This window comes from Mytilus trossulus, chromosome 3 (assembly GCF_036588685.1).
Source record: "Mytilus trossulus isolate FHL-02 chromosome 3, PNRI_Mtr1.1.1.hap1, whole genome shotgun sequence".
Lineage (NCBI taxonomy): Eukaryota > Metazoa > Mollusca > Bivalvia > Mytilida > Mytilidae > Mytilus > Mytilus trossulus.
Window position 1 is genome coordinate 57,488,055 of NC_086375.1, and position 144,179 is coordinate 57,632,233.

At 31.6% G+C, this 144,179-nt stretch overlaps 4 protein-coding genes and 1 long non-coding RNA gene across 7 annotated transcripts; 4 read left to right on the forward strand and 1 right to left on the reverse strand.

The window, feature by feature from the left end:
- The first annotated feature begins 1,269 nt into the window (after positions 1-1,269).
- LOC134711957 (pecanex-like protein 1) lies at positions 1,270-43,018 on the forward strand. 2 transcript variants are annotated; one of them, XM_063572999.1, is made up of 38 exons: positions 1,270-1,568; positions 4,414-4,592; positions 5,420-5,583; positions 6,988-7,095; positions 7,401-8,342; positions 8,610-8,933; positions 9,353-9,496; positions 9,787-9,837; positions 11,526-11,700; positions 13,156-13,322; positions 13,753-13,846; positions 14,280-14,591; positions 16,647-16,800; positions 17,208-17,240; positions 17,806-17,977; positions 18,506-18,616; positions 18,916-19,007; positions 19,228-19,355; positions 22,637-22,736; positions 23,202-23,294; positions 24,609-24,759; positions 25,147-25,282; positions 26,903-27,080; positions 28,294-28,402; positions 28,824-28,953; positions 30,770-30,828; positions 31,173-31,388; positions 32,386-32,445; positions 32,652-32,845; positions 33,256-33,486; positions 34,471-34,577; positions 34,932-35,079; positions 35,487-35,638; positions 36,005-36,083; positions 36,262-36,536; positions 37,408-37,523; positions 38,031-38,218; positions 38,933-43,018. In XM_063572999.1, exons 1-38 carry the CDS (start codon positions 1,416-1,418, stop codon positions 39,212-39,214), a joined length of 6,507 nt encoding a protein of 2,168 aa, XP_063429069.1. In that variant the 5' UTR covers positions 1,270-1,415; the 3' UTR covers positions 39,215-43,018. The 2 variants fall into 2 exon arrangements, with proteins under 2 accessions (XP_063429069.1, XP_063429071.1); XM_063573001.1 differs by having other exon boundaries at positions 11,526-11,577.
- Positions 43,019-48,915: 5,897 nt separating this feature from the next.
- On the reverse strand, positions 48,916-74,666 carry LOC134711958 (uncharacterized). The gene is made up of 21 exons (XM_063573002.1): positions 74,425-74,666; positions 70,401-73,762; positions 69,500-69,748; positions 66,316-66,465; positions 65,734-65,838; positions 64,893-65,016; positions 64,047-64,160; positions 62,095-62,139; positions 60,878-60,963; positions 60,113-60,160; positions 57,866-57,930; positions 57,143-57,197; positions 56,269-56,400; positions 55,548-55,626; positions 54,837-54,982; positions 54,004-54,100; positions 52,617-52,762; positions 50,910-50,995; positions 50,233-50,311; positions 49,476-49,597; positions 48,916-49,184 (listed from the first exon to the last, which is right to left on the reverse strand). The coding sequence occupies exons 1-21, from the start codon at positions 74,582-74,584 to the stop codon at positions 49,019-49,021; spliced, it is 5,616 nt and encodes a 1,871-aa protein (XP_063429072.1). The 5' UTR covers positions 74,585-74,666; the 3' UTR covers positions 48,916-49,018.
- Positions 74,667-91,947: 17,281 nt separating this feature from the next.
- LOC134709580 (uncharacterized) lies at positions 91,948-102,570 on the forward strand. The gene is made up of 10 exons (XM_063569744.1): positions 91,948-92,065; positions 92,524-92,645; positions 93,035-93,203; positions 93,527-93,632; positions 93,945-94,181; positions 94,647-94,747; positions 94,995-95,097; positions 95,872-96,010; positions 101,772-101,876; positions 102,186-102,570. The coding sequence occupies exons 1-10, from the start codon at positions 92,010-92,012 to the stop codon at positions 102,302-102,304; spliced, it is 1,257 nt and encodes a 418-aa protein (XP_063425814.1). The 5' UTR covers positions 91,948-92,009; the 3' UTR covers positions 102,305-102,570.
- Positions 102,571-119,437: 16,867 nt separating this feature from the next.
- LOC134709581 (collagen alpha-1(XI) chain-like) lies at positions 119,438-121,339 on the forward strand. The gene is made up of 3 exons (XM_063569745.1): positions 119,438-119,485; positions 119,786-120,289; positions 121,236-121,339. The coding sequence occupies exon 2, from the start codon at positions 119,788-119,790 to the stop codon at positions 120,064-120,066; it is 279 nt and encodes a 92-aa protein (XP_063425815.1). The 5' UTR covers positions 119,438-119,485; positions 119,786-119,787; the 3' UTR covers positions 120,067-120,289; positions 121,236-121,339.
- A 1,205-nt stretch (positions 121,340-122,544) lies between these two features.
- Positions 122,545-128,558, forward strand: LOC134709582 (uncharacterized). Of its 2 annotated transcripts, XR_010105988.1 has the most exons (3): positions 122,551-122,637; positions 124,953-125,063; positions 128,464-128,558. It is a non-coding gene; the product is annotated as an uncharacterized LOC134709582 (long non-coding RNA). The 2 variants fall into 2 exon arrangements; XR_010105987.1 differs by lacking the exon at positions 124,953-125,063 and having other exon boundaries at positions 122,545-122,637.
- The last annotated feature ends 15,621 nt before the right edge of the window (positions 128,559-144,179 follow it).

Genomic DNA, 144,179 nt, shown 5'->3' on the forward strand with positions numbered 1-144,179 from the left:
AAAAAAAAAAAAAATTATAGGTGCTAAGATATAAAGAATAACTGCAAACATTAAAGAATTTGGTAAATATATGTTGATTACGAAAAAGAACAATGTCCGGGATACAGTTATCAAGTAATTACAGAATTATTTTTTTTCAAAGATAACAGAATAATCATTATGAACGAAAAAGTTAAAGAATACACAAATGAAGAATCACCCATCCATCCCCTCAATCAAATCCGTCTCATTTCATGAATTTCAAAAGATTAACATAGATTGTTGATTGAGAACAAAATAACTGAAGGGATGACATCACGGCTTCCCAATTGTGAACTGTCCACTTCGATGTAGCAGCATTCTTTCGCAAGGCCCAACATATCGTGATCAGGCTATAAAATCCATCAATTGGAAGCACACCTTCAAAAGTATTCTCCATTCCAAACTAAATAAACTTCAAATTGAAAGAGTTGGTCCTTGTTTTTTTTTAAAGAATGGCTGGCCAACGTAGATGCTAGTACACACATCTTGTCTAAGGGAGGGTTTTTCAACAAACAATCGCAATTCCCATGGACACAAACTGTGTCCTGTGTCTCTTCACAGTCTTTGAGACATGTTCCTTTAGTTATAAGAGTTTGACCTCATACAGTCGGCAGAGCCCAGATAAAGATTCAATTTTGTTACTTTTTATCATTAGATAATTAAGTCTCCATTAAAGTAAACCAAAATACATACACCCTTATCTATTATGCCAAATAGTCGATAGAAATTATTATCAGAAATTGATTTGAAAAAAAACACCATAATAAACTGATGAATGTATTAGAATGATACTGGACCAATAATAATTATTGTATTAGATAATCATTTGCACTAGAGATACGTTTGTATCTCTAAATAGTCTGATAATTGGATTAGCTCAGTGATGGAATAAGTGTTAAAGTGATTGAAAAAAGAGATTGTCGTATAATAAACCAATCAACTTGATGGTTAATTTAAACTGAAAACAGGCTGTCATCTTTTACAGTCTAAGTACATTTCCTCAAAACTGGAGGGACACAATTAGTTCCCATTGGATAACCATCATTTAATGTGATACGAGTACACTACCACTTATGCAATTCTGTTTAATAATTTTTAGAAAAAAACCACTATGTAAATAAATCATAAATTTGGGTCAAAAGATCCTAAATTGGTCCCACATTTTTAGGTGCATAGAAGAATAATAAAATTAGATGGACAAAGGGAAACAACTCCAATTTAAAAAATCGATAGTCACGTCCACGAGAATTGAACGGTATCAACAGAAAATGGCTTCCAATGTGAAAGCGAAAATTGTTACTCACAGTTTTAATGAGTTTTAGTCCCAATTCTTGAAACAATGACTTGAAAGATGAATGTACAAGCTTGACTTGCCCCAAATTTAAAGACATATTATGGGGTCTCATGTGATAGACATCCTGCGGCAAGGAATCTGGGCATCAGTCACTGGAGGCTGGTTCTACGACCCTCATCAAAGCATCTTTTCCAATACATTTCATTTGTATCTATGGATGTCATTACTTGTATTCCCACTAATTCTTCATCTTGTAAGTTTAAAGATTAGAAACAAAAGCTAATACACATCTAAAAAGTAATAACAAAGAGATAGCAAGTACTTCCTGCTATATAAAACACAGTATGTTGATTGTTTTCCTGTAGGCCTAACTGAAAATGAGGTAGAACTTTCATAGTCTGAGTTACCTGCGATGATTATACAATACATGGACATAAATACCTGTTACTTGAAAATTTTCTTATGAATCCATTTTTTTCTAATTTATTATTGATAATTTTTTCACAGGTTTCAATCAACTTTTAATCACAATTAAACGTTCGCACCCAAGGTCTATTCGCACTATACAAAATCAATTCAATTCAATGTTTTATTAAAGTCTCATCTCTCAACAAGTACAATCAATCTTTATACAATAGTAACATTGTAAAATAACACTAAATAAAATGAGAGCCATTCTATACAGAATTATAAGAGACTATTAAAATGCATAGATAATAATAATACATAATATGAAATAAAATACTATGTACAATATATAAAATTCCTACGTCTTTTTAAAATTAAATGACAGGTTTTGGCACACACACGAATCATATTTACATCTGAGAATAAAAACACTAACTTTTGATTATCATCTAAAGTATTAAAATTATCATTAAAAGTTTCAGCAACATGATATAAATGGTTTCTAAAATCGTCATAAAGAGGACATCTTAATAAAACATGCGCTTCATCTTCAATAAAAACGTCACATATATGGCACACTCTATTTTCTAAAACAATATTTTCATATCTCCCTGTTTCAATTCTAAGGGGAGCAACACCACATCTAAATTTGGCGAAAGCACTTCTGTGACTGAAGGGTAAAGCTATTTTGCAGTATTCCTCTGGTTCAAAATTTTCCTTAAACAGTCTGTAAGTTCGTAGCTTATTGCCACCTCTACCCGATATAGATTTATCAGAATGCAAAACAGCATGCCAATTATCGACATGTTTTCTATGTAATTTTGACATAAAAATTTTTATAACATAGTTAGTGTCCATATTTTCAGGACACGATAAATGACTTAAATTTAGTTCACAGAAGGTTTTCTTTACTACAAAATTCCAGTTTTTAACACACTTATGCTTAATACTCATACTATCAGCCCACTTGTGAACTTTCGCATTTAAACGGTTTGAGCTCATGTTATTTAATCTACACCACAAACGAATAATACTTTTCCACTGCTTATCAAAAATAGGTGTTATACCTAAGTCTCCAGTAACTGCAGCATTTGGTGCATATTTTCCTACACCGAGAAAAAATCTACAAGCCCTATTATGAATGGAGTTAATACAAGAATATGATTTTACACCCCATATACCTGCTCCATATTCTATTATAGGACAAACTAAACTTTCGTATAATTTTACAAATACATCGAAACAAACACCACCTAAAAGTTTACACTTGGCTATTACCAACCCTAAAGCCCTATTTGCTGAAGATGCAACGCCTAATTTTAGTTCAAATTCCAGTTGAATAATTGAAAAATAATGATTGTTGCTTTGAATTGTTTAGGTCTAAATACTGAATGTATTTAGCTCGGTATGAGTAAAACATTTTGAATGAAAAACTCAAAAGATAATTGTTTTTAACAGCTTGGTCCCTTTGACCTGAAACAATGAAGCAATAAAATATAGCATTACACTTTTAGTTCCACAGTGTGTAATTGTCCTAATACGAGAATTTATCGGGTCAATAAAATTCATATCGAGTGAGGCGAAGCCAAACCTGATATGAATTTTATTGACCCGATAAATTCCGTATTAGGACAATTGAACACTGTGTAACGAATTTATCCTGATTTTGTTATATCACATATTATTATATTTAAATTCAATATAATGACAACATCAACCAAATATATATTTTAGATATTTAATATAAAACTGTGAAAAATTAAAATATTAGGACTATGAAGCAACTCATTTAAAAAAAATATTATAAGGTCAATGGTAGAAGGGAGATAATCCCAATCGATGTAATAAATAAGGGAGATAATGCCTATTGGCGTAATAAAAAAATATACTGAAATTTATTAGGACAATATCAGCCAATCAAATTGCGAGAAATTACTCTAAATCAGGATAATATTATAACCAAACCATGATAAAATTTACTCAACACACTAAAATAACGAAGTCAGATTCTCACTTGTTTTGAAACAAGTCAATGAAACAAAGTTATAGCAATACACTAACCAAAACACGATTAAGAGTTTTTCAACACAAAATAAAACGTTGACAGAATCCCACTTAATTAATAAAAGGATTGTTATTTATTCTTAACAATACACTATCCAAAACATGATTAAGATTTATTCAACACTTTATAATGAGACAATGACAACAAATATACTTATAGGATATTTCCATTCTCAATTTTATTATAGGAATACACTTGCCAAAACTGGATTACAAAGTTATTTAACACAAAACCAATAAAAAATTGGGCACAAGCATGTAGGGTGCAAAAGTGAAAGAGGGCGAAAACATGAGTGGGTGCGAACGTAATGGGTGCGAACGGACCTGGATTCCAACTAAACATGCTGAAAACATACATGTACATGTCCTGTGATTCACCTTAAAAGGGTTTTATTTTTAGTCATTACTAGATATCACAGACATAAGTGAGCACTCCTTTTCTTGTGAACATCTATACTGGTTTTGATTGTATTAAAGTTTGCATAGTTTATTTCTTAAATCTACATTGTACTACATTAAATGTATATAATTTGTACATTTATTTCAGTGTTGTTATTCCTATTTCTTTCATAATTTTGAAAAGAACCATTTGTATAAGGTATTAAATTTGTATGTTTTCTGTTTAGACATTGGAACCATCTCTGGTAGTATGGACAATATATTGCTGTGTAATAGGAGCTATATTCACCATCATCAAGATATTCAACTTTAGAATACATCATATGTTCGATACTAGTGAAGTTATAGAAGACAAATCAGACAAAAATGAAGATGAAAACAAAGAAAACAAACCAGCAGTTGTTGGGTTTGTTATATTTATATATAATCATAAATGTCACAGTCATTTAAAAGTTGTTAATGAATTTCTTCAAACTTAAAGGTTTAAAATATGAATAAGAAGATGTGTTATGAGTGCCAATTAGACATTTCCCTGTCAAAGTCTCATTGTATTAAAAGTTAAAAATTATAGGTAAAATTAAAAAATCACTATCAGGTCCGAGAACACAATTAATTCGTAGTGCATTTCTTTTAGAACATAAATGAAAATTAAAAAAATCCCACCTGCGCTTTCTCAATGAAACTTTTACAGTGTGTTGTACTACTTTTGGGACAAATTATATTAAAATTATAGAAAACTTCATCGCCTCTAACTCAAAATATGGACAATTTTGTGTTTAGGGTGTCTTGAAATCTTTTAACAGCTTCCGAAGTGCTAATATTTAACCTTTTTCAGCTGGACCAAATCACTACTTTCCTGTAAAATTCTGGACCCAAATTTTTTTTACAGTGTCATTTCACCCCCTTACTTACAATTTGAGGCATTAAACATGGAGAAATAAATTTGGAAGGGGTATAAAAATTATTGGCAAGTAACCCACTGTTAACACTAGGGACTATATTCGTGAACAACGAAAATCAAGGGACGACAATTGTGGTCTCGGACCATCAGTCTATCACTACATATTTTTGCCTTTTCTTTATGAAATTGAGATATGGAGACCTAGCAGAGCTCTGGTTGGCATATTTTGACCTGATTATGTCCTTTTCATAAGAAATTTTAGTATTCTATACAGTTTTCACTCCTGCTTAAGATTTATTCTTTCTCTTTGAATTTTTTTTGCATATTTATAGATCTAGCAGTAATTCGGTACCAGTACAGATGTCCATAGAAGGGGAGGCAATAGAAATGGCAACAATACGACGAATTGATGATATAAATATTACTCCATCTGATCCTAGTAATTCAAGTGAAGAGAAAAATAGTCAGGTGGAAGTTAATCTAATCAATAAACAAGGTAAACAGTTTATACAAAAATATTCTACTCAGCGGTCGTATTTAAGCCCTTTTGTTTACTGTCCAGCGGGACCAGTGGACTGAAATATCTAAATGTCCGGCCCCAAATCTACTGGACCTTCAAAAATGACATTCATTTGGTATACACTTATATAAATGATAGATATTCACTTTTTTTTTTTTCGTAAATCCTTCCAAAAATTTCAACATATTGGGAAGGTCGCTCACTGAGGTATTAGTTAATTTGATCAATTATAATATTTATTACCCCCTAGTACTGTGTAATTGATTTTGAAGGTAAATGTGTGCGATGCAATCAGTGATTTTTATCGACATATTTCTACTGGTCCGCCAGACAACTAGCTGACAAAATCTGTTGGTCCGACACACATTCTACTTGTCTCAGACCACCAAACCAGCGCTAGTTTCAATCCCTGTCTACTGGTTAAAGTTAACATCTAACTCAATAAACATAGCATTTAATGATCACATTCTACTGTTACTATTTTATGTGATAAACATCTTTAAAACAAAGTAAACTGTCTGACACAAATTTGATTTTAATTTCATACTTTTATTTTTAGTTATTACAAATCTTGACATTTTTGTATGGACAACCTAAGGTAGCAATACACAGTTAGGAGTTTAGTTTCGCATTATGGCCCCTGTGGATTTTTCAAATAGGAAAGTTATTGTGTAATAAAATTCATTTTAAGACAGATTAGTGCTAATTTAGCCTTCAAAGATGGTTTATAAGAGCATCAAGATTATTTTTTACATGTTTTATGGGCTGTTTTCTGTTTGACAATCCGTATTTTCATAGCTAGACCGGCCATGGGTCCAGAAATTAATGTACTGTTTACAAACACTCTTTTTCTACACGAAGTTTTTGACGCAATTTTACAAAAAAATGAGATGAAAGACATATGATTTTCATTGGATTTGCTGAATGATATATGTACATGTACACAGTTTCAGAAAAGGTGATACTTCAAAGGATTGAATTTTAGCCAAATTTTGGGGAAATATGTGACATCTTTCCCCCCTTTATGCAATATTTTATAACAAATAAATGCAGATTGTTGCCATGGATACACCAAAATGAAATTATATTTTACCATTTTATAGACTGGGTATAAAATCTATGGAAGATTCTGATTACATACATATGCCCATATTTGACAAAAACAGTAAGCTTGATATTGCAAGAAAGCAATGAAAAGGGGATGGTAAAATTCATAAGGGCAAATTTTTGTATTTTTTCCTAACTGTTTATTGCTACCTAATAAAGATTCTAATTGCTTCCCTGGAAGTCTGAATTTAAAGAAGTTGTATTCATCTCTCTGTTGATATAATGATGATGATGATGAGTATGATATACACAATAGTTGTTTGTCTTTTAAAGGTAAAGGCAGCCAGGCTCCATTGGCTGAACATGAAACCGACAGTATAGATCAACAACAAGAGGAATCATTAAAACAAAATCATGACTTTGGAACAATCAGTTCAAAAGGTAACAATTCATGTTTATAAAAACAAAACAATAAAGGATAGTGTTATTGTTCCTTAGGAAAAACTTGTTTTCATTAAAAAAAACCAACATTGTTATTTTAAAGGCTTTGGTAGAAACTACATGTAAAATGACATATTTTTTATAGGCCTTTTACAAATACATGTATTGAAGTTCTTTTGTGTTTTGAAAACCAATAGGCTTTAAGCGATCATAAGACAGTTAGATCACTATATAGCTGTGAGAAAAACTCGTTTTTGATTTATCAGAAAAGTTTTGGAATACTTTTATTTTGTATTCTATTACAGAGGACAGTTCTGACAAAGATTTAGCAGGAGGCAGTCAGATAACTACAACAGCTCATGTAGAAATAAATCATCACATTTCTGACGGCGAATTAGAGGATGGAGAAATCAAAGCTGTCAATCACAAACATGAGGATTCAGATTCAGATATGTCTCCTCATGGTAAACACAGAATTAAAAAGAGACGTAAAGCTGTCAGACGAGCTCAGAGTGATGTGGAAAGAGGTGAATACTATCGTGAAAGACCAAGACAAAACAGATCTAACATGTCACTTCCTCAAGGAACAAAATTATCGGAAGTAAAAATTGATATTAATGATGAAATTGCTAGTGGTAATATGTTTAGACCTAAAAGTGAGTGTATCATAAGACAAAGAAAACATAGTAGACCAAATTGTGAGATGATGATTGTAGAATTAGAGTCAAGTCCAAAACATGCCAGGAGAGATGATATCTCAGAAAAAATGGATGCTGATGATGAAACTGACAAACCAAAATATAGAAGAAGTATGTCACAAGATGGTGCATTCATGCCTTTTAAACCAAAAGCTTTTTCAGCAGGCTGTGGTTTAGACTTAAAATCACATTCAATTAAAAAAGACACAAAAGACAGTAGTAAAACTAAGGACTGTGAAGAGGAACAAGGAAGTAAAATATCTAAAGACAAACAATTAACATCTAAAAATAAACCGTCAAGTTCAAATGATGTACCAAAGAAAGAGAAAACATATAAAAAGAAATCAAGACCTAATAGTGCAGGTGATATCCATAAAATTCATGCAGATAAACTTGAGTCAGGAAAAATTAGTAAACCTAAAGATCTACCTTTAAGTCATAAACATTCACAGAAGGTGAAGGACACTGATGGTGCTTCTCAGAAAAGTAGTACTGTTGGACTTGATTGGTTGTTTAGTACTGACAGTGATTCTGTTTCATCTGGTGAAGGTAAGGTTAAAGGTCATAATTCATTTGGAAAACAGCTGGTATTTAGATGCTACATGAATAAAATTATAAATAGACTCAATACAATTATATGGCTAACTATAACATTTCTAGATACTAGATAATTCTATTTGCTTAATTTAAAGTAATAAGTATTGAAAATGAAACAACTATGATAAGCCAAAAAGAGCTAATATCTTTATTTTATAGAAGGCATAGACATTGGCTGCCATTTATAAAAGATATATCATGTTTAAATTAAAATTTCAGTGGAAATAGGTTCACGCAGAGATCACTTTATGTCTGATACCTCAAGTACAATGACTAATGAAGGAGACAGTATAATTGATACTAGTCCACAATTTCCTGTGAAGTATGAAGTCCTGAAAGAGACAGACACACCTACTCCAAGTACACCTAGTGCTGATGAACTTGAAATGGTGAGACAACAAGGTGCCATGCATAAGCGGCCTGACACACCTACTCCAAGTTCACCTAGTGCTGATGAACTTGAAATGATGAGACAGCAAGGTGCCATACCAAAGAGGCCATCAGCTAGGCCACTTCCTCCCATACCAAAACCTACACCTGCAGGTAAGGGGGAAGTAAATAGTGAGATATTCCTTTTTACCTGTTGTAAATGTTTTAAGTGCCTTCTGTCGTAAAAGCAAACAAAATAATTTTATTAAAAAAATTCCTGAAAATATTCCAAATAAAACTTTATTTTCAGCTTTTGATGTAAATTTCACATGATTTACAGTAAAACCTGTCCTAAGATAGCAAATAACAACAGATAAAAACATTAATGAAAAGGGAACTTCAAATGTGTCCGTTCAGTTTGTTTATAATCTACTGATTGAATAACTTTCAGTTTTTTAACTGTTTTAGAATAGTAGTACTTTTTGGGGGGACAAATGTGGTAGGTATATTGTGTAAGATGTATAATGTGTTGTTCTACACTGATTTTACTGGTAAAAGGTTCTACAAGTGCATATATCCCTTTATTATTATAGATGAGAGCGCTGCAGGCAGTCCATCTTCTGGAGAGTTACCAGATCCTGAAGACTTCAGACGCAAGATTATGGAGATACTGAGTGATACATCAGATAATCCAGAACAAATGAAGAAACTTTTCAAAGTTGTTATTGAAGCCAAAGGTGGATTTGATTTTCCTTTATATGATTAAGAAAAAAAATAATAATTGCAACTTCTTGAATTCATAGGTCATACATGTAACTTAGGTAAAAGATGAAAATAATTACTTAAACATGATTACAACTAATTCAAAATCCACTACTTAGAATAAGTTATAAGACACAGGTTGATTGTTTCCACCAAAACCATCGGAGGATGAAATTTAGGTATTTGAATGACTTTCAATCAAATGATTATTAAAAATGTAAAATGTTATATAATTATATTCTAATTACTTCAATATTTATTACAGGGAGATCAGGCAGTAGAGATGGTAACAGTCCTCGACGAGACAGAACTGCTAGTAAGAATGGCAAAGTTACTTATTATGTACTGATAGGTATTACACACCTAATCATATCCATGTCAAACTTATTGCTAATTACAAATCATCCTGCAGCAGATATTTTAGGAATTATCATGGCAAAAACTCTACGATTGAATTTATTTCTTCTTACTATATATACATTCAGATATATGTATATTTGAAAAAAGAATTATTCAAATGATTGAGCCTCAATAAGGATATAAGGGAAGGGAGTTTATTTTATATCACATCTTTATCTAGTGTCTTTACATTCTATATTTATAGATTATCGTTGATTATCTAAACGAGATTGATTTTCTCGCTTGAGCTGGAACAGCGAAAGTGAGAAAAGCAATCGAGTTGAGATGACCAACGATAATCTGTTTATCGCTATTTTACCTATGACGACGTTGTCTATTTCAATGTCAATTTCGCTAGCAACGCCATGTGGCCTCCTTAGTTTCTAGCGATAATTTTTCCATCTCAAGAGAGAAGCATGATATGAAAATTATCACAAAGAAGGATCAAAGTAAAAATGCACAAAATAGCGATACATTAAAATATTGTATGCATGAAGGATGAAAACAATTGAACAATATTTGTGGATCTCAGAAGTTGTTGGGCTAGGTTTAATAAACACATATTTTATTTCCCTTTGAAAATAAAAAAAGAAATAAGGATAGGTATGAAATTTTGAAATTGATGGATTTTACTGGAGATCTGATGATTGTTTCTTTAAGGTGCAGATATCTTTACATTTTCCCTTCACTTGCTTTGGATTTATTATACATATCATTAATTTAGTGACTGACAAATGCTTTCTTAAATGGACCAAATAGACCCATTCCATTTCTACACATGTATTGATGTTAATAGGAGTCCAGAAATCTGCATTCTTGGAAACAGCATCTTGATATGTAAAAATATAGTAATCAAATGTATCATTTGATATTAAAAAACATGTTTTGTTGTAAACATTGAATTACCTGGAAATAGTTATAAATTAAGGAAACAGTGCTTTTATGGATGTTCCTCGTCATGACATTCACTGAATTGGTCTTATGCAGTGGACTATTACACAACTTACAGCCAAAATAAAGAGAACAAAGGGTTTAAAGCGTGTCATAAATAATGAATGAATTCATCACCTAGTGACAGATTTGCTATTTATTGAACCCAATGAAAAGAATTTAAACTTATTTTTCAAACTGCAAGTTCTTTTGTTGAAACCTATTTGAATGAGATCTCTTTCATTGTACATAAAATTTGTCTAAACATGTATTGTGGATTCATTTTTTTTTCGTGGATAACTACTATTGTGGAATAAAAAATAATTATATATACTGTGGATTCACTTTTATTCGTTTGATACCAATTTTCGTGGATTTCATGGGAACAGGTGAACCACGATAATAAATGTTCAACGAATTACCAATTTATTATAGGCTTGTATACAGACTTCGTCAATACCACGAAATTAAATATCAAAGAAGATTTCAGTTTTCCATAATCCACGAAAATTGGTACCCACGAAAATTGATAAATCCACAGTATATAGTAAATTAGTACTTTGTTAGACATTTAAATTCTAGATTTGCCTTTACCAATAATATCCATAAAAGTTGGTATCCTATAGATGATAAAGATTCCATAGTATATATATTTATGTTGTAATGTAATTTTAGGTAAAAGTAAATCTGACTGTGCAGAAGATCCTACAGGAGAAAGTACACCAAGGTTAGGAGAACATGATAGAGGGTCATCAGATTCTAAATCAGGGTCACCTACAGAAAGTTCTGCTCTTTTACCCTCTGTTAGTATAGCTTCGGCAGCTTCATCTCAGATAAAAAGGCATGGCAGGTAACTATAACATCTGACAAATTCCTGCCTTCTGTTGTAAAATGGTCTTCATCATCTTTTTCTCAGATTCCAAGACATGGTAGGTAATTATAACATCTGATATAGGACTTATGCCCTATCAAATCCAATGTTTTGAAATGAAATACAACTATTTTTATCATGCTATGGTTTTAAAGTGTATACATTTACACCCCAAATAGGCTAAAAAATTAAAGTTTTCTTGATTTCAACCACATTTAGGCCTAGAAATCATGGAGGAAAGGTTTTGAAACATTAAATTTTCAAGTCAGAAAGATATTTTGTTAAAATAAAACGGTGCTAAATGACCTGTTTTCGTCTTGACATGCACTGCATGTTTCTGATGCTGAAACTCAATGGAAATTTACCTGTTTTCATTGAATTTCGTTGAAATCAAAATTGGTCTATTTTTGAAAAGAATGTTTACATTTAAAATAAAAATCATGAAAAAGACATATTCCCAAATAGTTACTGTTTAACCTTTCATTCACTGTGATAATGGCAAATAAATCCTGATTTGAATTTAAGTCAGAAAAAAGGGCCATAGTGGGACCTTATTGATAAAATTTCTTCTGTATTAATGCAATGGTTTTATCTCAGAAAAACATCAAACCATACAACCATACACTCTGGTAAATTTTTGCCTTATGTAAGAACAGTTGTAGCAGCTAAGATTCAGATTTTTAAGGAAGTGGCAGGTAACTTTACCATCTGACAATTATTTGCCTTTTGTTAGGATAGCCTCAGCATTATCTCAGATCAGAGGGAAAGGCAGGTAACTATAATATCAGACAAATTTTTGCCTTCTGTCAGGATAGTTTCAGCAGCTTCATCTCAGATTAAAAATAAATGGCAGGTAACTATAGCATCTTAAGAACTTTTTGTCCTCTGTGAGTTAAGCTACAAAAGCTTCATTTTAGATAAAAAGGCAAGACAGGTAACTACCATCTGACTTAATCTTTTGCCTGTTATCCTGTGCAGCATTCTCTCAGATTAAAAGGCATGGCAGGCAACCATACACTCTGACAAACTTTTACCTTATAGCTTCTGCAGCTTTGTCTAAGTTTAAAAGACAATACAGGTAACAATACCATGTATTATAATTTGCCTTCTTTAAATAATCATTTCCTGCTTTATAAACCTTTACCTGCAATAAAATGCATGCCATCACTTTGCTTAGTTTTCAATTATGATGGTTTTAACAAATCTTTTAATCTTATTTATTTGATATTAAATATTTATATTTCGGTAAGTTGGACATACATATTAATATCATCATTGTCAATATAACCTTAAGTTGTTGACAGCAATTTGAAAATAATTGTTATATTTTTGAATGAAATATACTTTCTTAGTTTCAATGAATGGTTGAACAAAAATTATTAATAAAGATGTTCATTTCCTTGATTTAATAGTGATACATATTTTTAACTTCAGTAAAAAAAGGGAGCGAGGAGTAGGAAAATCAAGAAGACGTGTAAGGCGAAGTGGTTCACCACCAGGTAGTGTCAGAGACAGCATTAAACAATCAGGGAAGTTCCATACTGCTTCAAATCATGATGATACAACTGAAGGAGCTCTTCATTGGTTCCAAGATGAAAATGGTAAACAAATTTTTATGCCCCACCTACGATAGTTTCACATAGTTACCCAATTTCACGGTCCACTGAACATAAAAAATGAAAGTGCGAGTTTAAGGTTAAAGTTTTTGGTCAAGGTAGTTTTTGATGAAGTTGAAGTCCAATCAACTTGAAACTTAGTACAAATGTTCCCTATGATATGATCTTTCTAATTTTAATGCCTAATTATATTTTTTACCCATTTTCACGCTCCATTGAACATGGAAAATGATAATGCGAGTGGGGCATGCGTGTACTTTGGACACATTCTTGTTAATTGATAGTCGTACAAACATTTAATTTACAGTCTATGGATTAAATGATACATCAGTTAAGACCCACTGTTTCTTAAAAGTCATTCAAAAACATTTTGATTAGAAAGTCAGATTTAAGAAATGACATCTGTATATTACAGGTAAATGGTTTTCCTATAGCTTTGGAGAAAATAGTTCAGGATTAGCTTTTACCGCCAATGAAACTCCTGTTGATAATAGTTTCTGGTCAGACAGGTGAGAATAATTTAGTACATCTGTTTATCATCACTTGTTGATGCCTTTAAAATAGTTGTATTTACACTTGTATGATAATTTGTCTGACATTTGGAGCCAGATGTAGCGTCCAAGACAATATAACTGAATACCCAAAAGTATAAATACTTCAAGGGTAGAGACCTTTAGATAGGAAAGAAGGGATATATTGTCTAATACCTTTTAAACTTCAAGTTAAGGTTTTCTATTATCATGATATTGGATGAGTTCTATCATTTGAAAAAAAAATGGGAGGGAGACTGTGAAGCAACACTTAATTGTTAGTGTCAAAAGGATAAAACTTGATTTATTGTCTTATATCCTTCAATCCACTGTTTTATGTCATTAACTAAGAAATCAGAGTTTCTATACCCTTCCTATGATATTTATGTGTTAATCATTTTATATATTACAGTTGGAGTAATACTTCTAGTGGATCTGGCTCAACTGTGATGATTGATTCAAAGACAGAAGATAAAAAAGATGAACCAGTGTTACATGAACTTGATCTTCCAGGAACAGTCACTCGTCAAACTATCGAGGAACTTTTAATGACAAGAAGAAGAATGGCCGGTGCAGCATGTGATAGTTCTGCTGATTCGGATTCGTCAGGAAAAGCAAGCATAAAAGAGCCAAAAAGAAACCATTTCTACAAATTCCAATTTCTTCCAAAGAAATATTTAAAGATCAGATTTGACCGATTAGCTTTATTGGCATTGTTAGACAGGTTAGTAAAGATCAGATTTGATCGATTAGCTTTATTAGCATTGTTAGACAGGTTAGTAAAGATCAGATTTGTTCGATTAGCTTTATTAGCATTGTTAGACAGGTTAGTAAAGATCAGATTTGATCGATTAGCTTTATTAGCATTGTTAGACAGGTTAGTAATGATCAGATTTGATTGATTAGCTTTATTAGCATTGTTAGACAGGTTAGTAAAGATCAGATTTGATGGATTAGCTTTATTAGCATTGTCAGACAGGTTAGTAAAGATCAGATTTGATCGTTTAGCTTTATTAGCATTGTTAGACAGGTTAGTAAAGATCAGATTTGATCGATTAGCTTTATTAGCATTGTTAGACAGGTTAGCAAAGATCAGATTTGATCGATTAGCTTTATTAGCATTGTTAGACAGGTTAGTAAAGATCAGATTTGATCGATAAGCTTTATTAGCATTGTTAGACAGGTTAGTAAAGATCAGATTTGATCGATTAGCTTTATTAGCATTGTTAGACAGGTTAGTAAAGATCAGATTTGATCGATTAGCTTTATTAGCATTGTTAGACAGGTTAGTAAAGATTAGATTTGTTCGATTAGCTTTATTAGCATTGTTAGACAGGTTAGTAAAGATTAGTTTTGATTGATTAGCTTTATTAGCATTGTTAGACAGGTAAGTAAAGATCAGATTTGACCGATTAGCTTTATTAGCATTGTTAGACAGGTTAGTAAAGATCAGATTTGATCGTTTAGCTTTGTTAGCATTGTTAGACAGGTTAGTAAAGATTAGATTTGTTCGATTAGCTTTATTAGCATTGTTAGACAGGTTAGTAAAGATTAGTTTTGATTGATTAGCTTTATTAGCATTGTTAGACAGGTAAGTAAAGATCAGATTTGACCGATTAGCTTTGTTAGCATTGTTAGACAGGTTAGTAAAGATCAGATTTGATCGTTTAGCTTTGTTAGCATTGTTAGACAGGTTAGTAAAGATTAGATTTGATTGACTAGCTTTATTAGCATTGTTAGACAGGTTAGTAAAGATTAAATTTGATCGATTAGCTTTATTAGCATTGTTAGATAGGTTAGTAAAGATTAGATTTGATCGTTTAGCTTTATTAGCATTGTTAGACAGGTTAGTAAAGATCAGATTTGATGGATTAGCTTTATTAGCATTGTCAGACAGGTTAGTAAAGATCAGATTTGATCGTTTAGCTTTATTAGCATTGTTAGACAGGTTAGTAAAGATCAGATTTGATCGATTAGCTTTATTAGCATTGTTAGACAGGTTAGTAAAGATCAGATTTGATGGATTAGCTTTATTAGCATTGTTAGACAGGTTAGTAAAGATCAGATTTGATCGATTAGCTTTATTAGCATTGTCAGACAGGTTAGTAAAGATCAGATTTGATCGTTTAGCTTTATTAGCATTGTTAGACAGGTTAGTAAAGATTAGATTTAATCGATTAGCTTTATTAGAATTGTTAGACAGGTTAGTAAAGATTAGATTTGTTCGATTAGCTTTATTAGAATTGTTAGACAGGTTAGTAATGATCAGATTTGAATGATTAGCTTTATTAGCATTGTTAGACAGGTTAGTAAAGATTAATTTCCTTCAGTTTTGTAACTGGTCACCCTTACTATGGCAGAAAATAATTAACCTATAATGCCAACTAAAATATTTCTGTTTCCTGACATAAAAAATGGGTTGGTGAAAATATATACATTTTATTGTTTTAAATGAATGATACATATTTTTTTTAGGTAAATAGATAATTTATTAAGCTATTCAGAATACATTGATATGAGTTCATGTTTTTCCAATATTCAAATGAGACAGAAATCCCAAAATAAGATGTATATAAATCCCAAAATAAGATGTATATAAATCCCAAAATAAGATGTACAACAGAGTTTGTGGCCTTTGTGTGTGGTCTTACAAACTATTTTAACTTCAGTCTAAAACAGAATTTTTCATGCTCACATATAATTAAAACAAGTAAAATCATTAGTGAAATGTATTTCCTGAAGTTAAAAGTTTATATGAGGATTTTGTTTTTGATTTCAGAAATTTAACAACAATAGAGAATAGTATAGCTGTGATAATAGCAGTGGCTGTTGGTGCTGTTGGGGCACTGGTGCTGTCTGCAAACTTTTATTATGATTTCTGGGTCTTCATGTTTTGTTTTGTTATTGCTGGTTGTCAGTATTCTGTTATGAAGGTAAGTGTTCTTTAAAAGAAGTTTTAGCTGTTCACTGAACCACAACATGTAAAACTTGCATAAGAAAAATTCAAATTCTAAAAATTGGGTAAAAACTTAATTATATCAATGAATTATAATACATTTGTACTAAACAGTTTCAAAAATCACCTTGAGTTTTATTTTTTTGGCACAAAGTAATAAAAAATCAAGAGTATACCACCAAAATAAAAAAAGAATTGTAAACATATTTAGTTAAATTCCAATGGGCAAAATTAGAAATAATGAAGAGCAATTAATTTGAAGTTACAGTATGAAAACAGAAAATATTTTTAATCAAGAATTTGATTGTTTTTAACAGCAGGTTAGCAGACATAGATTGATCATTGTACATTAATATTATTTACTTGTATTATATACATTTACAGAGTGTACAACCAGATGCTGCTTCTCCTACACATGTAAGTTGTGTTATTATTTAACAGAATCATTATTCTGAGGTTTCGTAAAAATGTTAATAATAAGAGAAAGTTTCAAGTGATGATGTCAGATGTATGTTTCTAGAAAATATTTATTTTATATTATCACAAAATTTGTGAATTTATGGTGTGAGTTTGTTTTTCATCATTATTAGTCTCTGTTTGAAGACCCACTTTAATCTTAAGTTGTTTTCTTTTTCTCAAATTTTGGATTAGATGTTTCTATCTCTGACTTCTTGCTGATGTTCTGAAGAATTGCATTCTATGGACTTTTCACAGGTTCACTTTTTCAGATATTTGAGGAACTCAATAGCTGTCAACCCACCAATTTTTAATCTTCACCATGTCATAATAAGAATGCTGAAAGCATGCTCATTTCAGAGTAAACTATAACAGTGCTATCAGAAATTCTCTAATGATTTTACATATTTTCAAATTCCTTTTCTTAGGCTGATATCTTATAATATATTGCTATTAGTGCTTTTATGTACAATGTTAATATTTTTGCTTATGTATTCATATACACTGTAATATGTTTTTTTTCTAGGGGTATAACAGATTAGTTGTATTCAGCCGTCCATTTTATTTCTGTGTATGTTGTGGCCTTATGTTGCTGCTGGACTATGCACTTAGCTTTGCCTCACCTAACCCTGTAGATGTTTATGGTATGCCATTTGGAATGGTATCATCTCTGAGGTTTACCAGAGATCTACTTAAAGGTAAAGTTGAATCACACACTTACAAATGTGTCTTTTCATTGCTGTTTAAGTACTAGAAAGAAGATTTTATCCTCATCAATAATTCAAACAATGTATTCACAAACTTCAAAATCAGGTCTCCTATACCAGAGCCAATTGATCAATTACTTTTAAATTTTAATCTCAATGATATTGCGCTGAATTAAAACTGTTGTCATCAGATAACAAATAAAAGAATGTAAAATGCAGAAGAAAAAAGAATTTGGATGAAAATGGACTTATCATAACAAGATATTTTCATGTGATGAAAAAAATATAAAAGAAGATACAAAAACACATCACTTATTTTTTATCAGCTGGCATACAATGATGGAGATGCACATATGACCAATAAAGGTTCAACTTATTTATTAGAACTCGTGCAAAATGGTTCCTTCAAGTCCAATGTTTTAACCTGTATTGTAAAAAAAACACCTGTGTTAAAAGACCACAAGCCCCAATATGAAGAATAATATAGCTAACTGTATAGTATTTTATTTTTTATTTCAGTATTAGTTTTGTTTTTCCCTGTGATTTTTACAGTAGGACTTCTGCCTCAAGTCAATACATTTCTTATGTATCTATTTGAGCAGCTTGATATGCATCTGTTTGGAGGTAATGGTAAGTAATCCTTAGTTTTTACTACGGTAGAATATATCTGATATCATCAAAAGAACAAATATTCATTTAATATATTTGAACAGATCAAGAATGCAAAGCAATTTTTTTTCAGAAAAAAATGAGTCAGTCTAAATTGATCTTTTTAAATTCAAATATTTTCATGAAATACATAATATCAGTTAAGTCATCAGATAAGCAACAAGAAAAAGTCCATAGTATATAAATGAATGTGAAAGTAAAATATTGATTAAAGTCCTGCATTATTTATTTTATTTGATACATGTACATGTATTTTTCAGCCACAGTCAGCCTAGGATCATCAATATATGTGTTTTGTAGAAGTATAATTGCAACAGCTTTTCTCTATCCTTTCTGTTATTTAGCTGCACAGGTACATTTTACATGGATATTATTATATAAGACTGTATCAAACAATTTAGAATTTTATAATCTTCTCTTCAATTTTTTTATCTTTGATAATTCTATATACATGTATATTCACATGTTGACAATACTTATTGAAAAAGTCTTTTTAGTACTGTAAACTAATTCGTCTAGATAGTGGTACATTTGAAATTTGAGTCTTATTGTATTTTACTTCCTTGTTTTAGGTGGGAACATGTCATGGTCAATGTGAAGCAGAATGTGCCCAGAATGCAGTATTTTCTATTTTATGTGCAATGATTGTTGCTGTCTCGTACCATCTCAGTAGAGGTGCCAGTGATCCAAGTGTCTTGTGGTAAGTCCTTAGTCAGTTAATTCACTCATACCATCTCAGAATAGTTTCCAGTGATTCAAGAGTCTTGTTGTAAGTCTTCAGTCATTTATTTCTCCCTACCATCCAGAGATGGGTCCGATTACTTTCAATGTAATTGATTAAATTATTATTACTTTGTCAATTGTACGATTAAATTAAATTAACAATTACATCATTTCTGAAAGTATCTGATTAAATTAATGATTACATTGGCAAAGTAATCATGATTACATCTGATTACAATGAATAAATAAAATAACATTTTTGATGTCGATGAATAAATGTTTAATATAGCTAGTATATAGGAAGATGTGGTGTGAGTGCCAATGAGACAACTCTTCATCCAAATTACAATTATAAAAAGTATAGCATTTTTGAAAAAGTTTTTTTTTAAATTATTATAAAATGGTAACTTCAATTTTCATCAATTTTTCAAAAACCACAAAAGTTCAATATATATATACATGTACATGCACATTGTGTCATTGGTTTTGACCTATCACAATTTATCGCCATTGATCTCTGAATAGTTATGACTTAAATAATGAATAAAGTTTTATGAATTATTTGCTGTAACTTGTCTTCTGATCTCTTCAAGACTTTATATGTATTACAAGGTGCAATTTATGGAAGTTAAAATATGAATGAAATAAAGTTACCAGTTAAAAACTATGCGAAATTTTTAATAGAACTGTTACATCATATAGTAAACAAATTATAAGTACTAAAATCATTGCATTTTACATGTCAAGTCCAAATCCATACCAAAATTTGTTTATTTTGAACAATATGTTTTTCCAACTTTTAATTAGTTTGTGCTAATTAGATAAATTTTATCCTATATCATATGTATTGCCCAACAGCTATGCTCAATTGGTAATTGCAATAAAAACAAACCTTAATTGGTCTCCTACCTGTCAATTCCGGCGTTTTTCATTTGCGCTGATCTACACTTCATTTGCTCCGATTTTTTCTTTCATTTGCGCCGATATTTTCTTTCATTTGCGCCGATTTTTTTTACAGGTAAATTACAGGTGAATAGATTTAAGAAGATGTGATATGAGTGCCAATGAGAGAACTCTCCATCCAAGTCATGTTATTTTTCATTTAACATTATAGACCTCTTCCATTAGCCACTTGTACAAATTTATGAATTGTCAATCATAACATGTATATAACTGTTGTCCCCTGCTTACAGTGGGGAGGTGGAAGAAGGCCTACAAGATACATCTCCAGACATTTTCCCTGAACGTAACGGTAGTTCTTTAGCCTCTGTCTTTTGGACATCTGCCACATATTTATGCTCGATCTGTGTTTTGACAATAAAATCCGTGGTGACTCTGGCTTTACACAGTTTTATAGTACATTAGTAAGATATGTTGTTATATTTCAGGACACTTATCTTCCGATATGTATGGCCCTTGATGATTAAAGAATTGTCTCCTCGGCTAGTTTCAGTGTGCAATATGTCTATCATGTTACAATGAAGTTGCAGAAAAATATGAATCAAAATTATCTTAAACATAAATGAAAAACATTAAGAACCAAATTTTACCACTGGTATAGTACATGTACAAGTATTAATTTACCTGTAAATCTAATTAGGAGCAAATAAAAAATCGGCACAAATGAAAAAATGAAATCGGCGCAAATGAAAGAATGAAAATTTTCAAAATCGGCGCAAATGTCATACGCCTGTCAATTCAAAGTTGACAAAAATCACAATTTTAACAAAAGAATATAATTCAGGGTTTATAATGAAAAGTATTACTTGAATGTAACAGTTATTATCAAATGTATATGTGTACATCTGTAAATTGTGAATATATGTACAATATCCTTTTTCAAAGGCCAGAGACATATATTTGTAGTATATGTCTCTGCTTTGGCTAATGATGAATTTTCAATACTGTAACATTTTATTTTTTTGCTGAAGTATGCAAATCAATTATCATGCTTTAAGTAAACAAAAATAATTTAACATGTAAAATATTTATTAAATATGAAAAATGAAAAAAATCATTTATTGACATAAACACAGTTTTAGATTTTCAACCGGATTTTTGTGACAAAAATGTCGGTTATTGATTTGGGGATGCTCAGCGGGTGGGCGGGCGGCAATCAAATGTTGTCCGTGCATTAACTCATGAACCGTTCAACCAAAGCTTTTAAAATTTTAATATGTTGTTACTGACAACTAAATGAAGGTCAAGTTCAATAATGGCGATTTTGACTTTTACCGTTCAGGAGTTATGGTTCTTGAAAGATTGAAAAATGGTGTTTCCAGTCGTGTCCGTGCATTTACGCATGAACTGTTCTACCAAAGCTTCCCAAATTTTAACATGTTGTTACTGGTGACAAAATGGAGGTCAAGATTAATAATGACGATTTTGACTTTTACCGTTCAGGAGTTATGGTTTGTGAAAGATTGAAAAATGGTGTTTCCAGTCGTGTCCGTGCATTTTCTCATGAACCATTCAACCAAAGCTTTTTAAATTTTAATATGTTGTTACTGATGACAAAATAGAGGTCAAGTTCAATAATGATGATTTTGACTTTTACCGTTCAGGAGTTATGGTTCTTGAAAGATCGTAAAATGGTGTTTCCATTCACGTTGTTGCATTTACTCACGAACCATTCAATCTAAGCTTTTCAAATTTTAATATGTTGATACTGATGACAAAATAGAAGTCAAATTTGATATTGACGATTTTCACTTTCACCAATCAGCAGTAATGGTTCTTGTGATATTGCCAGGACACAAATAAATGCTAATAAATCCAGTTTGCTGTCGTTGTGACAGCCTCTTGTTTTCATTGTAATCAGAATGTAATCAAAATGTAATCAGGATTACAGGCTATTTTGAAAAGTAATTGATTAAATTAAATTACATGTAATCAGATTTGAAGCTGATTAATGATTACACTTATTACTTTGAAAATTGTAATCAATTACAACTGATTAACGATTACAATTACAATTACCCCAACTCTGCTACCATCTTAGACGAGGTTCCAGACTCAAAAGAGTCTTGTGGTTAGTCTTGAATTCACCTCATTTATTAAAGCTTAATAAACACAGTAATAGTTTTTTTAATATTCAAAATTAAATGTTTTACAGTTAGCAAAATAACATCTGATTTAAGTGATATGAGACACATGAGACCTGAGGAATCTGTTTTTCTGTTGAAGTATGAATATCATTTAGTAGTTAAGCTGTGCAATAAAGATTATATATGTACTAGTATTTATTTTGATCAACAGGATGCTTGTAAAAGATTTGATATGTAGTAGTCAGAAAGAGGATGAAGTTGACGAGAAAGATCTTGAAGATCCTTTACCAGAGAAACTAAAACAGTGTGTTGTGAGTATAATGTACAGAACTTTCAGCAGTAGAGAGATAGTTAGTCCAGTATAAATGATTTATTACAAAATATTGTAGTTCTATAATATTATAAACTGGTTCTTTTAATTTGCTCTAATGCTGGCAGAGTTGAAGGCCTATACTCTATGACATGGCCAATATAGAAATTGCTTTTTAGAAATAAGGAGATGCCGTTTGATTGCCAGTGAAAAAACTATCCACAATAGTTCAAATGAAGTGTATGTTTGCAGTTATGAGCAACTGTACAGCCTTCAACAATGGGAAAAACCCATGATGTACAGTTGGATATAAAAAGCCCTGACAAGAATAAAAGGAAACATTTCAATAGAGAAACTAATAGCCTAATTTATAACAAAACATTTTACGAAAAACAAATATGACATTCATTCATCTTTGAAATGCATCCTCAATACTTTAAAAATACAATTGTATATTTTTTTTCAGAGTGAGAGGCTACAGTCAGATTTGTTAATTAGTTTGATCATTCTAGTCATAGTATTTGCTGTTCATTTGAGTACAGCCTTTAGCAGTCTTCAGGTGAGTGAACAATATGTAGCTTATCAGTTCTACTTGTTTAATTATAACATTTTATTATACCCCCGCTTTAAAAAAAGGGGGTATACTGTTTTACCTCTGTCTGTCCTTCCGTCAGTCCGTCAGTCAGTCCGTCTGTCCCATGATTATTTTCGTCGCATTTTTCTCAGAAACTACAATACAAGGATTTCTGAAATTTGGTTTATGGGTTTATCTAAGTCAGCTATACTGTGTGATGCGTTTTCAGATTGATCACTTGACAACTTCCTGTTTACCGAACACTTGTTTGATTTTACACAGAAAGCCAAGTTGAAATTCGTCACATTTTTCTCAGGAACTACAATACAAGGATTTCTGAAATTTGGTTTCAGGATTTATATAAGTCAGCTATACCGTGTGATGCGTTTTCAGATTCATCACTTGACAACTTCCTGAACACTTGTATGATTTTACACATGAAAGCCAAGTTGAAAATTTTTGTGACATTTTTCTCAGGAACTACAATACAAGGATTTCTGAAATTTGGTTTCAGGATTTATATAAGTCAGCTATACTGTGTGATGCGTTTTCAGATTCATCACTCAACAACTTCCTGTTTACCGAACACTTGCATATTTTTACACTATTAATATTATCCACTTGCGGCGGGGGTATCATCAGTGAGCAGTAGCTCGCAGTTTCACTTGTTTCTTATTGTTTTGTTACACTCCATCTATATTTTAAAGTATATTCAGATATTATGGGATTGTTAGTAAGGTTGTAAATAATAATTTTCATACAATTTGAAAAACTTCAGTTTAGACACTTTCTACAATATAATTTAAAATAATTAATGAATGGCTATTATCTATTTTGATTTTATTGAACCATAAAACTAATTTTTGACTCTTCACATTGAATAATCCGCGAAGCGGATTATGTAAAATGTGAAGAGTCAAAAATTAGTTTTATGGTTCAATAAAATCAAAATAAATTATTGCCATTCATTATAAATAAATTTTCATCAATAATAAAGCTCAAAGAACTTTTTATATTATTTATATTAACAATAACAACGTACACACATGTTGGCGTATGAATACACAACATCAGAGTGGGCGTGTCGCCATAAAAATTGACAACATTGAAAATAAAACTAATAATTTTAACCAATCAGAAGACAGTAAATACACCAAATTTATTTATTCAATGATAAAGTCATGAATCACACAACATACAAGCACAAAGGACAAACTCGTAATTCAGTTGTAATATATTATTTGTTTTGTATTTCAGCCTGTTGTCAGTGATATTATTTATATTTGTTTTGTATTTCAGCCTGTTGTCAGTGATATTATTTACTACATGGCTGGTGGCCTTGGCTTTCTTATCCATTACATTATTCCACAACTACGTAAAGAAATGCCATGGCTATGTTGTTCTCATCCAGTACTGAATAGTAGGGAGAGAAATTTCTTTGAAGTAACTGGTATGTATTTCTCTTATATACATCCTCATTTGGTTATAATTTTACTGAAATTGAAATTGTAAATTTGAATAAGGTTTGACAATTTCACTCTCCTCTCAAAGTTTTCCTTTTACAAATAAGAAAAATTGTAGGCATTTTTTTTTACTATTTCCCTTCTTTGTTTCATAAAAACAAGCTATTAAAAAGACTATTATAAATTGATAGTATATAAATAAAGAAACTAATTTGAGAAGTAGTTACTACCAATTTTCAAGACTTAAGTTTTACCCTGCCTGCGATTTAATACACTTCCCCTGTCAATTGTATAGAGGTGAAAGATGTGATATGAAGTAAGTCATATGATTGTTGTTAAATTGCATCACATATATATATTTTGTTTTGTTTCAGCATTACCAATGATTATGTGGTTTGAGAAGATGTATGTTTGGATGAGATTTTTTGAGAGAAATGTGATGTACCCAGTTGTCTTTCTTTGTGCCTTGACAAGTTCAACACCAACCATTATGTGTAAATTTGGAAAATAGTAAGTTGAGAATATTTTACTTATGTGCTGTGCTTTACCTATCAAATTTATAGGTTATTACCATTTAGACTTTAGAAGGATGTAAATTATGCTTAAGGTGGTACCTAACACTACAGGGAGATAACTCTGTAAAGTCAGCTAAACATTTTAATTATGTTGTGTTGTAAAGGGAATAACAAGCTTCTCAAAGATAGAAATTGGTGTGTGTCAAACTGCTATATAACCAGTGTAATTTTTCTGACAAAACTGTTGGTTCTAAATTTTTGAAATTTTTATATTTTTGTTAAAGGGTCAAAGTAAATACTTTTTCAAAAATTTATCAAAATTAAACGAGCCAAATTAATTTTAGTGAAAGTGTTGGGTACCACCTTAAGAATTGTTTATTTTACTTACAATTTACACATATTATATGAAATATCATAGTTACAGTACCGCAATATTGTGAAGTGGTAGATCTTTAAGTTAAATAAACAAAGCATATGACTTGTATAAATTTCTAACCTGAAGTAAGGGGACATGTATGTCACACTAAGATCATGTTACAAAGCTGACTGTAGCTTAGAAGTTGAGATTGTGTTTTATTCTTAACAAACCGATTGATTCATTTATTTTATGTATAAAAGGAAGAGCAGGATGATAAATACAACACTGTACATTTTGTACATAAGCTAGAGCTGCCATGTAAACTATTTTAAGCCCAAAAAGAATATAATGCTTACATAACATTCTGAAAAAAAGGAAAGGTATTCTGTAGTTATTACCAAGAATCAATATGTCATTCTTATTTTTATACGACCGCAAACAAATTTTTGCCTCATAAAATGGTATCACGTCTTCGTCGGCGGCGTCCAAAGATGCATTAAGTTTCCGAGCAATAACTTTAGATTTATTGAATGGATCTCTATAAATTTTTACAAGAAGGTTTAATACCAATAAAGGAAGGTTGGGATTGATTTTGGGGGTTATGGTTTCCATACCATGAAGGGATGGTTAGTAATGACTTTGGGGGGTTATTGCTCAAAATGTTTTGGAATTAGAGGCAAAAAAGGGGGGAAACAAGGTTTTTCTCATCAATGGACATTTAAGACAATTTAAAAAGCAGTGTAAGGGAGGTAATGAAAAAACAGAAAACAAACAATGTTTGGTATGTTTGGGTTTACCTCCCTTGCACTACTTGTAAATAATGTATAAAAAATGTCAGGTTTTTACTTATTACAAAAAAAGGGGGGTGGTAGTAGTTTTCAATTTTTTTCCTGAGTTTCTAAAATTCAAAATTTTTAAAAAGAAGAAATCTTTAATTGCTCAATATTGTATAATAGATTTGTAAGATCTTGACATTTGTTTTGTGTCAGAAACTCATATTATGTCAAGAATTTGATCACAATCCAAATTCAGAGCTGTATCAAGCTTGAATGTTGTGTCCATACTTGCCCCAACTGTTCAGGGTTCGACCTCTGCGGTCGTATACAGCTGCGCCATGCGGAGCACCTGGTTTTATTTTCAACTTATGAATGAATAAGGAAGTGTTTCTGTCCTTCCATCATTCTGCAGGGGTGTTTATGATGTTGAAAAAAGTTCCAATTTACTACAATACTGATCATATTTCTATTTATTTTTCAGTGTTGGACCATTTTTAATAATAATGTGTTCTCTAAAGTTGTTGAGATTTGCCTTCTCCCAGACATCAAAGCAGTATCTAATCATGACATTTACTGTGTTCTTCTTCAAGTATGATTACAGAGATGCCTCAGAGACATTCCTCATAGATTATTTTTTTATATCTATTGTATTTGTTAAAGTAAGTATATACACAAAAAAAGAAGATAGCTGTTTTTGTTTGTTTGTCTGATAAGTCCTTGCCTTTCATGTTTTGTTGATGAAATGAACGGGCTAATTAAACAATACTGAAAAGCATACACATTCTTATAAACTAGCCACTCCCGTATTTAAAAGAAGAGTGAATGGTGAAAAACTTGTTGATTAAACTGCTATTACATTCCTTGCGCTCGACTGTGAGAAAAGTATTTCTGTTGAATATAGGAGATTTGTGGGTGAGACAGCAACCCATAACAAAAAATCATGGGAGGGCAACATGCAGTCTTCAACAATATTACAGGTGTCTATTACAAAATATCAGGCTCTCAATCTTTCCAAGCCTTAAGGGCATACGATACAGTTTTGATCCTGTATTTACAAGTTCATGAAAATTTGCATTTAGGCTATTTTTTACCTGATTAAATCAAATATGTAATAAAAATTATACCTTCATGTGCTACTTTTTGAGTAAAATGAGGTCGAAATTTTGTTTATTTGCTAAAAAAAAAGATTTGTGACCGTAATTTCTTTTTCGAAAGAAAGACATAACTTTTTTGTTATAAAAGATAAACGCAAATTGTTTTATGTTAAATAATCGGCAATTTCTGTATTTTACAAGTATCCTAAAAATGTATGTATTTTTTTATTCAGAAATAACTCATATATATCAATTGTTCATGAACTGAGGAAAAAACGTAATTTTTTACTGCATGCTTATCAAAATTAAAAAAATCCTCTATTTACGGTTTTATAAAATTTTGGTCACATAATCTCCCTGCAAACTGAAACAATATGCCGTTTTGAAAAATAAGGGTCCATGAACTCGTTTTCAAATTAAATCAGTTTGAATGATAAGAATCAGTCGAAAAATGCATCTTTTCCCGATATGTCACAGTTTGACGTCGCGAAAATAACATATTACGTTAGCAACGTCATTACCTTCCCTGTAACTGTATCGTATGCCCTTAAAGTACAACTGGTGAATTCATTTAACAGAAGAAATTTGCCACCTGTTTTCATTTTTAAGTATAATACATCATTAATATGTTTGCTATTAAAAACATTAAGCTTTTTAAAAATGTTAATATTAGCTAATTTATAATTGTAAGTTATATGTTCTATTAATAAATGAATTACAGTTAATGTAAACTACTGTGTAACATGCAACCATTTTGCTTTATTTCTTTTCTTTTCAGTTCTGTGATTTATTATTAAAGATGAAGTTCATTCTGACGTATATAGCTCCATGGCAGATCACATGGGGATCTGCTTTCCATGCGTTTGCTCAACCATTCAGTGTTCCACGTATCCTTTACTATTTTATCATAAGCATTTGTTAGTTTAGTAACTGCTGTTAAAAGCTGACATGTACAATTTTGTTTCTTCTGTTTAATTGTTTTTAGAAACTGAATATTGGAACAATATATATTGTCGTAAGCTTGCCAAATATATGGTTTTAGAATAACATCAAACACATAAAATTGATTTTCATCTTTTTAGTTATTTACAATAATGTTTCAACTTATAGGTTTAAAAACAAAATATTATGTCATCATGTTAACTCTATTATTTTTCTATAAGTGTTAATTTTTTACATGGAAAACTATGTTGTTATACATTGGAAAATTTGAAACAGTGTCTGAAATAATTTATTGAAAAAAAACTTGTCCAATATTAAGAAAGAAGGAAGTAATAATGATTTACTGATTTCCTTAACCAATATCAGATTCAGCCATGTTATTTTTACAAGCAGGTGTATCTGCTTTCTTTTCTACACCATTGAATCCATTCCTTGGTAGTGCTATATTTATTACATCATATGCTCGTCCAGTGAAATTCTGGGAGAAAGATTACAAGTAAGTCTATTACAAATGCAAAAATAATCCTATATTGTTGCATGAGAAAATAGTATTTAAGAAACAAAATTATTTTTTCAAAAAAAAGTGATACTGTTAACCTACTTATTTTCGCGGATACTTTATTTCGCGTTTCACCCTGTCTTGAACACTTCGCGGCTATTAAATTTCACGATTTTCTGATTTACTTGTTGAAGTCTAATAAGGAAAGAATCAAGTTGTACATATTCGTGACTATTTATATTCGTGTTATTTTTCTACTCATGAAAGTCGCGAAAATAAATCACTCGCGAAAATAAGTAACTCTTTTAGAAATGTCCTTAGAATCTAGGTAGTTATCAACACTTGTTAACTTTGGTAACTGTCATTTGATTTTCAGTGTGTTGTTTTCCATATACCACCACTGTGATCTGTCCAAATTGAAAATATGTTTAATTAAAAAAATTTGGATGAATTAGATTATATAAAAAAATAAAAAATAGAGAGTGTTCTTTAAGGGAGGTCCTTCTTTTCATTGATGGTGTGATGTTTTGATTGGTGATTGGCGTCTTAAATGATCATTACTAAACGTAAAGTGTCAGGCGCGTAGCTCCCTATACGCCAACACGCAGTTGCGTGCACATCGGTTCGGCATGCAAAAAAAATTATTGCAAAATTTAAAAATTTATAAATCAAATTTTAAAGGAAACGTATGTTGTCACTATTTTGATTAATGAAATGTCATTAAATAACGGCATTTGGTTTAAAATAGAAGTTTTATTGGAGATCATGCATGACAAAATCGGACACTGTAACTTGTATCTTTTACAAGATATGAATTTGTTATACTCAGTCTAATACATTTAGTTTCGGAGCACATTTTACAGAGTACGGTTTATCTGTTTGGAATGAGATGTACCAATCGGCATTAGCTTTAAACCCTTCGATATCGTTGAAATTATGCCACGGTAATGTGTTCGAGGGACTACCAGAGCCACTCATCCTGCAAACACGCCAAAACAGTAGTGGAAAGTCTCATTTTAATTTGCGTTTATAGACCATTAAACTGGACCCCTGTTGTGTTCACTTATCTACACTGCCTTCGGTGCGAAGCTTTAGATAGAACGGCGTACCAGTTTAATAGACCATATGATAATGGAACTGGAGAGTGGAGTCGCGTCTGGTATTATCAGAAAGTCGCTTCTTTGTGCCGTATCTGCTTCCTCGTGTTGTAGGAAATATAACAAACGAACAAATCTCAACATTGTCTGAGACATACGAAACTGACCTGGTATGTAATTTTGACGAATTCAATTGGGAGGTCGCTCGATGGCAAACACGTACACTGGTTTATAACATCTCGCGAGTGCTATCGTGGTGATCTATCAGTGTACTACATCTGTTGAAATCTAATGTACGATCAACAATGAACAATGACAGGTTATCATCGCTAGCATTACTGGATATTCAACGAGATTTCAATGTGAATATTGACAAATAAATAGAGAAGCTCGTTTCTGCCTACACCCGAAGAGCAGATTTTGGACAATTTTGAGTAAATTCTGTATGAGAAAAATGTGTAGTTTATGTTTTCAATTAACCATGAATCGATTTACTTTATTCAGAAGCTTTTATGAATAGTTTTACATCCATAAATTGTTTATAAGTCCTATCTACATGTAGCTCCTCTTTCAATTGTCCTATGACCGAAAACCGAAAAAAAACCTTTTTCCTGCATAAAAGGGTCCCAAAAATTTTTGTGCTTGCACATCGTTTCTTTCTCGCTACGCCCCTGAGTGTTATAAACAAATGCAAACTTTTGTTTATTGTTTTACAGTACAAAGAGAGTGGACCATTCAAATACAAGACTGTCATCACAACTGGAAAGAAATCCAGGTAAATTTAATGCAATTGCATTAGTTTAAATATTGAAAAAAAATACATTGTTTTGTTTTCATTGAATGTGTAGCAAGGTCAACATGTCTTCTCGAGAATTTTTTTTACTGGAGATAATATCCATACATGAAGATAATCTTAGTATGGACAAACTTGCACCATCTGTTTTTTTTTTTTTAAAGCATTGATGAGGAGAATTGGAAGTATTATATTTTCTGTTTGGTTTAGACATTTCATTAATCAAAATATAAACTTGGCCATAAATGTATGTTCTTTATTTGATATTATACATTAGTATCTATGTTATGATATACATGTTACTGAAAAGTTATTTCTGTTTTCAGGTGCAGATGACAATAATTTAAATTCCATATTTTATGAACATTTAACAAGATCACTACAGCACAGTTTGTGTGGTGATTTAATGATGGGACGGTGGGGTAATACAGAGCAGGGAGACTGTTTTATAATGGCATCAGACTACCTCAATGCACTGGTACATGTTATTGAAATGGGAAATGGACTTGTAACATTCCAACTCAGAGGATTAGAATTTAGAGGTAATCATACTGTTACAATGTCTGCTATATATATTTACCTTTTTAATTAGGGCTGATGTGTGCATGAGAAAAAATTATGTAAGTGATGTTACAGTGAAAGCTAATTTTTTTTTTAGGAGTGAACAGCAGAAGATGAATACAGGCATTCCATCAAGAAAAATGAGCTATAAAAGTCTGATTAGTAGCACAAAACTCTCTTCATGTTGATTTGTCATTTACAATAACTAAATAAAATTGAGAAAGGAAATGGTGAATGTGTCAAAGCGACAACAACCCGACCATAGAGCAGACAACAGCCGAAGGCCACCAATGGGTTTTCAATGTAGCGAGAATTCCAATGGAAAGAATTCTTATTTTTGGGGCCAGCTGAAGGACACCTCCATGTGTGGGAATTTCTTGTTACATTGAAGACCTGTTGGTGACCTTCTGCTGTTGTTTTTTCTATAGTCGGTTATTGTCTCTTGGATACATTCCCCATTTCCATTCTCAATTTTATTATGAATACAGATTAAAAAAGTTTGGAGAGATATAAAAAAAAAATCTGCCTGTATGTCCCTCCATCCCTCTCTTAATATACTGAAATATCATTCTGACCTTGATATTGACTTTTTACCTTTATGACAGTAAAACGTTGTCTGATATTTATATGTTGCATTACTTTTGTACTGTAGAAATGAGATTGATACTTGAAGAAAAATCATGGGATCTGGATGTGTCAAATACCAAAATCAGGTCACTCTGACATTTACCTTTATCATGCTGAAATCCCAAAAATCTCAAAATTTCATTGTCAAAATTGAATTTCTCAGCATCAACTAAAATGCAGCCTTGCTATGAGGACAATAAGTTTCAACATTGATTGATTTAAAAGATTGTTGCACCACAATATAACAAATGTTATTTACATGAATATTAAAGATGACTGAGAAATGATGTTTAGGAAATTAGATATGACAAAATAAGGTTTTTTGTATCATTTTTTTATTTTTATTTCCAGGAACATACTGTCAACAACGAGAAGTAGAAGCAATTACAGAAGGAGTTGAAGATAATGAAGGTTTGTCATTTCTTTAGGCTTGTTCTATTATAACTGCTTGTTGATAAAACTTTTTTTTCTCTTTCCTCTCTCATAAAACAGTAAATGGAGATTAAATGATTTTGTTATTCATTGTTAAAAAAGTTTTTTTTTAGTGTCTTTTTGTGGATTGATTGACATAGTTACTATTAAATCAAAAATTTTCAAGATTAAAATATTTTTTTTAGGATTTTGTTGTTGTGAACCTGGCCATCTACCTCATTTTCTCTCACTGAATGCAGCTTTTAATCAGCGAGGATTAGCATGGGAAGTTGTTGTGACTAAATATGTGTTAGATGGATACAGTATATCCGACAACAATGCAGCGTCCATGGTCCAGAGTTATGAAACTAGAAAAATTCTCATTTCTTTTTACATTAAGGTTAGTTTTGAGTACTTGTATCACAGATTGCATATCAATTAAAAATGAGTAAATGTCAATTTCACTTTTTTACCATTGTTATTTCTCGACATCTTTTATTTCTAGTGAAGATTGAAATAAAATGGGAAACAAAGAAGGTTGACAACCATGCTGGAAAATTTACCAAAGGAATAAGGAAAGTTTTTCTATGGAAAGCATTTCAAACTAATTCTTAATTCATCAATTTGAATTTTTCGAAAAATGTTTGAATGATTGTCAACTCAGAAATAAATTCAAATGATGTAAGTTTATGTATTCAGAAGAATTGTCTATACACATAATGAGTGATACCATCTGTAAATGACTTTGAATAGTCCAAATTATAATATATATCATAATGCTCTTAATTAACAATAAACAATATTTTCTAGAGTATTATATACTACACTGTGCGATCACCACGACTTCAGGACTGGTTAGAAGGGGAGACAATTCTTGAAGCTCTTCAGGCTACAACAGAAGATAACTATGTTGATGTTGATCCTATTTTCTCCTATTATATTGATGAAGATTATGATTCCAAGCTAAAAGGTGTATCAAGAAACAAATTTTGTTCTGTTTACCTTAAATGGATCAAAAATTGTTATGAAAGACGAGATAAGGTAAGACACATTTATTTTGTTGTATTGAATGAATTGCGAAAATCGTATTTGTTAGTTTGCATATCAAAGTACTTAGTTACACAATTGGTATCAGTACATTTGTTTTGTTTTATTTTGAGTATCGAATCTTTAAAAACTTTTTAGATGCCTACCTTTAAGACATATGAGACACTTTAATCCTTTTCTCAATAAAAAATAAATGCTATCATGAAATGTCAAAAATGACAATTTAAATGATAATTGATACTTAGAAATTTGAATACTCATTAAAATTTAGTTATATAGTTTCAAAAGAGATTTAGAATTTACAAATCAACCTTTGTTTAAACACTAGAGGCATTGTCTTTGCTATATACTGTAATAAAGTCAAACTTGTAATAAGAATTAAAATCATGAAAGGAATTGTTCAAAACATCAATACAGATACAAAGTTCTTCTTTATATGGGAGTAAGAGATGCAGTCAATTAAAAATACTTATTTTTAAGTCTGTATAAATCAATTTATTATATACTTAGAAGTAAATACAGATAAATTGTATGTGTAATACAATCATTGGCAAGCGTGCTGTATCAGACACCTGTGATGATATCGATATCAGCACAGTTGCAAAAGCTTTATCACACCTTTAATCTGTATGACGTCACGTCATTGATTGCAGTCACTGTTCTGTATGACGTAATGTCAAACCTATAATATGTATGACATCATTTCAAAACTCCTTATCTGTATGACATCATGTCACATAAAAAACATCTACTTGAGGTATATGTATATTATAAAGTGTATATGATATGGCTTTTTCAATGTCACACACTGTATCAACCCTCAACCAATATAATCTCTCGAGCAGAGCTCTTGGGATTATATTGGTGTCTCGGGTTGATACGGATGCGATATTGAAAAAGCCATATGATATTCTCTATATATCACTAGTGTATCTACTTAAGTAGTGTACAGTAAATAACTTATTATTTACTTTACAGGAACAAATAATAGTCAAAACATCACCTGTTGTGTCCCTGTGTTACTGTCTGAGTCTTCTTGGAAGAAGAGCCCTAGGAACAGCAGCACATAATACCATTTCTACAAGGTAAAGTAAATGGCTTCAAAAATAGTACATGCTCACATGAGAGAGTTGTACATTTGAAGCCCCCTTTCAGCCTAAAAATGGAAGTATTATTAAATTAGAAGATTATTATGTATGATAATTAATAAGTTTGTGCAAAGTTTTAATCTTAATACCAGTGAAAAAAATTGAATATATTTCATGCTGATATCTGATGCATATATCTGCATTCAGATTTTCCTGAAATTACAATAAAAAAATTTCACTTTTTTGTCAATTTTTCAAAATTGCAATGATGAAGGATGAAATTATTTCTGAATTTACACTATAAAATGCTTTTCATGGTAACATTTTGACCAATCAGTTTTTTTTTTTCAGTGCTGATTTATTCCTATTTGGCCTGCATGCCTTGTTTAAAGGAGACTTTAGAATCACTTCACCACATGATGAATGGGTGTTTGCTGATATGGAACTTCTGAGGAGAGTTGTTGCCCCTGCAATTAGAATGGCTCTTAAACTTCACCAGGTAAGAAATACTGTAAAACATATACGAATTAAAGAAACTAAAAGGTCAAGATGTTACACCACTGTTTTAGGTTAGAGGTATGGTTGATAGATCACAAATATATTCACCCAACAACACTCTTTTTATACCTGTCCAAAACAATGCACCTGTAATCCAGTGGTTGTCTAATGCGTCTGCCATTTTAGTTTTTACTTCACTATTGTAATATAAATCAGGCTGTTTTATTTTTGATTGTTTCACATTTTGTAATTAAACTATTTCAGACATTAAGTGTGAAATTACTGCATATCTTTGATTTTGACAATACTGCAAAATAATTCAATAGTTATCATGTAAACTAATTTTGATTGTATTTATATATCCATCACAATAATTTCCAAAGTGAAAAGTCCATTTGTGTATTTCAGGATTGTTTCATGTACACAGATGAATATGAGGATGAATCCTTCCTATATACTGCCATAAGTAACTACGAGAGTAATCTAGTCATATCACATGAAGCCGATCCTCAGTGGAGAAATGCTGTCTTATCTAATACACCATCACTCTTAGCTCTCAGGTAAGTTCAGAAGTCTAAGTCTCTGACATATAGTTCTAAGTTTTTCACTCCAAAACTCAAATTGCAGGCTAGGGTTGTGGATTAAAGAATACTGCTAGCAAGAAATGAGAAAAAAACTGATTTCATGATGTATTTACGGTCTATCATGTTTTTTCTTGCAAAATACCGACCCTGTTATTTCTTTCCAAAATTCTTTAATCCTCTTAGTATCCTTTATAAGTGGCTCAGAACTTTTCCGACCAATATGTTGTTGTAGAATAAAATTTTGTTGCAGATTATGGTATTTTTAATTTTTCATAAAAATACAGATTGGTAGAGCTCCTATAATGCTTTATAGTTGATATGTATTATACTTTCTATTTTCAGACATGTATTTGATGAAGGTACTGATGAGTACAAAGTTATCATGCTCAACAAAAAGTTTCTTACCTTTAGAGTTGTCAAGGTAGGTATAACAACCATTTATAAAAATGAATATATAATAACTCTTTCTTATCTTGTTTAATTTATCATTCTTCAGTGAAAGCTTCGTAGGAAGCTTATACATAGAAACAATTTACATTAAAAGTTGCAATATTTTCCGCTATAAACCCTTTTTTACCTTTTCTTTATCACATATACAGGTAAACAGAGAATGTGTGAGGGGATTGTGGGCAGGACAACAGCAAGAATTAATCTTTTTACGGAACAGGAATCCAGAAAGAGGCAGTATACAAAATGCCAAGCAAGCATTGCGGAACATGATCAACTCATCTTGTGATCAGCCTATAGGTTACCCTATTTATGTATCGCCATTAACAACATCATATTCTTCTACACATAATCAGCTAGCCAGTATCATTGGTGGAGAATTTATACTGGCAAATGTTAAAAGCTTCTTCCAAAATGTATGGAAAAGGTAAGGTTTAGAGTAATAGTGAATATGAAAATGGAAATAGGAATTAATTTGCCCGCCTCCTGGGTACATAACCCCTACATGGTTTTAAGAATGCTAATTATGATAATAATGTTGTCAAAAAGCCACGGGTAAACCTAGAAGGCTTGATATCATAAATTTATTTCAATTTTGTATACCCCATTTCAAATAAGCAAAAGATGTTTCAATCTCAGAATTTTTTGTTTTCCAACATGATGGATCAAAGAAAGGATTGGAAATGACTTCTATCAAGGTTGATGCCACAAAGCATATGTGATATCCATGAATACCAGTTGTCTTTGTCTTGAAACAAGATAGATCAAAAGACAAGGAATATTCTATGAAACATAAGATTGATTGATTGTTGGTGTTTCAAAGTCACTTTTAAGTTGCATTTTGGGGCTATTTTGTTGGGGTCAGTTTTTAGTAGATGAGAAGCCAATTTTTATTGGTGGATGAATGATAAGATTAAATTATACAAACTTCACAGAAGTACAAGGTTTAACGATTTCTGCACTACTAGTTGAATTCATCTTGTTACCCATTTCATGTAAATACTGTTTTTTTTATGCTTTGAAGGATATTAATTAAAAACAACTAGTGAATGTAAAAAAAAGAGGAGATACAGAAAGTGAAGGAACATCTTATGTATTTTTGAAATGTTAATGATATGATGCTTATAATTTTAATGCCAAATTAGAGGGTTTTTTTACCAATTTACGGTTTACTGAACATAGAAAATTATAGTGCAAGTGGGACATCAAGGTACTATGGACAGATTCTTGTTTATAATATATTAGCATTTTGCATAGGAAGTATAGGACAAACATTGTTATGATATTGATAATTTAAGGTTGAGACGACGATGTGGTGCTTCCTGTGCAGGAAGTAGTTCTGGTTTCCAGGAAGAAATGGCATACTCAATAGGTTGTTCTCATGTTGGAGCAGCTTCTGCTTTAGGCACTGCAGGTAAAATAATATATAATGGATAACAAATATTTCTTATTTGATGCTATATACATGTACTGATGTTGAAATTGCCTTATTTTCTTCAATTGAATAGTTATTACTGAAGTACTTGAAAGCTATGATATTTTTTAATTTTGGGTTAAATTTCAAGAGTTTGTTATCACGTATCCCATTTGAAATATTGCTTGTACTATTTCAAATTAAAATTATTTCTTGTATTAAAATGTGTAATGAATATGTGATGGAGATAACAGTATTTTATTTTAAATTTGACCTACAAGGTTTATATGAACCATTTTCTATTAACCTAGCTCCCCAATATCGTAATCTTAAAGAAGTTAACCAGTGGTTTAACATTGTGTAAATGAACAAGATCTGTCTGTGGGAAAAAATTATCAGTTATGTAAAAATATACTTGGAATAATATAGAATTTAACCAGTGAATAAAGGTAGTAGGTTTTATCATTGATCAAATACTAATCAACAGAAATATGTTTCTCTCATCAGGAAGTATCAAAGAAGCCACAGTTATTGGTACCCCAACAAATCAACAAGACATAGCTCTACAAACATTAGGGAATAGAGGGAGTTTGATATCTACAACAAGTTCCCTTGGTAAACCTAGTGCATTGGCAGCATTTGCTGGAGTGTTGACAGAAATAAACTCAAAAGAAACATTTAATCAAAAAGTTAGAGTAAGTAAACAAATAATATGACTTTAATGTATCTTATTTTCACAAATTTGAAAATAGCATGTTAACATAATTAGAACATATCTCGAGAGAGAAGCATCATATCTTCTTGAAAAAGGGTATATACAGTAATTGTGTATTTTTGTCCATTTGCCTGTCTGAACTTAATATCTGTAACATCTAAACCAAGGCTGAATTTAGATGAAACCCCTCCTAAATCAAGACTGGATTTCGATACAAAGCCTCTTAAACCAAGACTGGATTTCACTAAACCTTCCACAGATCATTTAATATTAGATGGTGTTGTGTACCTATTTTATATGATTAGGATTTTACAATGGCAAATATGGTCTATGTTATAGCTTCTAAAAGGCCAAATTTTTTACCTACAATTACACCATCACCAATGAATGACCTTACTACAATGAAACTTTCTTAAAAAAAATTATTTTAGTAAGTGTACACCATTGTTACATTAAAATCCCTGCATCTTGGGTATAGTTCTTCCATATCATTCATATTTTAGTGACTTGAGATCTTAGATTTAGTAAACTGACCCCTTTATACATTCATTTGAATTTTTATAATGTGGAGCCCATCAAATGGTTCTGTTTAGATATACAAAGTAGAATAAATAGTCTTTTTTTCAAAAATTTATCATAAGAAATAGTAAAGACATTAGTATTATATTTTAATGTGTACTTTGCCGTTTTTCAGATAATGGATCCATCTTTAGTGTTCATGAACATTAATCTTGGTAGACGTATTGATGTCCAATGGCCGTGTGAAGAATGGCGACTGAATGGAGGCAGTAATGCATGGCAGGGCTGGCTTCCTGCTAAGGGCATGGTGGGAATAGTCGTACATAAATGGATTCCTTGTCATCGAGAAACTGTCAAAAGGTCTCATGTGGACAAAGTCATACTTTTAGTGCAAATAGGTGACAAACATGTTCCAATTGCAGATTCTGGGGTAATGGATCTTGGTGCTGAAGTTTGATGATTCCAGTGTCTTCATAGTTATTATCAGTCTTAAAAAGAGTTTCCATGATAAGAGTCAGAGTGTAATGAGAATATATCCATCGTGAAGGAATGAACTTGTGTCCGTGGTAACAACTGATTTAGTAGGGACTAAAATATTACCATTTATATCAAGGGTATATTATCGGACTAGTGTTCAATGAATACTACCAAGTAATACCTTCATCAAGATTTAGGTAACTTACTTCAGGAATGGTATTAGATATGGACTTGACACATAACACTGTCAACTATGTTTTGAATCGATACCATGTAAGAACCCTTAATGACAACAGCTTAATTACTACACATTGTAACAAGAGTTTAGAGGCAATTGGAAAGAAAAAAAATAGAAAAGATATTCAAGAAGTATTTTTCTACAGTTCTATCTTTACACAGGTGCTGTAAGTTTTACAGACCATTTAGAGGTATAGTGTTTTATCATCTGTTAACAATGGTGGGTCATGTGTGTTATGTGTAGATTTGTAGAAAGTAATGTCAGAGAGTTCACATGGCCTTCAGAATTCTTTTTCATATTATGTTGCAGGTGTTTTATAAATCAAAATTAAGAATTTGAGATTTGAATTACCATCATCATAAATGGTCAGATATTGTAATCAACATGGTAGTGGGTTTGAATATTAATGAATAGCCAAATTTATGAATAATTTATATAATAAACCATGAAAACTTTGTAAAACTTATAATTGTTCAAGTGAATTTTCCTTTTAATTGTAAATTATTTTTTTCTCCGTTAGCTTTCATGATATTTTTGATAGTTTTGTATCTCTATGAAACAAAAGTCAATTAATCAGCCTTCATGTTAATTTTACATTGTGTTAATATTACAACGGTCAGTGAAGCACAATATTCTTACTATAAAAAAATGATAAACCACCCAGGGAGGGCTGTCAGATATTGCATCTATGGTGCCTTTCTTCAAAGAACCATGCTACAATTTTTTCTTTCATTGCAATGATTGCATAACCCATTTTTGCAGTGCCTTTTCTTGGTACCATGTTCTTTAACATTAGATAGTCTTTAGGATTCATCTAGCTTCAATTTTTGTGAAGATATAACAAATTGTACATGTAAGACATGTATAATTGCAAGCATAACCAAATCTACATACAAACCCAAGTTTGTGTGACCATGTATTATTGTTATTTTTGTCTATGTTGGCACTATTTTCAGGGTTTATTATCATGTTTATGCTGCTTATGAAGCAGAGTTTTTTTGTAAATATATAAATAAATTTGATAACTTGTACATGATTGGTGATTTCAAAATCAAAAATATGTGATTTTGTGTAAATGTATGTATTGTAATTTTTAAACTAGCAATTCTATTCTGTGTTTTAACCATTCTGTATATTTTGTGTATTTTAGAAATCGTGCCATGTTTGTATATTTGGTCCTTCAGTATATAATTCCAGTAACACAGAGTTGTTATGATTATTGATGTGATATCTGCTTTATATTTAATCTATGGTTTGCTTCATGTCTTTATGCAATTTCATTTTCATTTCAGACAAAAAGAGATGCATAAATTTCTATTGTATTTCTCCGCCATTTTATTTATAGTAATCTATTGTTTAATTGACTTTCCAAGAAGGTAGTGATTATTCTTTCAAGTTTTGATACCAACTACTTAATTTAAAATGTGAAAATGAAATAGCTCATATTCGATCAACAGTTACATATCATGTGACATAGGTATCTGGTCAGTGCATTCATTCGAAATTTTAACCTTTGAATGATTTGCTGCACCTCTGAGGACTGAATATGATCTGTATCAGATCACTAAGTTAATAAGTGCTAGAAATCATAATCAGATTTTCAAGAAAATTTTGTTTTTTCTGTGTGTTTTAGGCCATTTATGCAAAAATTGACAATCATTCAGTTTAACGGATAATTTATAAAGAATATTCTACATATAACTGGACTTTTATGGGTTCAAACCATATCAATTAAAAATGCAATTTCTTTTCTTTATTTCAAGTTTTTTATTAAGCAGTGTTATTTGACATCACTTTATATATATATAACTCGTCTAAACATCAACCCAACAATGTTAGATCTGTAAATTTGCTTTCGCAAATTTTTGGTTCTTCCCCATATATATAGAGAGAGAGATGTGTATCTATGTTCAGCCAACATCTTTGAACGAGACGTTACACATTTGTTAATGAATTCTCATATTATCTCATATATAACCAAAATATTTTTTTTCAGTTTTATTTAACATTCCTTAAAAAGAAATCATTTTCTCATTAATGTAGGTGTTAGTTATTTCACACAGAACTCCACAACTTTTATTTGCAGCATGTAAATCATACTGCTCAAATCATATACTGGTAGCTTAATACATACTTCATGTTTTATTTAATTTGCATATTTTTAAAGATTATTTAAGATTTTTTTAAATGTACAAATGTAAATTGACGTACATATCAGATTGTACAAAACATTACCTTTTATTGTTTGTATGAAATCAGAGATTCTATATTTATTATAACATGGTTCATCATATATCATAAAGGAAGTATGTGTAGATATTTTATGGATTATTTTGGTAAAACATCATAATTATTGTACACCTGTCTACTATGCATGTCTTTTGCATAAATATTATTTTAAATTGGTGCTTTTCATGAAAATTAAATGAGCAAAATTAATTTTAGTTAAAGTGTTGGGTACCACCTTAACTGTTTTATTGAAAAAATCAGATTTATTTTTGGTATCTGTAGTCTAGCAAAATCAGGAATTTTAATTTCAGTGAATTTCATTGTTTGTATTCAGTGATTTACATTTACTGTTTAGAGGCAGTACAATTTTGTTTAAAAAAAAACAGAAGAAAAATGAAAGCTTTACAATTCCAATTTTAAAGAGACAGAATAAACTTCCATATTTATTTAAATGAAAATAACACCTTGTGCCATCAATTAACCTACTAACTAATCTAATGGAGTTTTAGTATATATTAAAAGCTAGTCGTGCTGCAAGAACTCTTCTTGTCTCAACTTTTAAACTTTTAATGATATAGGAGTAATTTTGATTTGATTCTTTTTCTAACTTTGTTTTAAATGTTGTTTAAAATATATTTAAATTATTAGTTACAGTTTGTTTTGTTTTTTATTTTTTTATGTCTGCAAAATGTGCAATTAGTATTATGTGTATTTGTGTTTGTACATGTGTATTTTTATTGATATATGTGTATTTGTGCAGGTATGTTCGTGTTTTATGTTTTGCTTAAATAATGGCATACTTCAGACATTTTTCACGTAGCAATGGAGGCACCAGTTATTTTTGAAACTAGAATTAATTGGAAGTAAAAACTATTGAAAAAATTGTTTTATGGTGTTAAAAAATATTTTGTCAGTTATTTTTATGTAATAGATAACTGTTTACAAAGTTAAACCACAAGTTTATTTCTTTTTTATCATATAGTGCTCTGGAAACATGTCTTTGCAGTAACAATTGGAAGAGTTATTTTTTATTGTGCTGATAGTCGAACACTTTTTGAATCATTTGCAAGTTTTAAGTGTGTATGTTTTCTATAGACTAGATTCCTTAGTGTTTGAACAAAAAATAAAAATGTGTAGAATTTTTACCAAAGTCATTCCATTCATTGTGTAATTTACATAATACATGTATAAGAATGATTATATTCTCATGGTATACTGTTAGAATGTGGAATAAATGTGTATGTAATGAAAATGAAAAGTGTCAACTTAAAGATCAAATAAAACATTGAAAAAACAATAAATTATTATGAAAAAGTTTATAGTTATTGTTTACACCTCCATTTACAACAAATTTTTGACAATTTAAAATTGTCTTCAGATTGTCTTTTCAGTCTTATAAATTCTGAAAAAAAAAATCATCTATACTCCTTAAAAATGAGGTCCAACTTATAAGCCGACATGACATAAAAGGAAGAATCGAAAAATTCATCTGAATATATAACTAATTTAGGACAACAGTGTTAATTGAAAATGACATCATTCCATAGCCAGGCCGTTTGGTTTACACATAATTAAATCAAGTTCCAGGTTAAATCAGATACCTATACCATTAGTATATGTCACATCTAGTTCCTGGTTGTAGTAAGAAAATCTTAAGGTAGAATGTGGCAAAGTTTAGTCAAGATTTGTGAAAGTTAAAACAAGAGCCCAGAGGCTGTCAAAATTTGCATTTCATTTGTTAATGTTAAAATTTTCACTGTTAAAGCATTGAAGGACCAAAATCCTGAACAACATACATTGAAACGACCACAAATGTCTTTCTGTGATCAATCAAGGACATCAACTCATAAACAGCACCAATGAAAATTAAATATTGTCAATATTGAAATTGAAATACATTTTTGTCAAGCCAGGGACTTTTGTCTTAGAAAGCTTGACATAGGGATAATGACCGGCAGCTGACTTCTTGGAAGCTTTATATTTTAGATGTTGGAACACCTGGATGCTTCATACTTTGTATATAGATGCCATATGTTACGAAGTTTCCAATTGTCACATGAACATTATCCTCGACCTCATTTTCATGGTTCAGTGATGACTTGAAAAAAAGTTTGTAATGTTGATTTCTCTCTGTTTATGAGTTATAAATAATAATATTTGGTATGTGCGTACCTTGCAAGGTTGTCACATGTGCACATTAAATAGTTTTCGCTTGACCTCATTTCATGGATCAATGGACAAAGTTAGGTTTGAACGTTCAAGTCCATATTTCAGATATTATAAGCAATTGGTGTAGTATATTTGACACAAGGTGTACATGTCCAACTGGTAGGTGTCATCTAACCTTGACCTCATTTTCATGGTTCAGTGATCTACTTAATTTGGTGAATGGAATAATTGTGAAGTGAACATGTCCAACTTGCAGGTGTCATCTGACCTAGACTTTATTTTTATGGTTCTGTGGTCGAAGTTTATTGTTAGAGTTTTGGTCTTTATATAATTCTAAATGCAATAGGTCAACTATGTTTGATGTATGAAAATATTTTTTGCTGTGCATGTCATTCTTGCACGTTTTATTTGACCTTGACCTCGTTTTCAGTTTATTGCTCAGTGTTAATATTTTGTGTCTTGGTTGGTGTTTTTTTTTTTTTAACTATAAGCAACAGCTCATCTACATTTGATGAATGGAAGGGTTGTAAGCTGCACATGTCAGCCTGCCATGGTTCATTGCCTGGTTTTCTTGGTCATGTCTGTTTCTTAGAAATTATAAGCAATTGGTCAATGTATTTACCAGTAGTGTATTGAATGATTTTATCATAAAGGTGTACATGTTTTTCTCCTTTGGTTAATATGTCCATGGTCCCATTTTCTTGGATCATTTTAAGTTTATGTGATAGTTGTAAAGCTTTACTACAACTATAAACATAATATCAATGGTTTATAAAGAAAGCGACATCTCAACATGTGCATTCTTGTTTCATCAGTTATTTAAATTAAATAAAGCATTGGTTGTATGGTTCATCATTTACTGCCAGTAATCTTTATTGAATGGAACCAACTGAAACTGCCCTTAAATTAACTGCAATGTAGTTGAAAATGTGGCGTCAACATTTTAATACGACCGCAAAATTTGAAAAAAATTTCGTCGTATATTGCTATCACGTTGGCGTCGTCGTCCGAATACTTTTAGTTTTCGCACTCTAACTTTAGTAAAAGTGAATAGAAATCTATGAAATTTTAACACAAGGTTTATGACCACAAAAGGAAGGTGGGGATTGATTTTGGGAGTCTTGGTCCCAACATTTTAGGAATTAGGGGCCAAAAAGGGCCCAAATAAGCATTTTCTTGGTTTTCGCACTATAACTTTAGTTCCAAGTTAATAGAAATCTATGAAATTTTGACACAAGGTTTATGACCACAAAAGAAAGGTTGGGGTTGATTTTGGGAGTTTTGGATCCAACAGTTTAGGAATTGGGGGCCAAAAAAGGGCCCAAATAAGCATTATTCTTGGTTTTCGCACCATAACTTTAATTTAAGTGAATAGAAATCAATGAAATTTAAACACAATGTTTATAACCACAAAAAGAATTTTGGTATTGATTTTGGGAGTTAAGGTCCCAACAGTTCAGGAATTAGGGGCCAAAAAGGGACCCAAATAAGCATTTTTCTTTGTTTTCGCACCATAACTTTAGTATAAGCAAATAGAAATCTATGAGATTTAAACACAAGGTTTATGACCATAAAAGGAAGGTAGGTATTGATTTTGGAAGTTTTGGTCCAAACAGTTTAGGAATAAAGGGCCCAAAGGGTTCAAAATTAAACTTTGTTTGATTTCATCAAAAATTGAATAATTGGGGTTATTTGATATGCTGAATCTAACTGTGTATGTAGATTCTTAATTTTTGGTCCCGTTTTAAAATTGGTCTACATTAAAGTCCAAAATTAAACTAAGTTTGATTTTAACAAAAATTGAATTCTTGGGCCTCTTTGATATGCTGAATCTAAACATGTACTTAGATTTTTGATTATGGACCAAGTTTTCAAGTTGGTCCAAATCAGGATCCAAAATTATTATATTAAGTATTGTGCAATAGCAAGAAATTTTCAATTGCACAGTATTCAGCAATAGCAAGAAATCTTCAATTGCACAGTATTGTGCAATAGCAAGAAATCTTCAATTGCATAGTATTGTGCAATAGCAAATATTTTCAATTGCACAGTATTGCACAATAGCAAGAAATATCTAATTACACAATATTGTGCAATAGCAAGAAATTCCAATTGGAGTTATCTTTCTTTGTCCAGAATAGTAGTTGAATCAACTTAAATCATTGTTTTATACAATATACAATGTATATTCACTTTAACTACCAACTGATAGATTAAAACAATCTTTACCATTCAGTGATAACAAGCACTTTTTTTACATTTTAATATTTTGTGATGTATTTAAATGAGTAGTTATTGTTGCAAACTTCATTAGAAATTTGAATTGAGATCAGTTTTGAAATAAGGGAAAGGGGGATGTGAAAAAAAAATTGGGGGGTCAATTTTTTTCATTTCAGATTTCATAAATAAAAAGAAAATTTCTTCAAACATTTTTTTGAGAGGATTAATATTCAACAGCATAGTGAATTGCTCAAAGGCAAAATTTTTTTAAAAGTTCATTAGACCACATTCATTCTGTGTCAGAAACCTATGCTGTGTCAAGATTTTTATCACAATCCAAATTTAGAGCTGAATCCAGCTTGAATGTTGTGTCCATACTTGCCCCAACCATTCAGGGTTCAACCTCTGCAGTCGTATAAAGCGGCGCCCTGCGGAGCATCTGGTTACATTGTGACTTGGATGGAAAGCTGTCACATTGGCACTAATACCACATCTTCATATTTATATAAACATGAAATGGTTTCTAACTTGAAATCTGTACATCAATATACTCTAGTTTTAAGGTTTATTATTATTTAACAAAGTGTAGATCTGTATGGTTCAGGTTTCTATAACAAAGTGTAGATCTGTATGGTAAAGGTTTCTATAACATAGTGTAGATCTGTATGGTATAGGTTTCTATTCCTTTCAATGCAGGAAATATTGAAACTATTTGCACATACTATATCATTCATGCTTCTTTTCTATAAGAAATGTGTGCTGTTGTTTATGAAATAAATTATGACAAAGAGTTTACTTTTTTAATTTTCATTTCCTTGAAAATAACAACAAAAAAACAAAAACAAATTAAATATTAAATTTAACAATAATGCACCTGGCATATGTAACAAATAATGTTTTAATCATTCAAAAAAACCCAAAATCAAACTTAAAATACAAAATTATTCTAAAAATTATTACATTTATATAACTACATGACTACAAATTTTAAAAACAAATTAAACCCTAAATAATGAATTTAAAAATAGCTAAAGACTTCTGTCCTGGTTGTTGAATTGGTTTGAATGAAATTCTCTATTCTTAATACATGACTTGTCTATAAGACACATACACTCTCTAAAAATAGCATAGTGCAAAAGCCACCACATAGTGTTCATAGTTACATATTGAAGTAGTGCAATTTTAAGTGTAATAAAACGAACTGATGAAATTACAATGTGGATCTTTTAAATATAGATTCTATAATGAAACAAAAGTTGTTCAAAAATCAAAAGTTAAATCAACATTATTGAAATCAAATGTAGATGAATTTCAACATAAAATTTCATATCACAACCAACACATGCAAGTAAAAATTTATGTGTACAGGCAGCAAATGGTAGATATCCTTGCCCTTACAGCAAAATGCATTGAGTGTGTAGGTAAAGATAACATGTTTGTTTAGCTTGCTTTGCTATCTTAACCCCAAAGTCTTTATTAGATTAAGTATACTACTGGGATCCTCCATATGGAGTAATCAAGTCCAACAGATTGGTTATCTGTCTGACAAGTCTACTTTTGAAAGAGGGTGGTATACCTAACTTAATAATAACTTCATACAAGCAAGCTAACCAAACAAATTGTCTTTACCTACAAACTCAAGGCATTTAGCTGTAATATTTAGGTTAATAAAAATAATCTTTTTGGAAATGTAAAAGCCTGAACTTGCATCACATACAAACTTTCTTTTTGTTATTTTGTTTTCCCTCTAAGTAGCTAGTCTGCCTAAAAGTTCGGTATTTTATATTTAACTAATCAAGGTAAAGTCATGACAACACATATCAAACTTAGAGCTAGATGTTGCCTCGTGTCTTCATATGCAAATTAAGAATGGAATAGCAAATCTGACCAAAATAGACCAGATCAATATTTCAAAGACAAGTTTCAGATGAAGTTTGGGATACTTACTTTTACATCTAGTTCAAAGACAACCTTTGAGGTCTGAAAAGAAAAGAACGAAAGTTCAATCATTCAGGCCTAGATTTTTCTTAACTAGGTCTGTCATTTTTAAAAGGGTACAAATAGACATTAAACCTAAAATAACTGCTTTAGTCCAGCTAAACACTTAAACTGAAAAATGAAATTAAACTTATATCTCTATGATAATCAGTCTTCTGCAAATATTCTTAAACACACTAGCAGCTAGAAACTTTAAAATAAAAAAAAAACATAAAAAAAACATACCCTTTGTTAGAAACTTGTAAAAATATCAAAACAAATATATATAACATACAACCTAAGCTAAAAACTTGTAAGAATGTCAAAACTTGTTGGAATTTCAAATCAAAGTTATATAACACCATCTTAGCTGACAAGTTGTAAGAATATCAAAACAATAATATATCAACAACATAACAAATTAATGAGTCATTATCCAATCTTATGATAAAAACTTAATATTTATAATAAATCAATGACAAAACCAAAATCTTTAAAAAGTTCAACAATACAGGTCAGTTGACTAATCATACAGCTTTTAAAAATTTCATGCTTTACATTACTTTTCAATAAAAGAAGGGATGCATCATGGGTGCATATTTATATCCACAAATTAATTTTGACAACTTTAGAAAAACAGAGATATAAAATTAGCAAGACACAACAAAATTCCAAAATAGAAAAATATTTCAAGATGCATTATACATTGTCTAATCATTTCCTAAAGACTTAAATAATGAACATCAGAAATATCATTTGACAACAAGTTAAGTCACATAACTCTAGAACAACTGTCAGATCTGACAATTATCAAATTGTAAATGGAATTAATACACGTGGTAAAAAAACAAAAAAACTTTGTGTAAACTGTCACTTGTTTTCATGAATATATATATCAGGAAAATAAAAAGCAAGTCTTCAATTTTATGCTAGTGATTGACCAATTAAAGTTTAATCTTTAGGACTTTCTTCCACGTTCCTGACAGCAAAGAAATCTGTAAGAGTATTAAGAATTTTCTTCACAACTGGTATACTCCATGCTCTTCCGATCATCTGTCGACGTTTAGTAACTGTGATGTTCCCTACATCTGTATAATGATCTGGAAATCCAAAAACTCTGAAAAATTTTATTTTTACAATTAGTGTTTTTGCACTAAGAAAGTTATTTGTCAAAACACTTATATACTTTTCTGACAAAATCTCAAAAATCTTGTATCCTTCACCTTTAAACCTTTTAATTTAATTTAGATTTTAAAAACGCTAATATTACAGATTTTTATTGCAATAGTTGAATAACGGACAGAAATGCAAGATTTTTGCCAAAACTGCTCTATTTTTACTTTAAGGTATTTACAAATGCCAAGGTGACCAATATGGTACATCATACATTGCCACTAGTTTATCATACCTTTCTAATTCAGAAATCCAGATAATATCATCTTTGCCATTCATCGTTACAGGGAAGAAAGCATCATTTTTTCCTTGCTTCAAAGAATTCTGTCTTGTTGTAACAGTCCTTATTATCTTTACCTAAAATTAAATATTCATGGTAAACAAGTTATTCTTTAATATTTTCAATCCAATAAACACTATAACAGTTTCATATTGGTATTCTATCAGCATATCAGGATTAAGAATTCCTGAAAATGATCTGTTTTACAAAAGTGACATTTCTTGCCATCTATACTGTGTCCTTTCTGTACATTTCTTTCCATGCAAAGTTCACAGTTTGAACAGAAAATAAACTCAGGTGGAGTAACTCTGATTATCCTTATTTAAAGCATTTTCACTTACCGGGTATATCTAGTATGATTTAGAAAAAAAAAAATCAAAAACGATATGTTGGCTGTTTGTCACCATGCTGGAAATGAGATATTTATATGACAAAATATTTTTTGCCAAGGTAGTGTGTACACAGTAACTGAAAAAGAAGACTGTGTCTATGGCCACAAAATGCCCCTGGACAAGCTGTGAAATTTTCCAAGTTAAAAAGGGACATATATTTAGAACAGTAACTGATAATCAACCAAAATTAAACGAGGCAAACCAAAGTAGGAGTGTGGAAATGAAAATTGAATGGTCATCATTTAATTTTGTTTTGAACATTACAAACATGAATGCTGATACTCATACCCCCTTCCCCCCTCATCATGATTTAAACTTACTGTAGCTTTTCTGTTACATTTATTAGACAGAATATCATCTAGGTCTGCTGTGAGTTTAATATCAGATAAATCTGGTGTGCTGTAATTAGAGGTATATAAATGTCTATAAAATATACATCAATGAGGCACAAACCCAACAACAAAATATAAGTAAGAAGATAACTAGAGATATGAACAAAGAGAGATGTACAGTATATGTCAATGATCAAGAAAATTTAACAACACAAAGCACCAAAAGCTTCATAAGGTGAATTAAGTCTTTCACAATATTAAAAACATCTGTCTTCTCAGAAATTCTATACATTTTTCAAAAAAGGCAAAATGCAACAGTTCTTTGTGATGGAGGTGTGGAAACGTATGTTTTTAGCCTCTTTTTAATTTGACGTAGGAATTTACAGTATGCCATTTGTGAAAATAATTACAATCACAATACTTGGTAATGTTTTCTAGTAAATAATTAAAGAACCTTTTTGAGCACGTTATAACACCCCACTTTCCCATATTGTCATTTGGCAAACAAAATGTCACCAGATTCATTAATAGGATGTTTAGAACGTTTTGTTCAATGCGCTTTATTTTGTGTATATAAAAAATAGTGATAAACTTGGGAAGTCAGTACCATGGAATTTGATTGCATTTCATACAATCTTTCACAAAAACCTATTTTTATTTCTTACCTATACATTCCAGGAATATTGCCCCAAAAATATCTTGGCCTGGCTTGTGCTGAAAAATACTTAGCATCCCATAATGCTGGCTGGCACTGAAGAATACAAACAAACTATGTCAAACATTTCCTTTAAAATTTGCAAAAATACAAATAAATGCAAAATTTTTTCTCACATTCTAGCTTAAAATGTTTTGTAATCTGCTTGCCATTTAAGAAATTCCCTAAATTTTACACAGATTTCAAACTTTTGATAATTGCTGACTTTGACCTTTTGATCCATTATGCACATTATGGCAATGTCAAACAAATTTGGTAAAAATTTGGAATATGCTGATATCGTTCAAAGATAAATAAATATCATAAAAACAAAATTTTACGCAAATGTCATCTTTCACTAGTTTCCATGACCTTTATACTATTGACTTATCAACCAATCAGATTTTTGTCCTCATTCTTTCAAGTATTGATTCAAACCAAGTTAATTTAAAACAAAATGGAAAGGTTCAAAAGATTTATTCCCAAAACTGGAAGTTAAACACCAAAATAATTTTAACTGCGTAAGTGCAACTTCATCAAATCCTCTTGAGTAGACAAATCTTTTTTTTACTGCATCATTTTATGTGTGTGTGTGGTTTATTCCGTGAATGCCAACATCATTTGATCTACCTACAATTTACCTGTAAAATTATGTCGGCATTCGAGGACTAGGTGCAAGAAATTGTCACAACAAAAGTGCATCCTATCAAAACAACCATTCTAATTAAACAGAAATGTATATTCCAGGTAGCTAAATCACATTCATGTTTGTGAAGTTGTTGAAAAAATATTTTTTTTGGTGTAACTACTGTAACCAATATATATTCTTCTCTAAAAATAAAAAAAATTGTTGCATCACTAAGTCTTTGGACTTGGATGCTTTTTCAACATTTCTATAGTGTTGTGTGCTGTAATATCGTCTTATTTTACTTGATGGAATTTCTCGAAACTTTGTGTATTCTCATACTTTTTTCATAGCATAAAGAGAAGAAAAATTTGAATAATATATTATTTGTTTGCAGACAGAGAACACAGAAAACAAAACATATAGCATAAGTCAACATATAAGCAGATTGACAAAAAACACTATAAATCTTCATATGTCTCGGAATATTGTTGAATATTTTATACAAGCAATGTTCATTTAACAGTCTATTACAAGTGTAAAATTTAATTAATTGTTCAATTAAAAAGTTAATATAATAGAATATTTACTAATAAATTATTCAATATGATATGGATTTAGATAAATCTCTAATATATCCTTTTTATAAGTTTGAAATAATTGTATTCAACTAGAATTTCTTTAAAAAAAAAATATGTCTTATAACATTTCCATTCCCAAAATATTTATTTTAATAAAAGTAATAAAAATATTTTTATTTTCTTTATTTCTTTAGAATTCGTGACTATTTTAACCCCAAAATCTACTATATTTTCTTATATCAAAAAGTGATAAAATGTTGCAATTTTATCAAGTTCTCTAATTAATTTTTACATTTAAATACTCATAAAATTATTTCAATAGTTATAAAAACACCTATTGTTCTTATAAACACATCTATTGAAATATTTTTGTTGGCATTCAAGGAAAAGGTAACATATAAAATGTTGGCATTCGAGGAAGACACCGTGTGTGTGTGTGTATGTAAAGTCATCTATTTGTGTTTTTAAATACCTGTAAAAACCTGGATATTACATCAGAATATTCTCTTCTCATTGAAGCCACGTTTTCATACAGCCAGAAGACGTGATGCCCGTCAGATAAATTTTGTACATATTGTAGTATACGAAAATAATCAAAGAACAAAAGAGCTGTGCTGCCTGAAAATAAACATAACAAGAAATGCAGTGGGAAACAGGAAAAAACACACAGTATATTATATGAACTACTGATTTCATTAAAATCTGTAATAATGTAGAAATCTCACTTGTTAAGATTTTAAAACAATAGTAAGACAATTTCAATTTGTATTTAACTTTACACTTTTACATACCTGTCAACCTGTGATGATGAAAATGCAGGTGATAACCTGCATTGAAGAATCAAATCTCAGGTCATAACGCGTACCAACTTTTACTAGCTGTATTTCAGTATTAATGGTACATTTTCTAATAATGTAAATCAATGATACCAAAACATCAATGCATGTTCACTTGTTTAAGTAATTTTAAATCCTATTAATTATTATTTCATTACACTTTTAAAGATTTTTATAAATTTTTGTATCACAGTCTTATGTTGTTTACTTTGAGAGATGATGAAACACTACAATTTATTATTCAAATGTAATTCTAAAATGTTTTACAGGCTATGTAGCTTTTCAACATTATATCTATCAAATTTACAAGGAAATTAGACTATGATCAAATATAGTAACACAGTTAAAGGAAGTATAAATGTAAAATATAATTGGAAAAAAAATATGGATAAAGGTATAAAAATAATGAAAAGTTATTTTTCAATATGTATTTGAATTTTATATTTTTATGATTTAATCTTTTTCACCCATAAAACGTAAATATAAGGAATAATTTTGAATGGTGACAAATAAGGGGAAGTTACTCTTGGTTGAAATATTTTTGTAAACTAATGTAAGTGCAATTTATTTACGACCTAAAGCTAAGGTAATTGATGTTAATTAACAGTGTGTTTGACACCAAAGCTGTCAAGTGAAGCCATGCACTTGATGGGTCACTTAATTTGACAGTTTACATAGCTAGATGAACTTTCTGTTCATGGAAGAATTACGAATTTGCCGGTATTTCAAAGGAATATTACTTATGAAATCAATCTCAAGGCTAAGAAATACGGGTGAAATCGGGTCATTTTCAGAATTTCTGGGTCATTGAAATGACCCGGCTGGTCCCTCAGAATTGTGAAAATCTCGGGTCACACCCACAGAATACAGGTCAGTTGACAGCTATGATTTTACAGTAGAATAAGTACACGGTCAAAAACAAACTGTATAAAATAGAACAGTTTATTGGTCTGATTAAATATAAATACCTTAATATTATGGTACTTGTAAGAAAATTAGTTTTAAAAAAAAAATCCAACTCACTGAAATCAGAAAAACCTTTTCTCACTGGATTGGCTAAAGATAGGTCATTACATGGGGATCCACCAATCACCAAATCTATTGGACTGATTTCTTTTAACTGTAACAAGAATAGTAGTTTACTCAACATTAAATGTAACAACACTTAACAATTCTTTAGTTTATTTCTATATTAGTACTTTGTAACAGAGAAGGGTGCTATAGATATAGGTCTTTAACAGGGTCAAACAAGTGAAAGAAAGAATATATCCAAACCTTAACGAAAATTTTACCTACATTTAATATCACTTCCATTTACTGGAAACCACGAAAATTAAATCCCAATGAAATCTTATAGAGACAAAATTTGACCCCAAGACAATTAATGTTTCTGCAGTATGCTTCAACTTTATACTGATTAAGCTTTTAAAATTATTTTGATCAGAGTGTCACTGATGAGTCTTATGTAGACCAAAAGTGCATTTGGCGTATTTAATTATAAGCTTGGTACCTTTGATAAAGATTTACAAATGAGTAGATGCCACTGCTGGTGGACATTTCATTCCTGAGGGTATAACAAGCCCAGTAGCCAGCATTTTGGTGTTGACATGAATATCAATAATACGGTCGTTCTTATCGATTTACAGTTTGCAACATAAGTATGAAGTCATTTTTAGGCCTTTTATAGCTTGCAGTGTGTTGAAGGTCATACTTTTATAATTATAATGGTTTCATTTTTTACACATTGTGACCAAGAAACTTGGTTTTTTTTTGGCCCTTGTACCACATACTCTTATTTATTGTTTCAGATAGAAACAAGTTATTATAATGAGCTGTCAACAATGTTGGACACTTACCTTTTCTTCAGTTAATTTGGTCACATCCCCAATAGGAGTCACAGTATCACCATAATGAAAGGATGTCACTAACATGGAATCCTGGTCTATTTCTGATGTGTAGTATACTTCAATGTCTAGCCCTAATGAATCCAAAATCACCTTTCCTGTTATCAATACAAACTTTAAATAGAAAATCATTTACTATGCAAAAATAAAACTAGATGTATTGATACATTACAAATGACTTCACCAGAAAACTTATAACAAAACATTGGTAACAGATTAAGTTAACACAACTTTGACTAGTTATAAGAAATGTTTTATGCCAGCTAGTGTAAACAATTTTTTTTTATTTTGAAAATAAAGAATGTAAACATTACAATATGCCAGTCCAGCAGGCATTAAAATCGACCAAAAGATGAACAAATCAGAACAATCAATCAGAACAAAACAAACTGTAGATTAGCATTATACACTCATGAATCAAAAGGTCTTCAAAACAGAAAGTTGAATGTTTTCTGATCCTTGTAAGCAAAACATTTCAATCAGATTGGAATTTACAACACTTGACTTGAAATTCTGTTTCGACATAAAAAATAATAATAAAGGGAATGCCAGTGATGTACAGTAATGTATATACAGAATTCTTCCTTTAATGATACATCTCAAACCAATTAAACCTGCTTTTTTAACCATGTTTTTCTAAGTTTAACAACTTTTTATACAAACCAGTTCCAATTCCATCAAACAGGGAGAGAACTCTTAGTTTTTTCTTTTCTCCTACTAGGAGGTAACTTAAATCCTGCTCCTGTGAGAAATAAGAGAAATTTTGTTTTAATGAGAAGCTTAATTTTCAGAAGTTGATTTATTTTTAAATATTTCTACATTTTGTTCTCCCAAGAAATGTGTTACAAAATCTGTGGTTAACATAACCATTTCGCTTTGAGAACATGTTAAAAGGATTTTATACTGATATGTGATCATAGGACAGTCTATATCAGCAGGAATGCAATCATTGGCCAATAATGGTGTGTTAGATGTGATGTAGTCCAGTAAATATTGATATACTGTAAACCAACTTAATTTCGCGAGCGATTTATTTTCGCGACTAGAAAAATAACGCGAAATTAAATCGTCGCAAAAAGGAATAACTTGGATCTTTCCCTATCAAACTACATTAAGTTAATAAGAAAATTGCGAAATGAAATCGCCGCGAAGTTGACTAGCTGGGGATAAATGCGAAATAAAGTATCCACGAAAATAAGCTGATTTAGCGTATATTATTGATAAACTTAAATGGTTATAGTAGTCTTTTGAGTGATTTCACTAACCACAGAAACTAACTTCTTGAAATAAGATGATAGTTGTTAGTTTCTGAAGATGAACAAACGTAATTATATGAATTCACTCGCAAAATATTATTGACCAATATTTGAATACATTAACAAACCTGTACTTGATAGCCTGTGTTATACAGTCTAAGAATATTACGCATCCAGTCAGTTTTAGGTATTAGATAACCATGCGTTTCCAGAGAATATGGATGACACAAAAAGCATTTCCACGGATCAGCTTGTTTTATCTGTAAATAAACATGCAGAACATAACATGGGTTATTCCATCTTAAAAGGATAAAAATATTCTTAAGTTAACATATAGGACTCTTTAGTATAATGCAATATGTATAATTTAATATACTTTAGAATACAGCAATTTGCATTACATCTAAGTGAAATTCAAAAAAATTTGTAAGGTATTGGTAGGGTTATAGGTATAGAACCATTAATTAGGCCATGGATATAAAGGCACTCAAGAAAGCAGTACATTTTTAAAAACATAACAGTTTCTATGCAAAAAACTGCTTTTTGAATTTGAATGCAATTATCCAAAAGCCCCCCAAAAATACAAACTCTAGAGAGACCTAAAGCCCTCATTTGAACAGGGTTGCAATGATTGCTATACCAACAGTTTAAATGTCCAATGCATTCTCATTTATCAAGCTGGTGAGAAATGGCTGCAATAGGGAGATGGATAATATCAAAGGGATATTCAAACTGACAAACAAATTGACAATAGGATGATCTCAGCAGGGTGAACAGATCCTGCTCCATATGAGTTGTGTTGCTTATGTAAGTCATACCCGTAGCAAAGAACCCCCCCTTGAAAACAAATAAGCACTGTGAAATTCCTGGCTACGGGCCTGTAAGTAACCCTGGTAATGAGTCTAATTCTGTAGGTCACATTTAAGGAAAAGAGGACATGATTGAAACATTGAGAAAGACTCTCAGTTATATTACAAAAAGCAATGACATAATTTAATTCACCTTTTCAACGTGGTCTTCACCTACGAACAGTCGTATACATTCCAAGCAATATACACTGTAAAAGAAATAATGAACTTAAAGAAGAATAGGTTTAAGAATGTATATGTAATACATAATTTGAAATTAGCTACAAATTTCTAAAGACTTTTCATTTATATTTTTTGCTTGAAAAGAATATCATACACGAAAACTAGTGTTAAAAATTTGAAAGTGTAGGGTGAAAAACTTTACTTTCTTAAAATAAAACTTCTAATAGATATATGCAAACAGAAAGGTATTCTTTATTTTGGTTACTTGTTCCTACATTTTATGTTTTTTTAAAAATAACCCTTACAATTGAAAGAATATTTCCAATCGTCTTTTTCTGATATTTGTTTTTACAGTACCACAACATTTGCAGAATACATATCTATTTCTCAATGTTTTTTTTCATAAATGAATGAAAATATTTTTTTAAGCCTTTTTTCAAATACCATAAAGAGGGTTATTTTGGCAGGTGTAAAATCTTCATGATTTTCATTGAATAAGGTGTACAAATTATTTTGGCAGTTACTATTTTGGTTGATTCAAAACTTTTATCAATACATTTGCATATACACTTTTAAATTGGCGGAATTTATTTTGGCGATTTTGTTCTATCCAGGAAATAAAGCTAAAATTTACAACCCGCAAAAATAACCAGCTATACGATAGACCGTAGTAAACTTATCTGACAATACTTACTTGTTACACTCTGATTCCTCACAGACAAACAACTTTCCACCACTGGAGCACACAATGCAAAACATCTGTTAATAAAAAATTATATATATCTGATGTTCTATTGCATATAAAAATAAGGAGATGTTGCATAATTGACAATGAGACAACTATCCACCTTAATATAAATGAAACAGATGTAAGCAACACAGAGAAAAACCCATAACGCAGTCGGCATTCAAAGGTCCCACCAGAAAACCCCATAACGCAGTCATCATTCAAAGGTCCCACCACAAAAATATGAAACAAATCAAAAGAGAAAACTACATCTATTACTAATTATCAGTAAATCAGAAACTAAGAAATCAAAAAGTCTGACAAATATATATAATAATATATGTCATATATCAGTTCTTTAAGTTCTAACCAGCTCATAAAAATTACAATCAAAAGATCTGCTGGCAATACAAACTAGAGGCTCTCAAGAGCCTGTATCGCTCACCTGATTCTTTTTGGGATTTTGAAATCATATAAAAAAATATAAAATTTGGCTAAAAGTAACAACACAACCTCATAAGGAAAGGAACATTCAGGCTAAGTTTGATTTCATTCAATTCAGTGGTTCTCTAGAAGACTTTTGTATGCATTTCCCATAAGGGTCCTATGTTAAACTAAGTCCCCCCACTATCGGCCATCTTGGATGATGGATCAGCTACAAAGTAACAACACTTGGTCAGCACCTCATAAGGAACATTCATGCCATGTTTTGTTTCATTCCATTCAGTGGTTCTCTAAAAGAAGTCATTTGTATGCATTTCCCATAGGGTCCAATGTTAAACTAAGTCCCCCGCTGGCGGCCATATTGGATGATGGATCGGCTACAAATTAACAACACTTGGTCAGCACCTAATAAGGAACATTCATGCCATGTTTTGTTTCATTCCATTCAGTGGTTCTCTAGAAGAAATTCAAAATGTAAAAAGTTAACGACGACGCCGGACGCCAAGTGGTGAGAAAAGCTCACTTGGCCCTTTGGGCCAGATGAGCTAAAAATGTCAATATGAAAGTACAAATTCCATAGATTTTTTTATACTCCAAGGGTCTTAATTCAGCTAAAATTGGTCAACTCCTAAAAAACTCAAAAATTCAAATCTCAAGTCAAAATAATAGACCAATATAAAATAAAAATAGAATGAAAGATGTCAGAAACAATATATGTACCAGGCACTTACACTTGGTGACAAAAGAAGTGAACAAGAGGCTCTCAAGAGCCTGAATTGCTCACCTTAATTTTTTTGGTTAAATCTCTCATCAATGATTATTTTGGCTTTTCAATTTATTTAAATGTTCTTTGAATCATCCTATTTTCTTCAAAAGCAAAAAAAATAATCATTTTCTCCTATGTTCTATTTTAGCCATAGCAGCTGTTCCTTGACATACAAGGAAATAAAATATAAAATTTATACTAGATACTCTGAAACTCATTTAGCCTAAGTTTGGCTGAAATTGATACAGCGGTTTCAAAGGAGAAGATTTTTTAAAGTAAGTCAACATGGTGAACAAATTGTGAAAAAAGTCTTTAAAGGGCAATAACTCCTTAAGGGGTTAATTGACAATTTTGGTCAAGGTGACTTATTTGTTGATCTTACTTTACTTCACATTTTTGCTATTAACAGTTTATCTTTATCTATAATAATATTCAAGATAATGACCAAAAACTGCAAAATTTCCTTAAAATTACCAATTAAGTGGCAGCAACCCAACAATGGGTTGTTTGATTCATCTGAAAATTTCAGGGCTGATAGATCTTGACCTAATGAACATTTTTACCCCATGTCAGATTTGCTCTAAATACTTTCGTTTTTGAGATATAAGCCAAAAACTGCATTTGACCCCTATGTTCTATTTTTAGCAATGGCGACCATGTTTGTTGATAGATCAAAACTTTGGATTCAATTTATAAACTAGATACCCTAAGGAACATTCACTTAAAGTTTGGAAGTATTTGGCCAGGTAGTTTCAGAGGAAAAGATTCTTGAAATAGTTTATGACGACAATGAACGACGACGACAGACGCCAAGTGATGGCATAAGCTCACTTGGCCCTTCGGGCCAGGTGAGCTAAAAATGGATAGACAAGAGGGCAAAGCTAAATCTAGGCAACTCTGGAATTTGATGTCAGGCTCAATTAATTACAAAATATTTTTACCTTTACATGATCATGGTTAATTCTTTACATAGTCAAATTCTATGTTTTGAAGTAAATACTCACCCCTGTGCCATCCTCTCCAACAGCAAAGAAAGATTCTATCAGTTCTTGCTACAAATAAACAATTGAGGAAAATTTAATTTAAACTGATTTGCCATTAATACAGGCTTGCAAATTGATGCAACCTTAAAAGTTTAACCCCAAAATCAAGAGGTTTCTTCTTCCTCCAGATTTTGAAAATCTGTACAAATTTCATTCTAAACAAGCAAGGATAAAATGTCTTCATACATAAACCCTTCGTTCTGAATGTAGGGTTTGACATTTAGATGGACAAATTGCAAACAAAGCTATGACTATTGCTCCTGAGATTTTTTGGGGGAGCATAATAAAAAATAAAAAATAAAAGAAACAAATTTGAGCTTTCTAAAAAGCTGAGGACTGCTTAGCTCTAACCTAATTTAAGTTAATATGTGTGCATGTGGTTTTTGATTTGGTATTGGAAATGTGGTATGTTAAGATATTGATTGACAATTTTTTTACTTGTTGAAAAAATGTACAAATAGACATGACTCTGGAGGTGTGTCTAGATTTGCAGAATTTGAGACCAGAAAAGTTTCTAATTCTTCATCTCATTTTAGCCAATAGCTGTTGATGTAACTCATCCGCATAATAAAACAACCAATCAGAATCAATTTGTGATAAGTAGTTATTTCAATATGGCATGTATGTCCACTTAAAACTAATAGCTCCACATTGTGATGCGAAGTAATTATAGATTATATAAAAACGAAGAATAATACCCAACTTTCTATCAAACTAATTACTGACCTTACATTCTCTACACAATCCTCCCACAAATAATGGATGTTGATGTACAACCTCTTGTGTGATATCATTACAGGAAATACAGATTTCTGGAGATATAGGAAAATACAAGAGTTAGTTTATTATAAGAAAATAAAAGGCTAAATGATCAAAATTTTGCTTCCAGTTTAAAAGTTGGAAAGAATAACATGAGTCTGTGTCTATAGGTCAGCAATGTCCACTCATACTATGATCCTGGTCAAGCAAGTCTGAAATCTGGTTCAAAACCTTTACAAATTTGGCTTATGTTTTAAAAAATTCCCATAAGAAATCTGGTCATTTAATGTTAATTCCAATTTGTAAGTGTGTTTTCACATAGGTTAATGTTATTTTAAATAAACAACTTTCCCATGATGATCTTACTTACTCTGTTAAGGATATTATAATGTCTCAGTGTCTACTTTATACCTAATGCAAAGTACACTGTTTTTAAAAGAAATGTGTGAGGCCAAATAAAACTATATGTTTGGTTCCAAATTCTAGACCAGCCCTGAACCTAGAACGTTTTTTTTCATTTCTGAACAAGAATGTGTCCTCAGTTGCACTATCATTTTCTATGTTCATTGGACCGTGAAATTGGAGTAAAATCTCTAATTTGGCATTAAAATTAAAAAGATCATATCATAGGGAACATGTTTACCAAGTTTGAAGTAAATTGGACTTCAACTTCATCAAAAACTACCTTGACCAAAAACTTTAACCTGAAGCGGGACAGACGGACGAACGGATGAACGAACGGACGCAAAGACCAGAAAACATAATGCCCCTCTACTATCGTAGGTGGGGCATAAAAATAAATTTTCAAACTATGAAATTTTGAGGATTGTGAATTAAAATGATTCAATTCATAGATTTCTGTCATCTGAATTTCCATCAGAAGTATCTGTGATGGCTAGGATGGAAGAATTCATATCAGAATGCAATAAAATTCACTGAAAATGTAACATGAACTTCCGGTAGTGGCTTGTATAATATCGGAAAACAATTAAGGTAAACACATGATTTTTCCCTGATTTTAACAATCCCAAATTCTTTTTAGAAATAAATAAATAAAATTTGCTGACTTATCAACCCTGTTTTTTTTTTAAAGTAGGTAACTGGAACCACACATATATTTTTATTTGGCCTGGTGTGAATAGCTAAGCATGGGCCATTAATAATAATGAAAAGTTCAGTCATACCTTCAAGTTTTCTTTCTTTGCTTTTTACTTCATCAAGAGCATCACCTGAATAAAAAAACATATTTCTTTATCCATTATCATTATAACACATTGTTAACTTTGTGATATGGTATTATGCAGTACGTAAATTAATGAATGACACACCTCAAGAATAGACAATATTCTTTTACTATAAATCATATTATATCATTTAATGTGTTGAATTTTAGGATTTCAATATTGCATCTCATTTAAATTAAAACCATATTAGCCACTACAGAACTGTTGGTTTGATAATACAGTAAATATCAAAACATTTTGATACTGTATTTCAGAACTTATGTTTTATTGGAATTTCCATGTCGGAGAGTTCCTGCTTTCCGGGAAGTTACAGAACGAAGATGACTTATTGATGAAATACAAGTAACTTATTTGTTAATTATCAGGAATAAATATGATTTATTTATATGTTATAGAATATCTGTGTCACAGATTACCAAAGATTGTTTCATTTTTCATATCAACAATCATGCTCCATTCATTCATGGCTTATAGCGTCTGGCGTATATATAAAATTTAGTCCTGGTATCTATGATGAGTTTATTTACAACCACTGGGTCGATGCAACTGCCGGTGGAGATTAATTTCCATGAGGGTATCACAAGTCCAGTAGTCAGCACTTTTTGTGCTGACATGAATTATCATTGATATTGTTATATTCATAAATTAACTGTTTACAAAATTTTTGAATTTATTGAAATATTAAGGCTTTTCTACCTCAGGCATAGATTACCTTAGCTGTATTTGGCGACACTTTTAGGAATTTTGGATCTCAATGCTCTTCAACTTCGTACTTTATTTGGCTTTTTAAAAAAAACTTTATTGGATTTGAGCGTCACTGATGAGTCTTTTGTAGATGAAATGCGCGTCTGGCGTATATATAAAAGGAGAAGGTCATGTAAGAGCCCTTTTTGGCCCCCAAAATATAGCAGTTTTACAAAATTGTTAAAACGTATACTTTTAGTTATTTATTGGATAGTAGAATGGTTCTGCTACATAAATATTGGCTGTTTTTGACAATACAATGCACATTAATTGAGTACTAGCACCATTAAGTGATGCTAAATTACTGAAATCTTCACAATTCCAGCATTTTAGTTAAATTTTAGACGGTTTCCGTGTAAAACGAAAGTGGCCGCATTCGTATTCATCCAAAATATTGAAATGGAAGTTGTATTTAATAATAATATATAACATATATAAAGATTGAGGATGAACACGGATGCGGCCACTTTCATTTTTGACAAAAACCATCGGAAAAGTGACATTTTTCGCTTATTTGGTAGATTTTTCATATTTTAGCTTGAATCGGATTGTTTTTAATGACTAAATGAGTGAAAATCTTTCACAAAAAATAATTGATTCAAATGAAATAGACACTTAAGTGTTTAAAAATCGGTCAAAATCTTTCTTCAGATGAAACTGAAATTCGAGGCCAAAATCGGTCCTTACCAAACCTACTCCTTTAGTCCTTGTATCTATGATGAGTTTATTTATCACTTAATTATCACAACTAATTACTAGATTTTTACTTTTCATGAGTAAATGACAGGCACCTCTTACAAAGCTTGAAGAGTATACCATCATGGATCAGCAATGTTCATCATTAGTTTCATTGTGCTTTTTTCTAGTTTTCTGTGTTGTATTTTACATTGTGCTTTAATTAGTCTGGTGTATTTTACAATATCTAGATTTCTAATTTTAGAGGTGTTTTATCTGTCATAGTTAATAATTTACACTGAAATCTGTTTAAATTTCAATTAAAAATTCTATGGTTAGAGTATATATACATGCTAATGAGTTAATCCTTAACCTTGAGCAAATATTTGTAGAAAGGCAGCGTGGTCAATTAGTATAAAGTACATCACAGACTTGTAGCATTGTATGCATGTAATAACAGGTAAGATATTAACCTTGACCTCTTGGTTTTAAATCATCATTTTCATCATCACTGTCATCTATGTTCCTTCTCATTGTTGATCTTAATTCACTGATCGCCTCCAAGACAAAATCTGACAATGGTTTTTCTGAAGATAAATAATATTAGATGTGGGGTAAATGTCAACCAGATAGAAGCCCACAACACAAAAACTCAAGACATGAAAAATCTTTATATAAATTCAGTATGACGATGAATTCATTCAAGTTCTGATACTATGAACAACAAATTTATTTATTGTGTAAAAAATATTTCAGTACTCCATGCATTCCTGTGTTCATTATTTTAATTAGCTCCTTTCTGTTCAAGGTTATAGTTGTCTATCTGATATTGTTTTAAATCTTCCCCTTTTTTCATTAATATTGTAATAATATTGTGTCATAGATCAAAATTATTCTTTTTGTGTATGTTTTCTTGTTTTTATTTTTTTAATTGGGTTAAGCTATTTCAATCAAAAGTGGCTGTTAGAAACAGATGACCGCTGATATGAGGTGACTGTTGATATAGGCAGGTGTCACTGTGCTAAAGAAAAATTCATGAAGTGGGTCTCATTGGGATTTAAGCGTGACACGTGATTGCCGATTTTTTGTCAGTGTGATACGCGAAAGTCAAATTTTTGTGGCGTGAAAATGGAAAATGAGGTCTTGCGGGACCCGGGAAATGACAAAAAAAAAATAGAATTGCTTACGCACAAAGTGTAAGCGGGATACGGGAATCTGACAAAACAGTAAGCAGGATCCGGGATCAAAACCCCCCATGAACAATTTAATGTTTATACTGATTTCAAGCAATAAACCAATCAGCTACTATAACTATTTACCTTTTAAAGGAAGGAAAACATTGCTATCAAATGTTGAAGATGTGTTTTCGTCTAAAAATCCTTTTGTTGCCCAATCCAAAAGTTGGATTGTAGAATCATTGTTGTTACATCTCTCAGCACAAACCTAAGAATATCAAAGTCTCTGATAATTTTAATGTGAGGGCAAAGCACATAAATGGAAACTTCAGTGATCAGGACTGAACTATTTTTGATTTTTTTTTAAAATAATGCAGTTATTTTTAAGTCAGGAACCTGAGGTTCAGTAGTTGTCGCTCGTTGATGTGGTTTATAAGTGTTTCTCATTTCATATATAGATTAGACTGTTGCTTTTCCTGTCTTATGGTTTTACATAAGTAATTTTTTTGGGGTCCTCTATAGCTTGCTGTTCGGTGTGAGCCAAGTCTCTGTGTTGAAGGACATACCTTGACCTATAATGGTTTACTTTTATAAATTGCTACTTAAATGGAGAGTTGTCTCATTGGCACTCACACCAATTCTTCTCATACCTAGTTTAAAAATTATGATGCAATATTAACTTCAAATCTGACCAATTTAAGTAAACCTATAATATATTCAAATAAATAGTGGTTACTGTACATTCAGAAATTATTGTCTGCATTTATTATTGCAATTTTGTCATTTTAGACTAAAATATGATTTTGATTTTTGTGATATGGAGAAAATCCTGTTTGGTTCCTATAAAAAAATAAAACAAGCAAGTTGAATTATTGCAATTGAGACCCTGTCGCCTTTTTTCTCGCAATAATAAAAACATCACAATAATTTCTGAATTTACAGATCTATATTTTTATAAAAATTGAACCGTAAGATAGTACTGTACCTTGATGGCTTCTTCTACTCCATGTTTGAAGAGGTTTCCTATAGTTTTACCTTCATACATTCTGATAAAGTTTGCAACAAATGGAACAATTCTCTCTCTGGAAACCTGAAAATATATTCAAAGATTGGCATCTGATACAAAAAAGATCTCTTATATTATTTCTTGACATTTTGGCACAAAGTCAATCTTAATATGCATTTTTGAAACATGTTATGACAAATATACCTTCATGACTTGCCTTTAAAGACAAAAATTAGGGTCCATGTGCTCATTTTTTAGATGATGCACCTGCTTTTCCCTCTAATTTTGGATGATTATCATTAGCAAAGTCGCAAAAACAACTCGTTAAATGCATTGCCATTATTATCTCCCCTTATTACTGTATCACATGTCCTGAAATATAAGACAACAAAAATCACCATGTATACAACCAAATTATAAAACCATTATGGAGGAAATAAAAGGTAAACTAAGAAGTTTCTGCACTGATTATTAGACCAAATTATCACCAGCTTTATGATTTGGAATTTTTCTTTAATTTCCATCCTGTCAGCTGCAAAGAAATGTATTTTTAATCCTTACCTCAGTAATTTTGTGATCTCCAAACCAAAACAGCCATGAATGACCAGGTTCTGCTTGTTTTCTCAGCACCATATAACCTTCCACAACAATGGCAGGCCACCAGCGCTGTCTTCCTAGCTTGCCCCAAACTACCTGCCCAAAGTTTGGATCCTAAAAATCAGAAAACTCATTTGAGCAAAATAAAAAAAATAACATTAAATATCTGTTTTAGATTGAAAGAATTGAAAACAACCATTTGACTAGTTTGAAAGAATTGAAAACAAACATTTGACTAGTTTGAAAGAATTGAAAACAAAACATTTGACAAAAGCCTTTTAAGTCTCAATGTTGCTGATTATTATCAGTAAGATCTAGTATGACAAGAGTAAGAAATTATGGCTGTGAGAATTCTAAATTCTAACAACTGGCAAATATTCTTTCTTCTTCTTTTTAACCTGAGTAACTTGAATCAATCTTAAACAAAAATTTCTTGCTGGTAAATATTTCTTATTATTGTATAGCAATATAATATTTCCCACAGAAAGTAACCAAAAGTTAGCGTGCAATAAATTCTAATATTGCACTAGTGCAATAAATCTTCAAAATTCATGAAGTCAACAACGACAAAATCTTATTTTAAACCCATTTTTTACTTTCAAATATTATATTGCTATACCATAAAAGGGTTATTGCATGAATATTGGGGAATATTGTCCCTTGTAGAACATATAATGCAGTCGCAAGCTCGTGCAATATAAAATTCTACTCAGGACAATATTCCCCAATATTCATGCAATAATAACCCTATATTACTGCCAATAAATTTTTCATTTATTTTCAAACTACAAAATAATAATGCATACATGTGAACCTCCCGACGGGAGTAAAAAACTCCCGTTTTCAGGGGTTCCCTTCCGTCCACCCGTCAAAAAGGAAAAACTCCCGTGCAGAAAAAAATTCATGAATGAAAATTTTCAGTTGCCATTTTTACTATATTGTTTACAAATTTATCATTGAGATCGTAAAACCCCGAGATTTGTTAAGTCGTAAAAACAGGAGGTTTATCAAACGTATCCAGTGTAACCTGATTACACAATATGTGGAGATTTTAATCCTTGCAAAAGGCTAATTAACAAGTGATAATAGTTTGATTGAACAATCATAAGGTGTTGGATTATCAATTACTCTATGTGGCTTCTGTTGATGGCACACGCCAAGGATGAATAACGAATAAATACCGGCAGTCATAGAAAATGGAATGTTGTTATCTGAAAATTTATTGTTAGTTTTTTTTTTAATGCTGAGAAAACATTTATTGTATATGAAAATACTGGAAAAAGGAATGGTTTCAGAACAATGTGAGCTGTTTGCTACACAAGCTTACTGAAAAATTATATAAGCAAAATGATTATTTAGTACACCATTATGTGTTCAAAATGCCAAGTCGACAGTTATCTCCGTCTTCAAAGACACCAGTTTCAAAACAACAGAAATATTTGACAAAGTTCAACTTTGAGACATTAGTGTAAAATAATGTAAAATAGACAGTGCTTTAACTTATTTATTGTGAAAGAGTTAAAACAATGACAATGATCAGTTTTCTGTCATCATATTAGTGTTTTTAACCATGCATACCCATTGTTATTGTTTGTTAATTTATTATAAATGTATAGCATATATATGTATATCTCTTATATCTCAAGCCAATGCCAATGAAAAACAAATAAAAAAGATCATCATCAGCAATCAACAATGTAAAAAAAAAATAAAAAAAAAGATTCTCATCAGCAATCAACAATGTGAAACAAAAGAAAAAAAAAGATTCTCATCAGCAATCAACAATGTGAAACAAAAGAAAAAAATATTCTTCTCAATTATTGAACAGATATATCATGTTATTGAGGGGTATTTGTGAAAAATACAAGTCGAGGGACTTAAATTTCCTGAGCCGCTAGGCAACAGTGATATATCTGTTTAATTACACCGAATAAATTTTAATTTAAACTCTCTGTACTAGGAAAAAGAAATTTATTTGAGGACAAGTACTGTCATAAATTATACCGCGGGAACTATACAGGTACGTATGTATGTGTATACACGTTCGCGCTGTCTTTATGTTACGTCATATCCGGAAAAAAAAGACGGGAAGATGCTCGCGAGGGTAAAAAAGGAATATCCAAAATGGCAAATACCATGGTATTTGCAGCATATTCACCGGCAGTGGTGAAAAACAGGCAGATTCATTTGAAATAAGGAAAAAATGTTAGAATATGCGAAAAATACACTGGCTATCAGCCAATCAAAAGCTGGCATTCTTATATAAGGTGTAATTATCCTTAATATATGCAGACTTTAACTAATGACATTCACAAGGAAGATTGAAAAAAAAACCCACAAAAAAACACAAAAAAGACAGATTTTTACATAATATGGTTAGTTAAACATTGAAAAATATGTCGATCATATGTCGATAAAAAACCTCCTGATCTGAGGTCCAAACTCCTTACCAAAATTTCCAAATCTCCTGATCTGAATTTTACAGTCCATCACATGTATGATAATGATGATGATGATGATGCTTCAAATCTTGGCACCTAAATGATGAGCATCTGATAAATATCACATACTAATACACTTCTTTAAAACTCTTACTTCATCTGCAGGAGATCCCCATACATCTCTGTTAATAATAACATTGATTTAATTGCAACTCAAGTCAGTAGAGGATTGGATATGCTAATTAATTTGCATCTCCTTGATCAGGACCTTTGACCTTATAAGTAAATATGGTCATCCTCTTCCGACTTATGAACATCAGAAAGAGTAAGATAATGAAGATGACCAGCTCTTATTGACCTTGTCTATCAATACAACAGTTCAAATACTAAAACATCATTAAATAATGATAAAAAAATATATACATTTCATGTTTAACCTTTTTATAAACCACATTACTGAGGATTCATTTATTTTCGTGGGTATCAATTTTCGTGGAATGAGAAAAACTTGCATTTTCATGGATATCTGATTTCGTGGTTTTGCCAATCTTTGCATGCTCAGCCTATAGAAAAATATGTAATTCATTGAACATTTAATTTCGTGATTCACCAGTATCAACGAAAGCCATGAAAAATGGTATCTAACAAATAATAATGAATCCACAGTACACATAGTTACATCTAAAATCAAAATCAACAAAACTTACATCAGATGATTTGTGGTCTGTTCTTATTTCTAAGGTTGGATCAATTTCATGGTCTCCACTGGCCTTCTCATGCAATCTGGGCCTTCCAGGTTTAGTTTTTTTACTCCTTTCTTTCACTTCACTGTTTCCAGAACCAGAGTCTTGAGCATCTTTAGACTTTTTCTGAGGAGCAGGATTGACTTGAAATATCTCCGTCTTTCTAGGTTTCTGTCTTAATGAATCTTCCCATCCTGCTGTACCTCTTCCAATCTAGAAGAAAATTCAAATGTGTTCATGGTCATCAGAATATCAGAACAAATAATATCACCAAGTATAAAAGCTTAATATATAACAAATGATCTCTCAGAGTATTGATGTGTTTCATACAGATGGTACACATTACTCTAGGTAAAATTAGAAATCAAGTGAACCTCTACGCCAAAATGAAAAAAAATCTTGTGTTTAGGGTTTTAAACATGCTTTCTTTTTATTTTTTCAAAGCCTCAAATGCCTTCCCTTAAGATTCTATTGGTCTTTTTCAGTAGTGAATCACGAAAGAGTTCCAGGTGATACTCTTGTAATCAAAGTAGAACAAGAAATTAGTTTTAGAACAAAAAGTTACCAATGAATTTAGTACTTTATTGAAGTTCAAAATGAAAAATATGTGAGCTTACAATTTCCCTACCTACCTTACTATTTACCAATAATCCATCCTAATTTTCCTCAAGTGCTCTAAACAATTATATTTTTTTGTAGCATAAATAATGAGTAAGTCAAGCAACACATACAAGACAGATGACCTCACACCATAAAGCCATTTGAAATATTTAAATAAGCTCTTTTACCTATAAAATGAAGTGTATGTAAATCAATAGTAAATGAAGTTTCAACTGTGATAAAACAAAGCTAAACAAAAACAAACCTTTTCAAACTTCATATGTTTTTTTGCAGCTTTTTCCTTTATTCTACCAGCTATAAAATCTGTCATCTCTTCAATGTCTGCAGTATGTAGGTTTACATCTGATTCATTACATCTCTCGCTGTTCATTTCCACTTGGTTTTCATTGCTTAGACTAGAACATTCACTTAAACTATCATTGTTCTGGGAGTTATTGAACCCTGCCTTCATTACATTTCTGCTTTCTTCAAAGTCCACACTTTCTTGGTCTTCATCTGTTCTTTTCAAAATATTATCTATCTTTGTATCTAATCCATAAGTTGATATTTGACCTTCAAGATTGGTGTTGTTACCAAGGACATTGACACAATCTGGTTCCCCATTCAAATCCCCACTATCTCTGTTATTGCAATCAGAATCAGACCCAATTCCAGATTCAATGTTATCTCCCTCATCAACTTCTAATTCAACAATACCTTCCATCCCGGATGTTGCACCATGGTTCCAATACACATCTTTAGTAATGTCTTTTTCCTTTTCATGTTTGTCTTCATTGTATACATCAGCTACTGAAGTTTTTGAACTCAATATTTCAGATCCTTCTACATCTTTGTTTTCAAATTCCTTTTCTTCCATAAAAGGAATTCTTGCTTCTTTTTTGTGATATTCTATTATTTGATCTAAAGCTACAATTTTAGCTTGATCATCAGAAAAGTCATTTATACATGCACTTTTTTCAGTGGAACTTATTTTTCTGAGTTTAAGTGGAGCAATTTTTTCTTCATTAGACCTTTTTCTCTTCATATTAATACACTTTTTTCTGATTATACGTCCAGTGATTGGTGGTGGGGCAGAAATGGTGGTTATTTTCTGTGAACTATGAGCGACATCTTTGTTACTTTCCATGGTATGGTCATTGATATCCTTATTGCTCAGTGGTTCATGGTTTGTAGCTTTTCCGAATTCTTTTTCCAACAAATGATGATTTACCTCTATTTGATTGTTTTTGCCTAAATTATTTGCAGATTTGACTAGCTGTGTGTCAAGCTTCTGTAGTTTTTTCTTGCCTTTTTTATAAAACACAGTAGGAGCACAACTTCTAATATGCCTTGTTCTAGTTATTTCTATCTCTTTTTTTGCCCTCTTCATGATCTTAGGTTTCTTAGGATTTAGTTTTTTAATTTCCTCTTTCCTCATCTTTTCTGGTGTACTATTTATACTTGATGCACCAACTATATCACTTATATCAAGTTGTCCTAGTAATTCTTGTATCTGTTTATTTTGAGATTGATCACGATTGGAATGCAGCCCTTGGACAGAACTTTGTTCCTTCTGTTGAAATTTGTTCATTTCGTTCATAGATGGATGAACTACTGCCTCTACTGTTAATGTTGGTCTCAATAGGGGAGGGAGGAGACTTTTAAAACAGTTGTTATCTAGTAAAACATCTGGTTCTTGTAATTCTAATATTGGAGACATACTTTTATAATGTGTATGTGAATCACTGTAGGCATTGTTATTTTCAGATCCTTTTATATCACCACTCCCTCCTGTGGAGAATAAATCTTTCTGAGGCTGTCCACACATTTTGATTTTGTCCTGTTTATTTCTGTTTTGGCCAGAATCTTCTTTTTGATCAAAAGTGTAACATAGTTTTTTATGTGAATTTTGTATTGCTATTGAATTGTCACAATTATTACCACATGTTTCATTATTATTGCAGTCCTCTTTTGGAGTAACAAAGGACTTTTTCTTCAATAAATTTTCATGTTGCCATCTTTTGTAGGAAGCAACTCCTCCTAATGAAGCATTATTTGAACTATTGCTGGAATTTTCTATTCCATAATTACCTGTTGAAACAGGACTGTCTGCAATCAAATTTGTATTCTTATGAATAGTTTCACTATTGTCTGTGTTTGTGTTTTTCTTTCGTTTAGCATTTTTCCTTATCTTACTCTCCACATTTTTTGATTTCTTTTTGTTTTTATCATTGTGCTGCTCTTTCCACAATTGATTTACAGATTTTCCCATAACTGTTTTTACAGATGCAGATACAAACGGTACAATGTTTGCCTTTATAACTTCTGTCTCTTTAGTAACAGTTTTGTCAGTCATCTCCTGGGCATGTTCAACTGTTTCTTCAAATACATGAAGATCATTTTCGACTATCTTACTATTCAAGTTATTGATATGACAAGATACATTATCCAGATCTTCTGTTCCTTCTTCATGACAAGATACATTATTTAGATCTTCTGTTCCTTCTTCATGACAAGATACATTATCCAGATCTTCTGTTCCTTCTTCATGACAAGATACATTATCCAGATCTTCTGTTCCTTCTTCATGACAAGATACATTATCCAGGTCTTCTGTTCCTTCTTCATGACAAGATAAATTATCCAGATCTTCTGTTCCTTCTTCATGACAAGATACATTATCCAGATCTTCTGTTCCTTCTTCATGACAAGATACATTATCCAGATCTTCTGTTCCTTCTTCATGACGAGATACATTATCCAGATTTTCTGTTCCTTCTTCGTGACAAGATACATTATCCAGATCTTCTGTTCTTTCTTTATGACAAGATACATTATCCAGGTCTTCTGTTCCTTCTTCATGACAAGATACATTATCCAGATCTTCTGTTCTTTCTTTATGACAAGATACATTATCCAGATCTTCTGTTCCTTCTTTATGACAAGATACCTTATTTGGATTTTCTGTTCTTTCTTCATTAAACTCACAAGTTGCCTCTGTGTTAAATGCTATTTTTGTTTCTAAAGAAGGTAGTGCAATCTTAGGGCTATCATGTTTAGCTATATCTGTGTTTACAGGATACAAACTATTATCATTTCTCTCTCCCATACATTGTCCTTTGTTCACCCCAGTGTCAGCCTCAAGTGATGTGTCAGCGATGTCCTGTCTACTTTCTGCAGATTTTGTCCCTTCACCTAAACTGCCACCCGACAGAATGTTTGATTTACGATTTGAGATGATTTTCTTATATTCTCGAATAACTGCAGCACTATTTAGAGATGAACAAACATCATCATCTGTGACAGTATTTGACATATTGTCAATGCTATTACTAACTTTTTGTCTACACCATGGTTGTTTCGGAATTTTATTATGAACTTCCTTTGCCGATTCCAAATTCTTTAATGAGCTCTGACTTTTATGGGTGTCTATATTAAGGAATGAAGAGCAAGATGGGAGAAGATTCTCTCCAGATATATCATTTGTCTTGAGTGTACTGTCTTGGTTTGCATTAACAATGGACTGTGTTGTAGTCCTATTAGTAGTCCTCTTGATAACATGGGCCCTACCTCTAGGTGCAGTTTTCCTTAAAGGAATTCTATGAAACAATCTTTGTGTGAATGGCTCTGAAAATAAATAGAGTGTTGAGAATTAATTTCAAAATTATTAATCTGGGGTTAAGGTTTTTTTTCCCTAAGAAAAGGGAGCACAATTCCATTGAATCTTAAAATATTACACAATGTTTTATGTGCTACCATTTAAATACATAAATATAAAATTGCTCTTAACAATATTCTAGGAACTCCAACTACATAACCATATGTGTTTTCTTATGTTATAATTGACATATTTGGTAATTTATTTTAGCAAATGAATAATATGAGTTAAATCAGAAATGATAGACTGGAATATAATTCACAAACCTCAACTAAAATCTGGAAAACTATTCAAAAAATCCTTTTGTAAACTATCTTAACAGGTTCATTAGTTTGAAAGGTTCATAACTATGAACAGTTAAAGGGCAAATAAATCGTTTTTCAAGAAGCATAAACTTTTGTTTTCATGACAATAACTCCTTCAAGGTATCAACAGACAGTTTGGGTCATAAAGAAATATCTCTGATCTTCAGTGCTGTATAATATAAAACTTTTTTCCAGGTAAGAAACCTTAAAAAAGTTGTTAATAATTTCGTTCAGAAAAGAATCATAGCACATTACCAGGGGAAGGGTTGTCCCTCCATCAAATGATGGCATTTGATCATATGAACCTTTATGCAATTAAATGATACCTTTTGGTGACATGTCATCAACTCTGTAGGTTGAATTCTTTTCTCCTTGTTCTGATTCTTGAACAGATCTCGTCTTTTTTTCTTCCTGAACGTCATCTCCATCCATTAAAACCTCTGGAAGTACAGGATCTTGAGACAGAATACTCTGATAGAGCCCCATGTCATCAGTGGATAGCCTAGAAGCTATGTATAACAAGTTTGGTGAAGTCTCCTCTGTCTGTACAGATATCTCTCGGACCGGAGTATTGCCTTCTGTAAACACAATATATCAACTGCAGTGCTTTAAATAACACAGAAAAGACAAGACTTTGAAAACACACAAATTATTCTACATGAAAAATCTTTAAAAATGCAAAGTGCAGTGAATTCAGAATTATTGCATGCATTTATTTTCAGCTAACATGGAAAAACTGATCCAGATATTGTTTATTGAAATTATTTGAAATTATGGATTGTATAATTTGTATTAATACTTCATGCATAGCTCAGACTCCTTGTCCAAGTTTGGCTCTTTTTTTTTTTATCCTTTCTGGTTTTATCAGTTCATTAATGTATATTAGGTTTTGGACCTTATAATTATTGGTCTTGAGCATTACAAGATATACATATTGTCAAAATTTGCATCTGGAGCAGTAAAATTATTATTTTACAAACAACCACTATCCAATAATGAGAAAAATACAAGTGTACACACTAACTTATCTATTGTTTAAAACAATAGAATAGTTTATGAACTTTTATTTATCATCCATTTTATGTTGAAAGTCAATATTATGAAGGTCATATAAATTTAACATTATCAATGTTCTGTAATAATGAGGTCATGGACTGATGAATCATGCCAGACTGACATTTAAACCTTATTGACATTCCATACACCAAAACTAGAGGTGCTATATATATTCCTTGTGGTATCTGAAAAACTGATCAAACCGTAAAATCTTAACATTGACCATCGGAAATTAGGTCAAGGTCATAAGAACCCTGCCAGACTTACATGTACAACTTGTAATCAATTCATACACCAAATATAGTTGACTTATTGCTTATAGTATCTGATACACCAACAAAATCAGGAAAATTGCCATTGAACAATTAGCCTTGAAGATCATGATCATATGATCCCTGTTAGATAGACATGTACTACCTAGAATAATTCCATACAGCCAATATAATTACCATATTCTATAAATAAGACCAAATCACAAAAACTAAGCATTGTTAAATGAACAATGTAAATGGGGTCAAGGCCAGGGGAACCTGCCAGTTGGAAATGGACACCTTAACATTTGTTACATAGAACACATATAGAGGGCCTTTCTTAATTTACTGATTCATCTATTTTAGTGGGTACCCATTTTGTGGACCACAGAAACCTTGCATTTTTGTGGATATGTTATTTCCTGGTTCTGACAAAGTCTGGACACAATTTTATAGAAATTTGTACTTCTTTGAACATTCAAATTTGTGGTTCCCCTGTACCCATGAAAATTGGTATCCATGGATTAATAATGAATCAACAGTACCTGTGATACTGTATAACAATGCAAACTCAACCTTGATCATGGATCTATATCAGGATTGAGGCAGTAGGCAGTACAAAAACCTTAACATGAGACAGGTTGCTTATAAATAGAATATAGTTACCAGTTCTATTCTGTTTCCTGCTTTTAGATTTATCCCTTTTCACCCCTTTCTTCTTCATTTCTCTAAAAAAAAATATATGAAAAACTAGATTAATACATTATGATCAGGAATTCTGGAAGCTAAATATTTGAATTGAAATTGAATATTGAAATGTGTATATTTCCAGTTGATAATATTTAGCATGGCTGGTGAGGCTAAAAACTACCTGGAAATCCCCAGCTGTTATTTGAAATGAAATCAGTGATAAATAAAAAAGAGACCACCAGAATACTAAATTGCAAACTCAGCCACACAGAGGGGGGTGTTTGTTCAGATTATGCAGATGAAAAGTGCTTTGCTGACTAGGCAGAAATCGTGGGTACCAAAGAGAGTTCCGGTAAGAAATATTATAGTATTAGTTAATTTTTAAAAGATTGTCTGAAAACATGCATAATTGCAAAAGTGTAAATCAAGATAAAATGAAATATTTGATAAAACCATATGGACCAGGATCAAAGTCTACAATATTTTGCTAAGGAAACTAGATTAAAACACGCATTTGCAAATTTCACCCTATGGTTTTTTCTGAATTAAAATTACTTATCCAGTAAGCTGCGAGTAGCTTAAATAATTAAATATGCTAAAAGCAGTTTATTCAGTGTATGGTATAGCACAATGTCAAAATATCTCTTTAGCAGCAACATTTTGTCTTAGAACAAAGCTCCAGATAAGAATTCACAAATTGGGGTTTTTACCCACAATTTTTTTATGTAATTGAGTGATCAAGTTGCATTATCAATTGCATGTTATAATCACATTATATCAACCCCAGATGTTTTTCCATCTTAAATATGTTTCTTTCTTTGTATAAGTGATAGCTGTTTTATTTGGGTTATTCACTGACAAACAATTGTACGTTTTGAGTCCAGTTTTAAACGATCTGCCAGATTTGTATTATCTCACAACTTATATAAACTGCAGTTGGTGTCACTAGTTGAACAGTAACTAATTACCTTTCTAGATCTCATATGATCACCTTACAATTTAGTTGGGGAAGGTGTAGCTAAGAGTTTAGATTTTTATGTAATATATGTGAAATTTAGGTGCTGTAAGAAAGTTTTCCCAGTCCTTTCACCTATTTGCCAGATCTCCTTTTTAATCAAAATAATAAGTAGTTTCCAGATTTAAGATATACCCCAAAACCTTGACCAGATTAATAGTGTAGTTTTATCAAAATGACGGCTCTAATATGACGGGGACTACATTCAACTTCAATTTACAAATAATTCTGCAACATCAAATAAATAAATCACAATGTTATACTGCCCTTACCAATAAGCATAAGACAACTATCTTAAGCATACGAAACAATTAGACCAAAACAAAGACATTGTCAAGCTGCATTCACGTAAAACTACGGATATGTGTATTCACTCATCAACTTACATGAAAAAAATAATTTATAAACTATACTAAAATGTTTTTGTTTAATTTGATTTACATAAATCTTGGTTAAGTTGTCCCTTATTAGAATTTTTGGTTTCCGATACTTTCCAACTTTACTACATATCATGTCATAATTAATTGATTTGACCTTTCACTTTTTCCAACCTGAACTGATTATGTTCTTGACGAAACCCCGTATTTATTGTTCTAGCAATGTTCTTGTTAAGGTACGCAAATGTAACGGTTTATTTCTTCCTCTGTGATATTTTATCCTGAGGATGATTTATCACGGTAATTTTTTTCCTGGCATGGTATTTCACAGGTAGAATTTTTCCAGAGGAGTGAAAATCTATCTGTGTTATACGGATAGTATGTACCGGTATATATTTGCCGTATCATATTACACAGAACCTTGTGAAATATAGTCCCATTAACTAGTATGTAAGTTACTCTCAATCAATATATACCTGACTTTAATTATAAAATGTTTTACAAAGGTAGAACAAATTTGCATAATTTATCCAAGGGAGGTAATTATGAGCAATTTATATTTTAAAGATATTAATATAATATATTCCTGAATCTATTTCATAGTGAAATTTTTCTTTGAATCTTATTTTTTATATATTCATTTATATAACAAGATGACTTACAACATGAATTTTTAATAAGACAGATAACATTTCACAGGTAAATACTATCCACCTGTAAAAACTGCTTTTGTTCCAATATATTGTTACGCAATAATTTATCTTATTTCCATATTACCAACAACAACATCTTTGTCCCCAGACTATTTATATAGTTAAAAATATCATCATTATCAAATTCTTCCATTACTGTTAACAGTAGTAATGCAACTATAATTCTAACTTTACGTTTTAATGTATATTTGTACTGTGATCTGAAAACAACTCACTTTTACATGTATTTCCCTTACCTTATCTAATCATATTAATCCACAATAACGATCTTTGAAATTATTTCTGGTTTTCTTTCTTACGTTTAATGATAATTTTCTTTTTAAAAGAATGATATTTATTTGAATTTTTTTCAGGAAATGTTTTGAATGATAATTTGTGCAATAATTCCCATTATAATACCTTTTTTTTTTTACAAAATAGGTTTAATTCAAATACACTATTACTATTTCATAGTGTTTGTTAAGGATAAGTTTGTTTCTAATAACTATTCAATAAGTTAACTACCTAGATAGAATTTCACGTCAAAGGAAAAAATATCCCAGGGAAATATTTTCCTCCGGATAAAAAAATAACAACAACTACTGTGAAATTTTTTCCTCCGGATCAAATTTCACCCGGATATAATTTTGCTTTACACAAACACGCCCATCATTAGATTGATGCTTTATAAAAACATTAGCCGAGTCTTGTTATCATCATAACTTTCCCTCAGCTATCAAGAAGATGAGAACATTCTTCTATTCAATATTTTTACCGGACATTTACTTTTGTTTAAATTCATTGTATGTTATGATAAATCGCGAGCAATTCGAAAAAATATGACAACATAACAAACTCTTACAGTGGGAAAGCCACGGATCGATTCTGCGCCTCCTTCCATATGACGTAACGGCCAAAAAATCAAGGGCGACAATCGCGATTTTTCATAGAGGGCGACAGTATCGCGCCATCGCGGCAATTTGTTTACATCGTGTACGTGTGATTTTTCGAGAAATTTATCATTAAAGACAATTAAACTTGTGTCATTTCATCATCAATTAGTTATATAGGTAAGTTTTACAGGTGACCATGCTATTTTTTCTTCTTAGAAGATTTTATTTTACAAGAAACGAACATCTGAAAATGGCAAGTGACGTTGTGATTTGGAAGATAAAAATATGGCGGGTGTTTTCCCCTTCTGAAAATAACTGACACATTTGCATCCTATTGGCTATTTAAATATAACATGACCAAAAATAGTATCTATGATGATAGGAGTCCCTAAATATTTGCATAAATACCCATCACTCCGTGTCAAATTGTAACTGAGGCTGCGAAAAGGAAGCACATAAATCGACGCCATTTTTCAACAGATTAAGGTTTCTGAGCTCACGAAATCCTAGTATTATTACTTTTAATGGTTAGTAGAAAGATATGAATACTATCCATAACATAATTTATTGATCTGATCGTGTTATGGCTACATGTTTGCCTCTTTTCGATTCTGAAATCCAGTAAATTTCCGTAGACCACATGTAAATAAACGCCCCTTTTCCAGCGGTGAGACTTCAATTTGTATAAAAGTTCAATTTTGGCATGTCAATGTTAGCTTTTAAATGTTAATTAAATTTTTACAGTTGTGTAAAGCATTTGTGCTGATTTGTTTGGTTGTCTCGAATAGTAAAAAGGTTAACATTTTTATTTTTGAACCCAAAAAGCGTGACAAAAAACAAACAATAAAAATAAAGGACTGAAAAATAACTATCCCCAGGATAAAGGGGGGTTCCAACTATATGTCCCCATTCAAATGCATTGATTGTCCCCAAAAAAGGGAGATTCCAATCACTGGAACCCTATCCCTGGATCTGCCACTAGGAACTATGACTATTAAAACATATAAAGAATTAGAGAATTATTACTAAAGGAACAAGAATGGAGAAAATTGACCATGAAATCAATAAGAAAAAAATTAAAATAGAGCAAATGACATGCTAGTCCAAATAATTATGAAGTCTGACAAGACTACTTTTTTTCTGGGACGACTTCCCAGAAAAAAATCTAAATATTCCTAGCAGCAAGCCAGAGGTCTAGTCAAAATCATTTTGAACTATTGATGTGCTAATTTGTATATATTGAGGAAAGAGAAATTATGGACAAAAAGTATAAAATAAATAGAGACAAATGAACTTAAAGATTAAATGATAAAGAAATGCAGAACACCCCATCCAGACCCTTGTCTATGTGAACAACAGTACTATTATTTTTGCTGAATGGTGCATATGGGCATGTAAAATATCTTTTAAAGATTTCAGGTATATGAAATATTCACCAGTAGGAAAGTATAAATTCTGTCCCTCCTTCCATGCTAAAAAAAAATTATGTGATTTATTGTTGAATTTTATTGCCACCTTCAGTATTGGCTAGGTGTTGTAGCCAGATTTTATTGGCGTTGGATACATTTATTATCAATTACTGGTATGAAGAATAAAAGATATGAATGATCTTTTAAATAACAGATACCTGTAAGATAATTTAATGTTGCATATTACGTTATACTTTATTTAAACATTATTTATATCTATCATATAAAAAGGTTGATATGTTATTATGGTGATGAATTTTAGATACTTAAAGTAAATGAATTTATAAGTAGAAAATTTCTCCAAACATCTGTTGGTGTGTATAATTTTTACCTTTTCTAGAGGACCTTTTTCGGGACCTCTGGATTGGGTATTTTTTAGCTCAGGATTTCGGGATTGATCCTTCAGATTCCAGTATTTCCTTTCAACATCTTTTTAAATTGGGAACTCAGAAGATCATGTTTTTGTCAGTAGACAATTAAAATATATTATAATTTACCGATCATATAGCAACTCTAGAGAAGTTTGAAATTAAATTCATTTGATAATATCATCTGCATAAATTATATATTTTCAGATATAAACAATAGGAATAAGAAGAGCAGGATTTCTATATTGAGGATTTACATGTATGGGACAGAGGACTATTTGACTTGATTTTACTTTAAAAAAAACTTTTTAATTTCAACAATAGTTCTCCTTAATTGTTTAAAATACTTTTTAAATATTTTTCATTTTAACATTTTTTTTATGACTTTGTATTTATTCATTATTTAATAAACTTTTATAAATAAACATTTTTATATTTTCAAATATACATACAATGTGAAACACTCCACCATTTTATATTGATAACGTGGGGTAAATGTACACGAGACACTATGCTGTTGCAATACAATATCACTTAATGTCATTGAAAAACCTGAGATTCATTGATGCAAAGCTAGTATATTCATAGGGCCCCCCTTTCATAGGAAAAAATTGGTTGATTAAATAGGGAATCACTGGAGCGGGCCCCTCTTAAAATAGTCAGCAGCAGCAACCCCCCATAGAAAAAGTTCTGGATCTGTCACTGGTATCAGACATATACATGTATGTACTGTAGTATTTGAGACATAAGAAAAATAAAAGATATAAAAAGTTAAAATGATGGTCTTTTATTCTTTATAAGGTTTGAATGACTTAAATGGAAAGTTTCTAGAATTGTTCACTTCTCCTAGACGTAGTGAGGTCTCTCAAGTGGCCAATCATGACACGACCTTTCACTGTTTTGCTTCCATGTAGATTTCAAAGTGTGGTAACCCCTGCATTTTCAGTAGATACATATCTCTTTTTTCAGACTTTTTGATGAAAAGTTTAAACTAATATACAAATTAAAAAAAGAAAACTGATCAACTTGAACCCACAATATATATAAATTGATCTCAGGTCCTATGGAAGAGTAAGCAGATCCTGCTCCTTGTGTAGTATTATGAATGAGATGTCTATGTGCCCTTTTCCTAGATATGTAAACACATGATTTTGCAAATTATTGCAATTGTGTGCTTTTAGAATGGAGTAAAATGTGTGGAAAGGTATTCTATTGCAGAAAAATCAGCACACAGATATAGGAATGGTATGATTCTTAATAAACTATAGATCCTGTGTCCAAGATTTGTTTTCCTGTAGATTGGTGTAAAATAAAAATGTGGGTCAAGCAGTTATATCAATGCAACAAAACAGGATCACCAAAATCAGAGTGAGACATTCATATACCATTTTTAAAGTAGACCTTGGAAGTGATAGCATTTTGTTAATGCTTTAAATGGTCATATACATGTAGCTCTAACATGTATTAAGAATTTGATGTACTAGGCATTGGGCATTCCTATTGAATGTTAATCTCAAGTTCTCAAGAGTTAAATATGCCCCAGGGCCCAGACACACTCAAACATGAATAGTTAGTCACAGTGTATATCAGGTTGCTTGATAAGCATGGTAAGGACAGACATTTATAAACATGTGTGAGTGTTCACTTCCCACTTGCCTAGTATTTTTTATATAAACAAGAACAAAATATGAAAATTATTGATGCATCAGTAGTAGGCAGGTAATATTTGTTGATTGGTACATGTACTTTTTAAAATTGACAAGTTGAAACATTTCAGATTTATAATAATTTACAGAATCAAAGAATGACTGTAACCATTACCCTAAAAATTGGCTTAAAACAAAAGACTACCTGAGTGCTTACACTTTGCACTAGTGACTTTTGCATGCTTATTCAGACAACAACTTTTGACTAACTGATTTTTTTTGTTGAAAAAAGGGGGGTAGGTCTACTTCCAGACAATGGAAGTTATTTATATGGACAAATTCGTTCATAGATTAAACCAGTTTCAATGTACTACATAAATCTCGCCCATAAATCTGTTATACAACAGCAGCATAATTAGATAACTACAGAAAATGTGATACGAGGAGTTTGAGCAACTTGTAAACATCAACAAATGACGGTGTCAAGCCTTCCACCACTCAACATTTTAAGTAAAATATATTTAAAATCCTGAAAACATCATCACCCTTCGTTGTCTCAATCAATTTTGTGCTTAGAATCTGTAAAATATGACATAATTTGCTTGATTTTGCACCGAAATAACTCCCAAAACGTCTGAAAAATGTTGAATTTTGACCTCCGGTTGAAGTATTTATTATGTAAACAAGACTCAGAGTGACGGGGAATCCTGTACATAGTCATGTGCCCATATGTTTCTAGGTCACATTTATTTATATCTCGACCAATGAAAAGCTTTAGGATGCATTTGTGTCAGTTGTTTGTAGTCGTGGGGATTACCCGCGGTTTTTTGGAAATCAACGGAGGTAGTCTTTTGGTTTATCATATTTCAGTAACAGAGCACTTATTTGAATACCGAATTTGGCAGTCGTGTGACAAAATCTATTCTAATGAAAAATAAACCTCAAATACTGATGGATGATACGTTGTTTTAATAGATTTATTGTCTGAAGCACAGGCTACGTTTTTGTTTACACGCTGGTTACAGCGCCACCTCAAATTTTTTAGATTATGTCCCCTTTCCCGCGGGACTACCGGAAGTAGCTCTTCAATGTCACTGGCTTTCCCACTGTTATTGGATAAACACAGAGAAGATCAAAATGTTTTCATAAACACATGCACCTTTTGAGCATCGGAAAATCCCAACAGGGACCCATTCAGCTACTTGATGTGCAACACTCTATTTTTAGAACAAAAGGACATTTCCAATTATAAATATGGTTTTCCTTTGAATGCATAGTGTTTTTAATTATTTATATTGCATCATCACGCAAATACGCACATACCTGTGAACTGACCCGTTTTCTGTGGGTGTGACCCGAGATATTCACAATTATGATGGATCACCTGGGACACTGGCCAGGTCATTGACCCAGGAATTCAGAAAATGACCTGTTTTCACCCAGATTTCATAGCCTTGAGATTGATTTCATAAGTAATATTCCTTTGAAATACTGGCAAATTCATAATTCTTCCATGAACAGAAAGTTCATCTAGCTGTGTAAACTGTCAAATTAAGTGAACCATTAAGTAAATGACTTCATTTGACAGCTTTGGTGTCAAACACCTGTTAATTAACACCAATTACCTTAGCATAGGTCGTAAATAAATTGCACTGTTGTTTTACAAACATATTTCAACTAGAGTTACTTCCCCTTTTTTGTCACCATTCAAAATTATTCCTTAGGGCTATTCCATTTAAACATAGATCAACCCCCAGGAAAGCATTTTGAAACCACTTCTAGTGGTGGGTGCCCTTTTCAAAGTTTTGATGAGGACAATCCTTCAAAATTTGTAAAAATGCTTCTTTGGGTGGCTGCCCTATTGTCATAGTGCCTTCCTGGGGGTTGATGTATGTTTAAATGGAATAGCCCTTATATTTACCTTTTTTGGGTGAAAAAGATTAAATTTAAAAAAAAAAAATTCAAATACATATTGAAAATATATATCTTTTTATAATATTTATACCTTTATACAATTTTTAAAAAGAAAGTTAAAAATTATTTTTTTCATCTACACTTCCTTTAACTGTATTACTATATTTTATAATACTCTAATTTCTGCAAGGGCTGTAAAGCCAGTGGAGGTTGTTAATAACTTTGAAAAATGTATTGTAGTATTTGAGGATTGAGTTTGAATTACATTATTTTCCAAGTAAACATGCATTGATGTTTTGGTAACTTTGATTTATTTAATTATAAGAAAAATGTACCCAAAATACTGAAACTCAGCTTGAAAAAGTTTTTATGCATTGTGACCTGAGATTTTATTCTTCAATGCAGGTCATGACCTGCATTTTCATCGTCACAGGTTGACAGGTATGTACACAGCTTATCAATAGCTCTGTTAAAAGGAGTTTCGTTCATTAGCAAGCATACCACAACTTCTTATTTTACACTGAAAGCCCAGACTATAGTGCCTTGAAAAAGGAGAACATTTTACAACGCAAGTTTTTATAAAGGAGTAGGTTCAGTTAGACCCCTTTTTGGCCCCAAAATATAGTAGTTTTACAAAATTGTGAAAATGTAATCTTTTAGATATTTACTAGAATGCTCCTGCTACATAAATTTCGGCTGTTTTTGACAATACAATTTACATATATCGGGTACTAGCATCATTAAAGGGAAACTTCGCAAAAAAATCAAAAATTGATATTATGTCCATTCTGTATAAAAATGCTCAAATTTATAAATATTAAAGTTTTATTCCGCTAGATAAGAGATCACCATCGATTTTAAATTTTGAGTATCAGTTCTCTGCCTTTCGCCATTTTGTTATCTTGTCCAAATAAAAATCACGATATGTCTATAAACCACAAAGAAACAAAACTACAGTAACCGATGTAGTCTTAATTACGTGTCGATATCTTGTCAATCGTACGGTTGTTTTATCTGACTAACTAACTTGATACGGAAAATGTTCTTATTTTTTTAATAACCATATAGTCTGTTATTTTTAAACTGTTAATATTGGAATTAGGTAAAAAGTCAAAGTTCAAATCATAAATAAGTGTTCCGTGAAAATTGTTTTCGAAAATCTAATTCGTTCATAATTCTTTAAAGTAATATACTTTATTCAAATAAATTAGGATCTTCGCTCCACTGATCACCCGCATGGCTTAAGGTATTACTCCCAAAGGTATTGTGAGGGGTGTAAGGTGACACGTCCAGGTATTCAAGCGATTTCCTGTCGGGCTTGCAAGTTCATGCATCGTTTCACTTCTGTAGGTATTGATCAGTGTACACGGCCGATAACTTATAACTTTCCATTTTGAACTATCAGGTGCATGTATAATATACATCTCTGTATTGCGTGTCCGAAAGTGATACAATATACTAATCATTACTTAACTCATACGCTTGTTTATAAATAAAATTTCTGGTGTAAAGAATATTATTTATAAAAAAAAAAAATGATACAAAAAAAAAAAATAAAAAAAAATTGAAGATATACAAATATACGTATTTTTTCCAAGGGTTAATTTGGGAAAATCAGAGACATATAATTGTATTATATGTCTCTGGGAAAATGGTATATTTACTCGTTGTCAATAGTAAAGGACATAGTTGGATCATTCCAGAAATGTTGATTAAAAAAATGTGCGCACTTGTCGACGATTCGTTTATACGCCCGGATAGAAAGTTACGGAACTACAGCGCAATTTAAAATATATACATGTATACATTGAACATAAGAAAGAAACATACATTTTGTGCAAATTGGGGTAAAAGTTTTGTAAATAGACTAGTCCACGTATACCAACAGTATGTAATCATCCAATTCGATAGACTATTGTATACCAAAAGAAGAAGAAGAAGAGGACCAATTTGATTTAAATACAGGTCGATCTATTACTTGCTTTGGTTCATCGAAGTTATGAACATAGTAAAATCACAGATTTATATATCAATTAGATTGTTCTCGAATAAAGAAAGAAATTCGTCATCACCACAATTGTTCCGACATATGCAACTGGACGTACACTAATAATCCCCGAGGGATGTGAATATTTTCTAGGAAAGCTATTGAGTATTAAAGTTTCAAATCATTTTCGGGATTTATTTTCTTTCTCGATATTCAATGACAGCAAATTTAAAGAATAAACTGCTTGTCAGATATTTGTCCGCTTTAGGGGTATTCTTGCCAGTTGAACAGACTTACAATTACATTCAAAAATAGGGAAAGATGACATTAAATTCGTTGTCTTTTGTTTTTAAACATCTTTGGTCAAATAGTTACTAAGTATTATACGTTGTGAGACGAAGACTATTTTAATAAGGACGTCCCCGATTATGATTAAATTTGGTTGACGTTTTTCACACTTGATAAAGAATATCTATTTGTAATTTTTCGATTCCATTCCAAGAAGACCTTAAATTTGCTGTCAATTTTTTAAAACTTCTCAAGTAGAAAAATATTTTTTCTTTATTCGTTCATATTATATTCCGCTTCGGTAGAGTTATCTTCAGTGAGTTCCAGTTATTAATTTATACGTGGCTTTTAAAAAGTCTAAATCTAAGTGTTCTCATTCATTTATTTGCCTAATAAAGACAAATAAAAATACTTTGGTAAAGCTATTTATAATTTCTAAGTTCTCCTTTTTATTAGACATCAATCAAGGACAAAAAGGTGTAAATCATTTCAATCGGACATATGATTTAAGTTTCCCGTCTTTAACCGAAAATTGTGTATTTCTTAGTAAATTAACTTATTTGAATTCAAATAAATAATTGCACCAAACATAATTAAATAATTCCATGGCGATCAATTTTTATTTGTCACCAACTTGAATATATATTTTAAATATGTGTATTGAATGCTCCCTTGTCTTATAATTCACTGATCCGAATAGACAGTCACACCAGTCCTGGCAAGGTGTGCCCGAGAGGTGTGGTTAAATACCGAAGTGCAAATAACAATTTACCTTTCAACAAGCCATCTACGAGTATTGCCACAGAACCGTGAATACACACATCGTATCAACCAAGTCATAGCAGAGATAGTAAAAGGTCAATAAGAGTACACCAACATATTGTCTTTACAGATTATTGTACTTTACTTTGTTCACCTTATCAGTCCGAAAATATATTAATTAAAAATAAATTTATAACATTTTGTGTTGTCTACAAAAATAATTCGAATATATACATTTAACATAGGAAATTTATCTCATGAATATGTACAATTGAACGCCTGTGCGTTTTATCTTCCTATTATCGGATGGTTATTTAGATAAAGCATAAGTCATCGGCGCGCTTACGATTACGTTAAAATATGATTAAAAACCAAGACTTTTAATGATTGTATTTTAAATCCCGGCATGCAAAAACCAGGAGAAAAGGTCACGACCTACAGGAAGTAGTTAATATTTTTTCATTAAATATTGAATTTCTCCTTTATTACTGCACATATAGCGATAAAACTTGGTGAATATATATATTAAGTCATAATGAACATATTTAAACCATAAGTAAAAAATCGTGAATTTTCCCTTTAAGTCATGCTAAATTACTGGAATCTTCACAATTTTAGTATTTTAGTAAAATTTTAGACGTTTCCATCTTAAATGAAAGTGGCCTCATTCGTGTTCATTCATAATACTGAAATGTAAGTTGTATTTGGTGATAATACAGAACATATATAAAGATTGAGGATGAACACTGATGCGGCCACTTCCACTTTTGCCAAAAACCATCTGAAATGTGATGTTTTTGGGGCATTTTTTATGGATTTTTCATTGGAGCGTTTTTTAATGACTAAATCAGTTAAAATCTTTCCCAAAAACTTATTGAATCAATTGAAATAGATACTGAAGTGTTTAAAAAGTGTCCAAAATCTTTCGTGAGATGAACTTGAAATTTGAGGCCAAAATTTGATATAGTTTAATAAAGCCATGATAAACACTCTTAGACCATGCCTAATTTTAAAATGCCTGCTTTGTTGGTATCAGGTAGTGTTGTGACAGGTTGGCTTAAAAGTACTTTTTTTCTAAAAAAAACGAAGAATTATTTTGAACATTGATTTTTTAGTTAACTCTTTTTCGTCCTTTTGTCACGGTTTATTTCTTCCTCTGGGAATTATTTGTCACAGAATTTTTTTCCAGACATGATATTTGCAAAGATTAAGTTTTTTTTAATTAACTATTCAATATTTTAACATCCCAGATAGAATTTCATGGAAAATATATCATAGTGAAATAATTTCTTCCGGATAAAATAAAACAATAACTACTGTAACATTATTTCCGCTGGTTGATATTTCATCGGGATAGAATTTTGCGTTACATTTTCAATCAACATTTTTTTCGTCTTGACCACAATATTTCACCGAATAAGCGGGGGAGGATCCAGCCATTTTAAAAGGGGGATTTCCCTACCCAGGACAAAAGGGGGGTTCCAATTATATGCCCTCATTTAAATGCATTGATTGTCCAAAAAAAAAGAGGGTTCCAACCCCTGGATCTGCCACTGATTAGGGATCATAATACTCCTCCCTGTTGAAGTTAAAAGTTTCCTATGAGGTGTGAACGTATTAATTTGATTGGGCGGCCAAATATGTTGACACCAGAACAAATGAGTACATGTTAATCTACTATTTTTGTTTGCCAATTTACAAACATCAAACACATCTCCAGTGGCGGATCCAGAACTTTTTGTAAAAAAAAGGGGGGGGCGCTCCAACACGCGTGCTTTAGTGATTTCCTATATAATCAAACAATTTCAATGTATTTTTTTTGGGGGGGGGGCGGGTCTCCTCTAGATTCGTCTATGATCTGATTCTCTTCTAGTCCACTACAGAAGGTGTCAAAGCAAAAAAGTAGTTGGCCTTACAAGACGTCATGATTATTGGACTAACAAATCTTTGGCAAACAGAATCATGGTCAATTTAGTATTTCTTTCACTGCAACGGCTACAAAAATATAAAGATTTCTTATGAGAAGAAGTTCGAGTACGCAGATCTCGACTACCTGTTATAACTAACCCTGTCTGAGCCTGTCGTAATGATGTGTTGATATATGAATATGGCGGGAAATTCCCACGTGTTTCTGATGCGGAAAAAAAATTCACATTATCGTGTACACATAAGTCATAGATAATCTTGGACTGTGTACACACACTTTATGAATAGAGTTCTCATAGTTTTGGGTAGCATGAATAAATGTAAAATTAAATTCATTGAAAGTTGTCTAATTTATTAAATACAACAATGCTTTCAGGCCGCACGACAGATTTAAAATATGTATAATTACATCAAGGATTTGTATAACTATAACTATACAAGTCCTTGTTTTTATCCAGGTCAAATCAATATTATTAAAATTGCATGAAATTTCAGTAAAGAATTGAAGATTGATGATTATAGGGAGGAACCATTTAACTTCAAATGGTGGGTTATGTTTTTTTCTTTTCTTAGTCAACAGTTTTTTTCAAAATTTGACACTGTAAGGTATGGGGGAATTTGCATCAGAATATTTGTTTTGGTCATCTGCTTGCCCAGAATTTTTTTTTTTTAATTAATTTTGGGATCAGAATATATTTGTTTTTGTAAAAAAAAAACCGCAATAATCCCCTCACATGACGGATTATGAAAAGGTAATGATAATATTCCACTGTTTTGGGAACGACCATTTAATGAGTCTTTAATTTCTAGTGTTTAATAATGTCAATTTTCTACTACCTATCTCCTGCTGAATGGTTTTCGCTTAAGTGAAGAATACAACCGGCGAACAAGAATCCGGATGAATTCGGAAGAATTCGATGTTAGTTAATGAGGTAAAAACCTCAAGCTTCGTAATCGCACATCTTGCCGAACCCGCTTCAGGAAAGGTCAAAACCTAAAATACCGAAACACGTCATTACTCAATATCCATACGATAGTGTAGTAAGAGTCAATTAAATGGAAAACTGTAATGTAAAAAAACAAACATATATGTAACACTACCAAACGTTGCCCCCCCCCCCCCCCAAACGTGTCCGATTCCCCCAATCGTCTCCATAATATACAATATAAGTTCCCCAAACATGTCCGATTTCATTACCCCCAAACATGTCCACTTTTAAACTCCAGAACGTCTCGCGAGTGAAATAACTATAAATAGATTTAAGGAGAAATGATATTGCATTACAGAATTATTTTTTTTTCAAAACATTTAAGGAATAACTGAAATAACATAACAAAAATGGTGCACACTGAATAACGCGCGTAGCGGGTTATTTAATAGTGTGCACCACATTTTTTGCGTAAACCCCTGCCTGCCTCAAAGGTGCATAGGATCGCCCATGGTCCGGCAGTACTAATGATACAAGTATCAAGCAGAGTTAAAATGACGTGGTAGTAAGTATTTAAAGGCCACCGAGCGGCCTCCAACAATGAAAAAAAATATTTAGTCGGCTATTAAATGCCTCGACCATTAAGATTTAAAAACAAAAATCAAACAAAACTAAACAGCCTTATTGATAACAAAATAATTTACGAAAAAAAAACTTGACCGACATTAACTATGAACAACAACCACTGTACTACATGTTTCTGGCTTTAGAATGGGCATTGGCACATAAACAATGTGGTGGCCATAAAATCAACCATCCCAAATGAACCAAACCTAGGACAACACATCGCAAGAAAAAAATGTAAAATATCAGTTGCAATTCGCGTCCCTAAAAATATGGGCACGGTGCACAATAATCACTTACCTTACATAAAAACAATAGACCCAAATCACTGAAATAAAAGTACTCGCACTTACCGAATGCTATTTCAAAGATAGTGAAAATGTAAACGAACCAGTTGACATACATTGTAGACGGACTCGTAAACATGTAAACAGACGGGTGAATGTGACAGACTTATTGACATACATTCACAATTAGACAGACCTGCAGTCGGGAATGTAGAAAGACTAGAAGAAACGCTTAGGTACGCTTCACGCACACCCAATACACGCTTTAAGCTCGTTGTACACACGATACAGATATAATTGACAGGTTGAATGCATCAAAATTACTAGCGTATTGGTAGCATGCATTACTTTTTTACCACGGCCGACGTACGTCGGAGCTATACGTTGATGTGTGAAGCTGGGTTCTAATTATTATGTACATTGACAAAAGTAATATAAAACAATACATCTTTATTAAACGATTATCTGATATATAATGCCAAACAAGCATTTAGTTTTACGATTGCATTTCTTTTTTTAAAGAAAGCAACTTGTATAGTTTGTTAATAAACCCATCATAGATAACAGCGGCTTAATTTTGTGACGTTCTTTCCATCTGCTTGGTTCCAACGTCCAACAAGAAGACGTCCAGATTATGACGTTACCTCTTTTCGTCGTCCGGGCTATCTTTCCCTCGCTACGTCCAGTAAGATATTTCTGAGTAGCGGTGTTTTCAAAAGATTTCGAAGAAAAAGAAAATGGATTGTGTTTATTTTCCAGATATTTACCACATTACTTCAGTTTCAAATAGAACGTAAGTTTTTTTTACTAGATTTTTGTCCTTTGATTGATACTGTTCTTTCTACTGTATATATATTCTTTATTCATGATCTGCTTTATGCAGTTTTTCATGCATGGTCAGAATTGTTTGGGGGTTTGGGGGGGGTGGGGGGGTGGAGGTGTACGTAATAAAATGGTTATTTCATGAATTGAGTTATTTGACTGAAAACTAATTGATCTAAACATATATCTTCTGATATCTATATATAACCTCTTGTGTCTGTCGATTTAAACGAGTTCACAATGTTTGCTCACGATATGCAGTGAAATTTTGCAAAACGTTAAGGAATTTTTGGTCCTCAATGCTCTACAACTTCGTTCTTTATGTGGCCTTTTATGCATTTTTTTTTATTCGAGCGTCACCGATGAGTCTTTTGTAGACCATGTCAAAGTTGATGTCAAACATAATTCGGTTATTTTCTTCCTTTACAGAATCGATGTATTTGCAACTATCAGCGAGTTTCTTGAGGTGAACTTCCATTCGGGAACAGATTTCCCAAGACATCAATTACATGGCATCATGCATGACATGGTGAATTACAAACAAAATACGGGTAAGATTTACATATAAATGCAATTTCAAGACTTCAAAAAAAAAAATAATAATGTGTTATCTCTTAGTGGAAACTGAGACTAATTAATTATGTCTGTTGTGTGTTTTTTTACTCTCAAAACTTCATTGTTCTTTGAAAACTAAAATTTCTGATGAAGGTTTTTTTTTTATTACAAATATGTAAAGGAATACAAAACTTAATGATGAACTATAAATTGCATAGCTAGATATGACCAGACAGATTTTGAGGTGAAGCGAACAGAAAAAAACATTGACACTTATTATTTGAAATTTGGGTTTCCTCCTCTTTAACTGTTATTGTGATTGTAAGTGTATTGTATTCTTTAAGTTTATATCTATTTATTCATTAAGTTGCATTTTTCTTTCCAGATTTTCCGGAATTTGACAAATTGCTTTATCTCCTAACTGAAATGGTTTTAGGTGTTGTCGAATCCCACCAATCAAGCAGTTTTGAAAGTAAGAAGTCCTTTGCTGAAACAATTCAAAGCAAACTCCTTAAACTGGTTCCATCATCTGACAGTATGCAGCCAATCCCAACGTAAGTTGTTTGATTTAGAAAGAGTTCTTGTATTTACTCTCAAGAGTTTTCGTTACTAAAAGCCTAATTTTTAAAAATACACTTTCTAAATGTAAAATATATGTCGGGCTAATTAAAATGAAACCGACTTATATTATAGTTTAACTGGAACCTATATCTTATAATTATGAATATTTTTTTTTATAACGATGTATATTAAACTTATATTCTTTAACTGAATACGAAAGCAATTATGTCCTCCTCCAAAGATCATCCCTGATACATTTATCGAAGTTAATATTTCGAATATGCAAACGTTTTTAGTATCGCATTACATATTTCAGATTTGATCATGTAAAAACTGAGGAATATTATACAGATGTCGATGAAATGTATAAACTGATGAGAACACACAAACATATTTACAAAGACATACAAAGACAACAAGAGGTAAGTTCAAACAGCCGAAACTAATATCTCTGCAAGTGGTTAGTTTAATTACTATTATTTTCAAGAGCTTTAATGTGCTATCGATTTAGAAATAGATGATATTATTTATGTGACTGTTATGGTGTTTTCTCCATGTCGAAGGCCGACTTTCAGCAACTTCTTTTTTGAGAACTACATTTTATTAATGACCATTTTAGAATCATTGGTATACTTATAAACATTTTGCATTGTTTTTCACACAAAATGTCTAGTGTTTTCAAATATTCACTCAGTGTTCATATGGCATGAAATAAGAATATCTTATATGTCCAGATATGTTGGAGCGCTAACAGTAAGGTACAGACATACGAATTATGCTTGAAGACAGCAAAGATGTCACGAAACTACATGGCAGATAAACTATCTAAAACAAAATTGAAAAGACGAGATGAAAGCATTCAGATTTTGCAGAAAATTCTTAACTATAAAATGGAGAAAGCAGCAGAAACAGCCAACACATACCAAACCTTAATAACAAAGGAGAAAGCAACAAGAAATGCCTTGAGATTGGTAATTATAACTGAAAAAAATCATTTTTAATATTCAAACTTTCTTCTTATTTCAATCACAAATCAGAAAAAAATATGTTGTTATTTAATTTCATTGAAATTGTGAAAGGAGAAAGGTATATTGTTGTATGCAAACCGACGAAAAGGTTCATAGCATGAACACGTCAGTTGCATAGAGTACCAATCAACCGTTCTATCGTTTCTCGTACACTAACTCAGGTTTTTATCGGTTCTCGTACACCAATCAAACATTTTTTATTTGCACTTTCCGTCACTCAACTGTTTCAAACATCACAAATAAAAGAAAAAAACACTTTAAAAAATTAAAAAGTACGCAATTAATCCGACGTACACGTTGCAGAATTCCTCAAAAATATGTGTAGTATAATTAATTTATATTTTAGCTTAAAAAGTCAGTATTTTAGTATATTGAATTAATTTTTTGAATTCTATTTTTTTTTTATAGATTGAAAGAAACCTTGTGGATGATATCAAATTCAACTTGATCGATCGTATTCAGAGCGGATTAGTATCTATGAAGTACATCTTAGCCTCACAGACTAATAAGTAAGTTACAAATATTAAATATGTATGTATTGTGGAGGTTTAAAGCAAATGATAGGACTCAATACTCTTACAACATCGTTACTACCTAAAATTAACACTTTTAGACTTTGTCCTCTCTGTTGATTTAGGAGAGCTTTAATGACGGTTATCTTACATTGACATTAACTTTCATAATACTAGTATCTTAGTTTGAAATTATTTATTGCATCAACAACCAAGTTCACTCATTTTCATTCTTCGTTTGTAGACTTTATGAATTACTTCCCATCATTGACGATTTTGACTGCCGACTAGCTGCAGAGTCAATTATAGAGAAGCTTAGCTCCAAATACCAATATAACTTAACACAGGTAAGCAAGATTGTTCTTATGAACATTACCTTTTTAACTTATAAAAGAGAATTTTTGTCAGAAAACATCCAAACATACTATCCACATTGATCTATGTCCACACTTGTTAACTTATAATATTTATAGTTCAATCGCTAAATCTAACAACTTGCCATTTGTATTTCTTTCACAACAGCTTTTTTTGCTAAGTAGACATATATGTGCTGACATTAATTGTAATTGATATGGTTATATTTATAAATTTACTGTTAACAAATTTTTGAATTTTTTGAAATACTAAGGCTTTTCTACCTCAGGCATAGACTACCTTAGATGTATTTTGCAAAACTTTTAGAAATTTTGGTGCTCAATGCTCTTCAACTTCGTACTTTATTTGGCCGTTTTAACGTTTTTGGATTCGAGCGTCACTGATGAGTGTTTTGTAGACGAAACGCGCGTCTGGCGTTTATACTAAATTTAGTCCTGGTATCTATGAATCATGATGAGTTTATATATCCCGTCACCTCTGAGTCTTTTGACATATTTATGTTCGGTTTTTCTTTAGAGAAATTTATGTCAGAGAAACGATTTCTGTCACGGATATTGTTCAGCCAGTGATCAGGCTTAATTCATCAAATGGTAACGGCGAACGTGTCAATGAGACAACTATTCTACCAAAGAGCAGAAAATAGCCCAATACCTGTTTTCATATCTTTTGATACATAAATATATATATTTGCAAAACGCCTTTTATAATGTGTAGAATAATTAATAATATTTCCCATTTTTATTTAGGAATTTCACATTGCAAACGGATTTAATGCCAAGCTACCAGCTATAGGATTTGTAAGTTGCAAATTATCAAAACAGATACAGAAGGAACAACCATCAGAGCATCATTCTGAACAGACAGAAGAACAACGTAATAATAATAGTAAGTCCGTTATCGATTTCACATTTTTTGTACGTAGTTCATGTTATGATTTTGAATCATTTTTATATCGGTCGTTGTTTTTTTAAATAGATAGAAACCATCAATATTGAAACAATTAAACGACAAGTAACACCAAAGACATCTTCACTGTGTTTTCCTAGCATACATATGCCAAGCTTGTTATTATTGGTCTTAATTTTAACTCTGTACAAAATTTCTTTAAGCCAGTGTTCACCTGTTTCAAGTGTTTACATACCCAGAGGAAATCTCGAACACATTCAATATAACCTGTTAATCCAAAAGCCAAATTGTCCGAGGAGCTACATGCTTACAATTATATATCAATATACTAAATAAATAAATGATTGGGAATACGTTAAAGTAATAAAAAGTCAAGAGAATTTCAGAACGCAATTTGGTTCCGAACAATATCTATCACGCTTTGTGCATGCAGACTCCACGCGGCCTTCACGTGATTTTACTATTTTTAGAATAATTGCATAGTAACCAAATGCACTTGATTCAACCTTTACTAATTATGCAACATTTTTGACCTGGTCGTGATTAATGTCCTATACTAAGAACCCATGCAGCTTTCACCTTATATCATTTATAGAAAAATGTCAGAGTAACCTGTCCATATGAACTTGATTGATTCTTATCATGTTATTTATATGGAGCGCCTAAATAAATATCTTATTAACAGAATTTGTAGTGTCAGAAGTTAATTTATATTTATTTATTTATGGCATCTTAAACTGTAAATGCATACTATACGCTGTTATACCCCCAATATAAAAAATAGAGGCTCATAGGGTGGTAAATATAAAGAAATTTAAACAAAATAATTAAACAAAAATAAAGAATACAGACCAATGACATGATAATGGGAAGAATACAGAAATTCGCGACTTCCATCCAAAGAAACAGTCTTTAAGCAACAGTTGCTATTAGCTCATTGGCCGTAAATGCTTTACTTTTCATATTTTTTCCCGAACAATATCTATCACGCTTTGTGCATGCAGACTCCACGCGGCCTTCACGTGATTTTACTATTTTTAGAATAATTGCATAGTAACCAAATGCACTTGATTCAACCTTTACTAATTATGCAACATTTTTGACCTGGTCGTGATTAATGTCCTATAATAAGAACCCATGCAGCTTTCACCTTATATCATTTATAGAAAAATGTCAGAGTAACCTGTCCATATGAACTTGATTGATTCTTATCATGTTATTTATATGGAGCGCCTAAATAAATATCTTATTAACAGAATTTGTAGTGTCAGAAGTTAATTTATATTTATTTATTTATGGCATCTTAAACTGTAAATGCATACTATACGCTGTTATACCCCCAATATAAAAAATAGAGGCTCATAGGGTGGTAAATATAAAGAAATTTAAACAAAATAATTAAACAAAAATAAAGAATACAGACCAATGACATGATAATGGGAAGAATACAGAAATTCGCGACTTCCATCCAAAGAAACAGTCTTTAAGCAACAGTTGCTATTAGCTCATTGGTGAAGGTCGAACATGCTTCATTTAACATATTTTTTAAAGCAACTTCTAAATATAATGCATTTGGTTTCGCTCATTGTTGAAGGCCGTAAATGCTTCACTTTTCATATTTTTTAAACAAATTCTAACTAAATATAATGCATTTGATTTTTCTCATTGTTGAAGGCCGTAAATGCTTCACTTTTTAAATTTTGCTGTGTCCATATCAACGGCAGTCATTTTGACCTTTTTCAAAAGAGATGTCAAAAACATTTCACTTAAGTCTAATATTCTGTCAGAACATGCTACTTTTACGTTGTTCCCCCAAAGGTTTCACTTTTTTTTGCTGCATGCAAACTCCAAGCAGCCTTCACTTGATTTTCAGAATTTTGAAATTGAAAAATCCCTATGTATCCGAGTATTTAAGAACAATCCCGAAACAACCGAATGAACTTTCGTCAGGCTTTATTATATTATATTATATATCAATATACTAAATAAATAAATGATTGGGAATACGTTAAAGTAATAAAAAGTCAAGAGAATTTCAGAACGCAATTTGGTTCCGAACAATATCTATCACGCTTTGTGCATGCAGACTCCACGCGGCCTTCACGTGATTTTACTATTTTTAGAATAATTGCATAGTAACCAAATGCACTTGATTCAACCTTTACTAATTATGCAACATTTTTGACCTGGTCGTGATTAATGTCCTATACTAAGAACCCATGCAGCTTTCACCTTATATCATTTATAGAAAAATGTCAGAGTAACCTGTCCATATGAACTTGATTGATTCTTATCATGTTATTTATATGGAGCGCCTAAATAAATATCTTATTAACAGAATTTGTAGTGTCAGAAGTTAATTTATATTTATTTATTTATGGCATCTTAAACTGTAAATGCATACTATACGCTGTTATACCCCCAATATAAAAAATAGAGGCTCATAGGGTGGTAAATATAAAGAAATTTAAACAAAATAATTAAACAAAAATAAAGAATACAGACCAATGACATGATAATGGGAAGAATACAGAAATTCGCGACTTCCATCCAAAGAAACAGTCTTTAAGCAACAGTTGCTATTAGCTCATTGGTGAAGGTCGAACATGCTTCATTTTACATATTTTTTAAAGCAACTTCTAAATATAATGCATTTGGTTTCGCTCATTGTTGAAGGCCGTAAATGCTTCACTTTTCATATTTTTTAAACAAATTCTAACTAAATATAATGCATTTGATTTTTCTCATTGTTGAAGGCCGTAAATGCTTCACTTTTTAGATTTTGCTGTGTCCATATCAACGGCAGCCATTTTGACCTTTTTCAAAAGAGATGTCAAAAACATTTCACTTAAGTCTAATATTCTGTCAGAACATGCTACTTTTACGTTGTTCCCCCAAAGGTTTCACTTTTTTTTTGCTGCATGCAAACTCCAAGCAGCCTTCACTTGATTTTCAGAATTTTGAAATTGAAAAATCCCGATGTATCCGAGTATTTAAGAACAATCCCGAAACAACCGAATGAACTTTCGTCAGGCTTTATTATATTATATTATATATCAATATACTAAATAAATAAATGATTGGGAATACGTTAAAGTAATAAAAAGTCAAGAGAATTTCAGAACGCAATTTGGTTCCGAACAATATCTATCACGCTTTGTGCATGCAGACTCCACGCGGCCTTCACGTGATTTTACTATTTTTAGAATAATTGCATAGTAACCAAATGCACTTGATTCAACCTTTACTAATTATGCAACATTTTTGACCTGGTCGTGATTAATGTCCTATAATAAGAACCCATGCAGCTTTCACCTTATATCATTTATAGAAAAATGTCAGAGTAACCTGTCCATATGAACTTGATTGATTCTTATCATGTTATTTATATGGAGCGCCTAAATAAATATCTTATTAACAGAATTTGTAGTGTCAGAAGTTAATTTATATTTATTTATTTATGGCATCTTAAACTGTAAATGCATACTATACGCTGTTATACCCCCAATATAAAAAATAGAGGCTCATAGGGTGGTAAATATAAAGAAATTTAAACAAAATAATTAAACAAAAATAAAGAATACAGACCAATGACATGATAATGGGAAGAATACAGAAATTCGCGACTTCCATCCAAAGAAACAGTCTTTAAGCAACAGTTGCTATTAGCTCATTGGTGAAGGTCAAACATGCTTCATTTAACATATTTTTTAAAGCAACTTCTAAATATAATGCATTTGGTTTCGCTCATTGTTGAAGGCCGTAAATGCTTCACTTTTCATATTTTTTAAACAAATTCTAACTAAATATAATGCATTTGATTTTTCTCATTGTTGAAGGCCGTAAATGCTTCACTTTTTAAATTTTGCTGTGTCCATATCAACGGCAGCCATTTTGACCTTTTTCAAAAGAGATGTCAAAAACATTTCACTTAAGTCTAATATTCTGTCAGAACATGCTACTTTTACGTTGTTCCCCCAAAGGTTTCACTTTTTTTTTGCTGCATGCAAACTCCAAGCAGCCTTCACTTGATTTTCAGAATTTTGAAATTGAAAAATTCCGATGTATCCGAGTATTTAAGAACAATCCCGAAACAACCGAATGAACTTTCGTCAGGCTTTATTATATTATATTATATATCAATATACTAAATAAATAAATGATTGGGAATACGTTAAAGTAATAAAAAGTCAAGAGAATTTCAGAACGCAATTTGGTTCCGAACAATATCTATCACGCTTTGTGCATGCAGACTCCACGCGGCCTTCACGTGATTTTACTATTTTTAGAATAATTGCATAGTAACCAAATGCACTTGATTCAACCTTTACTAATTATGCAACATTTTTGACCTGGTCGTGATTAATGTCCTATACTAAGAACCCATGCAGCTTTCACCTTATATCATTTATAGAAAAATGTCAGAGTAACCTGTCCATATGAACTTGATTGATTCTTATCATGTTATTTATATGGAGCGCCTAAATAAATATCTTATTAACAGAATTTGTAGTGTCAGAAGTTAATTTATATTTATTTATTTATGGCATCTTAAACTGTAAATGCATACTATACGCTGTTATACCCCCAATATAAAAAATAGAGGCTCATAGGGTGGTAAATATAAAGAAATTTAAACAAAATAATTAAACAAAAATAAAGAATACAGACCAATGACATGATAATGGGAAGAATACAGAAATTCGCGACTTCCATCCAAAGAAACAGTCTTTAAGCAACAGTTGCTATTAGCTCATTGGCCGTAAATGCTTTACTTTTCATATTTTTTCCCGAACAATATCTATCACGCTTTGTGCATGCAGACTCCACGCGGCCTTCACGTGATTTTACTATTTTTAGAATAATTGCATAGTAACCAAATGCACTTGATTCAACCTTTACTAATTATGCAACATTTTCGAATAATTCTCTAGAAAATATTTCAATAGGTTCTAAAATTTATATTGTAAATATACACACTGCAGTTATTAATAGATAAATAAAAATAATAACTTGTACCCTTTAATACATCCAATCACAGCGTTCTTAAGTTGACTTCCTACGCCCTGTCTTGGGTACACAAAAGGACAACCTAATGCTTGGAAAATGTAATACTACCGTTTTCCCTATACATTAAACATCAAGAAATTGATTATTTTGTCCAGAACTATACGAATGAAAATTATAATAGATTCAAATTTTATTCAGATTGTACTATAAAGAAACCGAAGTTTTTTTTCTCGATTTATTTACATAAACTTATTAAATCAGCTAAAGCATTACCATTATATGTAGACCTTCATTGGAAAACAATGGAAATAACATTGTATATTGATATAAACGATCAAACTTGTAAAATATAAAGAAAGATGGGTAATGGTTGTCAATGAAACAACTCTCGACCAGAGACCAAATGAACCAAAAATTAACAACTACGTAGTATAGGTCACATAAAGACATTAAACAATGTAAATAAAATTGAGTATGGAAATGGGGAATGTGTCAGAGAGACAACATGCTGACCATAGAACAGACAACAGCAGAAGGTCACCAACAGGTCTTCATTGCAGCGAGAAATTCCCGCACCCGGAGGCGTCCTTCAGCTGGCCCCTGAACAAATATATACTAGTTGAGTGATAATAAACGCCATACTAAACTCCAAATTATACTTCAAAAAGTATGTTTGTGATATGATTTGTCTTTTTAATGGAAAAGAAATAAAGAAAAATTATTTTTCCAGACGTCAGTTACCAAGGTAACCAGTTCAAGTTTGTAAGCAACACTTACGTGAACACAAAAGATTTGTCAGAGAAACCGAAAGAGTGCTTTGTCGAAATAACCAAAGGTAAGTAATTATAACATTATATAAAGCTTTCAAATATAATCGAAAACAAATGATGTCATCGAGGAAAAAACATATCGATGAGAGATATTTTTTTAGCAGATATGCCAATATTACCAATATAAATACTCTGCCACTTTGTATGAACAGTATCACACACCAGCTAATTTTTTTTTCAGCAAATACAAGCTTAGAATTTATCGAATTAAATAACCTATATGTTTACATGGTAACGATTTTTTTATATGTCGTATTGGAAAATGTGCTCAATGTGATAAAGAAAATGTTAAACTCGTCCTTTGTAACTTTCAGGGATGATCGTCAAGTTGAAGATTGCCACAGACGATTCCAAAGTTGCCTTTGGGTGGTATAAGTCAAATCCATGGAGTCAGAAGAGATGGGGATTTTTTTGCAAATCCACTACAACATAAAGAGGACATAAACATTGATGAGATGATGATTTGTCCATTTTTTTTTATGGATGGATCTTAGCTACGCGTGCTTTGATTATGGTTTATTGTTATTATTTTCATATGTTATCACATATATGTATACTTGTGTGTTTCTATATGATTGGGAGAATGAGGGCATATATGCCTGTCTTATACTTGGGAGTCTCCGTGTATAGGGAAAACAGGCGTAAATTTATGGAGGGTGAGAGAAAGTTGTGTCTTTGGTAGGAGAGAGAGAGAGAGAGAGAGAGAGAGAGAGAGGTTTTCAGTGTTAATGAATGAAAGAGTATGCATATTTATAGAAGCTATAGATTAAATAGTTAATATTAAGAACTGATCTTATCTTTATCATTATTTTCGAATTATATAGAAAGGTGGCCGACATTTCATACCACATGTGTATGTGTTTATTCTGTAAAGAAGGAAACCAACAATGGTGTGCGTAATTCTATTATATTCCCTTGCAATTTGGTGTATTTATGATTTATTGATTTAAATGGCATATGTATAGGTTCTGCCGAAGACAGTGCGAGATAAAGGGCGGAAAATTCAGACTGCTGCTGGAAAAAGAGGGTATCTTGGATATAGGGACAGGCATATATCGTTTTATACCTGTAAACTAAACGCACAATATATACACGCTGCAAGAGCGTTGAAAACGCTACAAGAGCGTTGAAAACGCTACAGATAAGTTTCAGACACGTTAAGGGCACATTGCATACAAAAATACTCGTTGCCTTAAAACTTTCATTCAGGACAAAAAGTCCGATACGGGTGAATCTTCATCAAACCTACAGAAGATATTTCACCCTCTCCAACCATGCATCATAGGACTAGACATAGAATTACAGGAACTACTCCCATTAGTTTGGTCTGTACACGATCTACAAACATATCCCGCCTGCATCAAAGGTGCATAGGATCGCCCATGGTCCAGCACTAATGATACAAGTATCAACCAGAGTTACAATGACGTGTTCGTAAGTATTCAAAGGCCACCGAGGGGCCTCCAACAATGAAAACAAACATTTAGTCGGCTATTAAATGCCTCGACCATTAAGATTTAAAAACAAAAATCAAACAAAACTAAACAGCCTTATTGATAACAAAATAATTTACGAAAAAAAACCTGGATCGACATTAACTATGAACAACAATCACTGTACTACATGTTTCTGGCTTTAGAATGGGCATTGGCACATAAACAATGTGGTGGCCATAAACTCAACCCTCCAAAATGAACCAAACCTAGGACAACACATCGCAAGAAAAAACTGTAAAATATCAGTTGCAATTTGCGTCCCTAAAAATATGGGTACGGTGCGCAATAATCACTTACCTTACATAAAAAACAATAGACACAAATCACTGAAATAAAAGTACTCGCACTTACCGAAAGCTATTTCAAAGCTAGTGAAAATGTAGACGAACCAGTGGACAAAGACGGACTGGTAAACATGTAAACAGACGGGTGCACGCTTTAAGCTCGTTGTGCACACGATACAGATATGATTGACAGGTTGAATTCATCAAAATTACTAGCGTATTGGTAGCGTGCATGATTTTTTTTCTACGGCCGACGTACTTCGGAGCTATACGTTGATGTGTGAAGTCGGTTTCTAATCCATTGCACAACAAAAGTAATATAAAACAATACATCTTTATTAAACGATTATCTAATATATAATGCCAAACAAGCATTTGAGTTTACCATTGCATTTCTTTTTTTTAAAGAAAGCAACTTGTTTTTATGTTATTGCATTTAAACTGTTCTTTATCTGATACTTTTTAACTCAAACACATCTACTATATTATGATTACACATTACAAACTGAAAGTACTTCTTTTTGCCTGTTTTTAGATATTAAAACAGTAATGATGTCTCGCATGAAATATTTTTTTTACTAGATTATACATATTACTTTAAAGTTGAAGAACAAATATCATGATGGAGGGGGAAATATTTAAACATTAAGGCAACAGTAGTATACCGGTGTTCAAAAGTAATTAAATCGGTGCCAAAGATAAACCGATGGAAACACTATAACCACAAGAGGAAAATAAAGAAGAAACGGGAGGACCGAAGTGCGGCAAAAGCAAACACAGACACACCAAGAAATGAACCATCTGACAACTGCCATATTTCTTACTTGGTACAGGACATTCCAAGAAAAAAATGTGGGTTGAACCTGGTCCAACGTCATTTTAAACCACCAACCCTACGACAGCATCAACAAATATCGCTAGAACACTACGTGACAGAAACACAACACAAATTCGTATTTTATTTGGCCTTTAAAAACATATTTTGATTCGAGCGTCACTGATAAGTCTTTTGTAGACGAAATGCGTGTCTGGCGTACATATAAAATTTTAATCCTGGTATCTATGATGAGTTTATTTACAACCACTAGGTCGATGCCACTGCTGGCGGAAATTTATTTCCCCGAGGATATCACCAGCCCAGTAGTCAGCACTTCTGTGTTGATTTGAGTTATTATTGATATGATCATGATAATAAATTAACTGTTAACAAAACTTTGAATGTTTGAAATACTTAGGATTTTCTACCTCAGGAATAGATTACCTTAGCTGTATTTGGCAAAACGTTAAGGAATTGTGGGTCCTCAATGCTCTTCAAAAACTTCGTAATTCATTTGGCCTTTAAAACATATTTTGATTCGAGCGTCACTGATGAGTCTTTTGTAGACGAAACGCGCGTCTGGCGTATATATAAATTTTAATCCTGGTAATATGATGAGTTTATTCACACAAGATCAGTCACTACATGGAAACGTGTAAACATATAATACAACATACAAACCAGAGAAGAACAACAGACACACTCCATCAACGAGAGGACATCAGAAACAGTGACGCGACTACGTAACCAACATGCAATCCCGAACCCCATAGAACTATCTTACAATGGCCAATGACTTCATATTTGGGGTAAACGGGGGAGAAATATGTATTCTCTTCATACAGATGATATAAATAATCCCATCATAAATAGCAGGATTGAATTTTGTATTTTCGCCAGACTCGCGTTTCGTCTCAAAAAGACTTATCAGTGATGCTCGAATATAAAAAAGTTTAAAAAAAACAAATAAAGTACTAAGTTGAAGAGCATTGACTACCAAACATTCTTTAAAGTTTTGACAAATACAGCTTAGATGATCAATTTTTGAGTTAGAAAAGCTTTTGAGTTTTTTTTTTTATTTTGGTCGGGTTGTTGTCTCTTTGACACATTCCCCATTTCCATTCTCAATTTTATTGCCTCTCATACACACATTTAGTAAAACAAGGTGAGGTTTTGATTAAAAAGCATTGGAAAGGTCATTGTGTTTTAAACTCATTTTCTTCTTATAAACGAGGAGTTGCTATTCTATTTTTGACTATTAAATAAATAAAGTTAAAAGATCGGGATGGTAATATGGTGGGATCATCTCTCAATATTGAGAACAAAATATTCTGAAACATATGTGCAGTCCTAATGTTGATACTTCTTACTTCTATGACAAATTCAAGGAAATATCAAATCTCTATGGAAGTGATGCTATGTATTATTGTCGGGACTATAATGACATTCAGAACTTCAACCTTGATACTCATCATTATAATTATATAACCAATCCAAGATCAAAAGTTTTTTTTTTAGAAATAATAGAATATAAGAAAAATTTCGAATATGCAAAACTAATAAAACAACAAATTACTGACACATTGGAACAATATATAATATCAGTACATAAGAGAATGCTTTACATGTATCAATAATTTAGATATCTAATTTGCAATTTGAACACTTGTTTTGAACACCATTTTCATTAAGTTAGAGGTAGGACTATTTCATATTCAACATTTGTTAAAATAAGATTTGATCGAACAGCTGATTAATGAGATACAAAAACTAGGAAAAGGTAAGCACATGGAACAACCTCAATAAACTAGAAGCCAAAAATTGCAACCTAGGATTTTGAGACAGAAAAAATTAAAAGGTCAAAATCTAAAGTCAAGAAACCAATGGACTGAAGATAATTTTTTTGTTATTTTAAAACACAAAATCGACGAAAATACATAATCAGAATAAATCTTCAAACAATCAAAAATATCTTATGAGAAACTTTACAAAAGACAAGAATGTCTTAAAAACGTAAACTTAGCAAGGGAATTACCAGTTGGACATGTAAATTAGATAATAACGAAAAAGAATCCCTAGAATGTATCATTTCATTTACTGTATTAACACAAGCTTTGAAAAAGATGACAGTAATAAAAGTCCTAAGTCAGATGGTTTTACTGCATGAAGTTTTAAAGTATTTTGGATAGACATTGTAAAGTTTGGCTTGAGGTCAATATATTATGCATCTCAAAAAGGGGAGCGTCTGTCACAATCAGGCAAAGAGTTATTACATGTATTCGGAATAAATCAGTCAAGTCATAAATAAATAAAAGTGAGAATGGAATTGTAGTTTACCGCTGTTCGATAGTCATAAATCGATTGAGAGAAAACAAATCCGGGTTACAAACTAAAACTGAGGGAAACACATCAACTATAAGAGGAAAACAACGAAACAACAGAACACTAAAGTGAACAAAAAAAAAAACAAACGACAATGTAAAACACACATAAACGAACTGTAAGATAACAACTGACTATTCATGACTTGGTTCAGGACATTTTTAGAAAATTGGTGGGTTAAACCTGGTTTATGGCTAGCCAATCCTCGCGCCTTAAAATTTTGTGGTTATGTTAAATATAACACTAAAAGAACAACATTACATGACAGGGCTACACTACAATTAAATGCAAGAAGATTCAGGACAGAGAAATACACATCTAATTACACTTTTTAACACGTTATATTCTAACTAATTAAATTGAGAATGGAAATGGGGAATGTGTCAAAGAGAGAACAACCCGACCATAGAACAGACAACAGCAGAAGCTTCTCTATGTATAGGTGAATGGATAAAATCAGTTTTCTAAACAAAGTTATTGACTATGATCAAACAGGCTTTATATTGAGTAGATTTATTGGGGATAACTATACATGCATTTGTAATATTTTACACTTTACAGAGAACAATCATATCCATGGTAACTTTTATTACTCTTAGATTTTATGAAGACCTTTTATTCTATATCATATGCATTTCTCTTTGAAACACTAACTATTTTAATTTTGGTCAATATTTTAGTACATATATTTCAGTAAAGTTCATGCAGAAGAAAAATAAATGAAAATTTATCATGTGAAATAAATAAATGCAAATACACATTTTAACACTGTAAAATGTATACAAATCATTTATCAATTTTTGTTATCTTTTTTAAATTCACTTTGTTGTCTTAAATTTACATTAAGTGACATAATTATGCATTTCTATTTCAATCTCACATTGCCTTTTTATATCTAAAATACAAATCTAAAACAAGGGTCAACAGTAAAGCAAGGTCATAAATCCAATATTTCAGACCAAAATTACCAAACTAATTTACATACAAAAGGAATCTACAAAAATATTATACCAAAATTTCTTAATTGTAAAGTTGAAATCATCCCTTTATAACTAAGGATTTTCTTATCCCAGGCATAGTAGATTACCTTAGCCGTATTTGGCACCAACGTTTTGGAATTTTGGATCCTCAATGCTCTTCAACTTTGTACTTGTTTGGTTTAATACATATTTTCATAGGAGCATCACTGATGAGTTTTATGTAGACAAAACACGCGTCTGGCGTACTTAATTATAATCCTGGTACCTTTGATAACTATTTACGGACACTATCACGAGTTGGATGACCGTTATACAGGAAAAAATAAAATAAGACATCAAAGAATGAGATTTTAATGTATACAAAACGGTAGAGTCAAAAAGAAATCCATTATTGATAACAATCAATGCTGCCATGAAAATTAAGTTATTGCATTATTCCTAGCTTTTCTATATTTTGTTAAAGTTTAACACTGTGCACTCATAACTGTGTCCTGGGGTTCGGTATTTTGGTTATTTTATTTTTTGCATGGCGATTGATTCATGCTTAACACAAAAATGTTGCATCTGCGGTCTCTAGTCCGTTTTGATTGGAGGTTTTGATATTTGGATACCTTCATGAATTAATGAGATTTGAACATAGTAAACTGACATTGACTCTTATTTATAAGTTCACGAATTTGCACTTTTTGAGGGAAGGTTAAAATTAAAAAAAAAATTGTTTAACAACGCCATATATGCATGTCCCGTTCAAATTCAGGAACCTTGTAAGTGGATATATAAAGAAAGTGGTATGATTGCCAATGAGACAACTCTCCACAAGTGACCAAATTTTACTAAAATTTTACTGAATTAACTAGAGGCTATCTTACAAGAGCAAAGATGTCTTTTGAAAATTTGGAGGCTTTGGTGTTACTGCAAATTTCGAAGCTTTTACTTTTTTTAAATTGCAATTTTTATAGATTGCGTAATAGTACAGACAATTACAAGTTTCCATCTAGACATTTTGAGTTGTCTCACACGTTTTGATAGAATTTCGCATATACATATATACGATTCGAAAAGAAATAGCAATACAAGAACTTCTTTTGAAGTAAAAGACAAGATGAAAGGTGGTAAGAGCTGCAATTCTATCATTATTTACGGCTTAAAATGACAAATATGTGCGATAATGTCCTTTCAAATGTTCGGGACGTTAAACAAATATCATTTTAGTTATACTGTATCAATAAATAGAAATAAACACAATTTATGAGAAAAATTACCTCTTTATAATTTCTTAAGTGCAAAATGATCCATTAAATATTGAAATGATGCTTTGATTACATATATAAACATGTTTAATGTTGTTTTTTTTTTTAAATTTCATACATACTGTTGATTCATTTTTATTCTTTGGATACAAAAGATTGTTGGGTACAGGTGAACCACGAATTTGGGGTGATCAACGAGTCACGCGTATTCTATATGCTTTGTATGCAGATATTGTCAAACCAGGAAATCAAATAGCCACAAAAATGAAGGTCTTCCTCAATCCACGAAAATTGATACCCACGAAAAAAAGATGAATCCAAAGTTTGTACTCTTAAGTTTGAGATACATAACTTCACTTTGTTCTTTTGACAAATTCATGAAAATAACATTACATTGTACCTTCTTTAGATGTATATATCTGACACAAGAATAGTTTTTTTAAGGGGTTCCAATATTTTGATTAAAAGGGCTATGTCTATAATTATTCTTAGATAACTCTCCATTAGAGACCAAATGACACAGAAATCAACAAATATAGGTCATCGTACGGCCTTCAACAATGAAAAAAGGAAATACAGCATAGTCAGCTTTAAAAGGCATAGAAATGACATATGTAAAATAATTCAAGCGAGAAAAACTAACGGCCTAAATTATGTACAATAAATGAACGAAAAACACAACAAATATGTAACCCATCAACAAACAATATTCATTATAAGTGTTGAATAGAACCAATTGTTTTTGTGTGAACATCTTGCACAAACTGCTTAGTAAATGAACTCGGTACTGACAATTCACCTGGAAGCTCAACGTTTACACCCACGACACTTACTCAAGAGGAAATCTTTGATAATCATTTTCTACATTAAAAAGTGCTTTAATATAAAGTCAGGAATATGACAATTGTAATCCATTCGTTTGGTGTGTTTGAGCTTTTGATTTTACCACTCGATTAGCTTTCCGCTTTGAATTTTCTTCGGAGTTCAGTTTTTGTGATTTTACTTTTTTTCTAGAGATGGCTGGATTCAGATGTGTATTCTTAAAAGATGGGCGAAAGATATCAAAGGGACAGTCAAACTCATAGATCGAAAATAAACTAAAAACGCCATGGCTAATTAAGAAAAAGACAAACCGACAAATAATAGTACACAAGACACAACATAGAAAACTAAAGATTAAGCAACGAGTACATACAATATAAACCTGTTTCACCTATCAATATTATGAAGACACTTGACTGTTCTTCACTTTACTAAATATTCTCTATTCCAAACTGAGAGACAAAATGAAACAGTTGGTATTGCTTTGTTCATAAACAAAATAATGACCAACGTAGAAATAAGTATATTGTTTTTTTTTAGAAATAAATCCAGCATCAGAAAATTTTGGACGGTCATATAACCCTATATACATATAGATATGAATAAATATCGAGCACTTGCAATTGTTTTGTTTTCTACGTATGTTTGATTTCATATTAAAGATTAAGCTAATATTTTATCAATCGATTTTATTTGTATAAGATGAATTTGTTAAGGATCTAATCAGTGAATGAAAAAAAACACCCTTCAAGTCGTTATGCGTCTGTCAGATTTTCTCTCTTCATAGTGGTTTTCAAGATAAAAGACTTGTATTTTACCCTCAATTATTATAGGATTGCCGGCCAAATTGTTTGGCCGGACGCGTCATCGGAAATCTTTTTTAAACTAGATACCACAATAATGAGCATGGTCAATAATAAGCAAAGGTGTATAATTTAAAACGTCAGACGAGCGTTTCATCTTCACAACACTCACCAGTAGCGTTCAGATAAAAATAGGTATAAAGTCAACAAAAACAAAGTTGAAGAGCATTGAGGACCATAAATTCCAGAAAGTTGTGCCAAATTGTCTCGGTATGTTCAGAGTATAAGATGTTGTAAAAGTTAGCTACAAGGCCGACGACAGACGACAACTGATGAGACGGGCTTACTTGGCCTTACTGACCAAGTGTGTGAAAATTTTAAATCAATTTTGATTACAGCAATAAGATCAACGAAATGAATCTTTAAAAAAAAAGATTTAACATTCTCAATAGTTGTGGGTTATAAGGAATATCATTGGGACAAAAGTATATATCAACAGGTTCCTTATCGTGCATAAAACTGGTTACATATCCCAAAACATCTGGTTACATATCCCTAAAACTGCACACACAAAACAATATGAGATCAGATTGAATGTCTTTTAATCATTCCATGCAAACTATTTATCAAATACGTAAAGAAAGAAATGCAAACGATCTCATTGTCAATGCATCAATCTCTCATGTAGAGTTATCGATCCTTGTACTATAGAGAGAGCAAGGACCAAAAAATCTGCACTGAAGTTAAAGAGTTGGTTGACCGTTATGGAATAACCATTTCACAAATGATATCGGATATGTTCCTTACGTCGTAACTACAATCCCCTTCCCTTTCATGAATTTGACCTACCGAATTAGACTATTTACTGGATTTGTAATCACATAAGCAACACGACGGGTGCCGCATGTGGAGCAGGATCTGCTTACCCTTCCGGAGCACCTGAGATCACCCCTAGTTTTTGGTGGGGTTCGTGTTGTTTATTCTTAAGTTTTCTATGTTTTGTCATGTGTACTATTGTTTTTCTGTTTGTCTTTTTCATTTTTAGCCATGGCGTTGTCAGTTTGTTTTAGATTTATGAGTTTGACTGTCCCTTTGGTATCTTTCGTCCCTCTTTTAATAGCAAAAAGTATTCAACGATCGAGAAATTTGAATGAAATGACTTTTCTGTCAAATAAAAGACATTTTTGTTTTTTATCAAATTGTTCTAATGTATGTAACATTCTTTATCATGTTTATTACATATATTATATATCTTGAAATCGATGAAATATGGGTTTTTTCGAAAACAACATTTTCGCTTTTCTGATTTTATGTTTTACATTAATGTTATCAAAACTAATGAAACATGCACAAGGTATTTATTGTTTCAATTTTCATATTCAACAGTTTTTCACAAAGAATACAATATATCTATCCATTACACAAAATCAACTCATACATCAAAAACTTATGAAATTTCTCAAATCAATTTTTTTTTTGATGTTTTTCAAATTCACAATGAGGCCTTCAACACAAAGCAAAATATCAAATTATGTGGAATACATATTGGTAATTTATACATCAAATGGATCGGACTGGACACTTTTTAACTTGTAAGTTTGAATAATAAAATCATGCACGAATAAATCTTAGAAGGAGGACATAAAAAAAACTTGATTTTGTATATATATCCAGAGTTCTGGTAACCAGTACGTTCTGATGAGAAATAACGGTATATTGACTTTTTGTTTCTATTTGTACAAAAGAAAAGATTTAGAGATTTAATATCTGGTAAAAGTTATAATTACGATATGTAGTTTTCTCTTCCACCATTTAAGTAAATCCTCAAATATGTCAATTACATACATTCCTCGGGTCGTAGGTAGGTAAGGGGTTCCCATCATTTCTGTATTCTTTAGGTGAGTTTTCCCAATTGTATATTAACGATGTCTGTCAATCTACCTGGAAATATACCTTAGTGAGAACCTTAATTTATTAAGGTAGTATGAGGTGATTAATCTGACCTTGACCTCATTTTCCATTGATAATGTTAAAGTTTATTTAATACATTGTACTAAAATCTTATTCTCAGGACTATCAACATTAACAATTCATGAATAGTTAACATGGTAAAGCAGTCGATACACTTCATGTTGCATCTTATATGTTGTATTTTGAAGCTATGGTCGAATGAGTTGGTTAAATATGATAAATGCCTTTTTATGCCTCTTTGTTAAATATTTGTGTGTTATTATTGGTATTAAGATACGTGTGGCACTTGTACATCCTATCATTTTGTCAACGATATTCTCGTTTTCTTATCTTTCATTGTTGCTGGTGTACTTTAGTTTGTTTATATGGCTTTTGGTGAATTCGAAAACTTGTTTGTTGCTTGTCTTTCACTTTTGCTATGTTCTTTGTCTATAAGCTTTTTTTTATGTTGCTTTGTTACATACATGCCGTAGATCTGTACTTATTTTCCCCGTCATTGTGTTATTGTACTATGCTAAATTTTTGTATTCTTATCTTTAATTTTCTTATCATATTCTTGGTCTTTATACCATTGTGGGCTTCTTTGTTACATATTTGTATGTTTTGTTAGTGATTAAGATTATGTTGACTGCTATATTTTTGACATTTCTAAATATTGTTTTGTTGATGCATCGTTGACAATATAATGTAATTTGTTGCGACTATCATATAAGTGAAAGGTTTAGCTAGGTAAGAAACAAGGTCCAATCCACAATTTATTACATAACAAAAGTGTCTGTACCAAGTCTGGAATATGACAGTTGTTATCCAATTGTTTGATGTGCTTGAGCTATTGATTTTGTCATTTGATGTGGGAGTTTCCTTTTTGAATTTTACTCGGAGTTCAATATTTTTGTGATTTTACTTTTGATATGTTTTAATTCTCTTCATTTAATAATTCAGCATATGTACATGAAAAATAATGTTCTCTTAATGAATAATCAAAGAGAAACATGTTGCTAAATAATTTCAAAAAGATTATTTGTCAAAAGGATAATTTTTTAACAAAATAATTTTACTGCTTTTAGAAGAAGTATATAAATGGATCACTTTAGAAGTATTCTGCAGAGGATGCAAATACACAAAAAGATGTCAATATATATATGTCTATGGTATTGCATAGCAGCGCTTGTTGCTCTTCAGATTGGTGCTAAATCTAAGCAAAAGATACTCGGTAAGTTCCAACTTTTATATCATATTATTGTTATGTCAACGTTGAGTTATTGATTCTTTAAGGTTTTTTTTAGCCGTGTTTGTCCATCTTGTTCATTGTTACGTTCTAAAGTGTTTTTTTTATATACTTAACAATATCAAAATAATAGTTGATGATACATTGAACAACTTAAAGTCATAAGAAACGAGTGACCGGTGAAAAATAATGTTCTTCCAATTCTTGAACCAATGCATACAAACATCATAAACTTAGTGTTCTGTGCTCGAATTTATCATTTTTTTTGTGTAAATTTCGTATAATCGTCAATTTTGTTTTCAATCGGTCAGTGTTGTTGTGAAAATATGGCAGGTAATTTAAGTTCGTGTTTTGAAGCCGAAGTTTAACGATTGTCACCTGTTTGTCAACATTTGACGAAAAATAAACAAAAAAGCATGGAAATTGAACACGTGTTTAACATGTAAATTCAGATAATAGTTTATTTTAAGGACATCCATGCGTATTGTGGTCACCGAATTTTTACGAGATGGATCACACTGAGGTCACCTTGCATACGGAAAATATGTCGGGGGAATTGCTTGCTGGAAGGAAGTAATTCAAATAAGTAGACTTCTTCTAAATATGAATAAATTAAGAGAATTTTCTTCAGAAAAAAGTATGTGTACATAAGTTTTACAATGAAAACTAGATATCATTGAGATGGGAGCCATCTCTGTTGGCCCCGCTGTCAATAATGTGGGGTAAATAAGTTGTATGGATAATCTGATATGAAGCATTATTTGGAAGTTCATAGTCTCTCGTGTGATTTTAATCTAAGATTTTAAGTTAAAACTGATAAATATTCTCAACTTACTTTCATAGTATAATAATGATATGACTGCATGATGTGAACTCATTGTTGACTACTCTAAGGAGACTTCTAGATATATGGATTGATGTTTGAACAATGTTTAAAGATGCTGCCCAATTGATATTTGTCACATATTTTTAGAATTATGCCTTCAATATATTATGACCCACCAAGTATTAAGTATGAAATATTAACGGTTCTCGAGAGGTAAAGCGGACACAATTTGTTAAGAACAACGAACGGATGGACAGACCGACGGACTGACCTTTGACATAGGATGCATACATTATGACACATTTAATATATATGTTAAGTTGAAAATGTTTGTCAGGTATAAAGTATGAAATAATAACAGCTGTCCTCTCAAAATATAGTGTGGATCAAATTTGTTAGTGATGGACAGACCAACAGACAGACAGACCTTTGACCTAGGAAGTGGTACATACATCATGACACACCCTCTGGTGTTGGTTAAAATGGATGTCAATTATAATATTTGAAATCATAACGGTTCTCAAGATATAGAGCGGACACAACCTTCACAACAGAACACAGGGTTGTCAACTGAAACCATAGTTTTTTTTAAGTTGACCTTTGACCTAGGAAGTTGTACATACATCATGACACGCCCTCTGGTGGTGGTTAAAATGGATGACAAGTATAAACTTTGAAATCATAACGGTTATTTAGATATGGAGCGGACACAATCTTCACCACAGGACACGGGGTTGTCAACTGAAACCAAAATTTTTGACCTTGACCTTTGACCTAGGAAGTTGTACATACATCATAACACACCCTTGGGTGTTGGTTAATAATCATGTTAAGTATTAAGTATAAAATCATAACGGTTATCTAGATATGGAGCGGACACGATCTTCACCAAAGAACACATGGTTGTCAACTGAAACCAAAGTTTTTGACCTTGACCTTTGACCTAGGAAGTTGTACATACATCATGACACACCCTCTGGTGGTGGTTAATATACATGTAAAGTATAAAGTATGAAATCATTATGGTTCTCTAGATATGGAGCGGACACGAAAGAGTTACGGACGGCCGGACGGACGGACGGACAGACTGATCACTATAGGGCGACCCGCCTTTAAGGCGGGGCCCTAACTATCCATTGAGATATAAAAAACATATGCATTATTTTTTTTTATTTGAGGTTTCTTATGACTTTAACTATCCAAAAGTTTCAATAACAACAATATGTTTCGTATTTGAGTAGTTCAAATGTAACCTATATGCATTTACTAACTTTTTTGTTGAATTAAAAGCTTGACCTTACAAAGTTTAAAATGATCGGAGAAGTGGCAAATTATTAAGTTTTATACATGTTATAGGTACAACAATAAAAATTAATGCTGATTTTCATTCTCAATTTTATACATCTGATTATCATTTACTGGTGGTTCTGATGAGTATTGTCTTAACTGTACATTAGTAAATGCTAACAAAAAGATAAAATATGACCTTTGATGTAACATAAATTTATATATAGTATATGTATGCAAATATCATAGTGTATACTTTTATCATTAGATTTTGGCCTTTGAGTGCTAGTTTAACAATTTCAATTCACGGTTTTCAAAAAACGCTATCAAAATAAAATTTGCAAGTTTTCACGTCGACATTTTCGTTATTGTTAAAGCATTGCATCGTAAATATATCTCAATTGAAAATGCTAATATTTGGATAGGCTAAATTTTATATACTGAATGTTTCAAACCCCACATTGCGTGTGTGGTTTGTTTTCTAGAATCGATGTTTATGATAGAAATGTTTCATTACTGTTGTTTTTATATTTCAACATCTGTTTAATAAATAAAGCAACTTATTCCTTAATTGAAAGTGTTGAACATGCCTATCATTCGACGTTTGTAAATGTCTAAAATATACTAGACAATAAACAAAGCAAATTCTGTGTTTTAGCCATACAGTGACGTTTAGAAAAAAATAATTTGCAAAAACAAGTAGTTTATATCATTATAGTCACATGATTATCAAAAGACTTGAATTATATACATAAACTTGTACCACCGGCCTAGCTGTTGGATGATTTATTTAAAAGATATTTATTGTAAATAATGGCCGGTTTCTATTTTTAATTGTGCTGCAACTAAAGTCTTCAATCACTAACTTAAAGGTACAATTTACCTTATAAAGCCTTAACATTTCGATTTCGGTCATTTCGATAATGTTTATAAGCGTGTTAAGGGTTTAGCTACATAATCTTTTTGTCACTGCTGAGGAATATTGTTCCACAATCGCATGTAGTGCGCCGGCTTACAAATGAATTTCATATTCAATTTCTCTAGATTTTGAATCAATACTAGTGTAATAAGTATTTTAAATACCTCTGCAGATAATTATATATATTCAAGGTTTTTATTTTTTTACAGGCAAACTTACAGAACAACAAGATAGAGATGCGGTATGATATGTTCTTAATTAGTAATGTGTCGTCTTTCTCAGCATATAAAATGGTTGTTTTTCCTATTGTCAAGCATTTCGTAAACTTTTAAATACGATTTCACCCGAGAGACGACACTTAACATTGTTAATATTAAACAAAACTCCAGGAAAGATAACAGGTTAAAACATTTGCACGTTTCGTCTACCAAAAATCTATTAGATACTCTCCATTAAAAAATAAAAACTGAATAATGTTCAAAATTATAGAGCATTGAAAAACCTTTAATGCCTAATGGTTCTGTCTCTAGAAAGAAAGTGAAAACAACACAGTATGAATAGCATATGCTTAGGTGTTTTTTCTGTATTACTGAAAATAATATACGAATCACGATTATTTACATATCCGGCTTCAATGATGAGAGTACAAACAGCGTCGTAAACAATTACAAAACAACCATTGACGAGATGTAATTTTCATGTTTGGTACGAACGGGGAAATGTCTTACAATCCACCATATTCTGAAGCGGCGAATTTATGATACGCCTCTGATGGCAATATCACTTATTTTTATACTTATAAAGATCTATGATATTCAAACACAGGTTGTAGATCGTGTAAAAAGATACAATAACGACAACACAGACTTTGTATATATCGATATTGGACAAGAACAGGACACAGGTAGATACATTTGTTTTTTATTGCTCATGTTATTAAAAAAAATGCAATTACATTAAACGGTTAGGAACTATTGTTACAGATAAACAATCACCTGTCTATTCTTATCATTCATGTTATTCAACCCAAACAAAAAAATACAAAATATACGTATGGAAACTTTTGGTTATCCCCGAATGGCAGTTAAAACTTTGTCAAACCTGGGCGTCTGTTTAATTGTATAGTATACACAAATATTAAGCAGGAGCATCATTATTCTTGCACATTGAGAACCGTTTGATGGTTCTGTAGTTGACATGTTGCAAGTTGAAATGAATTCAATTTATTCTTGTTTTCCAAAGACAATTAAAATAAACGCCTATCATCTCGATGTACTGTAAATATTTGGACATACCTATCAGAGGTAAATCAAAATACAAAAAATCATGATTTTGACTCAAAGACATACCATTAGGCAATTCATTTACCAGTGAAGATAATTGCACCCATCAATGTTCTCTCAATTCAAGACTCGTGTGATAGAATATATATGAAAGTGAAATTAAACTCAAAATTATAAACAAATAAACTGACAACGTCACGGAGGAAAAACAATAGTATTCAAAACACAACATAGAAAATAAAAACTAACAACACGAAACCCAACCAAAACTGAGTTGATCTTAGCTGAGCTGGAAAGATAAGCAGATCAAATGTGACCTCCGTCGTATTTACTTGTAGATACAAACATGGTGATAAGTCTAATTCGGTATGTAATTCAGGTTAGGATGATGGTTGGCGACTTTTAAAACGGTTAAACCCGGTGCATATGTTTGCACCTGATGGTCAGTTGTTCTTTATTGTTGGTATGGTTCATAAGTGTTTCTCGTTTCTCGTTTTATAAACATAAAAGAGACTTGCTATATTGTTTGTTCTTACAGATGAACCTTATGAAGTAGTTGGTGAGTTTTAACACCTCTGTTTTTTTTTCACAGTTCATACAATAATAAAACATCAATTTATTTGCCGTTTGGAAATCTAATAAACTCCTCTAATTATTTTCAAAAGCATTCAATAAGAAGTTGTTATTTGCTAAATAAACAACGGGAATCCTACTAAGGGTGTGATTTGTTTTCATTGTTAGGATATAGGGAAAAGGTGAAATCACTTAAATACTAAACAAACAGGCATTATGTATATAAAGTTAAACCTTTATAAATTAGATGCTGAAACATTGAATTCATGAATATTGTCTACACGATGATAATTCCGAACCTAAAGGAACACAATGAAAAGAATGTAAAGCAGGCACAGATTGAAAAAGAATCATTCATATGCATTTTTCACCTTTAACTTTATTTAAAAATTATATAGGACTAAGCTAAATCGTTTGAGGATTTTCCTCCTTGAATATTGAATTTTATATCAACATTGATAATATGAAAAAAGTAAAATAACCAATCCCTAGTCAAATGACAAAATCAAAATATCTTACAAATCTAACGATTGAAATGAGGGGACATATACAAAAGGTTCAGAAAGATACAAATTTTAAATCATTTTAAATGATCATGTCAATTAACAATGCTACATTGAAGAAAACCCAATTTGAATTGCTCATTTTCAGAAATAGGAGTACCTGGGCCTCCTGGGAAACAAGGTGCACAAGGTAAAGCGTATTGTAGATTTGTTTAAAGAATGAACAAGTTTTGAAATTCTGTAGGATCTTATGCAAAACAAATAATCAAACAACCATGAAAATGCAGATTTACGTTATTTATGTTACGAAATAGAATGAAATTTCAAATAACACATTCCTTCAATGGTGTATTACACATAACTTGTTATCTTCCTCATTTTGAATGCTGCATAAAACTATTCAAATTTTATTCAAAAAGTAAACCAAGCAACCGAAATTAATGATTTCAAAGCTACTGTATTCATTCCATTTATGTTTAACATTTTGCAGGAATGAGAGGATATCCTGGTCAAGCTGGAACTCCTGGGTCAAAAGGATATAAAGGAGACCCTGGAAAAACAGGACGTGTTGGACCTCTAGGGTTCACTGGGTCTTCAGGACCAAAAGGTCAAATGGGAGATCCTGGAAAGAGCGGTAAAACCGGTCAAATCGGACCTGATGGACCTCCTGGCCAAACTGGACCTATGGGACAAAGTGGTGCCCCCGGAATGGACGGAGCTGATGGACCACCTGGTGCTAATGGTTCAAAGGGAAAACAAGGAGAAAAATGACCTCCTGGACCCTCTGGAATCTCTGGACTAACTGGGCCACTTGGGCCAAATGGTCCGAGAGGACCATCTGGGTCAACAGGAGAAATGGGACCGACTGGACCAAAAGGAGCAAAGGGATATGCTGGTGACACAGGAGATCAAGGAAACACAGGACCTAGTGGGGATTCTGGATCAACAGGGCCAACTGGACCCATTGGTCCTAAAGGAGATACTGGTCCTCCGGGTATTTAGAATTTAAAATATTTGTAGTGCTATATGCATCATTTATCTGTGTGATTATAAAATTTCATTCATACACAATATTTTAATCATATCATGTCATTAAACTATGTATCCTAAAAGCTTACAAGATAATATCAAAATGGCGGACACAAATGTTCTTATGACGTTAAGAGATATTTCCTTTAACCTATGTATCTGTTTTTTTACTTTACTGTTCATCACCATATTCTTAAGTATCCGTTAGTCTCCGTTACTGCTCACCGCCAACTTATTAAGAACCCTGTACTGTTCACCAACAACTTTTTAAATACCCTTTTGATTTACTTTACTGTTCACCACAAATTTTTAAGTACCCATTTGTCTACTTTACTTTAATCACCAACTTCTTAAGTACCTATTTTGCATCTTTACTGTTCACAATCAACTTCCTAAGTATCTTTTTTGTTGATTAACTTTACGCCACCAATTTCTCAAATACTCGTATTTTATTTAATGTTCGCCACCGATCTTCTTGGGTACCTCTTTCGTTACACCATACATTTGGAGAAAAGGAAAGTTTTACCGTTATTTGTAACTAAAATTGTGTTGTACCATTAGCATTAGCCTGCTCTTTATCACCACGTGTTCGTTCTCAATTGCCGTTAGGTGACATTTTTACCGCGTAAATGTTTGTGAACTAGGGCTTGTATTCCACTGTCAACCTTCCCTAATTCATGCACATGTATCCATGATAGTTTAGCGTATGAGAAGCAAGTGTATTGATTGATTTCTTCCAGAAACTAGAGATCTCTACAATAAGGACTATGGTAGCTTTAACGAAGTACTGCGACCTTAAATCTTTGCAATAACGTACATTTAACCTTATATTGTTTGCATATGTCAACAGTTTAACTTAATGTTGTTGCTATCTGTTAAAATATCTAACCCATATTTGTTTACCTGAATAGCCCAATGTCCACCATGCCCGGACGGATATTCTTCATTAGATGACCAAACTGTTAGTTCTAATTGTTACTTCTACAGTGAAAATAGAGTCGAAACGTGGGATACTGCACAGGTTAGTAATTAAACATTATTTATTATCTAAAGTGCATTGATTGAAATATGTTCATATTCAATCACAGAAACACATGTAACAGAATATACGTTTGTCAATGTTTGCTGGTGTATTTAAAAATGAAGAATGTATAATTTATAAAAATCAGAAAAGGTGTTTTTATGAAACAGCTCTTCACAAAATTCATAATGACATAGAGGTTAAAACTATTAACTATAGGTCACAGTACGGCCTTCATTAATCAGTAAATCCATAACCGAATAGTAATTTATAAATGAAAATGTTAAACAATTGATATGAGGGAAAACGGCCTGATTTATGTAACACTGATGAACTAAACACGATACAAAGCAGAAAAAAACAAGTAACAAAAACACTGACCGGACACGGAAGAATATTTATACATTCCTTCTTCAAAAAAACATTATGTACAGATCTCAGAATACTCGCAGTTTTTGACCGCTAGTTTAACGCCGTTAACAAGAAATAAAACAACATATATTTAGGAATAAAGCTTAAAAAACATAATCTAGCTAATGAAATGCTAAAATATAGACATCAACCGATTGTTAAATAGGGATGCCTTTTATCCTTTACGGAGAGTGCGATTGTTCTTGTACAACAGCAGTTGCATAAATAATATGTAGCTGGATCATTTTCATTGATATTAGTTGCGAATGTCATAATTTGATGTCTTTTGAGTGATGCTCGACACACAAATGTGGCCTTCCGAATGTTACACACGTCGATGACCTGGTATAACCAACATTAATGTGGCCTTCCGAATGTTACACACGTCGATGACCTGGTATAACCAACATTAATGTGGCCTTCCGAATGTTACACACGTCGATCAACTGGTATAACCAACATTAATGTGGCCTTCCGAATGTTACACACGTCGATGACCTGGTATAACCAACATTAATGTGGCCTTCCGAATGTTACACACGTCGATGACCTGGTATAACCAACATTAATGTGGCCTTCCGAATGTTACACACGTCGATGACCTGGTATAACCAACATTAATGTGGCCTTCCGAATGTTACACACGTCGATGACCTGGTATAACCAACATTAATACCTAAAGATTTATAATGTTTTTCGAGTCTTAAGGCGTTTAATAAATGTTTCATTTCTTGTATCATAGTATGTGTTATAAATGTAAAAACTACATATGTGTCTTGTTGCAACATCACAGGCCACTTGTGCCAATGCAGACGGATCTTACCTTTGGAGACCAAATAGCGAAGCAGAAGCTTATGCTGTCAGAGATAAGTTTAATCTTTGTACGTTATGAGTACATAGTTCATTCTTATTCTTATAAAACACAATAGCAACTATTCATTCACATTACATCCCAGTATCTTATGTTTGGCTGCTTTAGCAATTATAATATGACGCACTTATCATATTCAAAATTAAGTAAGTTTAATAACAAATAAATGGACAGGTTGTCTCTTATTTGGCAATGACTCAAAAGTCCAAGATATTAAGGACTTCAAAATGAGTTAGCTTTTGATTTATGAATGTTTATTAAAAAGACTGAGAAATATAATAAGCTAGATCTGTCATATAATATATCATTCTAACATTAGTGCATTGTTTTTTGTAGTTGTTGTTTAGTTACTGGCTATTTGTCTTAGTTTATATGTGCAGGAACATGTCAAGTAGACAGAAACCAAGTGTGTTTAACCTACATTGAGAGACACATTCTGTTGTATTTAAGTTTCAATCCGGATTTGACGGGAACAATATTCCTACAATCAAATTTTTTAATTTAAATGTTATTTTCAAATTTGAAGCTTAAGACTGTTAAAAATCATTATATCGATGAAAATTTCACGGGGGGAAGCTTGAAACAGTAAAAATGAATGAAAAATAACAAAGAACTACTTCCACATAGATTGAGTAAATTTTTGAATCTACCTGCTATAAAAACAGTGGAAATATTATTTATTATCATATAATTAGACTAAATATCATACCATTTTTACTGTATGATAATAGCATTAAGTTAACGTAAATTCCATATTTTTCGAATTGGTGCTTAGCGGGCTGATATGAAAAAATTATCACATGCTTCGAGTGTTATCACATGCCTTTCCGTAACGTTATCGCACGGCATTCCGGTAAAACTCGGTAAATTCCGGCAAATACACCTCACTGCTACGTTTTCACTGAAAAACATTACAAAGTAGTATGCAAAACAATTATTTGAATACTGGAAAGAATATTTTGTTAAATAATTAAAAAAAACAAAAAAACAAAAAAGAACCAATCAAATTATCAAATAAATGCATTTTTTAAAAGTTTCAAACCTAATTTAGAAAGTTCCTTTACAAAATAGCTGACTCTTCCAAACAGTGTTCATTATGTATATTTTTTAATTATTTTTTTGTCGCTTCGTCAAAATTTAAATGTTTTTCTTCTCTGTTTAGGCATATGATAGAAAGATTTCATATCGAATGTACTAAATTTGGAGTCCGACGTCCGTGAACTTTTCACTCCTTGAACTTCTATTTGGGAACCTCGTAAAAGAATCAATATATGAATCTGTGATTGTTCTCCATTGTTGAAGCATATGATAAAAAGATCATAACATGTAATTTTCATATCGCATGTCTTATCAGCCCTCGAGCCATGCGGCTCTTGGGCTGATATTGAACCTAGGGCTGATAGGACATGCGATATGAAAAATGCCATGTAATAATCTGATAATATAGATGTTCTCAACGCGCCAGTTTGATATCAAGTTATATTGCAAAAGTCTACCAGTGCTCTCTTTACTTCCAATCACATCACCAGTCGCATTCATCCCTCTTCACATATTGAAAATGAAATGATTAGTGCAATTTACAAGGCATGGGCTCGATAATATTTAGCTTCATTTCGTGTGTACTTTAGTTTTGACATCATCTAATTAACTACCGAGATGACCTCAGATGACCTTCAAAGATATTGTATAAGAGATATAAACATGAATATAGATAAAAATAGAAAGCGAACTCGTGCAATTGAATTTCTCTAGGCCTGTTTGATTTCATATTATAGATTTAAGATACATGTTAATCATCGTTTTTACCTGTATAAGAATGATTTTTTGCGGATAGATTCAGTAAATCAAATGAATTGCCCTTGATTTACGTTTAATGTTGACCTTCTTTTCCCTCAAATAACAGAACCCGTACAGTTCATGCGCTATCCATATCTAGCTAAGGAGTTGAATTAAAGTTCATCTTAATATGAATCCAATCAGGTCTAATTTTTTACTTGCAAGTGAATAATTTATCATCAATGTTTCTTAGCCTTATTTGACAAAAATGCCCCATATTGCTTTTCACAAGCGAATTATTATTTCATTATTACACATTTATGGTTGCAAAATAAAATTCATACTTTTTTTTATGTATCTTGTAGATAGTCCTTATTAATGTAACTGTCACTGATGCAGACTTTGGTGTTATTTTGTAACATATTTTAAATGTCAAACATGATAAAAACATACAGTTTCAGTTGATTTTAATAATATGTGTGTGTTTGAATACTTTATTCAGAGTGGCACATTCCTTTAACACGCATAACAATTCAATTTATATTACAGCAACGCAAACGGATATATGGACGGGTGCAAATGATCATGATTCAGACGGAAATTTTGAATTTGAAACTGACGTTGGTACATTTTCATTCGATACTCCTCTATTTGGAGAAGGTATTTTCAACCTTTTAAGATAATCAAGTGTGCATAATATAAAAAAAGTGTTTTTTCTTCATTATAGTAACGTTTTAGTGTTATAATATTGGTCATTATTGAATGCTTTATTATATCTTTTTTAAAAGTCTTAATTCAAAGTAAAAAAAAAAATGGGTATCAAACAGACGTTAGATATATATCAATTGGACAGTAATCAAACAGACGTTAGATATATATCAATTGGACAGTAATCAAACAGACGTTAGATATATATCAATTGGACAGTAATCAAACAGACGTTAGATATATATCAATTGGACAGTAATCAAACAGACGTTAGATATATATCAATTGGACAGTAATCAAACAGACGTTAGATATATATCAATTGGACAGTAATCAAACAGACGTTAGATATATATCAATTGGACAGTAATCAAACAGACGTTAGATATATATCAATTGGACAGTAATCAAACAGACGTTAGATATATATCAATTGGACATTAATCAAACAGCTCACAAAAACAATTGACATAAATAGGTTTACATGTTATATACAACAGTTAATTAATAGCGTGTAAACGTGTTCTACAAAAATGAAGACTTAAAAATAGTCCTGACCTTCTTTTTTCTGCCAAAAATAAAAAAGTTATAAACACCAAATGATTGTGTATTAGTTAACAGTATCAATAGGATGTAAGAGGATGATTTCGCAAGTTTTGTACATGTAAAATGACACATATTTATTTTATTGTTTTAAATGTCAAGAACAAAATCAATATATGTACCAATAGAAGAAATATTGTTAGATTTTTCTACTGATAAAATTTGATATCCTTTAAGTACAAGTATTTTCCTCAGGATTAAATCGTACAGGGTTGTATCTAAGATTATGTTATTTATAAACAACATCGGTATACAAATTATAAGTTTGAATAACTCCACTCATGGACAGTCAACCTCGTTAACAAAATGTATAGAACAATATGAGAAGTTACATAATAAGTTATTCCTTCAGTTGGTTAACGGCGAACAGACACCAAGTGACTGCTTAATTGATTTCCTAGATTGATAATGCTGATTTTGATAACATTAACAAAAGTAAACTGATCAGCAATATTATCTTGTTTTGTACGTAATTCTTTGTTTAACTTATAATTTGTCTATTATGATTTCAGTTAAAAACAAAGACCCAAAAAATGAATGTGTCACTATTGGAGTAAATAGCGCAGACAAACCTCTCTGGATATGGGGTGACCGAGATTGTACTTATAAACTTTCGTTTGTGTGCGAAGTTAGTTTGATCTATGATATATAAATAGTTAAGGAATCATTTTGAAATATTTTAAAACTATCTTTTTGTATATACCACTAGATATAAACAACAAGTACATGTATAGATTACTCAATTATGTCGTTAATTAAGTCTGACCTTTTGCATAAATAATGCTTTTAAACTAATCATAAAAATGGCAAAGCATATTGTAATGAATAATGATATCTGACTGTTTTCTGTTTCCGAAGGGTTCGTTATCTATAGCAAAAGTACCAGGATTATAATTTTATACGCCAGACGCGCGTTTCGTCTACATAAGACTCATCAGTGACGCTCAGATCAAAATAGTTAAAAAGCCAAATAAATACAAATTGAAGAGCATTGAGGATCCAAAATTTCAAACAATTGTGCCAAATATGGCTAAGGTAATCTACTCCTGGGGTAAGAAAATCCTTAGTTTTTCGAAAAATTCAAAGTTTTGAAAACAGAAAATTTATAAAAATAACCATATAATTGATACTCATGTCAACACCGAAGTGCTGACTACTGGGCTGGTGATACCCTCGGGGACGAAACGTCCACCAGCAGTGGCATCGACCCAGTGGTGTAAATAGTTATCAAAAGTACCAGGATTATAATTTTATACGCCAGACGCGCGTTTCGTCTACATAAGACTCATCAGTGACGCTCAGATCAAAATAGTTAAAAAGCCAAATAAATACAAAGTTGAAGAGCATTGAGGATCCAAAATTCCAAACAATTGTGCCAAATATGGCTAAGGTAATCTTCTCCTGGGGTAAGAAAATCCTTAGTTTTTCGAAAAATTCAAAGTTTTGAAAACAGAAAATTTATAAAAATGACCATATAATTGATACTCATGTCAACACCGAAGTGCTGACTACTGGGCTGGTGATACCCTCGGGGACGAAACGTCCACCAGCAGTGGCATCGACCCAGTGGTGTAAATAGTTATCAAAAGTACCAGGATTATAATTTTATACGCCAGACGCGCGTTTCGTCTACATAAGACTTCACCAAAAAGTACTATTATTTGAAAGAAAACGTACAATATTTTGCATGTATATCACAGATAGACTATCTATTCACAAATCTAAGAAATCTGTATGTATCAATGTATTCATGACTAACACTTTAATAATCCGCTAAAAATAATAATTGGTCGAATGCAATTCATCTGTTCTAAGATATAAGATGATGTTGTTTGAGCGCCAATGATACAACTCTCCATTTAACATGTTGAAGTCATAATTTGTAAAAGTAAACTTAAATACTGTATATCTATTTTTTTTGCAGTGTACTTATTTTCACGAATTTTGTGGTAGCTATATTTCCACGAAAATAAATAAATGCGGATACAAATGCAGATTAAATAACTGTAAAACCCTCAGAATCTATCATCTTCTCGGGAATTTACAACGTTCACCTGGCTTTCCTTAACATGACCTCATTTGAACTTTTTTTGAACTACAGTTGCAATATTTAAGTAAAGTCTGATAATTATAAACAAAAAATTGCTAGAGTGAAATACCGCTTAAAAGAGGGACGAAATATACCAAAGGGATAGTCAAACTCATTAATCTAAAACAAACTGACAATGTCATGGCTAAAAATTAAAAAGACAAACAGAAAAACAATAGTACACATGCCACAACATAGAAAACTAAAGAATAAACAACACAAACCCCATCAAAAACTAGGGGTGATCTCAGGTGCTCCGGAAGGGTAAGCAGATCCTGCTCCACATGTGGCACCCGTCGTGTTGCTTATTTTAATACAAATCCGTTAAATAGTATAATTCGGCTGGTCACATTCATGAAAGGGAAGGGGATTGTAGCTACGACGTAAGGAACATATCCGATATTATTTGTGAAACGGTTCTTCCATTACAGTCAACCAACTCGTGATGGCATCCGTAAAATTTACGAAGGGATGATTTCAACTTCACCATTTGGAACTCTTGGTTTAATAGCTTTCTTGTAAGCAGTAACCCTCTAACAGTTGTTGTATGCACATTGAACGACAAATTTATGTAAAGTATATTATTTTTCTGACGTCAGACACTCAGATCAATCCATGTGTTCGTAGATAGTAGATGTTATCTTTTTTTCTATTACCTAGAAAACCTGTCCAGTACCAACTTGGCGATAGTCATACTCATACCAAGAGACGAATATTTCTGATGCAGAATGAAATAAAATAAATGATCGAAATTATTTTTTGTTATTGTGTAATTTGTTCAGCCATTATAATGATCCACGTTTGTATTCAATGATGAATATAACAAGATTCTAATGACAAAGAGATTTAAAAACTAACTGTTCAGAGAATATCTTTTGATGCAAAATTTTAAAATCTAGTCATTTCCAGTGTCAAATGATAACTTATTATATGCTGATTTCTTAAATATATGGTTTATATACACTTTTGATTGAAAAAAGATATCATTTGATACTTCCCGTCTGAAAACTGGTACTAACATTATTTTTTGATAGTTTACTTGACACTGATATTAAAAATATGTGGTTCTATATACATTTTAAATTAAAAAAATACGAAAAAATAGCTACTTCCGGTTCACACAAGGTAATTTTCGTTGCAATTTTCAAGGTCATATGGCTTGCAACCTAATGCAAAAAGTTCCATAGCTTTATCAGGTATAAATATGAAGTTAATGCAAAGGTCAAAATCTAGAACGTCAAATTTACCTATTACCTTGACCTTATTTTCAAGGTCATCAAGCAAGGACTTCATGTAAAAAGACTTTAATATGTACTATGTGTCAATCAATTATATTAAAATACATTTTACTCTAAAAAATCAAGGGAAGAAAACTTCTAGTGAAAGTTACCGCTACTCTTTGAATACAAATTTCCAATTACGCCACAACTAACAATTAAGTGAAAAACTTTTGTCGATATCTTTTAAGGTTGTGTGGGAGAAGCATAAACAATCAAATGATTTTTTATTAAGATGACCTTGACCTTTGACCTTGACCTCAAATCCTAAGACCCTATGTCTTTTACACTGAAGACTAATGAGGTTTTATTACATTTCTCTCTTGTCAAATACATAAGGGAAAATAACTCTCATATGGAATGCTCAGATCCCTTAAATCCAAATGATCACTGACAACCTGAGTATGTAACGAGTGATTTGGTAAAATAAATTTGTGATCTTTTACGGTTGCGAAGGAGTAGTTCACACAAGAAAAATAGTGGTCCGAGAGATACGTTTAATAAAGGCAACATTAGTATACTGCTGTCCGAAAATCATAAATCGATAGAGAAAAAACAATTCTGGGTTACAAACTAAAACTGAGGGAAACGCATCAAATATAAGAAAATTACGAGACAACAGAAACATAACATAACACAGAAGAAACGAACTATAATATAACAATGGCCATTTTCCTGACTAGGTATAAGGCATTTACCCTTACATGAGAAAGTATTCGTTTAAGCGGTGTCAATTTCGAAAGCGTATAAACTTTTCGATATCATATTCAAAATATCTAAGCGAATAACACTGCGCATAAAAAAGAACTTTGATGTGAAATTCGGTTTAAAATTATCATTTCAAGCTACGAATGATAGATATATTGACACTGATTTCAAAACTATATGGTTCTGCATACTTTTAATTAAATAAGAACAAAAAATAGCTACTTCCTATTTGAACAGGGTCACTTCCGGTTGATTTTCTTAAAGGTCAAATGACTTGTAACCTAAAAAGTTCCATGATAACCTTATCACATACATTTAACGTAAAACCAAAGGTCAAAATCTAGGACATGAACTATAACTATGACATTGAGCTCACTTTCGAGTAATAAACCATGGACCTCAAATCAAAAGACCTTTTAACTTAATTATATATAGTTAATGTGTAATATCACCATAAGCATAATTTTGAATACAAGAGGAGAGTTAGCCCAATTTTAATGTAAGCGAATCCTTTTCACCGAAATGTATGTGATACGACATTTTGCAAGTAACAATTTAGTAAAAACATGTTGTCTATATCTCATGCGGTTTTTGAAAAGAAGCGAAAATAACGCACACATCAAAATTTAGAATATGACCTTGACCTTTGACCTTGCAATTATTTTCTTTGGAACAAGAACCTCAAATCCAAAAACACTAGGTCTCCAACAATTATTATTGTTTACCAATTACAAATGAAAATCACTTATATCAAATGCATAACGGGAAATAACTCTCATATTGAGTTCCCGGAACGCTTCGGTGGAAATTAAAATTCAACATCCTATAAAATTAGCGATTAAGGAAAATCAGTTTGTCGTAATCTTTTAAGGTTGCGAAGGAGTAGTGCACACAAGAAAGACAGTGTTCGGGAAGTTAACTCTTACAAAATTAAAAATTCTCTTAAGCAGTGACAGAATTTTAAAACTTTTCGATACCATATACCAAAAGTTTAAGCGACAGTGCGGAAAAAAAATAATCAGAAAAAAAGCAGAAGGTCTTTCCACGGAAAATTGGCATACTTAATAAATGATATATCTTGTGGCAGAAATACGCCAAAGTAAAAACATATCTTATATAGTGATTGAAAAACACTACAAACAATATGCACATAATTGTTTCCCGAGTAGTCTTTACTACACGATTAAAACCAACTATGAAAATTTTGAAAAAAACTTCTTATAAGGTGAGACAAGGCCCTCTGATAATATTATATGTTTCTCTTGAACAAGAAAATATCGGTTATATACACAAACTGATAAAACTAACATATTTTGACAAACTTTAAATTGCATTTTGTTATTTTTTCTTTATCAACTCATGATTAATTATTGGATTCAACACCTTTTATCCGGAGGGTAATTGTTGCCTAATCTTGGATGATTAACTCACAAATTGAATAAAAGTACGTCTTCTCTTTACCTTATGTTCCTAACATAGCAACACTTCTCACAATAGACAACTAAAACACAAACATATGTTAGTCGACTAGCTTGCTGCTTGTGTATTTTCTGAGGTGCCGATTTTATTAAACAAATATGTACAAACATATCACATCAATACACATTAAAAATTGTGGCAATCATAATGACTTCTAATATCTTCTACTAATATCTTATTGTTTCTTGATCTTCCACGTGTACACATCTCCTTCGCAACTGTTTAGAGATAAGCGACAAAATTATTATATCTTTAGGATCTTGAAAATAATTTTGACTACAGCGATCCAGAGACTACATATGGGAGTTATTTCTCCTTTTGTATTTCAAATAAGAAAACAAGTTAGTTGTTGTTTGTAAACCATAAGTGATAAAGACCTAGGTTCTTTTGATTTGAGATATTTGGTCCCCCAAAAAGGAAAATAGGGTCAAGGCTAAAGGTCAAGGTCAGTTTTCTCCTCTCTTATATTAAAAATTAGACATATCGTGATATAACTCATTTACCATATTTAATTAAGACCAATGTTTTTTTGATTTGAAGTCCTTGGTGTATGACCTTGAAATTTTGAGTTCATAGTTATTGTTATTGTCTTACTTAGAATATTTTTTATACAGAAACCATATATTTTTGGAATCAGTGTACAATAAACTATCATTTGACCTGGATAGGATATTTTAATTGTTTTTGATTTTCATAAAATATACGTTCCTTACAATATAAGTTCTAAATGGAAGACATATTATGGATTATTACATTGGTTGCAATAAAATTATATTGATTTCCCAGTTAAATAAAAAACGATAATTTCCCATGTGAAATAAACGTGGTTATTTCTATCTCTGACGTCATACAACAATAGGCGTTGTCAAAAAGTCGATAACGTCGGATCAAAACAAATTGTGAATGCGTATGAAAAACACATAGTTCCTTACATTTTCTACATTAATTTCCTTAAAAAAAAAGCCATTAGCCAGTGTAATAAAAAGTATGACTAATCGCTGTATTTGAATATCAAAAATAAGACAACTTGTGACCGAACGCCGCTAGGGATTAAACTCGAGTGCGATTAGTTATACTATAAATATTTCTTCAACTGGAACAAATAAAACAGTAATGGAATGAAAATTATAGAATATTTGTTCCAATGATCCTCTGCTTTTTGTTTTCCATGTACTGATTTTGTGTCATTGGTGGATATCCCATATTTTTTGTTTTACCTTCCTATCATCTATAATTAAGTTTCAAATGGAAATTCTGTTAGGTGAAACAAATAAACGTTGACACTTTGAGCAAGGCCATTATGATAACACCAATTAACCGGTTGAAACTTTGCATAGATATTCAAATTTTAAACTCATTTAAAGTTACGTTGGTTAATACCGTTTAGTTTGTCAGTTTAAATGAACTTTCTGTTTTGAAATTCACTTTTTTGTAGCTTATCAAAAGGTAGAGATGACCATAGATTTTTGTTGCGCCATATTATGAACTTGCATCCAAACATCCATACACCTTGAATACTGGGTCAACCTTCAAGTATGGTATACCTTCAATATATGTAGGTTTCAACTTCTAAAACATAGAATTGAAGCATAAAAATTAAGTCCGACAAGAAGCGAATTGTTAAATAAGATTTGATTACGTAAGTCTTTATATCCGATTTTGATACAAGCGTGATTAATGCAGCTTAATTTAAAAGTCTAGGCAAAAAAGGATTCTTTTAGAAACCGTATAATTATAAAACATCCTGTAAGACATTCCAATAATGAAGTTCACGTTGTAATCTAATAAACAAAGAGACCATCAAATTATGCTAATGAAAAATCGTGACAATTTTAATTCAATTTTGCAATTCTAATTAGTTGCAAAAACGAAAAGTATTGCATATCAGTTTGGCTGTATAAACGGATGGTAAGATGTTCTCAAATAATAAGAGAATATACAGACGGCCAAACTTTAGTACTTTGTAAAGGTTACCAATGCATTTAGTTACTTAATAGACAACGATATGCTTCTAATGTTTCATAAATACGCAATTTCATCACGTTGTCCAATGCTGATATATATAAATATTTGTACCACAAGTTAACAATTTTTTTTTCTGTGACGTATTAAATTTATATTCAGATCCAGTTTGTTACATCTTGTGATCAATTTTATTTGGCAATCGTCAATGGCAGTCAGCAGGGTTAAAGAACATCAGTTGTTCGACCTGTTAGTCAAATGCGTTTTGTTTAAATATACTTTTTCACTTTTTTGGTCTTTTGGAAAATGTTGTTTGTGCTGTTTTTAGACCCTTCTACAACGAAATTTGTTTGACATGCACACGTATAAAAATTGCGATTTTTATCCAACGCAATCATAGGTTTGAACGTAGTTTTCAATTTAGACTCGTAAATATTTGTTTATATATATACTAGTAGACTTTTGTATAATGATCTGATAGATTGAAAATGTGCTTATTCGAGTTAAAAGTGTTCTGTATATTGTTTGTACAGTATATTTTTTTAATTTAAAAACAAACTAAAGTATTGGTTCTTATCATTATATATAAAGACGTCTCTTCCAAATGTTAAAAATATCACACAGACTGCGGTACAGTACGTGACTTTTGCTGAATTAACGGAAAAGTACGTTTTGAAAGGCGTCGTACCAGGATTGTTCATTATGACATATGAGCTTGAAATCATGATAAACGGAAAATGCAACTCATCAAAGTTACTAGGACTATAATTTGGACGCACCTTTCAACTACACGAGACGCATCATTGGTGCTGGAAACAAAACAATGTTTTTGTTTTTTTTCGACAATAGTAGGAAAAGAACACAACATTTCTACAAATTTGTACAAAACACGACAAATAACGGCTTCTTAGCACTGAAATGATATTGAAAACACATTGCATGAGCATAACAATTTTACTTTAATTTTGTTTTGAAATATTGATTGTCGTTCTTTGTACGATATTTTTTCTGAAACCATTTAATTTGGTAGAAATTTCTCACATTTTACCCTCACTTTACAAAACCAAAGATACTTATATGCAAAGTTTAAATTCTCACATTACTACTCCAAGTTTCCGTAGCACGTCCTACTGTTGTTGTTTTGTTTGTTGTTTGTTGATGGATGATTTTCATCTTTTTTAACGCCTCGTTTTGTAATAACTTTTACGTAGCAAAGTCTGATTAACAAAACAAAATTGGGGTCACAAACCAAAACCGAGGGAAGCACATCAACTGTAAGAGAAAATCAACGGAAGAACAGAAACACTGAACTGCTATAAAACAAACGCCAACATACATAGAAACGGACTCTTTGATACAACTGCCATATTCCTGACTTGGTATAGGCCTTTTTAAGATAAGGTTTTAAACAATTCGTTCTCTGCACTTTATCTTTGTACAATCTTAACAATATCGAAAGTAAGATACGGTCTTAAAAAAATCGCTTCTAGATATTTATCTTTATCAAAAATCATAGATACCCAGCAGATTTTCAAAATAAACCAATGTCGTATCCGAGAAAAGTTGACAGTTATCAACAACAAGTTCTAAATGTACTAAATCTGCTGATAAGAAGAAATCTTGAAGTTTCATTATCATTCATTTTTCTATTATTTTAAAGCGGATGCTTTTACTCATTTAATCATGAGAAAAATTAACGACGTCTCAATGAAAACAGCTGGATATATGCAATCTTTACAAAATGCATATTCTTTTACAGAATATTTATTTACCAAATGTTCAAAAGAGAACTTAAATCACTAAGTTTTGTTAAAAGCGCTTAAAATCTAATTAGAATTCAATTAAACTACTCTGCTGTTGTTCATGCAACGATATTCAGGACATGAAAATTCGTTTAAATGGAAATAATTCAATTATAAATTTCAAATGTGACTAAACAGTCAAACAAGTGCCAATAATTACCGTAATTACAATATCTTTTATTAAAATTAATGAAGGCGAATAATTTAACGAAGCTTGTCGCTATCTTAGCATCTTTTGGATTGTTTATAGCAGTAATATGACCATTAGTGTCGCGTTATTTCAATAGTTAGAAGGTGATCTGAATGTAATAGTACCTAGAAATTGTTATGGATATATTAAAAAAAAAAAGAAATACAGAAATAAAATAAACAACCTTAAGATTTGCAGATATATATATATATAGAAAAAACAGTAATTCTGCTATGATTGCGTTAACTTGTATAGAGTCAAATCCGTGAATCATTCACAGATGCTCGAGCGTGATGTGTCGCTGATTGTGTGCAAAAAAATGTGAAAAATGTTAAAATATAGAAAAATAAAGATTTGTCAGGTAGGTGAAACTTACATAAATAAATAGATAAATGAAAACTGAAAGATTGATGCCCGATTTATATTATTCCAATGCCCTCAGTCGGTTCCAGAAGCGAGGAAGCAGCGCATCTATTTTGGGTGGGCAAATACCCACTTTTTGATATGGAACGAGCTCTGACGTCCCACGGCCCAGCTTGTCTGGCTAAACAGCCGTCGGACGTCAGAGTAATCTCGGACTAGTTCATGATATTCCCTGCAGAGTTTAGCTTACCCAACTGTGCAAGTGCAAAATGCACCATATGGTTCTGATGTGTGCTGATCCAAAATTATGTGAAGATACTTTGTCTTTGCTTCTTCACCACTCTGTGACGGCAAACAGCTGGCTTTTACAGCACAAAATGTGTCACTGTCAACAATTGGGTTGAAGGAGACATTATTAAGGTGTTTAGCATCCAGGTGCTGATATGCTCTAGTTAGTTTATACTGCCGTAAAGAGGTTTTTATCATAATCAGACACTTGACAGTTTAATAGGTACTTCTTTACCATTGACAGGTTAAGGTCTATATCTGGCACCTGCTTTGTCCATCCTGGCAATTTTAAAAGCTAATTGGGGGATAATTGCTGAAATTCTAATAGCTTCTTTTTATCTAACAAATAATTTTCAATCTTTGGCTCCTTAATACAAAAGTCGTTTTTTTCACTGTTACCACATGTCAAAATATTTAGCTCAAAACATAATAATATTTCTAATGAGTTGCGACCAACACCATCAGTTTTTATGTTTGCTTCAATACAGAGGCGTTCTAAGTTCCTCAAGTTTTTTAAAATTCTTTACGTCTTTAAAAGTTTGTGGTGTTTTAAAATTGATGAGGTTGGATTAATGTTGACACGCTTTTTTTTGCTAACGGAAGACATTTTACACTGTATAATTTTTCAATTTCTACATTCTTGCCGCCTGGTTTACATTTAACCGGAACTCCGCCAGCGCACAGTGTATTATTGGTAACCTTGAAATAGACTATAGATACCAGGATTAAATTTTGCACCTTCGCCAGACCAGAGACATATATACACGTGTATATATGTCTCTGGCCAGACGCGCAAACACTCTTTAATTATTTTTGACTGTTTGAATATTACTTTTACGATGGATAAAAACAAAACGCAATTTCTTTTGAAATTTGAGAAGCCCTAATGATCGTGTCCAAGAACACATATACAGTGACCACATCGGGTATCCTGATCCGAAATCTGTAGAGTGGTACGAATCTCGACGATTAATCACTGCACTAAACAAAGTGTAATTGCTTTTATGGATTCGAATCCCGCCACTGACTTCGGATCGGGATAAACAATGTGGTGACTGGAGAGTTACTGAGAACAAAGTTAGAGGGAACCAAACAATAATTAGTAAAATTGAGAATGAAAATGGGGAATATGTCAAAGAGACAATCACCCGACCATGAAACAAACTACAGCAGAAGGTCACGATTAGGTCTTGAATGCAGCGAGAATATTCCCGCACCCGGAGGCGTCCCTGAACTGACCCCTAAATAAATATTTATACAAGCGACAATCCTAAAAGCATGGTTTATCTTTGACCAGTTTTACAATCAATTGGTCGATGCTAATACTTGGTGTGGTTTTATCCACTAGGATGTTACTAGCCCAGTAATAAGCAGTTTATAGAATAAACGCGCGTTTCGTCAAACGTACATAACGTGTTTATTATTAAGAAGGTAAGTCGAAAGCCCCTTGGCTGTTTTCCCTATAGGAGTATACCAAAGTATGTGAGTCTTAGCATGTGGTATTGACGTTCCTCATTTATATCTCGAATAGCCGTGCTAAAATGTTTGTCGCTTGTAAAGAATTGGAATGACAGTTTGATTTTCCATGCAATAAATATATATATATAAAAAAATGACTTGTGATGTCATTATTTTCAAAATTTTGTCAAATAATAACAGAAACTATTAAATTAAGATTCATATGCTACCGTAACCGAATTGTCGAATGTTTAAAACATAAGATATGATTCCATTATTGACGATACTAAAGCTGGAATTAAAATAGAATGTCATTATAAAAGAATGAATTCCCGAGATGAATTTATTTTTGAAAATAACTCTAACGATTGTCGACATTCAATTTGTACAGAAATGAATTACTGTAATAATATCAAATAATCATTTAGTTTCTCAAAAACAATTTATGTTGTCATTTTTCTCGATCAGATTTTTGGGGATAATGCAGTTTTTTAGATGGCGAATTATGTATATGCTACTAAATAACATCATCCTCAACGTTAATGGTTAGATAAAATTTCTTCGCGAAAAAGGGAGCTAAGATCTATTTTAATCAAAATTGGGAAACATTTTTCCAAAGGATCACTTGGTTTAAAAAAAAATAATCGCCATGAAAAACCTTTGCATCCTTGATTTTTAGAAGTAGGTAGATTAAAATAGATATCAAAATTTATTCAAGTACAACACAACAATAACATCACCACAATAAAACCCCACCGATACACCACAAAAAAACTCAACAAACACCAAAAAAAAAAATAGATCTTAAAATAACAAATACGCTTAAGTGCACAACATTATGCTATGATAATGATCAAAAGTCGACAGTTGAAAATTAAATCATTAGATTCATCATTTTACTTTCATTTTTATGTGTTATTTTTGTTTTCGTTTTGGAAGACATTCTTCTTTTTAGAGTACAATATTTTACTGAAATTTTTCCAATCTTTGATTCTAATGAATGATGTGACAAAAAATAGACGAAGCGAAATGTCACGACTTGAAAGTTATACGTCAATTACAGTTAAAAGTGCTCTTTTTATCCTTAAATTAAAGATTCCATTTAAAGTGACTTTGTTCTGCGTCATTTGAGTTAAGTAGAACAGATGGTTTAACACGACGCCACGAAAGCACGACAACCTTACATTAATGACAATTGATCAGCCATAGTGTAACGCTACGGAAACTGTTGCTTCAATTTCACTGGTTCAAACTTTAATTTTTAACAGTTCTAATTTTGTTAGAAAATTGCCTCTAATTTCAAGTTAAATTATTCATTAAAATGCGACAATCCATTAATTCAATTATCTTTTGAAAGCAAAATTACATGTCAAGTTAAAATGAAAGATAGTAGAAAGAGACACACTTTTTAATTAAAGAACAGAAAGGCAATGATCTATCTACTTCGTCATAAACGTCAAACATCAGCTAGTGCACTATGATGTAAGACCTAAACGCCTGACTGGGTTAAAGAAATATGGCCAACTCTGCTGTGATGTCCCCGTTCGTCAGTGAAACTCTTGCTAAAGAAAATATAAGGAATACTAGTATACCACTGTTAAAAGGTCATAAATCGTAAAGCAAAGAAAACAAATCTGGGTCACAAACCTAAATCGAACGAAAGACATAAACTGTAAGAGCAAAACAACAAGACAACAGAAACACTGAACTGCTTCTGTCAGTGGTTCTTTAATGATTTGTCGTATTTCTATCCGTATTAAAAAAACTTTTATTTTTGTACTGGCAGTCCAGATTTCCCCCCTTTATTCCCGTCAACCTACAAACACACAGACAATACCATGACATTAAGAATTAACGGATATACCGATGAAATCTATAAAATAAACAAAAGTCAAACCATAAATATATATGTGAAGGGGTACAGCCACCTACATTTAAGGAGATACGTGAATACCAAAAGAAAATTATAAGGGATAACTTCATTAGTACTCTTTGATATACTGTAACATGCAGTTCAGATCTTATTTATTTGGTTTAATCATGCATTTTTCGTCATCTAATATAAAATTAAAAAAAAATATGGTATTATTGCGAATGTTACTGTATTTCATCAATTATCAATTATCTTTGCCATATTACTTACGAATAATTAAAAAGCTATACTTAATTGTTTCAGACAATGTTGAAAGAGCATATCAATGTTTAAGGAAGGTCGTTTTCTAAAGGCATATGGTCTGCTAAACATCTGCCATATTCCATAAGTAACTCCATTTGTTATATTATATTATATGTCTCAATGCATTACTGAAACGGAAAGTTCAATTTTGATTCTATACAAAAATACGCATTATACGTAAGCCATTAAGAAATAGGCAATTTCTCTTAATAAGCTTTTGTCTGACCATCATATATAAATATATATATCAAATTGTGATATGTTGACCAAGCTGTCATCCTTGTTTCATGTAACACTTACAAAGATAATGTGTGTTAAAATATACGATATGAACTTTCTTTATGAAGGATAGGCTTTCATCAACTGCGATAGACTTAGATAGGAACTTTGAGTTTGTTGTTTTTTTTTATCTGTTTTGTTGTTGCATATTTCCAATCTGATATTCAACTTTGTTTTTACAGTTGTTCTGAGAAATGTTGTTACGTTATACACAGTAGAAAAATAAGAGGGATACATAAGTTCTAACAAACATCAGTCAATATTGCGTTATAATCTTAATCACTTAATCACAATAGAAATATAGACAGCGCACATTAGCAAAAATGAAAGAATACCAAAATTATTATAGAACAATAACACAATAACGGGATGTATAAATAAAGAGTCATGTTAAATGCATATAAACAAAACAGACTCAACAGTAAAAGTAATATTAGTAGTATTAGTGTAATATTGTAAGTATAAGTTCCAAGTCGAAAAAATATTTTGTAATGCTACATCCACATCTATAACGAATAAAGGATATATAATATTTGTTCCAACAGGGACGGATATTATAACATTGTTTATACAAAGTTTCTAGTGAAACGTCTGTTAGGTGGAACAAATATACATTGGTAGTTCAAGGTTGAAAGAGAGGAATGAGTTCTCACAAACATGTTAAAACCCGTTACATATGCATGACCCAAGCTAGGAAACTGTTACCTAATAGTTTCCATTGATTTCTGTCTTTCATAGTTATTTGTTGTTCATTTTTTGTTTGACCGTGGCTTTAAATATATACACATTGAAAAAAGTATTGCTACACCTTGATTTTTTAAAACTTGAAAAATTAGTCTCTTATTTTGGATGGGATATGATAAAATATTTGTAAAATAATATTGAAACGCAGTTAATGATAACATTGGCTTTAAAACGAACAATAAATGTATGAAAAAAAGAGTTTTGTCTAACCAAACTTTTAAGTACAAAATGAAGTGTTTTTTGTACAAAAAAATGCATTTTACAACTTTTACTGTAGTCAGACTTTACAATGTCAGAAATTTCAAAATTAATCTTTAGATGATTGTTCACATCATGGTTGATCGTTATACGCCAAAGAATGAGTACTTTGTGCGCAGCCTCCATTCAAACGGATAACCGCATCTTAACGTCTTCTGATTCCTGCCATAAGTCGACTAATTTGTTGCTAAGCTAGCAGCAACCATTCTTGACGAAGGGTTTTGTTTATTTCATGACTTGTTTGACCTGGGGTGTCCTTTCATGCACTTTACGCTTAATAGTGTCCCATATATGCTCGATATGGTTCAAATTCGGGCTACGATTGGGTCAAGGAAGATAAACCGAATTCCTTTGGAACAATGGATCTTCCTCCACGACGCTAATTTCCAACTTTGGCGAGCTCTGCACTATATTAGATACGGGCATCTGTGTGTCTGTTCGTCGGCAAAGGTCCCTGAAATGGTATTATCGCACGATAAACAGTAGCGATGAAACGATCTCGAACAGTACTTGTTTAAAGGCTCCTGTTATGGTCAGCATTCTCTTTTTATGATTGTATTGTTTGCAATGGGTTTCCTTCTGACCAACCTTCATTATACTTTATTTTCTCTAGCAGATGTTATAGGGGGTCTTCTTGACCTCGGAAGGTCTTTAACTTCGTTTCTTGGCCTGAGTTTTATTCTCAAACCGACTTATAGTTGATTGGTGATGACCAAAAATACATGCAATTATCACAGCGACATACCTGTTTCCCTCATGCTGGATATCTGCCATCTTGCTGCAGTTATGAGTTGTGGATGACCAATTACAAGGTGTCAATAACATAAATGTATTAACTTGGTTATTTTAAGTGTTGAAAACAATGAGGATAAAAACATCTGTTTTAGTGATTACGAGTACAGTAGCTGCATGTGCAGTTAAGAACTGATAGAGTCGATATTTATTTATTAAACTCAGGTGAAATTTAAATAATGTTTAACTAGTTCTATTTCAACAAATTATTTAACACAAAAATAAATAGTTTTTTTTTTATTTGCATTTCAATTTGGTGTTGCAATACTTTTTTCCATGTGTATATTACGACATAGTATGGACTTTGTTTGTTTTTATAATGCATCAATAGCGCAATATATCGAAACGTTTTAATTAAGATCCAATGATAATGTGTCTGTGCTAGTATAAAAGCACAACGATGACTACCAAAGACTAAGTTCACTATAAGTAAAATACGGGAAAGTAAAACAGTACAAACCTTTTTAGTAACCATTTCATAATCATGCAGTCTCTTCAGTTTTTGTTTTGCAATATTCAATGGCCCCGTTTTTATCTAATATTTCAAACCCAGACAATAATATGAAAGCAGCTTTCTAGAGTTCGAAAAAGGAGATAAAATAATTGTATTAAAAAAACTGTATCCCTAGACATTATTTAAAAAAAAGTATGAACTTCAAGGCAAAAACGATAACAGGAAGTTCATCAAAACTGTCAAAATCAAACAATGTTTGCATAATAACAAATATAAAGTTAAAAAAAGGCAACAACAAGTTGATAAATAAATAAACCACAATCTAAGTAAATTAAGCAGCTACATCCGGAAATGTTTTTTTTTTTAATTTAAAAATTTTGCATTTGAAACCATCTTTGGATTATTGAGAGGCACTTGCTTCAGTTTCGTAAAATTCCATGAAGGTTTGATAAGGTTACTGATGGACGACACCAGCACATGGGCTAGAAAAGGAGAAATTGAACTGGCAATGATGGTTTCTTCTGCGTCTATTTAAAAAACTGAAATCATAGACTGAACATAGATGCAAACGACGACAACGGAACTTAGGATCGCCATGCCTCGCTTCTGTGACATTCGTATACAAATATTGTAGACACATATAATTTGTAGGAATGGTGCATTGTGCAATTTAGCCAATTTAGTCACGAAATTACCGGAAACCTTTCAATAAAGAATAGATTGTAAGATAGCATAAACTTGCCTACCATGTCCGTTTTTTTCTGTAAAAAGAAACAGCACAACGATTACAGAAACATTCAAAAGGGAAAATATCATTCTCTTATCATGAAAGTCTAAATTTTGATGCATACAATTTGAATAAATGAAAACGGATGTGATTCTTATAAGCTATTGTTAGTGAAGTAACTGACAAGTTTGATCTGAAATCGACCACAGTTTGATTAAAGCCCAAGTAGGTATATAATAACAAGTCTTGTTTGACCTTTAGAGCAAGCATTTAAGCTGACGAACTTTCAGACTTATTAATTCACAGTTGTCATTGACAAATCGGTGAATTATTTTCCCTAATTTTTGTTCCTAACAATGAATTCATTGGATTAGTTATGAAATTTCCGTTATATAATACAATTACTCTGCAACATGATACTTGTACAAAGAAAACTAATGGCTTCATTGCACCAATCTCTTGTTAATGTTCTTTTAATTATTTCTTTTCCTTTGACCATAAAAATCGATGGAACGTTATTTCAACAGATGCAAAGTTTATCCTGTGTTAAGAATACCGACTTGGAACTTTATAGCAATAATTGGATGAAAATGTTGTCTTCTTCAATCCAGCTGCTTTACGGTTTGACTTTTCTTTTGAATATGTATTGCGATCACAAAAATATATCAAAAATATATCAAAAATCAAAAAGTAAGTTCAAAGGGTCAACAAACAAAGTAAATTTATCGATGGAAAGAAGATAGAAAAATTCTATGTCAAAATAGAAAAAAACCAATCGTTGCTGTGAATGTTAATCCAGAAAAATATTCTTCGAAAGCATACAATTTAAGTAAGAATTCTGTTGGTCTTAAACTCTTAACGTTTTCTTCGTATTAATACCACCCTGTTTTCAAAGTTTAAAGTTTTTGTGACGTGTAAACTCGGTGCAAAATCGCACTTCACACGAAAGTCCTTCTGGGATTTTATTCAGTTTGTGAGTTATTTAGCATAGATTGAACATGAATAAACTCATGAAACATATGTGTTCAAACTAGTAATAAATGAATTATATGTAAGGAATACGTGCATGAGAAAGCACATAACCGACACAAAATAACCCTAACTCATCCAGAGTACAACCGTCAACAATGCACGTGTGGTTAAAAGTCTATAATCAAGGTTAAGGCATTGTATAAAAGTTTTTCAATCGCCTTTAGTTTAAAAAAAGTAATAAAAAAGAACACTGTAATGTCTCTTCATTCATGTGGGTTTTGATTATGCTGGGGTCTCACAATACTTCTTATGTTTTATCCTTAATTTATGTTTTGTCAACTTGAATGTAAAGTGTTATCCCACTGATAAAAGGTTAGACAATATCATATAATACGTATCGCCATTTGCTTAGATAATAACTGCATATCTCTAAAATGTGATAATAAA

What these genes read in the sequence shown, in the direction of transcription:
- LOC134709581 (XM_063569745.1), top strand. Translation starts at nt 119,788, where the DNA reads ATGAGAGGATATCCTGGTCAAGCTGGAACTCCTGGGTCAAAAGGATAT.
- LOC134711957 (XM_063572999.1), top strand. Translation starts at nt 1,416, where the DNA reads ATGGGGTCTCATGTGATAGACATCCTGCGGCAAGGAATCTGGGCATCA. An exon ending in GCATCTGTTTGGAGGTAATG is followed by an intron (nt 18,617 to 18,915) that starts GTAAGTAATCCT and finishes TGTATTTTTCAG; the next exon opens with CCACAGTCAGCCTAGGATCA. An exon ending in CAGCCTTTAGCAGTCTTCAG is followed by an intron (nt 23,295 to 24,608) that starts GTGAGTGAACAA and finishes TTTGTATTTCAG; the next exon opens with CCTGTTGTCAGTGATATTAT.
- LOC134709580 (XM_063569744.1), top strand. Translation starts at nt 92,010, where the DNA reads ATGGATTGTGTTTATTTTCCAGATATTTACCACATTACTTCAGTTTCA. An exon ending in ACCAATATAACTTAACACAG is followed by an intron (nt 95,098 to 95,871) that starts GTAAGCAAGATT and finishes ATTTTTATTTAG; the next exon opens with GAATTTCACATTGCAAACGG. An exon ending in AGAACAACGTAATAATAATA is followed by an intron (nt 96,011 to 101,771) that starts GTAAGTCCGTTA and finishes TTATTTTTCCAG; the next exon opens with ACGTCAGTTACCAAGGTAAC.
- LOC134711958 (XM_063573002.1), bottom strand. Translation starts at nt 74,584, where the DNA reads ATGGGGCTCTATCAGAGTATTCTGTCTCAAGATCCTGTACTTCCAGAG. An exon ending in CAAAGAAAGAAAACTTGAAG is followed by an intron (nt 60,964 to 62,094) that starts GTATGACTGAAC and finishes CTATATCTCCAG; the next exon opens with AAATCTGTATTTCCTGTAAT. An exon ending in TAATATCCAGGTTTTTACAG is followed by an intron (nt 50,996 to 52,616) that starts GTATTTAAAAAC and finishes TGTATTCTTCAG; the next exon opens with TGCCAGCCAGCATTATGGGA.